General features: G+C 45.4%; 3 protein-coding genes across 5 annotated transcripts; all 3 read left to right on the top strand.

Moving 5' to 3' along the window:
* Window positions 1-20,678: 20,678 nt before the first annotated feature.
* PPY (pancreatic polypeptide) lies at window positions 20,679-35,012 on the top strand. Its single transcript, XM_040331216.1, has 4 exons — window positions 20,679-20,779; window positions 25,952-26,127; window positions 32,219-32,279; window positions 34,884-35,012. Exons 1-3 carry the CDS (start codon window positions 20,771-20,773, stop codon window positions 32,268-32,270), a joined length of 237 nt encoding a protein of 78 aa, XP_040187150.1. The 5' UTR covers window positions 20,679-20,770; the 3' UTR covers window positions 32,271-32,279; window positions 34,884-35,012.
* Window positions 35,013-43,671: 8,659 nt separating this feature from the next.
* MPP2 (membrane palmitoylated protein 2) lies at window positions 43,672-96,676 on the top strand. 3 transcript variants are annotated; one of them, XM_040330182.1, is made up of 13 exons: window positions 43,672-43,785; window positions 45,873-45,984; window positions 58,717-58,808; window positions 70,078-70,233; window positions 70,548-70,697; window positions 70,790-71,017; window positions 74,208-74,339; window positions 81,507-81,612; window positions 83,466-83,534; window positions 84,884-85,045; window positions 86,440-86,642; window positions 88,268-88,396; window positions 95,543-96,675. In XM_040330182.1, exons 2-13 carry the CDS (start codon window positions 45,948-45,950, stop codon window positions 95,717-95,719), a joined length of 1,641 nt encoding a protein of 546 aa, XP_040186116.1. In that variant the 5' UTR covers window positions 43,672-43,785; window positions 45,873-45,947; the 3' UTR covers window positions 95,720-96,675. The 3 variants fall into 3 exon arrangements, with proteins under 3 accessions (XP_040186116.1, XP_040186114.1, XP_040186115.1); XM_040330180.1 differs by lacking the exons at window positions 43,672-43,785; window positions 45,873-45,984 and adding an exon at window positions 54,774-55,024 and having other exon boundaries at window positions 95,543-96,676; XM_040330181.1 differs by lacking the exons at window positions 43,672-43,785; window positions 45,873-45,984 and adding an exon at window positions 54,775-55,024 and having other exon boundaries at window positions 81,507-81,591.
* Window positions 96,677-113,731: 17,055 nt separating this feature from the next.
* LOC120918712 (all-trans-retinol 13,14-reductase-like) lies at window positions 113,732-138,360 on the top strand. Its single transcript, XM_040330421.1, has 11 exons — window positions 113,732-114,086; window positions 119,847-120,029; window positions 120,932-121,161; window positions 122,489-122,684; window positions 127,064-127,258; window positions 128,415-128,534; window positions 129,071-129,209; window positions 129,989-130,098; window positions 133,079-133,245; window positions 134,983-135,142; window positions 137,748-138,360. Exons 1-11 carry the CDS (start codon window positions 113,921-113,923, stop codon window positions 137,891-137,893), a joined length of 1,812 nt encoding a protein of 603 aa, XP_040186355.1. The 5' UTR covers window positions 113,732-113,920; the 3' UTR covers window positions 137,894-138,360.
* Window positions 138,361-140,723: the final 2,363 nt, after the last annotated feature.

The following is a 140,723-nucleotide window of genomic DNA, read 5'->3' as shown; positions in this document are numbered from 1 at the left end:
CACATACTTTTGACCATATAGTGTGGGTGTGTTAGGCCGCGTACACACGGTTGGTCAAAACCGATGAAAACGGACTGAAGGACCTTTTCATCGGTCCAAACCGATCATGTGTGGGCCCCATCGGTCAGTTATCCTTCGGTCAAAAAATGTAGAACTTGCTTTAAAATTTAACCGATGGACTGATAACCGATAGGTCAAAACCGATGGTTAGTATGCAAAAGCATCTCATGCTCAGAATCAAGTCGACGCATGCTTGGAAGCATTGAACTTCGTTTTTTTCTGCACGTCGTCGTGTTTTACGTCACCGCGTTCTGACACAGTCAGTTTTTTAACTGATGGTTGTAGTGAAAATGTATAGTGCCCAATTAGATAATTGATGTTTAGATGTTAGTATGATGACTATAAATTAAGTTGTTTCGCAGCAACACAGGTTCTCCAGAGAACGCAAATTTAATTAACTTCCAATAACATACAAAGTCCAAATTCCACAGAGGATACAAGAGTCCAACAAAGTAATTCAAAGTCTCATCTTAGAGAATATATATATTCTCTCCACTTCTAGATCTGTGCCTTCATGTCCGTATAGAGAATATACCGGGGACATATTCTCTATCTGATAACCAGATCTCCCAACATTATATTGCTTGTTCATTGAATAGCTGAGCAATTTGATTGGTCATCTTTGATCTGAAAGACAGGAAATACATCTTGTCTTTTAGAGTGGCAGGTAAATGACTAATTCTTGCATACTAATAAGCCCCCTCTAATAAGTAATTAGATTGCATGTGATCTGAGTAATGGTTTGATATGTAAACTAGACTTCCTATCTCTTTATCCATTGACAAAGTCACTAATTAGTATTAGGGAGCTAACTAGTATACATCCTTGCATACCAATAAGCTGCATACCAATAACCTCCAATAAGTAATTAGATTACCTGTGGTCTAAGTAATGGTTTGATGTGTAAAATAGATTTATGCTGTCTCTTAATCGACAAGCATCTTTTGAAGTGTAACATGTAATTACAGGCTACTGAAATCTGGCCTGTATATGTTGAACTTATATAATATAATATAATTTATATATATATACATATATACACACACACACACACATACATATATAACTATGGCCTAATATTACAACAATGGCGTGTAGGCACATCAGACCATCAGTCAGCTTCATCGGTTAACCGATATTTATACTTATGGCCATATAGTATATGAGAACCCAAGCCACCATTAATCTGCCCCCGAAATATCCCATATTGTACAAGTGGTTGGCCTTTCAGAACCATATGGTCAATAAGATGTTCAAAATTCTGAAATTCCATTGGGATACAGTAAATTGGAAGCTTACATGAAATTCTTGAGTGGTGTATTTTCAGACTCACTTGATATAACATGAAAAGATTCACAGACGATTGCTACAAAACAAAGCAACTTTGGTATGCTCTATAGCTCTGCTCAAGAGCTTGACCTTTTGAAAAGTTCCTGCTTCTAAATTAGACTGCTCCCAAAGCATCAGACTTGCCCATATGAGCCCTTTCATAGTCACAGCTGTGCATTATTGTAAAATGGATTACTTGTACTTATAATTTGGTTCTCCCAGCATACCAGGCATAGGAGCCAGTAGTACATGAAAACACCCATAGTGCACTGAAATAGTGAAGATCTCTAGAACATTTATTAAAATTACTATGAAAAAACAAAACATACATTCATGATGAATATGCGTGCTTCAGATCCACTCATATGGAAGATCTGCAGTGGGTTCATGTCGGAGACTCTCCAGAGCAGTGTTTCAACTGGGGTACACCGAGATGCCACTTTGGTCAGCTGCCAGCACCATTACACCCAATAATGCTCTAGGGTAGTATGCACAGTACTATTCCTTACTATGGTGTTAGTGGTTGGGCTATCAGCACCATGGCAAGTCATGCGGCCGATCCAGCAGTGTTCCTCAACTGCAGTGCCGTGGTAATCTGGGATGCCATTTGGGTTCTCCAGACATACGAAGAGCACAAGGCCCAGTATGTCCTACCTCATGACTTGCCATGGTGCGGGTGGGTCAGCACCACGATGGCCAATGATGCTCAAGGGCAGAACCAACAGCGTCATTCAATCCTATAGTGTTAGGGGCTGGGCCATTGCAACAAATGATGCTGATCCACAGCAGGCAGCATGCAAGGCAGTCCTCAGCATTCAGGAGAAAAATCCTACTTTTCCATCATATCTTTCATGGTCTTCTATTCTACCACATTTAAAGGAGAACCAAGGCTTTCCATAAAAAATAAATAAAAAAAAACACAATACCTGCTGGATCACTTAAATAGAAGTGGACCTGTACCTACAGTTTTATTGTAGTCCCCCTGTAAAGTCTCATAGTTACCTGTGGATCTTGCCAAAGATGTCCACCAAATGCAGCTTGTGAAAGGGTAGCAACAATGCTCTACTGCTCTTGAATTCAGAGCACAGTTGCCACTCTCATGCAGGCTGTGCCTGCTTACACTACAGTGGGATATGATCATATTGCAGGGAGTGGGATATGATCATATTGCAGGGAGTGTGGCTATCAGCATTGGCAGTGCTGATTTACAGGCTTGTAGCCTGCCAATCAGCACCTGGCCACACCTAGTCCTGCCCACCACATTCAGGATTGACAGCACTGCCCCTTTTGCTGAAACCCTCCCACTGTGAGCTGCAGTGGCTGGAGGGGGAAGCGTGAGATACAAAAAAGGGAGGATACAGGTCAATCAGGGAAGGTGAGGGGGATTTTTTGTACACTTTGAGATTTGTGTATTACAGCAATTGGATTTGGTACTTGTTTAGACTGACATACAAGAGCCTTACATTTTTTTTTTAGACAATGACCCCAATTTGTTGCGATTTACACACATTCGGATCTGAATATACCATTTGATAAAAAGGTGTTTTTTCCATGAAACAGGTTTAAAAAAGATTTTGGCTTAAAGTTTAAATAAATCTCCCAAGGGTTTTCTACGGAATTAGCCCCTAATTTAATTCAATCATTATCTCCACACTCCTCTGCATTCTCAACCAATAATGCCTCCAATCCAAACTCCAATTCCTTATTTTTTCCCCCTCTTATCTCCTCTTTTACCTCTCTTAAATAACTTGCTACACCCTCCCTGGACTTGGGCCCAGTAGTACAACAGCAAAAGGACAGGTCAATCCCTCACCTTAGACCCTTCATTTCACAGGGCCTGAAAAATGGCTTAGACCAACAGCACTATGCAACAGTAAGAGTCTGAAAGACCAACAATGATTTCCCTATACTCTGATAGCTGCTGTGAACGACTTTAGAAAGCTATAGCTACAGAAAGTTTATGACACTTAAAATCCCACTCATAACATTAAAAGCAAGCTGCAAGATGGCAGCCTATTGACATTTAAAATCTAGAGCTGTGTCTTTTTTAATGCATTGCACCACAATACAATTGTGAACAAGGCCATTATGGCTGAAATGCGTTCATTTCTGCTGTACATATTTTATTTTTTTGGAGTTACAATAAATTTGGGCTTATTGAAGAGCATGTATCGAGTTGCAAACTGTCCTCTATTCTCCACAATGTACATACCTGCAGTGCAGGTCCATGGGCTATGGGGTGCCATATTAAATGAATAGTAGAGCAAAGCATTACAAGTAGAGTTGAGCGGACACCTGGATTTTCGGGTTCGATGGGTTCGGCCGAACTTTGAAAAAAAGTCCGGGTTCGGGACCCGAACTTGACCCCGAACCCGTACCCCATTAAAGTCAATGGGGACCAGAACTTTTGAGTACTAAAATGTCTCTAAAAAAGTAATGGAACGGGCTAGAGGGCTGCAAATGGCAGCAACATGTTGGTAAGAGAATGGCAAGTACTCTGCAAACAATGTGGATAGGGAAATAACTTAAATAAAACATCTTGACCTAGGAGGACGAGGTCCATATGGAGTAGGAGGTTGATGTGGCAGTGTAGGTGGAAGTGGCGGTGGAGGAGGATGAGGTAGCCAACACAGGTTTTTGTTTTTAATTAATTAATTTTTTTAAATTAATGTACACCCCAAAAGAGTGAGAAAGATCAAAAATACAAGAATGGCTGGGTAAGGCCGGTATACGTGTCTATTCTGCACAAGGTACAGACAAGTCCTGTGGGATCCATGCCTGGTTCATTTTAATGAACGTGAGCTTGTCCACATTGGCTCTGGACAGGCGGCTGCGCTTGTCTGTGATAACGCCCCCTGCCGTGCTAAATACACGTTCAGATAATACACTGGCTGCAGGGCAGGCCAGCACCTCCAAGGCGTAAAGGGCAAGCTCAGGCCATGTGCCCAATTTGGAGACCCAGAAGTTTAAGGGGGCAGACCCGTCATTCAGTACGTGTAGGCATGTGCACAGATACTGCTCCACCATGTTGGTGAAATGCTGCCTCCTGCTAAGATGTTCCATATCAGCTGGTGGTGATGGTTGTTGTGGCGTTCTGACAAAGCTTTTCCACATTTCGGCCATGCTAACCTTGCCTTCTGAGGTGCTGGCGGTGCCCCGGCTGCGTTGGCGACCTCTTCCTTCTCCTCTGCCTTCGCCTTGTGCTTCCACTGTGAGTTGGAAATTCCACCAGCAGCGCGTCTACCAGCGTGCGCTTGTACTCGCGCATCTTACGATCACGCTCCAGTGAGGGAATTAAGGACGGTACATTGTCCTTGTAACGGAGATCCAGCAACGTGGCCACCCAGTAATCAGCACCTGTTAAAATGTGGGCAACACGGCGGTCGTTGCGGAGACACTGCAGCATGTAAATCGCTCATGTGTGCCAGGCTGCCCAGAGGCAACGAAAAGCTGTCCTCTGTATCCCCCCAGCCACGCACCAGTGATGGCCATGAGCTCCTCCTCCTCCCTTCCTCCTCCTCCCTTCCTCCTTCTTAGTAACGCTGAGAACAGCGTCATCGGCACTGGCCATGTTGGTTGAGTACTCGAAACAGTGCAACGAGGCACACAGGTCTCGCATGGAGGCCCAGTTATTGGTGGTGAAGTGGTTCTGTTCCGCAGAGCGACTCACGCGTGCGTGCTGCAGCTGAAACTCCACTATCGCCTGCTGCTGCTCGAACAGTCTGGCCAGCATGTGCAAGGTGGAGTTCTACCTTGTGGGCACGTCACATATGAGGCGGTGAGCAGGAAGGCTGAAGTTACGCTGCAGCGCTGACAGGCAAGCAGCAGCAGGGTAAGAACGCCAAAAGTGCGCACAGACGGCCCGCACTTTCTGCAGCAGCTGTGGCATATCGGGATAATTTTTAAGGAACCTCTGCACCACCAAATTCAGCACATGCGCCAGGCAAGGGATGTGCGTCAAACCAGCTAGGCCCAGAGCTGCTACGAGATTTCGCCCATTATCGCACACCACTAAGCCCGGCTTGAGGCTCACTGCCGCCAACCACTCCCACAACTCCTGCGCGGTGTGTTTTTTTCCCCCCCCAAACTGGAAAGTTTTAAAACTGCCTGCTGTCGTTTACCCATGGCTGTGCTGAAGTTGGTGGTGAATGTGTTACGTTGACCGGATGAGGAGGCGGTAGAGGATGAGGATGCAGAGTAGGAGGAGTTAGCAACAGGAGGCAAACTGAAGCACCCGGCAATCCTCGGTGGTGGAAGGAAATGCGCCAAACTGCTATCCGCCTCAAGGCCCAGCCACCACTGCATTTACCCAGTGTGCTGTTAGGGAGATATAACGTCCCTGACCATGCTTACTGGTCCACGTATATGTAGTTAGGTGGACCTTGCCACAGATGGCGTTGCGCAGTGCACACCCGATTTTGTCCCCCACTTGGTTGTGCAGGGAAGGGATGGCTCGCCTGGAAAAGTAGTGGTGGCTGGGCACAACGTACTGTGGGACAGCCAATGCCATCAGGCTTTTAAAACTCTGCGTCTCCACCAGACGGAATGACAGCATTTTAAAGGCCAGGAATTTTGAAATGCTGGCATTCAGGGCCAGGGATCGCGGGTGGGTAGGGGGGGGGGTACTTCCTCTTCCGCTCCAGTGCTTGGGAGATAGAGAGCCGACCGCTTCCATGGGACATTGTGGAGATGTTTGTTGACCCAGGTGGTAGTGTTGCTGGCAGATCCTCTGTTTGCGGGGTGGCAGGTGCCACCATCACTAAAGGAGGTGGATGAAGAGGCAGAGAGGCCCGAGACTGAAGCAGAAGAGGAAGCAGGAGGAGCCAGAGACCTTTCTTGGTTTTTGAGGTGTCTACTCCACTGCTTTGCACTTAGATGTCTAGTCATGCAGGTTGTGCTCAGGTTGAGAACGTTTATGCCTCGCTTCAGCCTCTGATTGCACAGCGTGCAAACCACGCGTGTCTTGTCATCAGCACATTGTGCGAAGAACTGCCAAGCTGGGGAACTCCTTGGACCTGGCTTTGGTGTGCTCGGTCCCTTGCTGGGTTGGGCAGTATCAGGCGTACTGTCTAGGGGACAGACGCTCCGCTTTTGCACCCTGCTCCCTCTTCTGCTGTGCTGGTGGCTCTGTGCGACCTCCACCTCTTCCTCCGAACTACACGGGTCACCTGCATGAGGTTGATTCCATGTGGGGTCGAGGACCTCATCGTCCACCACATCATTTTCCACCCAGTCTTCACCACTGCCCTCCTTGTCTGTCTGCACAATTGCGAAAGCAGCAGCAGTTGGCAACTGTGTTTCATCATCATCCAAGACGTGCAGCGATGGTCCTCCCATGTACTCATCTTGAAACATAAGTGGTTGGGCATGGGTGCACTCAATCTCTTCCACTTCTGGGGCTGGGCTAGGTGGATGGTCCTGGGAACACATGCTAACAGAGTCATCAAAAAGAAGAGACTGCTGCATGATTTGGGGCTCAGACTGCTTGGCTGATTTGCAAGGGGGTGAGGTGAAAGACTGATGGACATCGGCTGCAGGTGCCAACTTTGACCTTTCAGCACAAGACTGGTTGGGAGACAATACAAAGGAACTGGAGGCACTGTCAGCAACCCAATCTACTACCGCCTGTTCTGCTCCTGGCCTCAACATTCGTAGAGCCGAATTAGGCCCCACCAAATACCGCTGCAGGCTCTGTCGCCTACTCGCACCTGAGGAAGGTGTTTCACTTGTGCGTGTAGCTGGCACAGATCGACCACGTCCTCTCCCTGTAACAGGAGCTCCACCAGCAGCACCACGACCGCGGCCACGTCCCTTATTTGACGTTCTCATATTTCTCAAATGTAGGATCTTGCACCAAATGGGTGGTTTTTGAATAGCACAATAGAAGAACAGTATCTAAAGGGTGTGCAGCGCTACCCCCTCAGGAGCCGCTGGTTAGATTTGGGATCGGCATAATTATGTTACCTCTGTATTGTGTCTAGGGATGATGATGCTGATGCAAAGCAGTAACGGAATGTCCAGATAGCTGGTTGACGTTTTCAATGCTTTATTACTGGTCCAACATGACCAACAATCAACTTGAGGTAGACAGAATAGGTTGGTGAAAAGGAGAGAACGTTGCAGATTCAGGCTGTGGATAGAAGAAGCAGTCCTGCCTCCAATGATCAATCTTACTTCGTCGCCACTCCAGCCGGAGTGGGTATAGTGCCCCTGGACAGGTCCCTCTCACAGGCCTGGCAGCCAGGGTGTCACTCGGAACTGCTGGGAAGGAACAAGTCTCTGCCACCGACTTGGCTCTAATAAGACTTAGGTTTTTGTAGTGAGACCTCTGCCACAGGCCCAATACTTGTGAATATGGATGATAGAACAAATCCTTCCAGTAAACATAGTTTTGCCTGAATCCTCCTCAGGTAGACTTGATAGTTTGGGGCCACCGACTGACAGTTTGCAGCATACAACCTGTCAGTGTTCGGTCACCCAGATCCCCGATGGATGGTCTAAGCCCTATTGGATCACCTGCCTCCGGGTTCTCCTAAGACCGACTCGCCACCGAACAGCACAACTCGCTTGGGATCTTCTTGATAAAGTTGAGGGACCCAGTAAGTCACTGGGGCCCCTTGGCAGCATCAGTTGCTCCGGGCCATGAGGGCCCAGAGTCAGGAACTCTGCGTAGCACGTGCGTCCCGGCCTGGTAGGCCATATCGCCGGGGCCCGTGATGTGCGCACACCCTGAAGGTGGGTGCCGCACCTGGAACCAGGAACCCGCGAAGAACCGCACAAAATGGCGTCCGCCACACAAATACCCTCCCCCAGCATGCCCCGCGAGGGAAACACCCCTCTGATGGGCTGCTGGAGAAAGGCTCCTCCGCCTGGACCCCTCTGGTGCTACCTGCCATCCAGAGATGGAACTACATCTCTGGAGCACAGAATGACCCACAGGACAGTCCAGAACTGGCAACAGCCGAATTTAACAAATCAATACGGATGAGAGCAAATAACTCTCTCATCCCCCAACTAAATTTGACATAGCACCTGTACTGAAAAGTACACAGGCGCTACAGGTGTATCTCACACGTACAGATATGGTGGAAACACTGCAAAATTTTATTTTGTTGCCCTAAATGGATGTTTTTTGAATAGCACAATAGAAGAACAGTATCTAAAGGGTGTATCTCACAGTAACATATGCTGGCTCCTTATTCAAAATTTCCCAATGAAATGTATGGCTATCAGGGTGACACATTTGGTGCCATATTTTAGGATTTAGATCACTAGGCTCAGACCAGATTATGAAAACAAGTCACATCTGGGTGAGCCAAGATGGTTTTCATATAGAAAAAGTTTTTTCAGACACTGGGTTGCTTTGCAGGCGCAACAACGCTAAAAATGGTGCCTGCAAAGCGACCTGAAACAGCCGCTGCTGTCTCTCCAGTGTGTAAGGCTCGAGGGCTTTCACACTGGAGCGGTCCGCTCCTCCCCATTAAAATCAATGGGGCACCGCGGGTATACCGCGCTTTGCGGTGGTTTTAACCCTCTCGCCCGCTAGCGAGAGGGGGGGTAAAAGAACCCCACTAGATGCCGAATAGCGCCGTTAAATTGGCGGTAAAGTGCCACTAAAAAGAGCGCCGCCCCCACGTGAAAGCCACTTTCACACTGAGGGTCTTAACTGCCAGTAAAAACACTGAGCGCTTTTGAAGAGCTTTTCAGGCGCTTTCCATTCATTTTCACAGTCAGCACATTGCCAGCACACTGCCCAGTGTGAAAGCATTCATTGATTTTAATGGAAATAGGTTTTCGTGAGCTTTTTAGGTGCAGTTTTTAGCGTGAAAGTGGTCTAAAGGAGACAGAATTGTTGTTAAAGCGGTTGTATACCCTTAAAAAAAATGAAAAAAAAAACCTGCAAGGCAAAAGGCATAATGAGCTAGTATGACTAGCTTATTATCAATTACTTACCTTAGATCGAAGCCCCCGCAGCGCTCCTCGGACACGTCCTCCGTCGCCGACATGATACCCGGCACGACTTCCGGGTATCGCCGCTCCGGCGCTGTGACTGGCCGGAGCGGCGATGACGTAACTCCCGTGCGCGTAACGGCGCGATCCCTGCGCATGCGCACATTTCTGGCAGGCTCCCATTCAGGAGCCGCCTCGCTCAGTGCGCCGGCGCCGTTGTCTACGGTGCGTATGCGCCATAGACATCGGCGCCTGCTTTTCTGCAAATATCTCCTTAACCATGTGGGTTAAGGAGATATTGCAAGCACCTATACCCTCAGGCTATACTTGCACCTACAGGTAAGCTGTAATGTAGGCTTACCTGTAGGTGCAAGTATAGCCTGAGGGTATACAACCGCTTTAAAGTTCACAATTTTATCATAAACACTGCAGATGATTGTTTAGTAAATAATCACATTTGTGAATAAAGGAGCCAACTTCTGTATTCAAAAGAAGAAGCAGCTGGCCGAATAAGGAGCCAACGTCTGCATCATCATTGTATCTGTATCTTCTTGCCAGAGGCTGCCATTTTGCTGAAGCCCAGAACCACTGAACAGCAATAAATCATTAGGCTGTCAGCAGATTGGCCTCTAACTATCAGCACAATTCCAAAAAAATGCCTTTATGGAGAGCAACTGAGGACTGTGTATTCCTGGATTCAAACAGTACAGACACTGATTTTTTTATGTTTTACATTGTGTGACAGGAAGTCAGGTAAATCTGTGGGTGTTGTCACAAACGGGACATACATTTCTGCCTTGCTTAGACAATACACTAATCATTATTAGGCGTCGGCTGCGAGAAATAGCCAGACAAGGTCTAAGGGCATTGAAAGACTCCAGCTGTTCACGATGAGGCAATTAAGGCCTCTATATGTAGCCCAGAGAATTACCACTAATTGGCTGCATCACTCCTAAGGCTGTGTGAGTAGGAGAGCAGTGCCAGAAGGTCTTCTGTGGAGGTGAGGAGAGGATTGATTTTTCTGTGTGATAAAAATCTAAATACTATTGTTTTGTGCTGTATGACCAGCACTGTCTACCCAGCAGTAGGCTGTGTTAGACTTCATAGATAGGTTCCTGTGTGGAAGGTAGACACCCAGAGTGGCTAGGATTTATTTTATGTTTGATTTTGTTTATGCTGTTTGGATGCTTGCAATTGTTTTCCAGCAAGATGGAAAAATAAACCAGAAACTTTGTTTTCAACCGTCTTCGACTGCCAGTCTGTATAAATTCAGTGTGTGGTGAACCCAACCAAGGGGTCACACACCCCGCTACCGAGCTAACCCCCTCACAATTGCTATAGAGCAGGGTTCTCCAAACTAGGGTTGCCACCTGTCCGGGATTCACCCGGACAGTTCGGGTTTTGAATCATGTGTCCGGGTTTCAGGCAGATTGAAACCCAGACACATTGTTCAGACTGTGCTGTGGCTCCCCAAGTAACCAAGATAGTCACACACAAATCTGTTGCCATCTGGGAGCTGGTTCGGCATCACTGGCATGCTACCCCCAAAACAGTCAAGCTGACCTACTCAGATTTCCTAGGAGTAAAAGTCATTGCCTTGTACCTAGTTTGGAGGACAATGATAGGAATGGCAGCTTCATGTGTATAATGCCTCATACACACGACCAGTTTTCCCGTCGGGAAAACGGTCATGTTTTCTTTTGGTTGGGAAAACCGGCCGTGTGTATGCTCCCTAGCAGAAAAACAGAAAAACTGGGGGAAAAAATAAAAATTAGAACACGTTCTATTTTTTCCCGTCGCGAATCGCGTCGTTTTTTCCCCACAGTTTTCCCATGGGGAAATACTGCTGTGGAGCATATACACGGCCGGTTTTCCTGACCAAAGCTCTCAGACAGTTTTCCTGTCAAGAAAACCGGCCGTGTGTATGCTCCACAGTAGGGTGACCACATTTCCAAACTACCATTCAGGGACACCCCCTCTTCCCAAAAATCAGCTTGTGCTGTAACGAATCACAGCACAGTGATTGGACACAAGAGGCGGGATTTATGATTTCTCCAATCACAAGTAGGGGGGCGGGGATTGTGCTCCTCCAGGCATTCCTGACCAGGGCAAGTACTGTCAGTGAGTAAAGCGGCGATGTAGCGGCCTTTTTTGGGGGCATCAGATTAGCCCGGGGGGGTGGCTGTGTCAGTTTCATTCCGGGACACTGTATTGTCCTGGAATGAAGCTGCCCGGGACAGACCTGCAAAATGCGCGATGGTCCCGGGCAATCCGGGACACGTGGTCACCCTACTCCACAGCAGTGTTTCCCCATAGGAAAACTGCGGGAAAAATAGAACGGGTTCTAATTTTTTTTTCCCGCAGTTTTTCTGTCAGGAAAACTGCTGGGGGGCATACACACGGCCGGTGTAGAAAAGTGACCACGCTGGTTCTCGGTTTTCCCCTCAGGGTTTCTCGGCGGTCTTTTGACCGCCGAGAAACCCGATCATGTGTGCAAGGCATAACTGGCAGACTCTCCAATACTGGCAAAAAAAAAGTGGGAAGACGATCATGCTGACAAAACGCTAATGAAAACAGCTTTCATATTTCCATAAAACAGCATGACAACCAAATCCTTCAATGGGGACATAATGCAATGTACAAATACTATTCCTACAGTGCCCTCTAGTGTAATCATGAGAGAATACATGCCTTACTAAAGGGAATATTTAGTCGGGTAATAAATAAAATAACTAAATAACTAAATAATAATAAAAAAAAAAAGCAAAGTAAACCCATTAAAAAAAAAAAAAGAAAAACAATTGGTTGGACATTAGGGCCTGAATCACCTACTGCACTTTTTCAGTGCTGCAGAAAAAAAAAAAAAAATATCAAATTTTGTTTGCTACTTGGATCTTTGCTAAAATAATAGAAAACACAGCAACTGGTATTTTTCAAAATGATGAAAAATGGAGGAGCCTGTGCATTGTAGAGATGCATACTGTATGTTCTTTATTCAATTCTGTCCAGACATACACTTTAAGGCTTCATTTCCATGGACGTTTTTACAGCCACTTTTTTTAGCCTTTTTTACAGCTTAAAAACGCCTGTCCATGTTTATTTATTTATTTGAATTATTTTTTTTTTTTTTTTAGCTGGAGCTCAAAAACGCAACGGTAGCGTTTTTGATTGTTTTTGCGCGTTTGAGCGTTTTTTAATGTCTGGCGTTTTTACAGCTCTACTCTGGAGCTTCAGAACGCCCTGGTCCTGCGTTTTTTGTACAGCTCAAAAACGCCTATGCCATTTGCAGCTCAAAAACGCCTATGTGGGCATGATGCCATAGAATAACATGGACAGGCGTTTTTAAGCTGTAAAAAACGCTCAGAAAGGTGGCTGTAAAAACGTCAGTGGAAATGAAGCCTAAGGCTTCATTTCCATGGACGTTTTTACAGCCACTTTCTTTAGCCTTTTTTACAGCTTAAAAAAAGAGATTTTTAATACAGCTTACCTGTAAAATCTTTTTCTTGGAGTACATCACGGGACACAGAGCGGCATATTCATTACTATATGGGTTATATGGAGTACCTTCAGGTGATAGACACTGGCAATCTCAAACAGGAAATGCCCCTCCCTATATAACCCCCTCCCATAGGAGGAGTACCTCAGTTTTGTAGCAAGCAGTATGCCTCCCAAAATGGTCCCCATAAGAGGGGTGGGAGCTCTGTGTCCCGTGATGTACTCCAAGAAAAATATTTTACAGGTAAGCTGTATTAAAAATCTCTTTTTCTTTATCGTTACATCACGGGACACAGAGCGGCATTCATTACTATATGGGATGTCCCAAAGCAATGCTTACAATGAGGGGAGGGAGAACATCTCCAAGACAAAAGGATTTAATTTAGAGGTATACTCAAATCATAATAAATCCAACTTAGTTGAGAAAAATAATCTTAAATTTTAAATTTAACTCAAAAAAAGAGGAGCCCCCGGAATCCGAGGGTCTCAAACTGCAGCCTGCAGCACTGCCTGCCCGAAGGCAGTATCAGTATTCCTTCTTACGTCCAACTTGTAGAATTTTGTAAATGTGTGGACAGAAGACCAGGTTGCCGCCTTGCAAACTTGAGCCATAGAGATCTGGTGGTGTGCTGCCCAGGAGGCGCCCATGGCTCTAGTAGAATGAGCCTTTAATGATACTGGAGGAGGCAACCCCTTCAAGCCGTAGGCCTGAGTGATTAATTGCTTAATCCACCTAGAAATGGTGGACTTTGCAGCTGCCTGCCCCTTCTTGGGCCCATCCGGTAAAATGAACAGCACATCTGTTTTCCGGATCTTCTTTGTAGCTTTAAGATAGGCCTTCATGGCCCTGACAATATCCAAGGTATGCAGCAACCCTTCCTTTCTGGAAGTAGGTTTAGGGAAGAAGGATGGTAATACCAAATCCTGGTTCAAATGAAAACTGGATATAACCTTCGGTAGGAAGGAAGGATGAGGGCGTAGAACGACCCTGTCCTTATGAAAAATAAGATATGGTTCCTTACAGGATAAGGCCGCCAGTTCCGATACTCTTCTTGCGGAAACTATGGCGACCAAAAATACTAACTTCCTTGTCGGTAAAACCAAAGGAATTTCAGCCAACGGCTCAAACGGTTGTTTCTGTAAACTTGACAGAACAAGATTTAAATCCCACGGACAAAGCGGGGATTTAACAGGAGGTTTAATACGCAAGACCCCTTGAAGGAAGGTCTTAACCAGCGAGTGGGTGGCCAGCGGCCGCTGAAACCATACTGACAGAGCTGAGATCTGTCCCTTGATTGTGCTTAATGCCAATCCCTTATCCACTCCTAGCTGGAGAAAACTTAAAACTCTATCGATGGTGAACTTGCGAGGAAGCCAAAGTTTGGACTCACACCAGCCTACATAGGCCTTCCAGACCCTGTGATAAATCACCCTAGAGACCGGTTTCCTGGCTCTGATTAGGGTAGAGATTACTTTCTGAGACAGACCTCTACCCCTGAGAATCAGGGATTCAGCCTCCAGGCCGTCAAATCTAGATGCCGTAAGGCAGGGTGGAGGATCGGGCCTTGCGATAGCAGGTCTGGCCTTAGAGGCAGAGTCCAAGGGTCTCCCACTACCATCCTTAGGATTAGTGAGTACCATGCCCTTCTGGGCCATGCTGGAGCTACCAGGATAACTGGTATGTGCTCCACCCGGATCCTGCGCAGCAGGCGGGGTAGTAACTGGAGCGGGGGAAACGCATAAAGCAGTTTGAACTGATGCCAAGGGCAAACCAGCGCATCGGTTCCGCAGGCCATCGGATCCCTTGAGCGGGACATGAACCCGTCTAGCTTCTTGTTGAGTCTCGATGCCATGATATCCACGTCCGGCACTCCCCATCTTTGGCAGAGTGCTTGAAAGACTTGTGGATGCATAGACCATTCCCCCGGCCATAGAGTCTGGCGGCTTAAGAAGTCCGCCTGAAAGTTGTCCACTCCTGGAATAAATATTGCCGATATGCAGGGCACATGAGCCTCTGCCCATAGGAGAATCAAGCTCACCTCTCTCTGAGCGGCTTGACTCCTGGTTCCCCCTTGGTGATTTATGTATGCCACGGCCGTGGCATTGTCTGATTGAATTCTCACCGGGAACCCCTGCAATTTTGACGTCCAAGCCCTGAGGGCTAGTCGAGCAGCTCTGAGCTCCAAGATGTTGATGGGCAACTGCTTCTCTAGCTTTGCCCAAGTACCTTGGCGAGTGCAACCATCCAAAATTGCTCCCCAGCCCGTCAGGCTGGCGTCTGTGGTCACTATCTTCCAAGCCACTGGGCTGAAAGACTTCCCCTTCAGTAGATTCTGAGGGTCTAACCACCAACACAGACTTTGTCGGACTCTTGATGAGAGCGGCAACGGGATATCCAAGGCCTGTGGCCTTCTGCTCCATGCTGACAGAATGGCTGCCTGCAGGATGCGAGTGTGGCTCTGGGCGTATGGTACCGCCTCGAATGTGGCCACCATCTTGCCTAGTAACCTCATACTTAGGCGAATAGTCGGTTCCTTTTTGCTTAGAACCAGTAGGATGACTTTTCTCGATTTAGGACCCAGCCGAACCTCTCGAGGTATTGGACCGTGAGGGCCACTGCTCGCTCCCAGCCGGGAGACGAGTGATCTATGACTAGGAGGTCGTCCAGGTATGCTAGGATCGTGACCCCTTGGATCCTTAGCTTGGCTAGGATTGGAGCTAGGACCTTCGTGAACACCCGGGGGGCCGTAGCCAACCCGAAGGGAAGCGCCACGAATTGGAAATGACGTGAAGCCACCATGAAGCGTAGATATCTTTGATGTGGCTGATAAATTGGAACATGAAGGTAGGCATCCTTTATGTCTATGGACGCCATGAAGTCGTCCCTTTGTAGTGTGGCAGCTGCTGACCGCACGGATTCCATCCGAAATGAGCGGACCTTTAGGTATGCATTTACCATCTTTAGGTCCAAAATTGGCCTGACATCTCCATTGGCCTTTGGGATGATGAATAGGTTGGAGTAGAAGCCCAGCCCCTGTTCCAGGACTGGTACCTCTACTATTACTTCCTGGGAAAGTAGATGATCTAATGCCGATCTTAATGCGGCTCCCTTCTCCGGATCGTTTGGAATCCTCGACTCCTGGAAATGAGGAGGAGGAAACCTTAGGAAATCTAGTTTGTAGCCTGTGGCCACGGAAGACCGTACCCACTCGTCGGGAATGCTGGCTTCCCAAATCTCTGAAAAGAGTCGCAGCCTTCCCCCCACCTTCGTGGGTGGGGGCGCCCCTTCATAAGGTTGGCTTGGGGGCTGGTTTTGCTGGTTTGCGAAACCACTGCCTTTTGCCTCTAACAGCCTGTCCTTGTGATCTGCTGTTGAAGCCGAAGCTTGCTTTTGCAGGAGGCCGTCGATACTGCTTAGTATTAGAGGGCCCCTGCCCAGGGGAATACTGTCGTTTAAACGCAGGCCCCTGAACCTTCTTCTTAGTTGGCAAGAGAGTACTCTTGCCGTTTGAAATGGTCTGAATGTATTTATCTAGGTCTTCTCCGAAGAGTCGTCCTCCATGGAAGGGGAACCCTACCAGGAGCTTCTTGCATGGGGGCTCAGCCTCCCAGCTTTTTAACCATAAGAGTCTTCTCATATGGATAAGGGATAACGATAAACGTGACGCTTGCTGGATAAAATCCTTGATTGCGTCTACCGTAAAACATATGGCCTTAGGGACATCCGAAAATTCTTCTGCCTGCTGAGCAGGAATAAGTTTAAGCATCTGCTTAAATTGATCCGATAATGCTTGAGCAACCCCAATCGCGGCCACAGCTGGCTGTACTACTGCCCCTGCAGCAGTGAAGGAGTTCTTAAGTAGTGCTTCCAAGCGCTTATCAACTGGATCCTTGAACACCTGTATGTTTTCTACAGGGCATGTTAACGATTTGTTAACACATGAGATGGCTGCGTCCACTGCAGGAGTAGCCCATCTTTTGGAAAATTTATCTTCCATTGGATATAGGACAGAGAATCTTTTAGGTGGTAAGAAGATCTTATCTGGCTTGTTCCAATCTTGGAACAAAACTCCCTCTAATAGAGGATGGATCGGAAACACAGCATTGCTTTGAGGCGCCCTCAGTGAGCCCAAAGCTGAAACCGTCGATACCTGGAGATCTGGTACTGGCAAGTTGAATGCCTTATGGACCAAGTCCGACAATCCTTGAATCCACCAGCTCTCCCTCAGGGAGACTGCCCCAGACTCCTCTGTATCCGGATCCTCGATCCCTGAACCTACTTGGTCCTTGTCCAAGAGGTCGTCCAATTCCCCTGAGGAAAGGACCTCCTCCTCTGAGGGTCCGCGCTCGGGCGACGGAGATCTATTCCGCTTACTGCCCCGCATAGCTGCGGCTATCATTTTTCCCATGCTTTTCTGCATCTCTTTTAAAGAGGTGAGTAATACCTCCTCCGTGAACATCTTAGGGTTGGACTGACTCGCGTCAGCTCCAGCCCCAGATCCCGATGGCCCCAAGGCTCCCTGTGGGGAAAGCAGCGGCATAGCTTTGTCCGAGACCTCAGACTCTCTGGGGGAATCCCCACCTCTTGTACCCTCTGACTTGTTTTTTGATGCCATGGTACAATACCGAGGTACACCTGCTACTTATTGGTACCTGGGACTTATAAATAGTTAAATGCCCAAACACCTGTTTGGGGGATAAAAAATGCTTCCTCTCCCCTAGATGACACTTTTTTTTTCTTTTTTTTTTTTTCAAATCTAGGAAAGAAAAAACATTCTGTCCCCCTGAGTAGTATTGCAAGAAAAACTATGAGATGGAAAAGAAACAGCCTATTCCTAGGCTTGAAAACAGTCTTCTGAAGACTGCAATATTCTTTCTGGCCACTGTGTGTCCTCGGCGCCCCGTGCTTGCCGTTCTGGTCTTTCCTCCCCAGTTCCAAAGTATTGAATGAGCTATATGGAACAAACAAGGAAGGGCCGCCCCTTCCTTAAGCCACTGACCCGCCCTTCCCCCCCAGCAATCTCAAACAGGAAATGCCCCTCCCGACAGGGGGGGGGGGTTTGGGGGGAAGGGAGCCTCTCTGCTCCAGCAAACTGCAGCCTGCAGCCTGGAACCACGAGGAGGTCAGCGGCTTTGAGAAGGAAGACTGAATGGAGCATCGCCTGGAGGCTTGCAGGTAAGCACAGCTCTCTGACACACACATACACTTTATACACAGGCCCCACTCAATGCTTTTCCAACACTACAAGGGAGGTCACATCTTATGGGGAATAATACATATAGAGCCATCCTATCTTTATGATATGTGACTGGTTTGCCAGATGCAGTGCATAACTTTAGGCATGTCCCCTGTGACCCCCCAGAAAAAACCTGCTAAGAACCAAGTTCCGCAAGTTTTCCCCTCACTTACCTGCTCCATGCCGCAGGACTTTGCCAAGCAAGAGGCCCAATCTTCCCCCATCTCGGTGGGGATGTCTAGACCTTCAGGCCCTGGGTTCCTATGAAGGATCCACTGTCCTGGGCCCATATAGCACTCTGGCAACAGAAAACATTAGGCACCCAAAGGTTTCTAAGTTCTGGGCCCAGGGTCCAGCTCCCTAAAAAGAAAAGCATTATGGGCTATACCCCAAGGGTTTGGGGTCCGGTTACTGACCACTTTAGCGCTGAGGCTTTTTTGGACAGAACCGGTTAGCTCACCTAATCCCAAGGATGCGGAGGCAAGCTAAACCATGACTAACACCTAAGACACTGGCGTAAAAACTGAGGTACTCCTCCTATGGGAGGGGGTTATATAGGGAGGGGCATTTCCTGTTTGAGATTGCCAGTGTCTATCACCTGAAGGTACTCCATATAACCCATATAGTAATGAATGCCGCTCTGTGTCCCGTGATGTAACGATAAAGAAACGCCTGTCCATGTTTATTTCTTTTTTCAATTTTTTTTTTTTTTTGAGCTGGAGCTCAAAAACGCTGCGGTCGCGTTTTTGAGCGTTTAACGTCTGGCGTTTTTACAGCTCTACTCTAGAGCTTCAGAACGCGCTGGTCCTGTTTTTTTTTTGCAGCTTAAAAACGGCTCAGCCATCTACAGCTCAAAAACGTCATGGTGGGCATGAGGCCATAGACTAACATGGAGAGATGTTTTTAAGCTGCAAAAAACGCTCAGAAAAGTGTCTGTAAAAACATCCATGGAAATGAAGCCTAAAAGGTTTCATTTCCACTGACTTTTTTACAGCCACTTTTCTGAGCGTTTTTTACAGCTTAAAAACGCCTGTCCATGTTATTCTATGGCATCATGCCCACATAGGCGTTTTTGAGCTGCAAATGGCATAGGCGTTTTTGAGCTGTAAAAAAAAACGCAGGACCAGGGCGTTCTGAAGCTCCAGAGTAGAGCTATAAAAATGCCAGACATAAAAAAAAATGCTCAAAAACGCTCAAAAACGCTACCGCAGCGTTTTTGAGCTCCAGCTCACAAAAAAAAAAAAAATATATATATATATATTTTTTTTTTACAAAATAAACATGGACAGGCGTTTTTAAGCTGTAAAAAAGGCAAACAAAAGTGGCTGTAAAAACGCCAGTGGAAATGAAGCCTAAAGCTGAACTTTGGGCAGGTGTAAAAATACCAACACAGTTATTTTTATTTTTTTATTGTCATTTGTAATGTCTAGCTTAGGAGCAGTCTGCTCATCCCCTATGTAATAGGACTCAGACTGGGAGAGAGACTGGCAGAAAATCAGTTGTGTATGTGCCAACAAGGACAGGAAAAAAAAAAAAAGTGGTCGGGTATGCAGAGAGAGGAGCTCATTAGCCTGCTACTGCTCCTTTTTTGTCCAATTACAGGCTGTTGAAGACCAAGTTGCACTGCTTAGCTGAAGTAGAGGGAAGACAGGTCATCAGTCAGCCTGGACTGTCTAGCAGAACCAACAAAAGCGAGTGTCACCATTTGTGAACATCTCAACTAAATTACAAACAAATAAGCAAAAATGGGTGCCCAGATCATCAGATTGCTAACAAAAATCAGTGAGGTGGGTGCATTACCGCAATGGAGGACGAAAAACTAGCCAGATGGTTTCCAGTTTCCCTTCTAACGCCGTGTACACACGATCGGAAATTCCAACAACAAATGTTCGATGTGAGCTTTTGGTCGGAAATTCAGACCGTGTGTATGCTCCATCGGACAATTTCCGACCACAACAAATTTGAGAGCTGGTTCTCAAATTCTCTTGTCGGAAATTACAATCGTCTGTTCGCAATTCTGACGCAAAAAAATCCTACGCATGCTCGGAATTCGATGCATGCTCGGAATCATTGAACTTAATTTTTATTTATGTTGTACGTCACCACGTTCTTGACGTTCGAAATTTCCGACAAGATTTGTGTGATCGTATGTATGCAAGACAAGTTTGAGCAAGAAGCCTGTCTGAAAAAAATCCACGGTTTTGTTGTCGGAATTTCCGATCCTGTGTACGCGGCGTTAGGCTTCATTTCCAGTTTTATATAGTGTATACTTATACACAGTATTTGTTGTTGCACCCATCAGTCTTCCTTGGCACAGCTGGTTTCAGGCAAGGACTTCAGACAACCCTTTGTTGGAAATGAGGGCTGAATAACCAATGATTGGAACCCTCTCTAAGTAACTGGAAACAACTTCTCTCACAGATACCCAGAGTACTAGATTAAGCAACCGTCTTGTTTGATCAGTATAGTCCAAAAAGTTGAATTTTCCAAGCGGCTACTTCTTCAGCGTGATGCACTGGGAAATCTGAGTCACCAAAGTGAACAGTTGACATATTAACGGTGCGTAATGGGAGGGGGCAGCAGCCTGGAGATAAGGTATGGGTGGTCTTCTACGATGACGAAAACTTTGGGAGGGCGCTGGAACAAAGATAAAAACTACGTGGGATTTCAGGGTCATCATTACAAACTCAGCCGGCATAATGACCAAGGTAAGAGCGCCCGCTTTTCACGCATGGGAATATCGACCATCTGCTTCCACAGCCAAGGTCGCAGCCCTTGGGAATACTTTTAGCGGCGTAATAATTGGGTAATTTCTCTCGGCTGGTGACAGCAGGAGGCAAGGAACTACACATATCAAAGGAGAGCTTTATACATACACAGGGGACACAAATTAATGATGCTTTCATTACCAACCAACTTCAACACAACTTTTAGGAAGGACTGGCTAACATGGATTTGCAAGTTGGCAGATTTAATAACGCCTTAAATTCAAGAAGACCTAGTTAAAAGAAGGGTGCACAGCAGGGGCGGACTGACAATTCGGGGACTCAGGCACTGCCCGAGGGCCCCATGCCACTAGGGGGCCCCATCAGGGTTGCCAGCCTCAGAAAAACCATGGACAGTATGTAAAAATCTGTGGTTTTTTAAAAATCCCAAGATTATAGCTGCCCGTGTGGCCCCATAATCTATTGCCTGGGGGCCCCATAATCTCCTATTGATTTGTCAGTCCGCCCCGGGCACTGCACAGTTACCCTGTATATGGCAGATGAGGTTCAATGTAGGAAAATAGTAATGCATGTGGATGCTAAAAATTTGCATGCAAGTGACTCCATGTGAGGAGAACCCTTGGGGTGGGGGGGAACCACTTGCGTGTGCTGTCCACTTCTGGTCACCAGTCGTCTAGAGGGAGGTGCGGGAACTAAAGAGAATCCAGAGAAGGGAACCAAAACTAAAAATAATAATAATAATAATAATAATAATAATAATAATTGGAGGACCTCAGTTATGAGGAATGATTACAAACGTTAAAACGTATTGTCCCTGGAGAAGAGACGACGCTTAAGAGGAGGATATAATGATATACAAATTCTTAAAATAGTGACTCTAGCATTGGGTGAAAAGTTTTAATCTAAGGTCTATACAGAAGACACGTGGCCACACAATCAAGTTGGATGAAAAGTGGTTCAAGCTTTAACTACGTAAGGGGTTCTTTACTGTTAAGGTGGTGAGGATGTGGAACTCCCTTCCACAATTGGTGGAGAGTGTAGATAAGTTAAAGCAGACACAATGTACAGGGCTATGGAAAATGGTAGTGGCAAAAAAACACTCAGACATACGCTCCCAGGTTGAACCGATGTTCTTATTCAACCATGTTACAATATTTGTCCATCTCCATTTTCAGGCAAACCCGTTATGAGTGTGCCATAAACATGTATGCCGGGCCAAGTACACACCTTTATAAATAAAGCATAAAGGAGGAGAGGGAGGGAGGTACAAGGTAGATATTCCTATGCCAGGTTAACAGGAGCGATTTCTGGAAAATTTTACACATATTCACTCATTGAGCTGATAGAAGTGAAATATACTTAAAAAATATATATATAAAAATTTACTTTTTTTTCCCCAAGGTTTTTTTTTTTGGGGTACGGTATATCTTGATTTCATACAAAACGTTATTTGTGTATTTGTTAGTTGTATATTGTTGCTTTAAACGTTACATTTTTATTACTTTCTTTTTCCTTTTTTTGCTGTTTATTTCCCTCCCCCCCTCTTTTGAAAAAAAAAAAAAAAAAGGTTATGATGAACATTTTTCTTGGGCAAAAAACAGGCCCAAGGATAGTTGAAAGGAGCTTCTGTAACACAGTAGCCAATTAAATCCTAGTGCACTCTTAAGGCCGGGTTCATATTATTGTAGGACAAGTCCAATTTGTGCTGGCACAGAAGTCCATTGATTTGAATGGGTTGTTGTGCTTTGGTTTCATGCAGGAAAAAGGTTCCTAGACCATTTTAAAAATGCAGCGGCAGCGAAATCACACCATGCCATTTCCCCGCAGTTCCTGAACCCACAAACGCGCTGCATTTTATGATGCATGTGGGTGCTAGGGTTGTCCCGATACCACTTTTTTAAGACCGAGTACAAGTACCGATACTTTTTTTCCCCAAGTACTCGCCGATACCGAATACCGATACTTTTTTTTAATCTCACGTGACAGCGGCACATGTGTCCGTATGTTTTTTTTTTTTTTTATCTTTAACAATTTGTTTTTAATTGTTTACATTTTTGTATTTATTTATAATGCTTTCTTCTTTTTTTTTTAAGGGGGGGGGGGGGGGGGCGTGTCAGTGTGTTTTTTCTTTACATTTTTTTTTCTACAATCATTTTTTTTATTCTTTATTTTTTTATTTATTTTTTCAGCCCTGTTGGGGGGGCTTTGGTAAGATATCAGGGGTCTTAACAGACCTCTGACATCTTCCCTTTGAGACAGAGAAAGAGACTAGGGACACATGTTCCCCTGTCCCTTTCTCAGGAGCATCAGCTGCGCTGAAAATGAATGGAGTGGAGACAGCGTCTTCTCTTCATTCATAAACTGAAACATTTGTAAACACAGGTTACAATGTTTCAGTTATGTGAATGGACAGAGTCACTGATCACTGACTCTGTCCATTTGGAGCAGTAAGGAGCCAGATTTACCGGCTCCTACCCCGCTCTCCATCCTGACATTTCCAGGGGTGGAGAAGGAGCACCGAAGGGGAGAGAAACACGGCGGCATACACGGGATACACACGGCGACATACACGGGATACACATGGCGGCATACACACGATACACACGGCGGCATACACGGGATACACACGGCGGCATACACGGGATACACACGGCGGCATACACACGGCGGCATACACGGGATACACACGGCGGCATACACGGCGGCTTTCAGCTGCTCTAAAATCAGCGGTGATCCATGCTTGTAACTTCCCCATGCACTGATCACCGCCGACAGTACAAGTATCGGGTGAAGCATCGGGAGCATTTTGCCCGAGTACAAGTACTCGGGCAAATACTTGGTATCGGTCCCGATACCGATACTAGTATCGGTATCGGGACAACCCTAGTGGGTGCTATTAAAGATTTGGCTGTGGGTGGTTGGAGGTGCGATTCTTGCACCCGCAATAGCATGAACCAAGCCATAAAAAAAAAAAAAGATGTCAAAATTTGGGGGCAATGAAAACTCCCAATTTGCTATAGTGCGCCTAGTAATTAGAGATGAGCCAATCACACAAGATTTTCAAACCTTTCTTAATGATTATATGACCTATGTTTCCAGGAATCATTGAATATGAATGGTCGCCCATTCTGGCCTTCAATATATACCCGCCTTTTACTAAAATTACAGTTCTTCTTAGATCAAAGTCACCCGAACCTTGATAACATGGATATCAGGGTGTGGGGTTGCGGGCAGAGGGTCTTCTGACACCGTGAATGTTTTCTAGAAATGTTTTCAAAATGTCTTGGAGAGAAGAGACAGTAAAAATCAGTCTCCATATGCAGTAAAAAAAAAAAAAAATTATATATATATATATAATTTTTTTTTTTTTTTATTAAAAAAAATAATGTAAAGTCAATTTTTTTTCCCAGCAAATTTTGCCTAAGCGGTCCTAATAAATTAATTTTGGAGTTTCTGTATCAGTGATAATAGATTTGGCAATTATGCTTCCTGCCCTCACACTGTACTGCCCTGCATTAGCAGAGTAACAGTAGGGTGATCAGACATCCCCAGTTTCCAGGGACAGTCCCTGGATTGAGGACACTGTCCCCGGACCAAGCCTGTCCCCAGATTGGATTTGAAGAGGGGCTGGGGCAATTTCAAAGACAGTCAGTGCAGAATAAAAAAAAAAAAATCTGAATTACACAACCCGCTCCTACTAGCATAGGGGGGTTGTATTTTTCCCATTTTCTGTGCCATTTTCTGATGATCATGTGCTGGTCAAAGCGGAGGGAATATTTCTTCAGTTTTGGGTGCATGCCCATTCAGCTCCACTCGCATGTTCTTCTGCCTTGGCTCAAGTCCAGGGCAGCCACCTGCCTGCTTATCTCCTTGCCTTCCCTGGCGGAGTGATCTTCCTCCGCTCCCCACCCAGTAGTAGCTGGGGTCCAGAGAGTGAGACTTGACAGGCTGTGAGGCAGGCGGCGAAGGGGCAGAGAGTCGCCGATTGCCGCCAAAAAAATGATGTCCTCGGATTTCATAAAAAAAAATAAAAAAAATAAATAAATAAAAAATAAAAAAATGTGGTCACCTCAACAGCCATAGCTAGGGCTGCCACCTCATTCCTTTAAACATGAACACATATGAATTACACAGGTTCTTAGGCCAATTTAATGCAGTCAAGACACAGAGTTTATTTAGCATCTTAATCAGCCACAGAACCTGTGTTGTTTATATGTGTTTGGGCTTAAAGGGATGAGGTGACAGCCCCCTTTACACTTACTGGGCCAGATTCACAAAGAGATACGACGGTGTATCTCCTGATACGCCGTCGTATCTCTGAGTTCTGCCGGTCGTAGCTATGCGACTGATTCATAGAATCAGTTACGCATAGGTATGCCTAAGATCCGACAGGTGTAAGTGACACCGTCCGATCTTAGGCTGCAATTCCAGGCCGGCCGCTAGGTGGCGCTTCCGTGTCTTTTACGCGTTGAATATGCCAATGAGCATTTACGCCGATTCTCAAACGAACGACCGCCTGGCGCTTTTTTTTTAAGTCGTTTGCGCTCGGCTTTTTCCGGCGTATAGTTACCCCTGGGTCTATGAGGCGCAGCCAATGTTAAGTATGGGCGTCGTTCCCGCGACAAAATTTAAATCTTTTCCGTCGTTTGCGCAAGTCGTTCGCGAATACGGATGGAAGTCTTTTAAAACAATGACGTCCTTGCAACGTCATTTGGAGCAATGCATGCTGGGAAAATTTCCGGACGGCGCGGGGAAGCGCCTGATTTGAATAGTACACTCCCCCCTAGCCGCGGAATTTGAATTCCGCCGGGGGATTTACGATACGCCGCCGCAAGTTTTGAGGTAAGTGCTTTGTGAATTACCAACTTGCCTCAAAAACTTGCGGCGGCGGATCTTAAATCAGATAGGTTACGCGGATCTAAAGATCCGCGTAACCTATGTGAATCTGGCCCACTGAGTACACAGAGTCTACTCTGGTGCCTATTGGACTACACATTCATATTTAGATACACAATGGCTGTAAGTGGAGAAGTGGCAAGACTAGGCAAACAGAGGGCGCAAAAAACAAAATAAAATAACACCCTAGCACACAAAACGAACTTTAACCTGTTGTGTTTATGACAGTAAATAAGACAAATCCATTTTTATATACAGATGACCTCCCTGCTAAGATATCTCTGTGCTTGTGTCTTCATTCTCCTGGCTCTGAGCTTAGCCACATCAGCAGCTCCCAGCGAGCCGCATCATCCTGGAGACCAGGCTACCCAAGATCAGCTGGCACAATACTATTCAGATCTGTATCAGTATATCACCTTCGTCACCCGTCCAAGGTAAGAGGTTTTGCTCCCTACTACCAATCAGTGTTCAATTATTAACAGTTTTTCAGCTGAATATTAACTAGGCCAGATAAGAAAACGTGCATTGATTACTAGTGTTAGCCCTGGGATCATGGGCGTCCGCTCCATAGGGCAAGGGAGGGTGGTTGCCCCCCCCTGGAATCGCCAGGAGCAGGGCTGGACTGGCCCTGGGGCCGCTTTAAGCACTGCAGTGCTCTCCTCCCTCTGTCCTCGGCGCTTGTATTGTATGTCACAGAGCTGGGTCTGTGTGCAAGGTCCCGCCCCCCTAGTTCGGCTCCTCTGATAGTCTTCTAGTGTTCCACATGAGGTTGGGAAGGTATCAGCGCTTTCCTGATTCAGTCTGCATGTATACAACTTTCCCTCTCCTGGACAGCGTCTTCCCTCCCCCCTCTCCAGTCATTTCTATCCTGCTTTCACTTTCACAGTGTCCCAATGTTTGTGGGAGATCACCACCTCGACCCCCCCTCCCCCAGCCTCCTGTTATCTCTCCCTGTTTTAGACAATCTATTCCTGCTCTGTATAGTGACCCCCCCCCTCCTCTCCTGTGCCCTTCTCTCGGACCCCCTCCTCTCTACCTGCACAGCAAAACTGAGTGATGTTTTCTCCTGTCTCTGTGCTGCTGAACCTGCCTCTACTCAGCCCAGCCAACAGGTAATAACAGTAACAATTTCAGGCTTCATATCACTGCTAATTGTGAAGACAAGACAACTGTTATTTCAGATTCTATTTTTAGTAGGGGCCCATTCACAAGGGGTGCAAACATGCATCTCTTATGCAGGGCTGGCATTTATCAGCACAGGGGGTACATAGGTGTTGTGCACATCCCTGTGTCATCACCCCATTCATATCTACTAGGATGTGAGGCTGCATGGACACAGCCTATGTATCCTAATATGACATGCAGGTGAGGGTCCCAATAGATGTGAATGGGACGCTGGCACAGAGATGGCACACAATGCCCGTACATCCCTGTGCTGAAAAGAGAGGACACAGGACACACATGTCTGCACCACATGTGAGTGTGGGCCCTAAAGAATTAGTGTGCATGGAGGCTAGCTCCCCAGGCATACGAAGACAGGAGCTACTAAACCTGGCTGTATAGATGGATGGAAATGTAACGGGTCAAGCAAGGACCGGACAAGTTTCAATCCTTCTGTAGTCATTCTTGCTAAAGAGACATCAATTTAATGATCAACTTCTCTCAAGCCAGCAGAAATGTTTCTTTAGATTTGTAGCTCCGACATTGATGTCTCAGCGGAAAGGGTTCCCTTACCCACCTTAGTTGTGTGGATTGGGGGATCCATTCAATTTTTCAGACAAAAATAAAAACGTTTTTATCTATGGCCAGCCTCGAGCTTACCATACGTTATACAATCTGATTGTACAAATCTTTTGGATCTACCACCAACTATGTAGTACAAAGGCCTGCCTGATTGGATACTACTTAAATGAATTGTTTAGGTTGTCCATATATTAAATAGTTTTTGTAAATCTAAAGGAGATTGTGCAGAGATTGTACAATCAGATTGTATAGTGTATGCTATACCTACAGTATAGTGTTCTTGTGCATGAGTACTAACAGTGACAAATGTTTTCCCTGTTATCTTTATTCTCACCTACGCAGATTTGTTTGCCCAGGAACTTGGTCTTTGTGTCTAGGGTTGCACCAATACCTGTTTTGTACCAACAATACTTGTGCTCAAGTACTCGCTGATACCAGTTGCCAATACCTTTGCGGTGCGATTTGAGCCCATACGAAATGACTGGGCTTAAATCGCACTGTAAATAATCACATGTGATTTGAACAGGAATGTGGTGCGATTCCTGTCTGAATCACATGTGGTTTCCTGCACCACTCCTGTGTGAACCCCGGCTAAAGTCATTATGACAAGACAGGGTTAACACAGGAGCGGTGTGAGAAAGAGCATGTGATTCAGACAGGAATCACACCACATTCCTGTTCAAATCACATGTGATTCTTTACAGTGCGATTTAAGCCCAGTCCTTTCGTATGGGCTCAAATCGCACCGCAAAGGTATTGGCAACTGGTATCAGCAAGTACTTGAGCACAAGTATTGTTGGTACAAAACAGGTATTTGTGCAACCCTAGTGTGTACCCAGCTTTAGACAATGTGTCCGTAGACTAGAGTTGTAGCCTACAGCATAGTTTCTAGTTGTCCCTTATTTAGAGTGCCTGTCCCTCTTCTGGAATCAAATCCATTTGTCCCTCATTCCGAAAGGTTCCTCTTTTAGACCTTAAATAAATATAAAATATAGTGTAGTGTTTCAGTCAAGGGAAAGGGGTGCTGTGTAATATAAAGGGGTCCAGTGTTGCAGGGTGCTGTGTAACGTAAAGGGGGCCAGTGATGCAGGGTGCTGTGTAATGTAAAGGGGGCCAGTGATGCAGGGTGCTGTGTAATGTAAAGGGGGCCAGTGATGCAGGGTGCTGTGTAATGTAAAGGGGGCCAGTGATGCAGGGTGCTGTGTAATGTAAAGGGGGCCAGTGATGCAGGGTGCTGTGTAATGTAAAGGGGTCCAGTGTTGCAGGGTGCTGTGTAACGTAAAGGGGGCCAGTGATGCAGGGTGCTGTGTAATGTAAAGGGGGCCAGTGATGCAGGGTGCTGTGTAATGTAAAGGGGGCCAGTGATGCAGGGTGCTGTGTAATGTAAAGGGGGCCAGAGGTGCAGTTGTGGAGACAAAAGAGATATTAAAAATATGCAGGGGGCACAGTGGGGTGTTTTTTACATTTTAACATGGGGGGTCGCTTCTAACCCCTGCCAGCGGTCAAAGAAAGGGTAAAATGCGACTGTGTATTACCGCTGCCGAAGCGCCCCCCCCCTGAAAATATTTCAGCGGACGCCCATGCCTGGGATATGAGGAAAGCGCTCTCCTGCCCTCATCCCCTGGCATAAATAGGGTCCTTTGGCTGTCCTGAATCACCTTCTTTATGGGTAGCACACTGGTACCAAAATGATATCTGGGTCCTACCTTCACATCTGACCACCAGATACAATCATGAGGGGGGGGGGGGGGGGCTTCGTTGTTGAGCTCTATAGTCTCAGCATTATCAGAGAATAAAAATTAAAAAAAAGGAAGAAAGATGGTAGCTTCCGTAATAATTTACCAAGGTATGCCCAAAAATCAGAACCAGGATAAATAGATTTAGACAGTTTTCGTTTTGTGGGAGGGCGTCGGGTTAAAAGCAAAAAAAGCTTTGAAGTTGCCATCCAGAAATACAATACAAATACTTTTCTAAATACACTTGGACACCATGAAACGATTCTGTAAAGCTGGCGATTCTCCAGGATTCCAGTCAATATATACAGCCAGGGCTGTCTTTTCCATTGGGCACGCTGGGAAGTTGCCCGGGGGCCCCACTTGCCTGGGGGGCCCCCATCGGCTGCCCAGCGACCCCAGTAAAAAATGGTGGAGAGCAGCGGGTCAGAACCGAAGACTCTGGGGGACTCCTGCAGACTCTGATGTAAGAGGAAACTCTGAGCAGGCTGGGTTATAGTAACCTAACCTTCATGTCAATGAAGACATTTGTAAAACTGTAATTTTAGGTACTTTTTTTGCAGTGCCAGTAAAAAAAATGTGGTTCTGCCAGTAAATTTCATGATTTTTGTCAGTAAATTCTCATGCACGATTGTGTAGACAGGGCCCCAGTGCACTGTATTGCCCGGGGCCCTATAATGCTCTTAAGATGCCACTGTATACAGCCAAGTGTTTCACTTGCAGGGTCATATTCACTTTCTGCCACAAATTATTGCCATCCTATCCATTTCTATTGTGGGAAAAGTGGAAAAGAAACTGGACCCTGCGTATTTGGTCCTAAAAATTGTCCACCTTCCTGGAAAACCTCTGAAACCAGCTCTACAGATTATTTCATTATAAAAGTGGTGACAATTAAAAATGCCATCCTGATGTTCCTATACCGATTAGCAAGTCTCTAATCTATACAATGCTGGCCTGTCATCTTTATTATTCCTTCTCTACTCGGCAAGTCATTGATCTGCAAACTGTAGGGTCAACATCTTTATCCTTCCTCTACTTGACAAGTAACTGATCTACAGTCTGGAGATGGGCAATGTCTCCTGGGAGCTTTGTTACCAGGAGACATTGCGGAGGTCTGCCGCGAGTTATCGCGGGATTTAGAAAGAAGCAAGTTCTTTGTAAATCACACGATAACGCGCGGCAGACCTCCGCAATGTCTCCTGGGAACAATGACAAAAACTCCCAGGAGACATTACGGCATTGAGGAAGTGACGGAATACCCGCACACTACCTGATTAATCCATATACAGGATTGGGCAGTAACATAAAGGATTACTAAGGTTTGCCTGCCCCTGACAGTGACTCGAGCTGGGCATCACCGCTTAGTGAAGGATTGGCTCGGGCGGCTCGGCTGCTCTAGTCCTGCAAAGGGAACGGAGTTCCTGCTGTGAAAAAAGTGCAGGAACTCCGTTCCCACGCGTTCCCGCAGGACTTTAGCTCTGCCTTTAAGATACTTCTCAAGCATCACCCCACTGGCCTCCTCGGCCCATGGCTTGACACACAAGGCTGCTCTGCAAGCGTCACATCCGCTGGCTGGGTCCCTGGCTTGATTTCCACTGAAGTTTACCACTGAAAAGTTGTCGTTGGAAGCAGGACTGTTTCCAGGAATCAGCTACACCTGAATCTGTTACCTTCCATACCTTCTATCCCTTCACCTTTCTACCATTTTTACCCCGTTGGGTAATAAAAGCACAGAAAAGACATTGACTTTATTACAGCTCTCATCCAGTACCCTAGACGGTGAGAAGATAGAGGCAACGTGCCACCCAAATAAGACCAGCAGCTCCTTCGGGGGTAGTGCTACATAAGGATTATGGTCTTCAGTGCTACACGATATTACAGCTAAAGAATGTCCTTCAAAGTTCAACCAAAAGATAAAACCAAAAAATACTTGTAATCAGGGCTTTTTTTCCTCAAACAATAGGTGCTGGAACTCAACCACGACGCCCCCAAAAAACCCTCCACCCACACACACACCTCACAAACAGTAGGAGGGTCCTAAAGGGGCATTAAATATCAGGATTTTATTACATACAGAGTGCAGAGTTCAGGAGGGTTTCACACAGAGTGCAGAACTGTCACTTGTAAACACAGAAACCGGACTTTTGTGTTTACAAGTGATTATGGTGAGCAGGCACCAAATGGTCTGAGCCAGAGGTGGGGGATCCGACTTCCACCAAGTTTCCCCTGAAAAAAAGCCCTGCTTGTAATAATTCACACCAGTGGAATCACACCACATGGTCCTGCTTTCCAGTAACAGATGCCATGGGTGCGCAAAGTAACCAGCTGATAATTTGGTCTAGACATGTTCATTCATTTCTTCCTATAGGACTCCGCCATACTAACTTATGATGTCTAGCCTTGACTTGGATAAACAGACCCCAAAACCCTCGAAAAACGTTATTCCCGGCATCTGTCTTTTTAAAAATGATGATTCTCTTGATACTCTATGGTAGAAAAGTTATTCTTTTATATTAGAAAGGACCTACCTTAATCAAAATTAGCCAATGGGTATGGATCATAAATAGCCTGCCATCCAAATTTAAGATGTTATACAACGGAGCCTGCTCACCCCCCAAAAAATGTATAGACTTTGCCAATGTGGGTTAGGCATGGAGAAACCAACTTCGGGATTGAGCCAATTTGTTGTAGAAAATTTGATGCTATAGATAGATAGATAGATCTCTCTCATCAAACCCAATGGTTATGCCATTTTTACCCCCTCCCTACTGAGTCATCGGATGAAAGAGGCTATTCTCCAGTACCTGGATCCAAGGCAGAAAATGGCCTCAGGTTAAGCATCTAAGGATTTTGCTTCTAAATCACCGGGACTAGTATACAGCTAACAAGCAGAGTGGCAGCTTCCATCAGAGGCTTCTCATGTATTTAGCCCCCGACAGATTTTTTTTAATACGACTGCCAGCTGTGCAGACAGTGCTCAGATGAAGATAGAGTTATCATGCTAATGAAATGAGATTGCTAGTAATTACGGTTTGTGTTCATGCTATAGATTTGGGAAGAGATGGGATGAGGTTGGAGTGGAAGACGTTCCCAGCTACTAAACTTGCAGGGTGAGTATAATCCCTGGCCTTGTGTTTATCTGTGCCATGTTTACCAATTCATTATAGAGAACCTCCTATCATAACACTTATGCCGTGTACACACGATCGGATTTCTGATGGAATAAAGTCTGATGGATTTTTTCGTCGGAAATCCGATGAAGCCGACTTTCATCAGTCTTGCATACACACCATCAGACTAAATTCTGACCGTGCCAAAAACCGCGGTGACGTAAAACACTTTGAGGAGCCGAAAAAAATGAAGTTCAATGCTTCCGAACATGCGTCAACTTGATTCTGAGCATGCGTGAATTTTTCTCCAATGGGAGTTCCACACAGACGATCAGAATTTACTATTGTTTTTTTATCCATAGGAAAAATTTAAAACATGTTCTATTTTTTTACAACGATGGGGCCCACACACGATCGGTTTGTCCGAAGGAAAAAAAGTCCATCGGAATGTTTTCATCGGATAAACCGATCGTGTGTACACGGCATTAGGCTTACTCACACTTACAGTACAGACCTTCTCATTCAAAGAGTTTTCTTTATTTTCATGACTATGAAAATTGTAGATTCACACTGAAGGCATGAAAACTATGAAGTAACACATGTGGAATTATACATAACAAAAAAGTGTGAAACAACTGAAAATATATTTCATGTTCTAGGTTCTTCAAAGCAGCCACCTTTTGCTTTGATTACTGCTTGGCACACTCTTGGCATTCTCTTGATGAGCTTCAAGAGGTAGTCACCTGGCGCAGCACCCCATCACTCTCCTTCTTGGTAAAATAGCCCTTACACAGCCTGGAGGATGGTCCAAATAAACGCAAACCGGATGGAATAGCATGCCGCTGCAAGATGCTGTGGTAGCCATGCTGGTTCAGTATGCCTTCAATTTTGAATAAATCCCCAACAGTGTCACCAGCAAAGCACCCCCACACCATCACACCTCCTCCTCCATGCTTCACGATGGGAACCAGGCATGTAGAGTCCATCTGTTCACCTTTTCTGCGTCACACAAAGACACGGGGGTTGGAACCAAAGATCTCAAGTTTGGACTCATCAGACCAAAGCACAGATTTCCACTGGTCTAATGTCCATCCCTTGTGTTCTTTAGCCCAAACAAGTCTCTTCTGCTTGTTGCCTTTCTTTAGCAGTGGTTTCCTAGCAGATATTCTACCATGAAGGCCTGATTCACACAGTCTCCTCTTACCAGTTCTAGAGATGTGTCTGCTGCAAAAGGTGGCTACTTTGAAGAACCTAGAATATGAAATATATTTTCAGTTGTTTCACACTTTTTTGTTATGTATAATTCCACATGTGTTAATTCATAGTTTTGATGCCTTCAGTGTGAATCTACAATTTTCATAGTCATGAAAATAAAGAAAACTCTTTGAATGAGAAGGTGTGTCCAAACTTTTGGTCTGTACTGTATGTAGACGAGACAGTGGCATGCGTTAGGCGCAACACTTTGCAGTACAACGCGATCGTGGCCACATAACATCCCCCCTAAAGTCTGAAGGACGTTAAATTGGCCATTTGTTTAGAAAGTTTGGAGACCCCTGCTCTAGTCCATTAGAGGAATACACATGTGGGAAATTAAAAGGTTAAATTATTGCTGTATAAAAAGGGCCTCATGCATGTGGGCACTGAGGCCCATAGAGTGGGAATGGGTTGTTTCATACCTCCCAACTGTCCCTCATTCTCCTCATTTGTCCCTCATTTTGGTCTGATCTATACAGATGTATATAAAATGCACTTGTTATCTATCAAAAAGTTTTTCCCAGCGCTAAACCTTTCATCTGATCTCTAAACTGTTACAGAGGCGATTCAGTTCGCATGTGCCGCGCTATATAAGTTTTTCATTCATTCATTTGTAAATTCCAAAAGCCGATACAAAGAAATAGTAGTGGTAAAAAAAGCACTTGTGGGTTTAACCAATCTTATTTTTTTTGTACAATTCTCCTTTAAGGGGGCGTGGCAAGGGGTGTGTCCTATGCCTACATACTTTTGCTGATAGGTGTCCCTCATTCCCATCTCAGAAAGTTGGGAGGTATGTTGTTTGTATAGGAGGCTTGACCTGCTAGGTGCTACATTCAGGGAATCAGGGAAGTGTATGGAGATGTAAGGGCAAAGCCACCCGTCCTGGTTTGACAGGCATATGGGTGCGGAGCAGACAGCGTACATTTGGGGCCACTCACCCACAAGCCTATTAAATCAGGACGAGCAGCTTTGTCTGTGCAGCCCCCATAGACCACATGCATGTAGCACCTGGCGGCTCTAGTTCATAAACGTATGGCCCAATCACAGTCTATGGGCCTCCGTGCTCTTGTGAATAAGGTATATATATATATATATATATATATATATATATATATATATATATATATATATATATAAAAAAAATTAAAAAAAATATTGGTTTTATTTTCATTTTTTGGCACAAGAACAGGTAGCCAGGATAGTTACAAGGAGCTTTCCCAACTCTCAGGAGCCATTTAGAACCCAATGCACTCTTAAAAAACAGCATCATGTCTTTCCCATTGATTACAATGCATTTCCCCAAATGTCTCCTGCCAAGTATACAACACTAACAGTCTCTTCCTCTTTCAGGTCAGTGACTACATACGGGGCAGAAGAAAAAAAGACCTCCAATCCAGGTGTCGCATATCTCAGCTGTGTGCTGTAAACACATCTTTTCATATCCAGCTGAATAAAACCCTCTATGTTACAAATAAAAAAGTCATGTGTCGTGATTGATAGGAGACCTTTGATATACATTAACCACTTCAATGCCAGGCGAAAGAGAATAACTTCTTTAACCACTTAAGGACCTTGTGGAATGGCGTCAAACTTTTACCCTTAAAAATCTCCATAGGTGACGTTTAAAAAATTCTATAGGTTGCATCTTTTGAGCTACAGAGGAGGTCTAGGGCTAGAATTATTGCTCTCGCTCTAACGATTGTGGTGATACCTTGTGTGGTTTGAACACCATTTTCATATGCGGGCGCTACTCACGTATGCGTTCGCTTCTGCGAGCGAGCTCGTCGGCACAGGGCGCTTTAAAAAAAATTTTTTTTGGGGGGGTTTTCTTATTTTTTTTTTTTTTTTACACTGAAAAAAAATAAATAAAAATGTATCACTTTTATTCCTATTACAAGGAATGTAAACATCCCTTGTAATAGAAACAAGCATGACAGGTCCTCTTAAATATGAGATCTGGGGTCAAAAAGACCTCACACCTCATATTTAGACTTAAATGCTAAAAAAAATTAAAAAAATATTTTTGTCATTAGAAAACCCATTTAGAAAATATTGCTTTAAGAATCATGGGCGGAAGTGACGTTTTGACGTCACTTCCGTCCTGCTATGCTAGGGGACAGGTGGGGGCCATCTTGCCCTCACTCGTATCCCAGCCGAGGAAAGGACCCGATCGCCTCCGCCGCTACCGACGGCTCCGGTAAGCGGCGGGAGGGGAATGCCTCTTTTCCAGTTCCCGGGACCCGCGAGCACACTCACGAGGCCGGCGCCCGCTGGGCGTCAAATTTAAAGGGACGTACAGGTATGCCTATTTACCTGCCCGTGCCATTGTGTCGACGTATATGTGTGTGCGCGGTCGGCAAGTGGTTAAAGACGTCACACAAGAATCGTGCCAAAGTTATTGTGCAGAGTATTGCAATTAAGCGCTGGAAGCTTCTTGGATACAGCAAACGATTTAACTTTTATGGAGAAAAATATTACATGCCTTTTATCATAGAGCAGGAAGAGAACACAAATGAGTGCGTTGAGCATAGGTAGATAATACATCTTTTAATATCATAGAATATAAGAACTATAATACAACAGCGCCACCTGCTGCATAGATAGGTATAATGTCAATTTGTAAATAAACTGACAATACCGTATGCATTACATGTGTTCTTTCAACACTCATCACCATTTTTCTCTGGGTCTCTGGTAACTCTTAGTGCTCTGGCTTGAGACAAGTAGACAATATAGATGGATGTGCTTCCTTCATACCTTATGTCTGAGGTTTACAACCAGAGGCGGCTCTAGGCTTTGTGAGGCCTTAGGTAAAACTTGACATGGGGCCCCACTCACGCCCCATAATGGTAAAAATAATTCAAGGACAAGAGCCTCTTCCCCACAACCCCGGCCAGTGGTTGTGGGGGTCTGTGGACAGGGGGCTTATCGGAATCTGGAAGCCCCCTTTAACAAGGCAGCCCCCAGATCCTGCTCTTTAATGATGTCACCCGGTGAACCCGTCCCTTGTGACATCATTGACTGAGGGCATGCAGGGTCATTGACGTCACAAGGGGTGGTGTCACCGATATTCACTGTTTTTTAGGGACACTGGCGGCCCCGCTCCTGAGTCAGGGCTCTTAACGCTGCCCGAGCACAGCAGCATTAAGGTCCCCTGTCCCTCAAAACTGGGTTAATGCATTGGGCAAGTTAGGCAGCCGCGAGGCCCCTGCGAGAGCGTGGCCTTAGGCGACCGCCTAATTTGCCTAATTGAAGAGCCGCCTCTGTTTACAACCAGTTTAAGATATCACTCCATTACCTATAGTTAGGGTGACCACGTGTCCCGGATTGCCCGGGACAGTCCCGCATTCTGCAGGTCTGTCCCGGGCACCTTCACTCTGGGACAATAGAGTGTCCCGGAATGAAACGAACATAGGTCCTAGCATGAACCCCTCAGAGCTTAAGATGTGACACCCCCAAACTAGTGAAGAACTACAGGTCCCAGCATAGATCTGTGAAATCTTTGGGGTCACACCCTTAGATCTCAGGGGGTTCATGCTGGGTGTTGTAGTCCTAATTTGGGGGGGGGGTCACATCTTTAGATATTAGGAGTTCATGTTTGGATGTGACCCCCAAAAGTGAAGGATTACAGGTCCCACCATGAACCCCTCAGAGCTGAAGATGTGACCCCCCCCCCCCCAACCAGTGAAGAACTACAGGTCCCAGGATGAACCAGTGAAATCTATGGGGGTCACAAAAAAACTTATAGCCATTATCTTTTTTTTTTAGGAAGGGGGGGGTCCCTGAATGGCAGTTTGGAAATGTGGTCACCCTACCTATAGTAGTAGACCCATTCACACTCAAGCATTTTGTTGCACAATTCCTAAAGTGTGAAAACAATGCTCAAGATGAAAAATCCCAATATTCTCAGGGTACTCGCTACGCTCATACTAGGGGCACTTTTACATATAGCGTTTACCACCCTTTAAAAAGCAATCTGCAGTGAATTGCTTTTAGAGAGCAGTGGCTAGCAGGCATTTAGGAGATGATCCGGATGCCTCTAAAAGGTTTCTTTTTTAATCCCAAAGGGGATTTTGGGTTTAAAATACCGCACCAGAACTGCAAGTCAGCTGCTGTTGCATCATGTTCCTATTCGGCCCTAACAGCGAATGGGGGGGTAAAACTGTCTTTCCCAGTCTACTTTTTTTTTTTTTTATTGGTGCCAGGACTCCTGTATGATGCTTCAGAATATCAGATAATAAAACAGAGAGTCAGTTCTACAGAAAATAACTGGTACCCCCTTTGCTGACATGCACCCCCGAAATATTGACATATTGCTTTTATACAAATCAGATCAATAACGATCCTTCCATCCCGACTACCATACAGTAAGCATGCAAACCACTCATCAGCTCACCTTCAATACAATATATACTATGATAACAGACTAACAAATATGGACTATTAGAAACAAAGACTTACATTGCTGCTATACTGGAATAGCACTCAGCCACCATCAAGCCAACAGTGTGCTCAGGTGTAGACAGGCTCCGCCCACTATTGATTAGGTACAGGTTTGTGCATTGATTGATTGACAGCTGTGAAGGCCAGTGGTGTTGTGTTTCTACAAAGGCTCTCCACTCTCCTCTGATCATATAACGTTGTTCCCAAGCTTCCTAACCACTTAGGCCAGGTTCACACCTATGCGAATTGGTTGCGGCTTAAACCGCATCCAATTCACATAACATTATAAAATACATTGTTTTCAATGAGGCTGGTTCACATATGTGCGATACATTCACTCCCTAGGACACACTTAACCCCTTCATCGCCCCCTAGTGTCTAACCCCTTCCCTGCTAGTGTCATTTACACAGTAATCAGAGCATTTTTATAGCACTGATCGCTGTATAAATGACAATGGTCGTAAAATAGTGTCAAAAGTGTCCGATGTGTCCGCTATAAGGTCGCAGTCCCAATAAAAATCGCAGATCGCGGCCATTGCTAGTAAAAAAAAAAATTATAATAAAAATGCCATAAAACTATCCACTATTTGGAAAGACGCTATAACTTTTGCGCAAACCAATTAATATACGCTTATTGTATTATTATTTTATTTTTAACAAAAATATGTATAAGAATACATATCGGCCTAAACTGAAAAAAATAATATTTTTTTTTGAAAAAAAAATGTGGGATATTTATTATAGCAAAAAGTAAAAAATATTTTATTTTTTCAAAATTTGTCGCTCTTTTTTTGTTTATAGCGCAAAAAATAAAAATCACAGAGGTGATCAAATACCACCAAAAGAAAGCTCTATTTGTGGAAAAAAAAGAAATACAATTTTGTTTGGGTGCAACGTCGCACGACCGCGCAATTGTCAGTTAAAGTGACGCAGTGCCAAATTGCAAAAAGTGCTCTGGTCAGGAAGGGGGTAAATTCTTCCGGGGCTGAAGTGGTTAACCTTAAGGCTGGGTTCACACTTTTAGAAAAAGGATTCTATGCAAGTTTAGTGCGGCTATGGTGCAAATTTTATCTCCAACTATGCCGCATTAATTCGCAGTAGATTCACACCTGTAACAACAGAAATTGCACTGTGAAATCGCATCAGATTCGCACCACATTAGTGTGAACCTAGCCTGAGAGCTCAGCTCAGAGCACAAGCAACTGGGACAGTTATCATTTATGGTATGCCTTGAAATGAACTGTTTTGGGACACGGTGAAGTCGGTGGGTTTAGTTGAGCTTTCAGACCAGCCTCTCATACTAATGACTGAGGGGTCTATTGAGGTTGTCCTTGAAAAGCAGACACATTTGGCAAGTTGGTGACTGATTATGGAGTCAGTCAGTCCGACTTCAGCCATGTTTGTTCATTAGAGCGTGGGGGTGCGCTGGATGAAAGGCCACAGCTGTGTCTGCAGAGTAGATTTGGGTATGATAATATTGTAAAAGTTGGAGTGGTGCATTCTAAGCAGACTGGTCCCGTCTGTCCCTGTATTACATGGAATGGATTTTAAGATAACACAGATGTATTCGTTCAGAGGCCTTTTACGTTCTCCACCTCAACCAAGGTTAGGAGCAACTTAAAAATCTTAAAGTATATTCTACTTTCTAATTCCCATGGGCATATAACTACAGGCATGGTGTAATTACTATCAGAGTGCCTTGGTGGATGAAGGATCATCACCAACCCACAATCCCAACACACGGAGGCCCATCACCAACCCACAATCCCAACACACTGAGGCCCATCACCAACCCACAATCCCAACACACGGAGGCCCATCACCAGCCCACAATCCCAACACACGGAGGCCCATCACCAACCCACAATCCCAACACACGGAGGCCCATCACCAGCCCACAATCCCAACACACGGAGGCCCATCACCAACCCACAATCCCAACACACGGAGGCCCATCACCAACCCACAATCCCAACACACGGAGGCCCATCACCAACCCACAATCCCAACACACGGAGGCCCATCACCAACCCACAATCCCAACACGAGGAAGACCATCACCAATACACAAACCCAACGCAAGGAAGACCATCGCCAACCCACAATCCCAACACAAGGAAGACCATCACCAACCCACAATTCCAACACACGGAGGCCTATAACCAACCCAAAATCCCAACACACGGAGGCCCATCACCAATACACAAACCCAACGCAAGGAAGACCATCGCCAACCCACAATCCCAACACAAGGAAGACTATCACCAACCCACAATCCCAATGCAAGGATGCCCATCACCAACCCACAATCCCAACACATGGAGGCCCATCACCAACCCACAATCCCAACGCACAGAGGCCCATCACCAACCCACAATCCCAATGCAAGGAGGACCATCACCAACCCACAATCCCAACACAAGGAGGACCATCACCAACCCACAATCCCAACACAAGGAGGACCATCACCAACCCACAATCCCAACACACAGAGGCCCATTACCAACCCACAATCCCAACAAACGGAGGCCCATCACTAACCCACAATCCCAACACAAGGAAGACCATCACCAACCCACAATCCCAACACAAGGAAGACCATCACTAAACCTCAATCCCAACACATGGAGGCCCATCGCCAACCTAAAATCCCAAAACAAGGAAGACCATCACCAACCCACAATCCCAACACAAGGAAGATCATCACGAATCCACAATCCCAACACACGGAGGCCCATCACCAACCCACAATCCCAACACAAGGAAGACCATCACCAAACCCCAATCCCAACACACGGAGGCCCATCACCAACCATAAATCCCAAAACAAGGAAGACCATCACCAACCCACAATCCCAACACAAGGAAGACCATCACTAAACCACAATCCCAACACAAGGAAGACCATCACCAACCCACAATCCCAACACAAGGAAGACCATCAATTACCCACAATCCCAAAACAAAGAAGACCATCACCAAACCCCAATCCCAACACACGGAGGCCCATCACCAACCCACAATCCCAACACAAGGAAGACCATCACCAACCCACAATCCCAACACAAGGAAGACCATCACCAATCCACAATCCCAACACAAGGTAGACCATCACCAGCCCCCAATCCCAACACACGGAGGCCCATCACCAACCCACAATCCCAACACAAGGAAGACCATCACCAACCCGCAATCCCAACACACGAAGGCCCCTCACCAATCCACAATCCCAACACAAGGAAGACCATCACCAACCCACAATCCCAACACAGGGAAGACCATCATCAACCCACAATCCCAACACAAGGAAGACCATCACCAACCCACAATCAAAACACAAGGAGGACCATCACCAACCCATAATCCCAACGCAAGGAGGACCATCACCAACCCACAATCCCAACACAAGAAGGACCATAACCAACCCACAATCCCAACACACGAAGGCCCCTCACCAATCCACAATCCCAACACAAGGAAGACCATCACCAACCCACAATCCCAACACAAGGAAGACCATCACCAACCCACAATCCCAACACAGGGAAGACCATCATCAACCCACAATCCCAACACAAGGAAGACCATCACCAACCCACAATCAAAACACAAGGAGGACCATCACCAACCCATAATCCCAACGCAAGGAGGACCATCACCAACCCACAATCCCAACACAAGAAGGACCATAACCAACCCACAATCCCAACACACGGAGGCCCATCACCAACCCACAATCTTAAAGCAAGGAGGACCATCACCAACCCACAATCCCAACGCAAGGAGGACCATCACCAACCCACAATCCCAACGCAAGGAGGACCATCACCAACCCACAATCCCAATACAAGGAGGACGATCACCAACCCACAATCCCAACACACAGAAGCCTGTGTTTTTACTTTCTTTTTACTTATTTGATCCCAAAACTGTTTGGGAAATATACAATGGACATTTCTTTATTTGGATAGAGTGGGATAGGGTTAGAACCTCTGTTTAGGTTTTTCAGTGTCCCCACTGGGGAGATTTCCTTTCACTTCCTGTTGGGAGACCAAACAGTAAACTCATAGATCTAAATGGGCAGATCAGTGATTAGCACTTGTGTCTTGCTAACCACTAAGCCAGTGTGCCATCCATTTAGATCTATGCTTTTGCTCTATAGTGCGCCATCAGTACAAGTGTACCAAAATGCACAGAACTTATTGCCATGCATTTTAGTGAGATGCATCTTTTTTTTTTATATAAAGGGACATATTTTAAGCAGCAGTAATGCAACACATTTAAAAAAAAAATGCATCACAGCAGGGCATAGATGTGGACAGGGACTTAAACTCTATGGGGCAGATCCACAAAGAGAGTACGCCGGCGTATCTACTGATACGCCGGCGTACTTTCAAATTTCCCGCGTCGTATCTTTGTTTTGAATCCTCAAAACAAGATACGATGGCATCTGGGTTAGATCCGTATGCCTTTGGATCTAAGATGCAATTCTTCGGTGTCCGCTGGGTAGCGTTCCCGTCGTAATCCGCGTAGAGTATGCAAATTAGCTATTTCCGACGATCCACGAACGTACGCGCGGCCATCGCATTCTTTTACGTCGTCTATAGTCGGCTTTTTCCGGCGTATAGTTAAAGCTGCTGTTTGGTGGCGTATAGTTAAACCTGCTATGTTAAGTACGGCCGTTGTTCCCGCGTTTAATTTTGATTTTTTTTTTTAGTTTGCGTAAGTCGTCCGTGAATCGGGATGGACGTAATTTACGTCCACGTCAAAAAAATGACGTCCTTGCGACTTCATTTAGCGCAATGCACGGCGGGAAATTTAGGGACGGCGCATGCGCAGTTCGTTCGGCGCGGGGACGCGCTTCATTTAAATGAAACACGCCCCCCTACTCGCTGATTTGAATTAGGCACTGTTACGCCGCGAGAGATACACTATGCCGCCGTAACCGCGCAAATTCTTTGTGGATTCAAAGATAGAAAAAGTAAGTTACAGCGGCGTAGCGTATCTCACATACGCTGCACCCATGCAATTGTATTTGGATCTGCCCCTATTCGTATTTAGCGTAAATGTGCGTTTTTTCATGTGACATGCATAGGGCAGCCCATTTAAATAAATGAGCTGCTATTTAGGCATTGAGCTTTGCATGTTTTTTTTTACTGTGCGTTTTAGTGCATTTTGCCGCTTTAGTGAAAACAAGGGTTAGCGCTAAAGCACCACTTATTTTAGTGGGGCTTTAGCGCTGTATAAGCAGCAGTTTTCGGCCGTTAGCGAGGTGCTTTTAATCCCCAAAGAAGGGATTAAAAACTCCTGTGTTATGGCACTTCCTAAAAGCGATTTTCACGCTTTTTATTGTATTATTATTATTTTTTATAATTATTATTATTAATAATATGATTTTTATTAGTAGTAGTGGTATTTTATATTAGTGTATTAGTATTATATTATTGCTATTAATATTATCATTTATATTGTTATGTTATTGTTATTATTAATATCATTGTATTATTATTCCATTCGTTGGACAATCGCGGATTAAATAGGACGTACATCGCTCTGGGAGATTACAAAATCCAAACACGACATCCAGCTTGGGTTTATAAATTGGTGAATATTCCCTGCCAGGGATGACACGAAGTGGTCGGTGTGGGATGTCACAGTACCCCTCTTATTCCCCCCTGGTGGGCCCGCTCGCCATTGTTACCCTTTTAAGAACCAGTGGCGTCTAAGCTGAGCCACAGCTGGTGATAAGCGATATATCACAACATAGACATCCAAATCCTGCATATCCTGACATCATCAGAGAGCCCAGGTGGGTAAAGAGGGCAGAGATCTGTGTCAGATGTGGATGGGTCAGGTGAGACGTGACTGAGGGGTGTGCGCTATGGCATATGTGTGAGCCATACGTGTGTTTATCTGCCTTCCACTTTGTATGTGTCTGACAGTATTTGGTAGGGCAGAGCGCAAATGCAAAATACAATAACCTATAGTGACCAATCAGAATAATTCTTTCACTGATCTGACTGCTGTAGAAGGAATCGGATTGGTCACTGGAATTTGGAGATCACGATTTCTGTCCGTGGTCGAGCAGAATAAGGCGGCTAAGATTCCATTCCAGCGACAAGGAATGTGTTGTTTGCCATAAACATCGCTATTTATAGGGATTGGGATTGTTGCTGAAAACAACATTTTTATGGCAAAGCGAACGGAGCCTATTATCTGTGTGTGTATATATATATATATATATATATATATATATATATATAAATGTATATACTGTGTATTATATCTGTGTATTTATTATTATCTGCCAGTGTATATATCATTAGTAATAGCACTCTCTGGTTATCTCATCACTTACACACTCATTCATATTTATTCACCCACTCACTCATTCACTGACTCATTCACTCAAACACACTCATTCACTGACACATTCATACACACTTATTCACTCACTCACACACACTCATTCATTGACTCGCTCATTTACAGTGGTAAAAAGCCAAGGGGGGTGAATACTTTTGCAAGGCACTGTACACTCATTCACTCACATATACTTACTTATACACATGTCTGTCGGGTTGCTCAGATGTGATAGGGAGGAAATGGGGAGTGAAAACTGAGCATGTGCAGAGCTGCCAACACTGCTCTGCAAAATCCCTAGCTGCATTGGGGACATGAACAGAAGGGGGAGACAGAGAGCAGCAGGATCAGCCAGGAGTATGAAGAGCATGTGATACATCATTTATAGATATATATTTTATTTATTTTTTATCTCTCCTGATGCAAGCAGTGGGCTGGCTCATGGGAGGAGTTATTTTAATACCAAAATGCCTTGACGGGGGGACGTCAGTCTGGAGGAGTGGGCGTTTCTAGCATGCGGGTATCGCCCACATGTGATGCTGGCGGGGTAGGGACAGTTAGGCTTAATAAAGCTGGGCGACCTCCAACCAGCAAATGAGGCAGGTTCTATCTGACTAGCTACAGCTTCTCACGCATACTGTAAGAAGCTCACAGTGTGCAGCAATTTTAGTCCAGGTAAGGCTGGTGGTCAGCTTTTAACCGCTTCCTGACCGCCGCATGTACATATACGTCGGCAGAATGGCACGTACAGGCACATTGGCGTACCTGTACGTCCCTGCCTTTCCGCGGGTCGGGGGTCCGATCGGGACCCCCCCTCCCTGCTACATGCGGCAGTCGCATTCCCTCGGGGAGCGATCCGGGACGACGGCGCGGCTATTCGTTTATAGCCGCTCCGTCGCGATCGCTCCCCGGAGCTGAAGAACGGGGAGAGCCGTATGTAAACACGGCTTCCCCGTGCTTCACTGTGGCGGCGCATCGATCGAGTGATCCCTTATATAGGGAGACTCGATCGATGATGTCAGACCTACAGCCACACCCCCCTACAGTTGTAAACACACACTAGGTGAACACTAAATCCTACAGCGCCCCCTGTGGTTAACTCCCAAACTGCAACTGTCCTTTTCACAATAAACAATGCAATTTAAATGCATTTTTTGCTGTGAAAATGACAATGGTCCCAAAAATGTGTCAAAATTGTCCGAAGTGTCCGCCATAATGTCGCTGTCACGAAAAAAATTGCTGATCGCCGCCATTAGTAGTAAAAAATTTTTTTTTTATAAAAATGCAATAAAAATATCCCCTATTTTGTAAACGCTATACATTTTGCGCAAACCAACTGATAAACGATTATTGCGATTTTTTTTTACCAAAAATAGGTCGAAGAATACGTATCGGCCACGCCGCACGACCGCGCAATTGTCAGTTAAAGCGACGCAGTGCCGAATTGTAAAAACACCTTGGGTCTTTAGGCAGCATATTGGTCCGGTCCTAAAGTGGTTAATGAAAATGAATGTGTTTTTTCCTTCATTGCAGAACTCTGCAGTCACCCTTCCAGTCTTTTCCTCAGCAGTTTCCCAAGACAAGCGCTGAATATTTGGAGGATCCTCAATGCCTGTGGCTGTGCCGTCCATCCACTCGGATTCTGGTAAGTTGGAGGTCATTCCCCATTCTGCATGGTCAGGACTCCTAAAGCTGGCCATACACCGGGCCATTTCCTTCCAAACCTTTTTTATTTTAACCCCTTCCATACCGGGCATTTTCACCCCCTTCCTGCCCAGACCACATTTTTAGTTTTCAGAGCTGTTGCACTTTGAATGACAATTGCGCGGTCGTGCAACACTGTACCCAAATGAAATCTGTATATTTTTTTCCCCCCACAAATAGAGCTTTGTTTGGTGGTATTTGATCACCTCTGCGGTTTTTATTTTTTGCGCTATAAACAAAAGAAGAGCGACAATTAAAAAAAAAAAAAAACACAATGGCCCGGATTCACGTAGAATCGCGTATCTTTGTGCGGGCGTAACGTATCCGATTTACGCTACGCCTCCGCAACTTAGACGGGCAAGTGCAGTATTCTCAAAGCACTTGCTCCGTAAGTTGCGGCGGCGTAGCGTAAATAGGCCGGCGTAAGCCCGCCTAATTCAAATGTGGAAGATGTGGGCGTGTGTTATGTAAATGTTATGTGACGCCACGTAAATGACGCTTTTTACGAACGGCGCATGCGCCGTCTGTGGACATATCCCAGTGTGCATTGCTCCAAAGTACGCCACAAGGACGTATTGGTTTTGACGTGAATGTAAATTACGTCCAGCCCCATTCACGGACGACTTACGCAAACGACGTAAAATTTTCAAAATTAGACGCGGGAACGACGTCCATACTTAACATTGGTACGCCGCATCTACGCCTCATATAGCAGGGGGAACTTTATGCCGGGAAAAGCCTAACGTAATCGGCGTATCGTACGTTCGTGAATTCGCGTATCTAGCTGATTTACATATTTCAAGGCGTAAAGCAGCGTACATGCCCCTAGCGGCCTGCGTAAATATGCAGTTAGGATACGACGGCGTAATAGACTTACGCCGGTCGGATCTAATAAGAATCAGGCGCATAGATACGACGGCTCAGGCTCAGAGTTACGACGGCGTATCAGGAGATACGCCGGCGTAACTCGTACGTGAATCCGGGCCAATATTTTTTACTTTTTGATTTAATAAATATCACAATCAAAAAATAAAAATACGATTTTCCTCAGTTTAGGCCGATACGTATTCTTCTACATATTTTTGGTAATAAATGTATATTGATTGGTTTGCGCAAAAGCTATAGCGTCTACAAAATAGGGGACAGTTTTATGGCATTTTTTTTTTTTTTACTAGTCATGGCGGCTATCTGCGATTTTTATTGTGACCGTGACATTGCGATGGACATATAGGACACTTTTGACACGTTTTTGGGACCATTTACATTTATAAAGCGATTAGTGCTATAAAACTGCACTGGTTACTGTGTAAATGTCACTGGCAGGGAAGGGGTTAACACTAGGGGGCGATCAAATGGTTAAATATGTTCCCTAGGGAGTGATTCTAACTGTAGGGGTAGGGGACTCACAAGGGGAGGAGACCGATCTGTGTTTCTCTGTACTGGGAACACAACATCGGTCTCCTCACCTCTGACAGGACGTGGATCTATGTGTTTACACACACAGATCCATGGTCCTGCCGTGGTTGCGGGATATCGCGGCCGCCGAGCACACGCACCGAGTTCCGAACGAAGCGGCGGAGGCGCGCACGCCCCTTAGCCGCCCGGGAAACCCAGGACGTCATATGACGTCCACCTGGAGGGAGGGAGGGTTCCTGCCGACGCCATTTTACAATGACTCGGTCAGGAAGGGGTTATGAAATGCCCCCTAGTGACTTTAATTCCAAAACGCATCCCACAGACTATAAAGCAAAAACACCCCCTATTGACATTACTGCAAGTCACGTCCCATAGACTTCAATGCAAAAACGCCCCCTAGTGACATCAATGCAAAGTCACATCCCATAGACTTTAATGAAAAAATGCCCCCTAGTGACTTCAATGCAAAATCGCATCCCATAGACTTCAATGCAAAAAACGCCCCCTAGTGACATAAATGCAAAGTCACATCCCATAGACTTTAATGAAAAAATGCCCCCTAGTGACTTTAATGTCAAAACGCATCCCATAGACTTCAATGCTACAACGCCCCCTAGTGACTTTGAAGCAAAATCACATACCATAAACTTCAGTGCAAAATCACATCTCATAGACTTCAATGCAAAAATGCTCTTTAGTGACTTCAATGCAAAATTCCTTCCCATAGATTTCAATGCAAAATCGCATTCCCATAGACTTCATTGCTAAAATGCCCCCTAGTGACTTTGATGCAAAATCGCGTACTATAAACTTCAATGCAAAAATCACATCCCATAGACTTCAATGCAAAAATGCCCCCTAGTGACTTCAATGCAAAATCGCATCCCATAGACTTCAATGCAAAAACGCCCCCTAGTGACATCAATGCAAAGTCACGTCCTATAGACTTCAATGCAAAAATGCCCCCTGGTGACTTTGATGCAAAATCGCGTACTATAAACTTCGATGCAAAATCACGTCCCATAGACTTCAATGCAAAATTCCTTCCCATAGATTTCAAAGCAAAATCGCATCCCATAGACTTCATTGCTAAAATGCCCCCTAGTGACTTTGATGCAAAATCGCGTACCATAAACTTCAATGCGAAATTAGGTCCCCTGGACTTCAATGCAAAACTACCCCCTAGTGAGTTCAATGCAAAAACGCATCCCATTAACGTCAATGCAAAATCGCATCCCATAGACTTCAATGCAAAAATGCCCTCTGTGAGTTCAGTGAAAAATTTCACCCCATTAAAGGGGTTGTAAAGGTACATGTTTTAAAAACATCCGACGATTAGCAGCCCCCCGGCCCCCCAGTTTACTTACCTGAGACCTCGAAAATCCCACGTCGTGAACACGCAGGCTTCTCGGCTCTTCTCGGCTTATTCATTGAATGATTGATAGCAGTGCAGCCATTGGCTCCCGCTGCCGTCAATCAAATCAATGATGAGGCGCACCAGGGGGAGGGGCCAAGTGATACAGTTGGCGGCTATGGCAGCCGACGGTATCACGGGAGCGCACCCGTAAGCTAACTCCTTTGCGAGAGAGCTTCCCAGAATGGGGGTTAGCTCTTACGGGGAGGAGCCGAGACAGCCACCGAGGGACCCCAGAAGACCAGGATCGGGGCCACTCTGTGCAAAACGAACTGCACAGTGGAGGTAAGTATGATATGTTTGTTATTTTTTTTATTTTTTGAAAGGAACCTTTACAACCTTTGATGCAAAATCGCATCCCATAGACTTCAATGCAAAAATGCCCTCTAGTGAGTTCAATGCAAAACTGTGTCCCATTAACTTCAATGCAAAATCGCATCCCATAGACTTCCATGCAAAAATGCCCTCTAGTGAGTTCAATGCAAAATCGCATCCCATAGACTTCCATGCAAAAATGCCCTCTAGTGAGTTCAATGCAAAATCGCATCCCATAGACTTCCATGCTAAAACACCCCCTAGTGACTTTGATGCAAAATCACGTACCATAAACTTCAATGCAAAATCGCATCTTATAGACTTCAATGCAAAATGCCCCCCTTGTGACTCTAATGCAAAGTCGCATCCTATAGACTTCATTGCAAAAACTCCCCCAGTGACTGCAATGCAAAATCGTGTTCCATAGACTTCAGTGTCTTTCTTTTTTCAATAAGCACAACAACCAGGGCCGATCCACCCTATAGGCTCACTATGCAAGCCGCTTAGGGCCCCCCAAAATCACTAGAGGCCCCATCTGGTGAGAAGTCATTTTCGGCCCCTCACCCCGCTTCTTAACTCGCTGGCTGCATGGGAGAAGAGGTAAGAAGGCGCAGCACCCCCCGCTTCTCACTTTAACCACTTCCATACCAGGCACTTACGCAGCTTCCCGCCCAAGCCAATTTTCAGCTTTCAGCACTGTCGCACTTTGAATGGCAATTGCGCGGTCATGCTACACTGTACCCAAACAAAATTGGCGTCCTTTTTTCCCCACAAATAGAGCTTTCTTTTGGTGGTATTTGATCACCTCTGCGATTTTTTTTTTTGCGCAACAACTAAAAAAAGGCTGAAAATTTGGAAAAAAAATTACGTTTTTATTTTTTTCTGTTAATTTTTTTGTAAATAAGTTTTCTCTTTCAATTACGGGCACTGATATGGCGGCACTAATGGGCACCGATGAGATGGCACTGATGGACATCGATGAGGTAGTACTGACGGGCACAGATGAGGTGGCACTGATTGGCGGCACTGGTATGCGACACTGATGGGCACACATAGGCGGCACTGATGGGCACACATAGGCGGCACTGATGGGCACACATAGGCGGCACTGATGGGCACACATAGGCGGCACTGATGGGCACACATAGGCGGCACTGATGGGCACTCATGGGCGGCACTGGGCACTCATAGGCGGCACAGATGGGCACTCATGGGCGGCACTGATGGATACTTATGGGTGGCACAGATGGGCACTGCTAGGTGGGCACTGGGCATGGATGGGCACTGTGGGGTGGCACTGATGGACACTGGGGTGGCGCTGATGGACACTGGGGTGGCGCTGATGGACACTGGGGTGGCAGCACTGATTGTTGCCAGTCAGTGCCCATTTGTGGGCACTGACTGGCATCTTTTTTCTGTATGTTTTTATTTTTTTTAGACTTTTTTTTTTTTTTTTTTGTTTTTTTTTTTTTTTTGCCCACCCTGGTGCTCCAGGGTGGGCATCCCTGGTGGTCCAGTGTGGCGATCCGAGGGGGGGCTGCGCTGATAAACAATCAGCGCGAACCCCCCCTGTCAGGAGAGCCGCCGATCGGCTATCCTCTGCTCGCGTCTGTCAGACGCGAGTGAGGAAGAGCCATCGGCGGCTCTTCCTGTTTACATCGTGATCAGCCGTGGTTGGACACGGCTGATCACGTGGTAAAGAGTCTCCGCCGGAGGCTCTTTACCGAGATCGGAGATGCAGGGTGTCAGACTGACACCCCGCATCACCGATCGCCGCGATGCGCGCCCCCACGGGCGCGCGCGGCATGAAATCCTGCAGGACGTTCTAGAACGTCCTGTCAGGATTTCATAACCACTTCCCGGACGTAAATCGGCCATAGGCCGGGCGGGAAGTGGTTAATGTAAGATGTCATTTCTGACAGCAGAACACTGTCGGCAGCACCCCCCCTCCCCCCGATTCTCAACTTTAATGTGAGATGTCATCTTGCTTAGGGCCCCAGGGAGGTCAGGATCGGCACTGAGCACAACAACTCTGGGGAAGCGGGCTGGTATGGTTCGGGTGGGGGGGGCTGGTATGGATTTGGGGGGACCCCATGCCGTTTTTTCTCCTTGACTTTTTTTTTTGGCAATTCCTTTTTTTGTTTTTTTAGCTGTCAGCGGTTGACTCATCAGTTGTTAGGGACGCGGCAGCCAGCTTACCGGCCCGCTCCTTAGCAACAGGTTATATACAGTGGGCCAGATTCTCGTAGATCGGCGTATCTTTGATCCGGCGTAGCGTATCCTATTTAGCGTATCCGTAGCGTAAATAGGCCGGCGTAAGCCCGCCTAATTCAAATGTGGAACAGGGGGGGCGTGTGTTATGTAAAATAACCATGACCCGACGTGATTAACGTTTTTCACGAACGGCGCATGCGCCGTCCGTGGACATTTCCCAGTGTGCATTGCTCCAAATACGCCGCAAGGACGTATTGGTTTTGACGTGAACGTAAATTACGTCCAGCCCCATTCACGGACGACTTACGCAAACGACGTAAAATATTCAAAATTCGACGGGAACGACGTCCATACTTAACATTGGTACGCCTCATGTAAGCCTCATATAGCAGAGGTAACTTTACGCCGGGAAAAGCCTAACGTAAACGGCGTATCTGTACTGCGTTGGCCGGGCGTACGTTTGTGAATTCGCGTATCTAGCTGATTTACATATTTCTAGGCGTAAATCAGCGTACACGCCCCTAGCGGCCAGCGTAAATATGCAGTTACGATCCGACGGCGTAAGAGACTTACGCCGGTCGGATCTAGTACAAATCTATGCGTAACTGATTCTATGAATCAGGCGCATAGATACGACGGCTCAGACTCAGCGATACGCCGGCGTATCTGGAGATACGCCGGCGTAACTCGTACGAGAATCCGGGCCATTGTGTGCATTTATCCCAATTAAGACAACTCTTAGCCCTTCTCCTTCTGTATCTAGCTGATTTACATATTTCTAGGCGTAAATCAGCGTACACGCCCCTAGCGGCCAGCGAAAATATGCAGTTACCATCCGACGGCGTAAGAGACTTACGCCGGTCGGATCTAATAGAAATCTATGCGTAACTGATTCTAAGAATCAGGCGCATAGATACGACGGCTCAGACTCAGCGATACGACGGCGTATCTGGAGATACGCCGTCGTATCTCCTTTGAGAATCTGGGCCAGTGTGTTTAAAGAGAAGAAAAAACCCCAAGATGCATGAAAACTGCATTCAAAAACACATAAAAAACTTGGGTTTAAAAATGAAAAACGCACCACAAAATGTGCCTGAAAGTCGCATCAACAGCAACCGCATAGACGTGATCCAAGACTTAAACAGGGAGTTTGAATGAGGCTGAGAACGTCTGAATAATCTCCCAGTACAGTCTTCTTTTACATTGACTATAATTGTCCCACGCTTTGATAAACGATCGCTTTATTTTCTGACCGATCTCTTCTGATAATAATAATTGATCTGTAGTCAACAACCCATTCCATAATATTATTATTATTATTATACAGGATTTATATAGCGCCAACAGTTTACGCAGCGCCACATGCCACATAGTGGATTTCAAATCGATCGAGAAGATACGATCGCAACTTACAATCGTAAATCATCGATCGTATCTCCATTTCTGCAATGTAGCCTCATAATCTGATCGATTGAAATACAATCCTATTCATGTACCAGGTATGCAGAACGATGGGTGGCCGATTGACTCAAATTTGATCGAAATCGATCGGAAGAGAAGTTACGACTATGCGATTTGCGTGCCGATTTGATTGTTTTGATTGAATCGCACATCGATCAGATGATAAAATTGCAGCGTGTATGGTCACCATTGGCAATCGGTGATACTTGTAATTCAGATGTGTGTTTTGATGTTAGACGCTCCATTCTTTAATATACCGCGCCGGATTCCCAGTGCGCAAACCGTACACAGCATCCAATCACTGTCGTGTATTTTGTAGATCTCTGTATGCAGGATGATGAATGTGAAGGGAACATAGACGTCCTTTCCTTAGATATTTCCTCTCCCCGTCTGTCTTCTCTGTGGCTTCTTCTTATTATCTCAGTGATAACCTCTACCTCTGTCACTGTGTGACACCCCCCCTCCCCCCCCCCCTCCATCCCTTCACTGGATGGTAGGTGGGGCTCCCAGCACATATTAATACATCTGCCCTAGTTACATCAGTACCAGGCATGTACATCGTCCTTGTCTTCCATAAAGTGCGTGCGTCCTAACCGTATACGCAGCACCATAGGAGGCGATCGCCACAACCGGTGCTCTTTATTAACCCCGAACGCCTAAAATAGAACATTTTATTTTATATCTCTGATGTGACCTTTCATATCGTTCTACATTCTACTTCATTCCTTAGAAATGTCTTAGCCGAAAATAAATCCACGTATTTACACATTTGTATACACATTCTGCCATTAAATGCACCACCGCTATGATACTCATATTTACAGTGACGTCACCTGTCCCCCCCCCCCCTTATATAACTGATTACATCATCACTATCCAAATAAAAAGATATGATTTAAAGGATATGTTACAGTTATTATTGTATGTTGTACTATAGATAGATAGAATTTAAGGGATAAATCTGAATTATTATTATATGGTATGTAATATACAGTAGATATATAAAATACAATTTCTAATAATAATTTCTAATTTATTAATTTAAAGGATTAAAGGATAGATTACATTTATTATAGTATGTTTTTTATATATATATATATATACCATACAATTACATACAATACCATACATTTTTTTTATTTATATATATATATTTTCTTAAGTATATATTACATTGATAAGTTTATTTTATGTGTGTGTATATATATATATTACATTTTTATTGTATGTTGTGTGTATATATATATATATAACGCCATTAATATCGCGTTTAACGCACAGCCCTAATATATATATATATGCACATTTTACGTTTACTTTATGTTTATATATATGACATACAATAAAAAATGTAATCTATCCTTGTATACTAATATAGATATATAGATAGATCTATATATAGATATAAATATATATATCTATATATAAAGTACATATTATTTTATCTCCGACATTGCTATGTTCTGTATGACGGCACGGCAGGAAAAGTAGGTCACCAATATGGCAGCGTAGAATAACTCCTGTAGCTCCTCGCTTTTCAGCGGTGCAAGGGTTAAACCGAGCCAGCATCATGGCTGGTACCCATCCTGGGTAATCCTCCGGTTACCATGGAAACTAGAGAGGGATGCTCAAAGCACCAAGCCTTAAAGGGGGCTTGGTGATAGGGGGACAAAGGATGGTGGGCTTTGCTTCCCGTAAAGCAGGAAACCCACCAGGTCCTCCCTGCCTTTCCATTCCGTAGTATGTACACTTTTTGGCCCTGACCAATCGAGGGGCAGCATGCCTCTTGCCTTGGGTTTCTACTGGTTGAATGTCTCTACAGTTGGCTTTTTTTTTTTAACCCTTTGATGGGTTCACTGAAAGGCTGTAGGTCGTGTTTGATGGCTTTTTCTCAGCACTGGCTAGCTTGTTGCTGTCACTGTGGCTTTGGTTCTCCTCCCATGCCCCTTATCCAACATGTGAGGACGGGGATGGGCGTAGAAAGCGCAGAGAGAACCAGCAGAGGCAGAGTGGTAGTGGTAATAGAATAAAGTCAGAAAGAGTGCAACAGAGAGAAGATCAGTAAGAGCGAATAGCAGAAGAGACATTATGAGCAGCCCTGAGCTGCCCAAAGAGGAGGTATCTATGGATCCTACAGAGGAGTCCAATTCACACCAGGAAGGTAATTCTTTTTTTTCTTCAAGAATAATTAATTTGATGTTTCAAATGTTTGCCTACTTTGCAGGAATTGACAAAACTATTAAAATGTTAGCAAAGCAGCCAGGTTCCACCGTACATTCTTAGGGCAACTACTTGAAGCGGCAGGACGCAGTTCCATTTAATTGTTTGTTGTGCCAAGTGACCAAAGGTGGAAACGTAGGTGCACCTGGGACGGGTAATGACTCTCCCCCTCCTCTGGCTTCATGTCTGTGCTGTGCGTTATCATACATGTGATAATGGGAGTTAAGCTGTGCTTTGCTCTAATGCCCCGTACACACGATCGGAATTTCCGATTTATTTTTTCCATCGGATTTTCCGTTAGTGTGTAGCCAGAGGCGGCTCTAGGCATTGTGAGGCCTTAGGGGCAGATCCACAGAGGGGGTACGCCGGTGTATCTACTGATACGCCGGCGTACTTTCAAATTTCCCACGTCGTATCGTTGTTTTGAATCCTCAAAACAAGATACGACGGCTTCTGGATTAGATCCGACAGGCGTACGGCTTTGTACGCCTTCGGATCTAAGGCCCAGTACAGACGAGCGGACAGTCCGATGAAAACGGTCCGCCGGACCGTTTTCATCGGACATGTCCGCTCGGAGATTTCTGTCTGATGGTTGTACACACCATCAAACAGAAATCCGCGCGGACAGGATACGCGGTGACGTAGCCGCGCCGTCGCCGCGGCGACGTGCGCGACCCTGGAAGGTCAATGCTTCCACGCATGCGTCGAATCACTTCGACACATGCGAGGGCTTTCGGCCGAGCAGACATGTCCGGTAAGTCGTACAGACGACCTAACATGTCCGACGGACAGGCTTCCAGCGGACATGTTTCTTAGCATGCTAAGAAACATTTGTCCGCTGGAAACCTGTCCGATCCGCCGGAAAATTGTCCGGTCGGACGTACAGACGACCGAACATGTCCGCTGAAACTGCAGATGCAATTCTTCGGCGTCCGCTGGGTGGCGTTCACGTCGTTTTCCGCGTCGGGTATGCAAATTAGCTATTTCCGACAATCCACGAACGTACGAGCGGCCGTCGCATTTTTTTATGTCGTCTGTAGTCGGCTTTTTCCGGCGTATAGTTAAAGCTGGTAATTCGTCGCGTATAGTTAGACTTGCGTTCCCGAGTTTAATTTGATATTTTTTTTTTTTTGCTTAAGTCGTCCGTTTTTAAAAAAAATGACGTCCTTGCGACGTCATTTAGTGCAAAGCACGGCGGGAAATTTAGGGACGGCGCATGCGCAGTTCATTCGGCGCGGGGACGCGCTTCATTTAAATGAAACACGCCCCATAATCACCGATTTGAATTCTGCGCCCTTACGCCGCCAGAGATAGACTACGCCGCCGTAACTTACGGTGCAAATTCTTTGGGGATTCGAACCGGCCAAAAGTAAGTTACAGCGGCGTAGCGTATCTCACATACGCTGCGCCCATCTATTTCTATGTGGATCTGCCCCTTAGGCAAAACTTGACATGGGGCCCCACTCACACAGATGATGGGGAAAAATAATTTCAAGGACAAGAGCCTCTTCCCCACAACCCAGGCCGGAGGTTGTGGGGGTCTGCGGGTAGGGGGCTTATCGGAATCTGGAAGCCCCCTTTAACAAGGTTGCCCCCAGAGCCTGCTCTTTAATAACTAAGGGGCGGGGCCGAACGGCGATGTCATCTGCTGAACCCGCCCCCTTGTGACGTCATTGACTGAGGGCATGCTGGGTCATTGACATCACAAGGGGTGGTGTCACCGATATTTTCTGGTTGTTAGGGATGCTGGAGGCCCCACTCCTAAATCAGGGCTCTTATTGCTGCCTGAGCACAGCAACGTTAGGGTCCCCTGTCCCTCAAAACTGGAGTAATGCATTGGGTAAGTTAGGCGGCCGCGAGGCCCCAGTGAGTGTGAGGCCTTAAGCAACCGCCTAATTAAAGAGCTCTAGCTCTGTGTGTAGCCCCACCTGAGTTTTTTCATCGGAAATTCCGATGAATTCCATCTGACTTTCGATATAGAACATGTTCTATATTTTTCCGATGTGATTTGGCCGGGCAAAAGCCTGATCGTGTGTACGCTACATAAGGCCGACCTATTTTTTCTTAAACATTGAAAGAGCACACTTGCTCAAGTTAGGCAGCTCTAGGCAGACTGGGCTACCCTCCAGTGGGTGCATACCATGTTTCCCCGAAAATAAGACCTACCCTGAAAATAAGACCCAGTGTTATTTTCCAGAAAGGCTGCAATATAAGCCCTACCCTGAAAATAAGACCTAGTTTAAAATGCTTGTATAATCCACTCTATTACAGTAGTATATAATGTACAATGTGTGTGTTTCTGTAATATAATTGCGGGGAAGAGAGCTCCGGAGGGTCACAGAAGCGCAGAACGGCGCTCTAAAAAAGGTATTTGGCACAATTATATTACAGAAACACACATTGTACATTATATACTACTGTAATGAAGTGGATTATAGGATTTTACAAGCATTTTAACTTGGTTCATACTGGGGATTCCTGGCAGGGAGGGAGAAGGGGAGAGAAGACAGCACATCACATGGTAAGACCTACCCCGAAAATAAGCCCTACTGTGTCTTTTGTTGCCAAAAGTAATATAAGACCCGGGCTTATTTTCGGGGAAACACGGTAGCAGGCTACTAGAAAAAAAAAAACATTAGAACAGGGGTGTCAAACTCAATTTCATCGGGGGCCGCATGGGCATTATGATTGCCCTCAAAAGAGCCGGTTGTATCTGTAAGATTTGATGTCCAGCGCATCCCCTCCCCTTTACATTAGATGTCAAGAGCCACCCCACCGTCAGAAGTTGAGTCCCCCACTCTCCCTTACATCACAGTGCTCCCCCTTTCCTTATGCTGCTGCTGGAAAGAAGCTGGATGCATTTCTTGAAAGCAGCAAGTAAGGGTCTGGAGAAAAACCAGAGGAGGGCTGGAGCTCTCCTGCAGCTGCAGGAGAGGTGCGAGGGCCACATGAAATGGCCTGGAGGGCCGGATTCGGCCCTCAGGCCTTGTGTTTTACACCTGTGCATTAGGAGGAGCACCAAACCAAATGATAGAGGACTCCAAACTGATTTATTACTTTGCACTCAGAAAGCAGCCAACATGTTTTGGCGGGTTGAAAAAATCTTCCTCCTTCATCAGGGCCTCAGATAAAGTAAGGCACTTGATTGAACTCAAAATAGGACTTTCTTGTGTAAATCTATGGAAGGAATGCTAAACATCAAACTCCTCTAATTGGCTGCTGAGAAGAAGAGGCTCCGCCTGGATCCCTCTGGCGCCACCTGCCGCCCAGAGATGAGGCTGCATCTCTGGAGCACAGACTGACCCACAGGACAATCCAGAATTGGCGACAGCCAAATTTAACAAATCAGTGAATGAGAGCAACATAACTCTCTCATTTCCCCACTAAATTTAATATAGCACCTGTACGAAAAGTACACAGGCGCTACATTTACATAGACACCCCGAAATCTGGTGGAAAGCCTTCCCAGAAGAGTAGAGGCTCTTATAACCCAATTGGAGTCAACTTTATATTAATGCCCATGGTTTTGGGATTGAATGTCCAACAAGTTGATATGATATGGTGTCCACAAATGTTTGCTCATTTAGTGTTCCTTCAGGCACTGAGATGCTTCTACTGCTTTCTGTCTTGCAGGGATGCAGCAAGTCCTGCAGGCGTTTTCTGATCTCCCTCCTTCTTCCGATCTGGATCTCATCTTCCTCAAAGGCATCATGGAGAGTCCTACGGTAAGTAAAAAGGATAGAGAATCAGAGATGTGATGCAGTAAAGCAGGGCTGACATAAGGGGTGGGCAGGAGGGGAAGCTGCCCTAGGCGCAGTGAGGAACTGGGAGGTTGTGCTGAAATGGGTAATTCGGAGAGGGGGGGGGGGGATTGTACTAGAAGGGTGGATTTATTTTAAGAAGGGGAATTTGGGTAGGGGAGGTGTGCTAGGAGAGGGCATCTGGGGTGGGGGATTTGTGCTGAGAGAGGGGGATTTGGAGGGAGGGGGATTTATGCTCAGAGGTTAAATTTGAGGGGTAGAGTTTGAGTGCTAGGAGGAGGGTTTTGGGGAGAGAGAGAGAGGATTTGAGGCGGGAGGGGGGAGCGTAAGTGTAAGAGCGCGGAATTCAAATGTTAAAGATGTGGGCGTGTTTTATGTTAATTTTACTTGACCCGACGTAAATTACGTTTTTTTTTTTACGGGGGGTATCCCAGTGCGCATGCTCGAAATTAACCTGCAACAAGCCAATGTTTACGACGTGAACGTCATTCTACGCAAAGCCCTATTCGCAAACAACTTACGCAAACAACGTAAAATTTTCAAAATTCGACGCGGGAACGACGTCCATACTTAACATAGGATACGCCTCATATAGCAGGGGTAACTATATGCCGAAAAAAGCCTTACGGAAACAACATAAAAACATGCGCCGGCTGGACGTACGTTCGTGGATCGCCGTATCTAGCTAATTTGCATACTCGACGCGGAAATCGACGGAAACGCCACCTAGCGGCCAGCGTAAATATGCACCTTAGATCCGACGGCGTACTAAGACGTACGCCAGTCGGATCTAGCCTAGCTTCAGGCGTATCTTGTTTTGTGGATACAAAACAAAGATACGCCGGAGCAAACTAGAAGTTACGCGGCGTACAGTGGCGTATCTAGGGTATGGCAGCCATGGCAAGTGCCATGGGTGCCCTATGAAGGGGGCGCTGTTGAGTGGCTGGGCAGCAAGGCACTTACCAGGGTCTGAGGGTCTCTTCTGCCCTCCTCCCGAGCATAGGCAGGATCGCCTTTTCAGCACCTTTGCTAATGGACAATGGCAGTGCTATCCCTGCTGCGTTCAGCCACAGCCCTCCCCTCTTCTCCCAGGCTCTCCCATTTCATCTGGTTGGGTTGGCAGCGCACAAAGAAGAAGGAGGAACATCAGTTTCTCCCTCTCCTCTGTGAAAACTGAGGCCTTAAGTGATGAAGATTTCATCACTTCCAGTATTGGTTCTGCATTTTCCTGGCCTTGGAGGGCAGAGGAGGGATCAGGGGTCTAATAAACCCCAGATTTCTCCATAAAGAAGCTATGTCACTACCCAAGGTATCACAAGGGATGATAAATATCACTAGTTTTGTTAGCTGTTTCTTTTTTGTTAAGGTTATCTGAAAGATGGGTTTCAAATGTTCCCACAGGGGCGCAGTTTTAGCGCTTGCCATAGGCGCTATTTTCACTAGATACGCCTCTGGCAGCGTATCAATAGATACGCCAGCGTAACTGCTTTGTGGATCTGGCCCTTGGTGTGCCTAATCTGTTAAAGGCTGCATAGCCCCGTAGATATATTACAGTGCATCCGGAAAGTATTCACAGCGCCTCACTTTTTCCACATTTTGTTATGTTATAGCCTTCCAAAATGCATTAAATTCATTATTTTCCTCAAAATTCTACAAACAATACCAATGACAACGTTAAAGAAGTTTGTTTGAAATCTTTGCAAATTTATAAAAAATCCCATGTACATAAGTATTCACAGCCTTTGCCATGACACTCAGAATTGAGCTCAAGTACATCCTGTTTTCATTGGTTATCCTTGAGATGTTTCTACAACTTGATTGGATTCCACCTGTGGTAAATTCAGTTGATTGGACATGATTTGGAAAAGCCCACGCCTGTCTATATAAGGTCCCGCTGTTAACAGTGCATGTCAGAGCACAAACCAAGCCATGAAGTCCAAGGAGTTGTCTGTAGACCTCCGAGACAGGATTGTATGGAGGCACAGATCTGGGGAAGGGTACAGAAATCTTTCTGCAGCATGGAAGGTCCCAATGAGCACAGTGGCCTCCATCATCCATACATAGAAGAAGTTTGGAACCACCAGGACTCTTCCTAAAGCGGGCCGCTCGGCCAAACTTTGCGATCGGAGGGAGAAGGGCCTTAGTCAGGGAGGTGACCAAGAACCCGTGGTCACTCTGACAGAGCTCCAGTGTTTCTCTGTGGAGAAAGGAGAACCTTCCAGAAGAATAATCATTTCTGCAGCACTCCACCAATCAGGTCTGTATGGTAGAGTGGCCAGACAGAAGCCACTCCTTAGTAAAAGGCACATGACAGGCCGCCTGGATATTTGCCAGAAGGCACTTGAAGGACTCTGGCCATGAGAAACAAAATTCTCTGATCTGAAGAATCAATGATTGAACTCTTTGGCCCAAATGGCAAGCGTCATGTCTGGAGGAAACCAGGCACGGCTCATCGCCTGGCCAATACCATCCCTACAGTGAAGCATGGTGGTGGCAGCAGCATCATGCTGTGGGGATGTTTTTCAGAGGCAGGAACTGGAAAACTAGTCAGGATCGAGGGAAAGATGAATGCAGCAATGTACAGAGATATCCTTGATAAAGACCTGCTCCCGAGTGCTCTGGACCTCAGACTGGGGCGAATGTTCATCTTCCAACAGGACAACGACCCTAAGCACACAACCAAGATAACAAAGGAGTGGCTATGGGACAACCATGGGCGTCCACTGAAATCTTTTCAGGGGAGGGCGCTCCCGCAGCGGGGATACACATTTAACCATTTCTTCAAGCGCTAGCAGGGGTTAAAAGCGCCCCGCTAGCGGCCAAATAGCGCAGCTAAAACGATGGTAAAGCAGCACTTTTTAGCGACGCTTTACCGATAACGCGGCCAGTTGGCAGTGTGAAATAGCTCTTGAGATAATTCAGTTTCACTCCATGCCCATATAAATATAGCCTAGAGAATGTACAGACCACCCTTCAGCACAGACCCCTCCTTTCAGCACAGATGGACCTCCCTCTTCAGCACAGCCCCCCCATTCCGCACAGACCACCCCTTCATCATAGATGGACCTCCCCTCCCCCCATCCCATTCAGTACCTCAGATCAGCCATCAGCACGGCCGGGTCACAGCAGGTTCCCTTCCCCTGTGTACACATAAACACTGTAGGGGGAGGCGGCTTCACTCTGCTCGCTGTGTCTGTGTGACATCCGGCCCGGGACCGCTCAGACAGCCCGGGGCCGCAAGACTTCAACACCTTCTCGATTTTCCAGGGGGGGTCAATTGCCCCCCCTTGCCCTATAGAGCGGACGCCCATGGGGACAACTCTAATGAATTTAATCCATTTTGGAATAAGGCTGTAACATAACAAAATGTGGAAAAAGTGAAGCGTTGTGAATACTTTCTGGATACATTGTATCATTCTTATAATTCAAAATGTCCTGGAAAAAAACAGCAAGCTCTATATGAAATTCTTATCACAGTAGCCGTACCTGCCCCCCACCCTTGAATAAGCTTATTTTTCTCTCAGAGAGATTGACCAAAAAATTTATAGCAAGATATATGGGGCTTAGAGGCCTTCCAAATAACAGTTCATCTTATGTCGGATGATACGTAGGTTGTATGCAGAGACAGGAAAGGCTTCTGCCTCAGGCACTGTGCTGATGGTGGGGGCGCAGCCGGGGCCCGTATTAGGTTAAAGCTAATTCATTTTTATTAACCCTTTTTATCTCTCAGCTATTATTACTTCTTTCTTTTCTTTGTACATTTGCATGTGTTAGTTTTGTAAAAAAAAAAAAATACTTTGTACCAAAAATATAATTTTAGTGAATTACAAGCTACTTTAGTTACACGATTTCTTACCATAATGTTATTGTAAATCTGGCTCTGTTTTAACATGCTGATTATGACTAAATCACAATGGCTTTTCCATGTCCCAACACCATCACCCTTCCCAGTCTGCTGTCCTAGGACCAGATAGAAATAAGGCTAGGGCCAGAAGACAGTGGTTGCCTTAGTACTCTGTGCACCTACCCAGTCAGGGCCAATCCTGGGCGGGTGTGAGGGGTGCTCTGCACCCTGGCACCACAGAGGTGGGGCACCGAGCGGCCAAAGTGTCAGACTGCTCCGCTCCTTCCTCCCTTCCTTGAGTCGGCAGCTGCTAGGGCGGCGGGAAGGCACTGAAGCTGGGGGTGACTGTCCCTGAAGAAAAGTTGCGCTGTGTCGGGACAAGGTCATATAACACCCAGGGCGAAGATGCCAAACTGTGCCCCCCCAAATCCTCTTCCCTCCCCCAAAAACATTTGAGCACTAGTTTTCACACTTACCTCCTAAGCATAAATTCCCTTTGCAAGTCCAAATTCTCCCCCCCTCCCCCCAAGTAATCCCCCAACTTCCAGTACACATCCCCCCTCCCAAATCAAAGCCTTTCCCTCCGCAACTTCCCCCTTCTAGCACATATCCCCCCCATAAATCCCCTCTCCTAGCACTTATTCTCCCCTGCTAGCACAAATCCCCCCAATCATCCCTACTAGCACAAATCCCCCCCTAAATCCCCTTCTTTACTCATATCCACTCCCCAAGTGTCATACCAACTGGGGGGCAGTCTGACCCGGGTGCCACACAGTGCCCCCACCCCCCTGTGAGTGAAGCGGTGACAACGGGATGGGTTGCCTTAGTACTCTGTGCACCTACCCAAGGCTGTCTTAATGAGAGGGCACTCCTGGGCACTGCCCAGGGGCCCCAGCTGCATGGAGGCCCCTGCACTTTCCCCAAAGCAGCTGGTCCTTGAGCCGTCCTACCTACCTGCAATGTCTTCATTGTAGGGGCCCCAGAGTATTACTTTGCCCAGGGGCCCATGATGCTATTAAGACGGCACTGCACCTACCCAGTGTCGGGACAAAGTCATATAGCACCCAGGGCGAAATTGCCAAACTGCGCCCCCCCCCCAAATCCTCGCCTAGTTTTCACACTTACCTCCTAAGCATAAATTCCCTTTGCAAGTCCAAATTCTCCCCCCCCCCCCCAAGTAATCCCCCATCTTCCAGTACACATCCCCCCTCCCAAATCAAAGCCTTTCCCTCCTCAACTTCCCCCTTCTAGCACATATCCCCCCCATAAATCCCCTCTCCTAGCACTTATTCTCCCCTGCTAGCACAAATCCCCCCAATCATCCCTACTAGCACAAATCCCCCCCTAAATCCCCTTCTTTACTCATATCCACTCCCCAAGTGTCATACCAACTGGGGGGCAGTCTGACCCGGGTGCCACACAGTGCCCCCACCCCCCTGTGAGTGAAGCGGTGACAACGGGATGGGTTGCCTTAGTACTCTGTGCACCTACCCAAGGCTGTCTTAATGAGAGGGCACTCCTGGGCACTGCCCAGGGGCCCCAGCTGCATGGAGGCCCCTGCACTTTCCCCAAAGCAGCTGGTCCTTGAGCCGTCCTACCTACCTGCAATGTCTTCATTGTAGGGGCCCCAGAGTATTACTTTGCCCAGGGGCCCATGATGCTATTAAGACGGCACTGCACCTACCCAGTGTCGGGACAAAGTCATATAGCACCCAGGGCGAAATTGCCAAACTGCGCCCCCCCCCAAATCCTCGCCTAGTTTTCACACTTACCTCCTAAGCATAAATTCCCTTTGCAAGTCCAAATTCTCCCCCCCCCCCCCAAGTAATCCCCCATCTTCCAGTACACATCCCCCCTCCCAAATCAAAGCCTTTCCCTCCTCAACTTCCCCCTTCTAGCACATATCCCCCCCATAAATCCCCTCTCCTAGCACTTATTCTCCCCTGCTAGCACAAATCCCCCCAATCATCCCTACTAGCACAAATCCCCCCCTAAATCCCCTTCTTTACTCATATCCACTCCCCAAGTGTCATACCAACTGGGGGGCAGTCTGACCCGGGTGCCACACAGTGCCCCCACCCCCCTGTGAGTGAAGCGGTGACAACGGGATGGGTTGCCTTAGTACTCTGTGCACCTACCCAAGGCTGTCTTAATGAGAGGGCACTCCTGGGCACTGCCCAGGGGCCCCAGCTGCATGGAGGCCCCTGCACTTTCCCCAAAGCAGCTGGTCCTTGAGCCGTCCTACCTACCTGCAATGTCTTCATTGTAGGGGCCCCAGAGTATTACTTTGCCCAGGGGCCCATGATGCTATTAAGACGGCACTGCACCTACCCAGTGTCGGGACAAAGTCATATAGCACCCAGGGCGAAATTGCCAAACTGCGCCCCCCCCCCAAATCCTCGCCTAGTTTTCACACTTACCTCCTAAGCATAAATTCCCTTTGCAAGTCCAAATTCTCCCCCCCCCCCCAAGTAATCCCCCATCTTCCAGTACACATCCCCCCTCCCAAATCAAAGCCTTTCCCTCCTCAACTTCCCCCTTCTAGCACATATCCCCCCCATAAATCCCCTCTCCTAGCACTTATTCTCCCCTGCTAGCACAAATCCCCCCAATCATCCCTACTAGCACAAATCCCCCCCTAAATCCCCTTCTTTACTCATATCCACTCCCCAAGTGTCATACCAACTGGGGGGCAGTCTGACCCGGGTGCCACACAGTGCCCCCACCCCCCTGTGAGTGAAGCGGTGACAGCGGGATGGGCTCAGCGGCGATATGACAGGGCAGGAAGAGCCCAGAGAGGTGAGCTGTGACAGGGTGTGGAGGGACCCGGCTGGGCCGGGTGCTGACTGTACCACTACCCAGATGACACCCAGGGCCGGTGGCCGGATTGACACAGCAGAGCAGAGGAGGAGAAAAAAAACACTCTTTCTCCTCCTGTACAGCAGGGGACATAGAGACAGTGAGCAGCACTGAATAGAGGAGCTGCTGGAGTTAACTTTCTAAGTTAACCAGCACGTGATTGGTTGCTTTGTGGTCCTAGCAACCAATCATTAGCTTGTTAATATGAAAAATTAACTGCAGCAGTTCCCACTCTCTGTTTAGTGCTTCTATGTCTACCCCTCTGCATGAGTGAGGTAGGAAGGGGCAGAGCTGTGGGGGGGGGGGGCTGGGTTTACAGATGGCCACCATGCCAGGAGGCATTGCATAGGCAGGGCAGCTGAAATCTCAGGATTTTCACATCAAAAGCATGTCGGTTTTGGACATATCAGGGACAGATGTAAAAAAAAACACAGATGTTTACATACTGTCCCTGGTTTTATTGAGCCTGGCAACCCTGGTGGGACCCCCTAGTGGCATGGGGCCCTCGGTCAGTGCCCGAGAGTTCCAATGGTCAGTCCGACCCTGGCTGTGTAACATGCAGGGGTCTAGAGCTGTAGGGGGAGGGGTGGAGGCTGAGTAACATGAAGGGGTCCAGAGCTGTGGGGGGGTCTGTGTAACATGCAGGGGACCAGAGCTGTAGGGGGGCTGTGTAACATGCAGGGGGTCCAGAGCTGCGGGGGGGCTGTGTAACTTGCAGGAATCCAGAGCTGTAGGGGAGGCTGTGTAATGTGCAGGGGTCCAGAGCTGCAGGGGGGGGCTTGTGATGTGAAGGGGTCCAAAGGTGCGGGGCTGTGTAATCTAAAGGTGTCCAGAGTTGTGGATGCTGTGTAATGTAAATGGGTCCAGAGGTGAAGGGGGATGTGTAATGTAAAGGGGACTGTGTAATGTAGAGGGGTCAAGAGGTGCAGGGGGCTGTGTAATGTAAAGGAGTCCAGAGGTGCAGGGGGCTGTGTAATTTAAAGGGGTCCAGAGTTGTGGATGTTGTGTAATGTAAAGGGGTCCAGAGGTGAAGGGGGATGTGTAATGTAAAGGGGTCCAGAGGTGCAAGGGGCTGTGTAATATAAAGGGGTCCATAGGTGCAGGGGGCTGTGTAATGTAAAGGGGTCCAGAGGTGCAGGGTGTTGTGTATTGTAAAGGAGTCCAGAGGTGCAGGGTGTTGTGTAATGTAAAGGGGTGCAGGGTGTTGTGTATTGTAAAGGAGTCCAGATGTGCAGGGTGTTGTGTAATGTAAAGGGGTCCAGAGGTGCAGGGTGTTGTGTAATGTAAAGGGGTCCAGAGGTGCAGGGTGTTGTGTATTGTAAACAGTGGCGGCTGGTGCTCTATTTTTTTGGGGGGGCGCAAACAAAACCCCAGTCAACCCCCCCCCCCCGCCACTCGCAGACAATGGGACCTGCAGACAGACAGAGAGACAGATAGATAGATAGACAGACAGATAATAAAACAAATAGATAGATAGATAGATAGATAGATAGATAGATAGATAGATAGATAGATAGATAGATAGATAATTAGGCAGATAGCTATAGATAGATAGATAGATAGATAGAGGGAGGGGGAGGGAGCGAGAGATAGAGCTATATATAATTAGATAGATAATTAGATAGACAGACAGACAGATAGATAGATAGAGAGACATAGCTAGATAGAGCTATAGATAAATAGATAATTAAACAGATAGATAGATGGAGGGAGGGGGAGAGAGATAGAGCTATAGATAATTAGATAGATAGATAATTAGACATACAGATAGATAATTAGATAGATAGATAGATAGATAATTAGACAGACATATAGATATAGATAATTAGATAGATCGATAGATAGATCGATAGATAGATAGATAGATAATCAGACAGACAGATATAGATAGATAATTAGATAGAGAGCGATAGATAGATAGATAGATAGATAGATAGATAGATAGATAGATAGAGCTGTAGATAGATAAAGAGATAGAGCTGTAGATAGATAATTAAACAGACAGATATATAGATATAGATAGATAATTAGATGGATATAGATAGATAGATAGATAATCAGACAGACAGCTAGCTATAGATAATTAGATAGACAGACAAATAGATAGATAGATAGATGGAGACATAGAGATATAGAGCTATAGATAGATAGATAGATAGATAGATAGAGACATAGAGCTATAGATAGATAGATAGATAGATAGATAGAGACATAGAGCTATAGATAGATAGATAGATAGATAGATAATTAAACAGACAGATAGATATAGATAGACAGACAGATAATTAGATAGATAAATAGATAGATAATTAGACAGAGGTAGCTAATAGATAGATAGATAGATAGATAGATAGATAGATAGATAGAGACATAGAGCTATAGATAGATAGATAGATAGATAGATAATTAAACAGACAGATAGATATAGATAGACAGACAGATAATTAGATAGATAAATAGATAGATAATTAGACAGAGGTAGCTAATAGATAGATAGATAGATAGATAGATAGATAATTAAACAGACAGATAGATATAGATAGACAGACAGATAATTAGATAGATAAATAGATAGATAATTAGACAGAGGTAGCTAATAGATAGATAGATAGATAGATAGATAGATAGATAGATAGATAAGAGACATAGATAGATAGAGACATAGATAGATAGAGAGAGAGAGAGAGAGAGAGAGAGAGAGAGAGAGAGATCGATCTATAGAGAGAGAGAGAGAGAGATAGATCTATAGAGAGAGAGAGATAGATAGAGCTATAGATAGATAGAGACATAGAGCTATAGATAGAGAGATAGATAGATAGAGAGAGATAGATAGATCTATAGATCGAGAGATAGATAGATAGAGCTATAGATAGATAGATAGATCTATAGAAAGAAAGATAGATAGATAGATAGATAGATAGATAGATAGATAGATAGATAGATCTATAGATAGAGCTATAGATAGATAGATAGATAGATAGATAGATAGATAGATAGATAGATAGATAGATAGATAGATAGATAGATAGAGCTATAGATAGATCTATAGATAGAGAGATAGATAGATAGATAGATAGATAGATAGATAGATAGATAGATAGATAGATAGATAGATAGATAGATAGATAGATAGATATGGCTATAGATAGATAGAGAGATAGATAGATAATTAAACAGATAGACAGACAGAGAGAGAGAGAGAGAGAGAGAGAGAGAGAGAGAGAGAGAGAGAGAGAGAGGACAGGCAGGACAGTCAGATAGATTAGATAGGCAGACAGAGATAAGAGATTTGTAAAGCACAGCTGCAGGACGCAGGTACTCTAAGCCCTCACACACATACAGGAGATGTGAAGCACGGCACCCTCCCCCCTCCCTCCTGTCCTCTCTCAGTCCGATCACAGTACAGGCTGAGCATACAGCACAAGGTGCTGGAAATGATGGGGAGGACAGGGACACTGGACAGGACAGACAATGAGACAAATAAAGTGTTTTTAATAAAGTTAATTACCTTAGCCCTCCTGGAGTCAAAACCGACAGTAACACTGCCCTGGGGAAAGCACCGCCCATTTCCTTCTGCAGTGAGGAAGCAGCAGGACCCAATTAGAGAGGAGAGTGGAGACACTGGAGAGTGATTGGCTCATGGCGCACAGCACATAGCCACAGAGCTTAAAAAAAAACTGCAAATGAAGCGTCTTGCCTGCTGCATTGGCATGACGCTTCAATGATGCTATAGCAGTGCTCTGAGTCTTTGACCGGCGCTCACCCTGAACATGCACCGTCTTAAAGGACCTTTTTTTTTTCTTAAAGGGCCCAAAAAAAAAAATTTTTTTTTCATTTTTTTTTTTTTTTTTTTTTTACTGGCTTTGGGGAGAGGGGGGGCGGCGCCCATGCGCCCCCTGGTGAAGGGGGATGTGTAATGTAAAGGGGTCCGGAGGTGCAAGGGGTTGTGTAATATAAAGGGGTCCATAGGTGCAAAGGGATGTGTAATGTAAAAGGGGCCAGAGGTGCAGGGTGTTGTGTATTGTAAAGGAGTCTAGAGGTGCAGGGGGTTGTGTAATGTAAAGGGGTCCAGAGGCTCAGGGTGTTGTGTATTGTAAAGGAGTCTAGAGGTGCAGGGGGTTGTGTAATGTAAAGGGGTCCAGAGGCTCAGGGTGTTGTGTAATGTAAAGGGGTCCAGAGGCTCAGGGTGTTGTGTATTGTAAAGGAGTCCAGAGGTGCAGGAAAATCATGGACACCACTGCCAGTCACCCTGTAAGGGTGCTCCCTGCGTTCCAGCTGGCATGAATTACCCTAAACTCAGATGTAGGTAAATTGAATGGAAGTTACAATGTCTTGCACAATTTCTAGACAGAAATAGAATTTCACTGGTCAGTTTTATATTGGCTTGGAGTCTGATTTGTATTGAATATAATGAATTAAATTCCAGGTGGATTCTCAGTAAGAGTGTTTTTTTTCTCTCCGACTGCTGAATGTTCTTTTATTATGCGTTTGTCCTTATTCAACCAAAACTGCCCTTTACTTCTGCCATAGCCCCATGAGCGGATTGAGGAAACCCGGCTGGAAGCCGTGAGGGAAAATAATCTGCAGCTGGTCCAGGAAATCCTCCAAGATCTGAAGCCTGCAGTCAGAGAATCCAATGGGGCAGCAGCTGAGTTGCGGAATATCCTGCAGGAGCCACATTTCCAGGTAGCACAGACTCCCCTTTTCATTTTACGTATTTATCACACTTTCACTTTTATACAGTAAAACATTACGTTTAACTACTTCAGCCTCAGACCATTTGGATGCCACTGATTCGGCACTGCGTCGCTTTAACTGACATTTGCGCGGTCGTGCGACGTGGCTCTCAAACAAAAGTTACGTACTTTTTTCCCACAAATGGAGGACGTGACAAAAAAACAGCACCCTACCCTTACACACTATCAGTGGTTCCCTAATGCCAATCTTATGGCTGTAATGAATCGTACAGTTTTACTTGTTTGGATCTTCTTCCTCTATAGTCTCTTTTACAAACTCATGACTCGGTGGCTTCCAAGAACTATGAGACTCCTCCACCAAGCCCACTTCTGGATCCTACCCTGAGCAACCAACCTGTTCCACCTGATGCTGTGCGTATGGTGGGTGTCAGAAAGAATGCAGGAGAGCATTTGGTAAGCTGGAAAGTGGTTCTCTTCCAATTTCCACTGCTGTTAATACTTTTATTTTTGTTGTTAAAGTGCCTTTCTTCCATCTCTTCCTCCAGGGTGTGACTTTTCGTGTGGAAGGTGGTGAGCTGGTGATTGCACGTATCCTGCATGGTGGTGTTATAGATCAGCAAGGCCTTCTTCATGTGGGAGATGTCATAAGGGAGGTGAATGGACAGGAGGTGGGAAGTGACCCTCAAGCTCTACAGGAGATGCTGCGGGATGCCAGCGGGAGTGTGGTGCTGAAAATACTCCCAAGCTATCAGGAGCAGCATCCTCTGAGACAGGTACACAACAGAAGAGCAGAAGTACATACAGCGATGATTTGGTACATGTCTAATAAATAATGAAATAATAGGGGAACTTTTGATGTTTCTTTTTTTTTTTTTTAACAGAAACGTTTTTATTGAACAAATCAGGATTACAATACAGTCCGAATCCGACATTCAGATATTACTTAGTTACAGTATCAGTTTGAAATATCCATAATGAGCATCCTACCAATCCATAAAAAATATAATTTCTACCATTTCTCAACTGGTGATAATTCCCAAGAATATTCTCATCTGGGTCCGGTCCATGATAAACTTAGGGTACTCGACCTCCCTCCCCTGTGGGGAGGGAGATCGAGCCAAGACTTCATGAAGGGTGTACCAGGCATAGAACATCTTTATTGAGAAGGCAGGCTCTTATATACACCAAAAAGAATGCTTGCAATAATTAGATGGACAATGACACACTCCACCCACAACATCATACAATGGGTACTAACAAGCCTCCAATACACATCTTTTAGGAAACGGACATTCTGGGCCAGATCCACATACATTTGGATCGGCGCAGCGTATCAGAGATACACTACGCCGCCGTACCTTACCTGGCGTATATTCGAATCCGTAAGTTACGGCGGCGTAGTGTATTTCTGGCAGCGGAATTCAAATCGGCGGGTAGGGGGCGGGTTTCATTTAAATGAAGCGCGTCCCCGGGCCGAATGAACTGCGCATGCGTCGTCCAGAAATTTACCGCCGTGCTTTGCGCGAAATGACGTCGCAACGATGTCATTTTTTGAAATTAGACGTGAGTTACGTCCATCCCTATTCACGGACGATTTACGCAAAAAAAAAAAATCTAATTTCGACGCGGGAACGACGGCCATGCTTAACATGGCTTAACATGGCAATTAACATGGCAAGTCTATCTATACACCGCAAAATACCAGCTTTAACTATACCCGGAAAAAGCAGACGTTAGAAAATGCGACGGCCGCGCGTACGTTCGTGGATCGTCGTAAATCGCTAATTTGCATACCCAATGTGGAAAATGACGCAAACTCCACCCAGCGGGCACCGAAGTATTGCACCTACGATCCGAAGGCGTACGAAGCCGTACGCCTGTCGGATCGAACCCAGAAGCCGTCGTATCTTGGTTTGAGGATTCAAACTAAAGATACGATGCAGGAAATTTGAAAGTACGCCGGCGTGTCAGTAGATACGCCGGCGTACTTCGTCTGTGGATCTGGCCCTCTGTCTCTACAATAATCTACATGAGTTAATTACTAATCATTTAGGTGACAAAAGATAAGCTCTTCTCACCTGCTACACAATACACATTTATCCTCAATCAAAATTCACACAATACAGTGTCAATTAGCATCACACCATGAAAGGTTCCTGAGAGCCAGACTAAGGTTCATTTACATGACAGTAGCAGACGACATTACAACAGCAAGCTTTTATAGTACACCCGCCCTCTCTCTGCCTGGGAGATATTGAGATCAGTCAAGGAATAAACCGATTATCTCCAGGCAGAGAGCACACAATTTTCCCCAAAGTTGGAACACCCGTTTTCACACAAGGTATCCCTACCATTACATATCCCCTGATAGCCCCGATCTGGGGGACCAACATATCCAAATTTCACCCAGATCGTTCCAGGGGTTCTTAAAAAACAAACCGAACCTATGAGAAAATACCGAATAAAGTCTATTTTCTTCACAGGTGAGAAGGGGGGGTTTGTTAACCCCCATCTGGAAAAGGGGGGGAATCCGTCATTTGGTCCCCCACCTCTCCGGCTCCCTACCCACTCACGTCCACCCATGCAGCCCACACGTTATCAAATTTAGCCGTCGGATCTTAACTGCATATTTACGCTGGCCGCTAGGGGCGTGTACGCTGATTTACGCCTAAAAATATGTAAATAAGCTAGTTACGCAAATTCACGAACGTACGCCCAGCCGACGCAGTACAGATACGCCGTTTACGTTAGGCTTTTCCCGGCGTAAAGTTACCCCTGCTATATGAGGCGTACATGCGGCGTACCAATGTTAAGTATGGACGTCGAATTTTGAAAATTTTACGTCGTTTGCGTAAGTCGTCCGTCAATGGGGCTGGACGTAATTTACGTTCACGTCGAAACCAATACGTCCTTGCGGCGTACTTCGGAGAAATGCACACTGGGATATGTCCACGGACGGCGCATAGGCCGTTCGTAAAAAGCGTCATTTGCGTGGGGTCACATAACATTTACATAACACACGCCCACATCTTCCACATTTGAATTAGGCGGGCTTACGCCGGCCGATTTACGCTACGCCGCCGCAACTTACGGAGCAAGTGCTTTGAGAATACTGCACTTGCCCGTCTAAGTTGCGGAGGCGTAATGTAAATAGGATACGTTACGCCCACTCAGAGATATGACGCTGTACGTGAATCTGGGCCTAAGTTCGGGCAGATGTTGGCCATCCTATGTGGGGTGTAGTACGCCCTGTGAATAAACTTCAACTGGATAAATCTATCCTTGGCCGCTATCATGGGTGGGATATAGGTTGATATACAGTCCTCCCACTTTTTATGTTTCTTAGGCCCCGTACAGACGACCAAACATGTCTGCTGAAACTGGTCCGCGGACCAGTTTCAGCAGACATGTTCGGTCGTGTGTAGGCCCGAGCGGGCAGGATTCCAGCAAACATTTGCCCGCCGGGCCTTTTCCCAGCGGGCAAATATTTCTGGACTTGTTTTAAAACAGCCCGCTGAAATCCTGCCCGCTCGGACATGTTCGGTCGTCTGTACAGACCTACCGTACATGTCCGAGCGCCCGCCATCCCTCGCATGCGTCGAATGACTTTGACGCATGCGTGGAAGCATTTAACTGGCAGGGCCGCCCACGTCGCCGCGTCATCGTCGCGGCGACGGCGCGGACACGCCCCGCGTATTGTTTACGCGCGGATTTCTGTATGATGGTGAGTACAGCCACCATACAGAAATCCCCGGGCATACATGTACGGCGAAAACAGTCCGGCGCACCGGTTTCATCGTACATGTATGCTCGTCTGTACGCGGCCTTACACTTTCATTGTGCATGAAGAACCTGATATCTCCAGCCCACCTTCTTCAAGTCCATGCTTACTCACTTTCATATGGTAAAGAAACTGAGCTTCATTATAACATACATAACAAAGCACGTCTTTTTACTTTACAGGTGTTCGTAAAGTGTCATTTCAGCTACGACCCTTCTAATGACAGTCTGATCCCATGTAAGGAGGCAGGGTTGGCTTTCCGGGCAGGTGACCTCCTGCAGATTGTCAACCAGGAAGACCCGAACTGGTGGCAGGTCAGTAACAACAATACATCTATGGATGTTTCCTTCCTCTCTGTTCATATTAATCTACCCATAGACATCAGACGACTTTTAGGATGTAAAGAATTAACTGAGTTAGCAGACACAAGTATGGCCAGAAAGGGGGTTATTTTTTGCAATCAATGTTTAGGATTCAAGAAATACTTGCAATAATTGGACCATTTATGACCTCCCTTGAAGGCCATAATGAGCAGCTCAGCCACCAGATGTTATCACACACAGTGATTTTGCATTGTGTGTTTTAAAATTGCCTTTCCAGAAGCTTTGATCTTTTTCTCTTCAGTTTCAAAGAGCCAATAAGAATATAATTAAGCTTCATTTCCACTGGCGTTTTTACAGCCACTTGTGTTAGCCTTTTTTACAGCTTAAAAATGCCTGTCCATGTTTATTTTGAAAAAAAAAAAAAAAAAATGTTGTGAGCTTTTGTGAGCCCCGGTAGCGTTTTTGAGCGTTTGTGCGCGTTTTTGAGCGTTTTTTAATGTCTGGTGTTTTTACAGCTCTATTGCTGGAGCCACAGAACGCCCTGGTCCCGCGTTTTTTTTACAGCTCAAAAACGCCTATGCCATTTGCAGCTCAAAAAAACGCAGCTCAAAAGCTGTGAAAAACGCTCAGAAAAGTGGCTGTAAAAACGCCAGTGGAAATTAAGCCTTATTGTCACCCATTGACGGAGAATGGTGGTGGGTCTAAGCTCTCCACGGCAGGCAGATATTCTCCTGCCTGACACTGTATGTTTCAAATATTCCAAAGATGAAATGTTGAATGCGGTCTTACAATGTTGAAAAAGACAAAGGGACACTTCTTGTGCCTGGAGTAAATAAGGTTTAATCTCCACAATGGAAACTGGCCCTTTCACACGTAAAAGCACACCTTTCCAACACAACAAGAGTACATAAATTCGATTCCCCTTTAAGTCCTATGTAACTGTTCATATTGCTGCTTTGTGTTTGCACTGCATTTTGAAAAGTTACCCATACTGCATCTTTGGTCCACTTTGGCGCACAAAAAATGCACCCCCCATTGATTTCTATAGGAAATGCCCCAAATATGCATCAAAAACACGCCCACATTGAGCCATGTGTCAATTTTTCACAGGTGGCTGCTGGGAGTAAAGAATCCAGAAAACACACCATATACGCATTAAAATTGCATCATCAACACAATATGCATTTTTGCAAAACGTATACCGAGTTTTTAAGCATACCAGTGTAAAAGGGCCCTAAGAGCAATGCATATTATAGAAAAGCCCTCCACAGGAGATGGATCTAGCCAACTCAGTAGATTGCTTTAAAAAGGAGATGTATATGTTTCTAAATGCAAAATAACTGGCTATATGAAATAAAGTCTGGCAGCTTACCTGTTTCCATCTGTTCATCAGAGGCCTGACTCTGTTCTGGTTCCCTTTTTATTACTTCCCCTTACTGTATGGCCCCACCCAGGCCATCACAGGAAGTCTATATTAAATGTTGCACTACAGGTCTGCAGTGCTGTTCAACCGTGTTGTTAGCTTAAGTTCCTGTCTGCAGTGTGCTACGATTACCTTCCTGTGTACCGTTTTTGGCTCGTCCCTGACTTCTCCTGTTTGCCTGTGCCCCTGACCTTTTGCCTGTCCCTTAGTTACCCTTGTCTGCCTGTTGCCCTGACCTGGCCTTACCCATCACTATCGTTTGTCCTGCTTGCTGCTTCCCCTCTCTCCCTGTGGAGCGTGACCTAGGGGATCCCAGGGGTCGCGACCTGGATCCAGCTGCGGCGAAGGCCATCCTCACCACTAGAGGCTCTGGTGAACACAAAGCTGGGTCTTAGACTCCGCGCCCTGGGCGATCTTGGTTTCACGCTTCCTTTTCTGATAGCAGCAGTCGGCTATAGGGTTCACTACCCTGTGGTGCATCCCTGACCCCAACAGGGTGCACTTGTCACCTGGCCTCAGGTGACCTGACACTAATGGTTCCAGGAATGCTTTTTTAATTTATTCATTTCTGGTTGAACTCAATGGACATAGATTTTTTTTCAACTCATGCGGTCATACACTATTCGATTTTTTTTTCATTCAGCCTTAAGCCCTGCGTCATACACAGAGAGATGTCTGCATACTCATATTGTGGCATCAATGTTCAGCTGGGAATTTGCTACCTCCTGTTAACTAAGCGGCAGCTTGAGCAACTGTTTGGTGTCTAAACAGACCACCTATACAACACAAATCTTTTTTTCAGACCTCCCTGTATCAAGAGGGGTCTCCTCTCTTCCATTATTTTTGATGCCCATAGGATTACAAAGACATCTCTCCTGAAAGAACTGACCAATGGATGTTGGTGTCACTTTGAGAGTTCCTGTGCCTTCCGGGGTGGGTTACCCCTTGATCCGATTCCCAGTGACCTTTGTTGTGGCGCGGCCCCCCCCCCCCCTTTTGTTATGTGACAATAATCCATATGTACCATCTGACAAATCTATACCTGTGTAAAGCTCCTAAGGAAGCGGCTATTACGAAAAAAACATGAAACATGTAGAGCCTCTATACATTATACTGTGGATGGTTGGAAATTTTATTGGCAACAATAGAATGTAAAATATGAGTTACTGCATGGCTGTCACAACACAATATATTTATTAATATATTTATTCTATGAATATGTAAATGAACTTTGTTTATTTTTGTAATAAAAACTATTTTTTAGGCATGTGCAAAAGGGAAAAATTTGTTTTGTTTCGTTTTAATTCGTTATTTAATTAATTTCGTTAAGTTAGATTCATTACATGTGTTAAATTTGTTTTCGGAATTTGTTCGTTTTCGACCGAATTTCGAAAAATCCAGACAAATTCAAAAATATTTTGACCAGATTCGATAATTCGTTCGTTTTCGACCGAATTTCGAAAAATCCGGTCGAATTTGAAAATATTTCGACCGGATTCCATAATATTTCAATCGGATTCGAAAACGAATTCTATTCGAATCGAATTCGAAAACAATTCGAATGAAAATTGAAAGCAAATTTGAATCAAAATCTAAAAAATATGAATCGATTTCTAAAAAAGAATACAATAAGATAGAATATAAAATAATAAAACAATAGAATGAAAATCAAAGAATAGTAAAGAACAGAATGGAATTTAATAGAATGTAATCAAATACAATAGAATATGACCTGGCTTCTTCTATCTATCTTCCATTTTCTGAAATTCGAAATTCATATAGAATGAACTCAAATTCGAATAGAAAAATATTAGAAGAGTAGAATAATAAAAAAAAAAAAAAAAATATATATATATATATATATATATATATATATATATATATATATATATATATATATCCACTTGCCCACCAGGTAAATTCTGGCACTTCATGTGAAAATCACAATTTTTTTGCTAGAAAATTAATCAGAACCCCCAAACATTATATATTTTTTTTTAGCAGACATCCTAGGGAATAAAATGGCAGTCATTGCAATACTTTTTGTCACACCGTATTTGCGCAGCGGTCTTACAAGCGCACTTTTTTTGGATAAAAATCACTTTTTTGAATTAAAAAATAAGACAACAATACATTTTGCCCAATTTTTTTATATATTGTGAAAGATAATGTTACGCCGAGTAAAATGATACCCAACATGTCACGCTTAAAAATTGCGCCCGCTCGTGGCATGGCGTCAAACTTTTACCCTTAAAAATCTCGATAGGCGACGTTTAAAAAATTCTACAGGTTGCATTTTTTGAGTTGCAGAGTAGGTCTAGGGCTAGAATTATTGCTCTCACTCTAACGATCGCGGCGATACCTCACTTGTGTGGTTTGAATACCGTTTTCATATGCGGGCGCTACTCGCGTATGCGTTTGCTTCTGCGCGCGAGCTCGTCGGGACGGGGCGCTTTAAAAAATTTTTTTGGGGTTTTCTTATTTATTTTTATTTAGTTTTATAATTTTTTACACTGAAAAAAAAAAAAAATTGATCACTTTTATTCCTATTACAAGGAATGTAAACATCCCTTGTAATAGAAAAAAGCATGACAGGTCCTCTTAAATATGAGATCTGGGGTCAAAAAGACCTCAGATCTCATAATTAGACTTAAATGCAAAAAAAAAAATTAAAAAAAAAAAATGTTTCTTTAAGAGGCTGGGCGGGACTGACGTTTTGACGTCACTTCCGCCCAGCAGAGCTATAAGGACGGGTGAAGGAGATTTCTCCTTCAGTCCCGTCCCCGCTCAGCTGCCGGACACATCCGATCCCCTCCGCCGCTACCGACGGCTCCGGTAAGCGGCGGAGGGCGCGGGAGAGCGGCGGGAGGGGGGGGGGCCCCTCTCCCGCCACCGATAACGGCGATCTCGCGGCGAATCCGCCACGGAGACCTCCGTTATCGTGTACACCACCGCCCCCTGAAAAGATGAATATCTCGGTTGTGGCAGCAGCTGCTGCCGTTATCGAGATATTCAACTTTAAAAAGAGGACGTCTTTTTGACATGGGGCGGTGGTCAAGAGGATATATACAGTGAGGAAAATAAGTATTTGAACACCCTGCTATTTTGCAAGTTCTCCCACTTGGAAATCATGGAGGGGTCTGAAATTGTCATCGTAGGTGCATGTCCACTGTGAGAGACATAATCAAAAAAAAAAATCCAGAAATCACAATTTATGATTTTTTAACTATTTATTTGTATGATACAGCTGCAAATAAGTATTTGAACACCTGTCTATCAGCTAGAATTCTGACCCTCAAAGACCTGTTAGTCTGCCTTTAAAATGTCCACCTCCACTCCATTTATTATCCTAAATTAGATGCACCTGTTTGAGGTCATTAGCTGCATAAAGACACCTGTCCACCCCATACAATCAGTAAGAATCCAACTACTAACATGGCCAAGACCAAAGAGCTGTCCAAAGACACTAGAGACAAAATTGTACACCTCCACAAGGCTGGAAAGGGTTACGGGGAAATTGCCAAGCAGCTTGGTGAAAAAAGGTCCACTGTTGGAGCAATCATTAGAAAATGGAAGAAGCTAAACATGACTGTCAATCTCCCTCGGACTGGGGCTCCATGCAAAATCTCACCTCGTGGGGTCTCAATGATCCTAAGAAAGGTGAGAAATCAGCCCAGGACTACACGGGAGGAGCTGGTCAATGACCTGAAAAGAGCTGGGACCACCGTTTCCAAGGTTACTGTTGGTAATACACTAAGACGTCATGGTTTGAAATCATGCATGGCACGGAAGGTTCCTCTGCTTAAACCAGCACATGTCAAGGCCCGTATTAAGTTTGCCAATGACCATTTGGATGATCCAGAGGAGTCATGGGAGAAAGTCATGTGGTCAGATGAGACCAAAATAGAACTTTTTGGTCATAATTCCACTAACCGTGTTTGGAGGAAGAAGAATGATGAGTACCATCCCAAGAACACCATCCCTACTGTGAAGCATGGGGGTGGTAGCATCATGCTTTGGGGGTGTTTTTCTGCACATGGGACAGGGCGACTGCACTGTATTAAGGAGAGGATGACCCGGGCCATGTATTGCGAGATTTTGGGCAACAACCTCCTTCCCTCAGTTAGAGCTTTGAAGATGGGTCGAGGCTGGGTCTTCCAACATGACAATGACCCGAAGCACACAGCCAGGATAACCAAGGAGTGGCTCTGTAAGAAGCATATCAAGGTTCTGGCGTGGCCTAGCCAGTCTCCAGACCTAAACCCAATAGAGAATCTTTGGAGGGAGCTCAAACTCCGTGTTTCTCAGCCCAGAAACCTGACTGATCTAGAGAAGATCTGTGTGGAGGAGTGGGCCAAAATCCCTCCTCCAGTGTGTGCAAACCTGGTGAAAAACTACAAGAAACGTTTGACCTCTGTAATTGCAAACAAAGGCTACTGTACCAAATATTAACATTGATTTTCTCAGGTGTTCAAATACTTATTTGCAGCTGTATCATACAAATAAATAGTTAAAAAAATCATACATTGTGATTTCTGGATTTTTTTATTTTTATTATGTCTCTCACAGTGGACATGCACCTACGATAACAATTTCAGACCCCTCCATGATTTCCAAGTGGGAGAACTTGCAAAATAGCAGGGTGTTCAAATACTTATTTTCATCACTGTATATATATACATAAATATATTTTATTCTACTCTATTCTAATATTTTTCTCTTCGAATTTGAGTTCATTCTATATGAATTTCGAATTTCAGAAAATGGAAGATAGATAGATGAAGCCAGGTCATATTCTATTGTATTTGATTACATTCTATTAAATTCCATTCTGGAAGATAGATAGAAGAAGCCAGGTCATATTCTATTGTAATGGATTACATTCTATTAAATTCCATTCTGTTCTTTACTATTCTTTGATTTTCATTCTATTGTTTTATTATTTTATATTCTATCTTATTGTATTCTTTTTTAGAAATCGATTTATATTTTTTAGATTTTGATTAAAATTTGCTTTCAATTTTCATTCGAATTTGTTTTCGAATCAAATTGTTTTCTAATTCGATTCGAATAGAATTTGTTTTCGAATTCGATACGAATAGAATTTGTTTTCGATGTTCGATTGAATTTCGTCCGCGGGTTTTCGACGTTCGTTCGGATTCAGTAAATTCGTTAATATTACAATTCGGGAATTCGTATGCATCCGAATGTCCGAATAATGAATTTAGATTCGGAACGAAACGAAATGCACATGCCTAGTCTTTTTTAACTTTATAAACTTGACTGGTAATCAGTTACACATATGGTACCATTGAAGTCCTCTTTAGCCTCCCTCCAATTCCCTATACATTTTGACGGGACGATGGTACCAAAATTAACCCCCTTTTACATATAGCACTTTTACAAAATTCAGTCTGAAGGATCTAAAAGATTCCTCCATCCACGCTAAACCGGCGTGGATGGACGAATCCCCCTGCCGACACCAGCGACTGTTAGAATATCTTAACAGTGATTGGATGCAGCTGCTGTTTAGTCAACAAATCTCTGGGCTCCTTTGATTTTCAATTAAAGGATATCAGGCAAGAGGGGTCCGACATGATGACCCACTAAGCAAATTTTGCCCAGTTTGTTGAACCGTATGAAATTCAAAGAGATGTATTGTGCTAAAATACAACTATTTTGCTTAGGGCCCCTTTTGGGGCTTACTGAACTTTCCCTTTTCACTATTTCTCTAGGCGTGTCTAGTGAAAGGTGGCTCCGCAGGTCTCATTCCCAGCCAGCTACTGGAGGAGAAGAGAAAAGCATTTGTTAAAAGAGATGGTGAGCTGACCCCAAACTCTAGTGAGTAACGTTCCACTCCTGCCCTTATGTGGTTTGATCACTATGGGCCTTTTTAGTAAAGGCTGCCCAATCACCAGTGATCTGCTGTATAAATAACCACTCAGTTTTCAACTTTCATCAGTTTAAAGGTTACTCATTGGTTCTTGTAGGGTACTGCACTTTACATTTCCCTTGAGGCTGGGTTCACACTACTACACTACTTTCATCCTACTTTGCTCTGTGTTCAATGTTTCCCTATGAAAGCGTCTTGTAGCGTCCTACACAAGTCGGTCCGACTTTGAAAATGCTCCCTGTACTACTTTTGGTCCTACATTGATCCTACTTCAGGCCCATTGAATATCATTGAAGTCGGACCAAAGTAGTATCCTGTTTATGAAAGTAGGATGGATGTAGGACCAATGTAGGATAAATGTAGGACCAATGTAGCAGAGCAAAGTAGGATGAAAGTAGTGTAGTAGTGTGAACCCAGCCTTAAACCCTATTAAAATTGAACTCCAGGCAGATATAAAATTATTGGTGGCAGTTATGTGTGGATTAAAAAAGTATTTCTTAACATATTTAAATATCAACATTTGTATAGATATCAGCCTCCTGTATTCCCTTGTACAGCAGCACTGGAAAGGCTGGAAAGGAGATGGGCAGCCCAGTGGTGTATTTAGGGTTTGTGCTGCCCTAGGCCTGACTAAACTCGTGCACCCCCTAATTTAAATATGACCCACCCCTTCCTGTCAAGGCCACACCCCTTGCTGTTTAAGACCCGCCCTTCCCTAAAAAAAAAGTGTTGCCTATAGTTCTACTTTAGGCACACAATTCTGCAAATTTTATGGAGAGGACTAAGAAGATATAACCATGCCAATGGTGCAGCAGAAAATACATAGCACAGGGAGGAAGGTTTGTGGTTCAGGATAATAGGACAGTCAAAATTAGAAGCTCCGCCCCCCCCCCACAGTTGCGGAATGCTGGCCGGAAGCAGTGCGGCTGCTTTATGGGGGCACTAGACTAATTTGCCTCTCTGTTCAGTACGCCCCATAAGACTGGCGCTACACTAACAGTGTAGCGCAAGCCGGCGGGGACTCTTTCCATGCTGCCCCCCTGCAACGTGCTGCCCTAGGCCTGGGCCTTGTTGGCCTAGGCCAGGATACAGCCCTGGGGCAGCCATCTTAGCCAATCAGGTTTTCAGCCTCCTGTAATCCTACGTACAGCAGCACTGGAAAGACTAGAAAGGAGAGGGGCAGTCATCTTAGCCAATCAGGTTTTTCTGTGCACATGTGCTGATATCTATAGTCTTCTGCTGCTCCTTCATTGCCCATTCAGGAGGCTGGGGTTTGGTTATTGACCAAGCTGGGCTATTGCTGCTGCTTCGAAGTTTGGGAACAGTGGTATCTAGACCATAAGACCAGCAGCACAAATTCTTTGGAAGGTAAAATATGTTTTTCAACTGTGAGTTTAGTTGATGGATATCAACTTGAGTTGCCACATCTCCCCTTAAAACCTAGGATTTAGATTCAATTACCTGCTTTTTAGAGATCATAGAACCTATGTAGTGTCCAATTTTGAGGTGTCAACCCTAAATAATTTTTTCAACAAGTACATCTGCCTTGACTTTCTCCCTTCGTATGCATGATAAGTCTGCTGTAAAGGGTTTGTACACTTAAAGGAGGAACATGCACTGTACTTGGATTTTGGCAAATTTAGGAAGAAAAGTGCCCATCGCTCTCAGCAAAAAAGTCTTTATGTGCATCCGAAGGTAGTTCGAAAGCAGTAATAGTGTGCTATTACCGCTAGTGTGTTATACAAATTTTATATATATAATTATGGATCCGATTTTTCTAACAAATAGTTGATGTTGATAGGTGCTCTTTGCGGAAGTATGGGAGGAAAAAAAAAGAAGAGGATAATGTATGTAACCACCAAAAATGCAGGTAAACGTTTCATTCATGCTTAGGGTCATTGTTATCATATATATATATATAATATAAAGTATGTATGTGTCTATGGGGGGTCTGAATAAGTGGGAAAAAGCTTTCAGCTCTGAGAATAAATCATGTCTCATCTTATTAATTTCTTAAATGCATCAGTTCACCCAAAACTAGCCAATTAGATCAATTTAAGTCAGTCTTCCCCTGAAAGGACTTTCCTTCTTACATGCTTTTACAGTCATACAGACAGTGGCAGTGCATCCATAGTGGGCGTAGGAAGCCCCGCCCCCTCTCTCCTTCACCCGTCATGCAACAATACATATATTCAAGCATTGCATGAATATATCTATTGTCGCCTCTGCCGCCCACTATTCAGGTGTCAGGCCTGTTGAGTGGCGGCCATCTGAATTACAGCGGTGGGTGTGTTTTGGAAATGCCTGATAAGAGCCATCGGCTCTAATAGGCTTCCTGATTAGAGCCTGTGGGCTCTAATCGGCTTCCAAATGGTTAAACAGTGGGCGCACGGCTGTGCATTCCCTGTTTAAACCATGCTGTGTTAGGGAATCGCTTCCCTAGCATTGACCCGCCTTTTAGCCAATCAGGTGCACCGGGTCTGGTTATCGGTCACCTGATTGGCTGAAGCAACATCGAGGACGGGAGAAGACATCGAGGACTCAGGGGGAGTGAAGGGAGCGTGGAGGAGGACAGCGCTGACCCAAGAAAGGTAAGTTCCGGGCGGAGGGGACAAACTGGGATCATTTGAAGACAAACTGGCTGCATTTGGGGACAAACTGGCTGCATTTGGGGACAAACTGGCTGCATTTGGGGGGGAAACTGGCTACAGTTGAGGGGAAACTGGCTGCATTTGGGGGACAAACTGGCTGCATTTGGGGACAAACTGGCTGCATTTGGGAAGAAATTGGCTACATTTGAGGGGAAACTGGCTGCATTTGATGGGGAAACTGGCATTATTTGAGGGGGCAAACTTGTGGCGTTTGATGGGCACAGTGGCTGTGCTTAATGGGCACAGTGGCGGCAATTGATGTTTTTTTTTATTTTTATAGTTTGTTTGCGCCCCCAAAAATTTTGAGCACCAGCCGCCACTGCATAGAGAGAGACATGCACTAGAGTTAGTTTTTGATAAGAGGAGACTTACCTTCCTAAAACTTAGGTTTGTAAAAGGAAATATGAGAGCCCACACAAACCCATAGGAAGAAAGATATTTATATTCAATATATGTCCTTGATGGCATTAGAATGGCATTAAATGAGCATTGGCTTCACCAAAACAATGCCATTGATTGTTCTAAACATGCAGCGTTAAAAAATATCACCTTAATTCCTGTTTTGTAGAGTTCGACCGCCATGAACTTCTCATTTATGAAGAAGTAGCAAAGATGCCCCCATTCCGAAGAAAGACCCTCATTCTCATTGGTGCCCAGGGAGTTGGGAGGAGGAGCCTGAAGAACAAACTGCTGACTTCTGACACATTGAGATACGGCACCACAACGCCATGTGAGTTTCTGTAGGCCGATATCTGCTTACACGATGTAACACAGCATATTTACAGTATAACATCAAGAGAATATACTAAGTTCACTTTTGTTGAATATTTGTTGAAGAAAGAATCTATCACCATACCGCTAGTGAAATCTTTATTGGAACATATGTGGATTTCGCACAGGAGTATACAGGGAACCCACTTTGTCCAGCAACCTTGCAAGTTCATCCTATTAGCCAAGCATAGACTGTAGCTGCACTGTGGTGGGAGTAGGGATAAATGCTCCCAGCGGGGAATCAAACTCTTCAACTTTTCACCCATGCAGGGCTGGTGCTACCACTAGGCAAACTAGGCAGCCACCTAGGGTGCCTGGCCACTGGTGTTCCTACTCTCTTCTCTCTGCAGAAAGCAACTACCGTATTTATCGGCGTATACCGCGCACTTTTTTCCCCTTAAAATCAGGGGGAAATCGTGGGTGCGCGATACACGCCGATGCTGCTGTTCCCGGGCGCCGCCAAAATAGACCGAGATGCAGCCACGCGATAGGAGCCGAGCGCCGGAGCCTAGAGCCGAGCCAAGTGTACTGCGCACTCGGCTAGGCTCGGCCATGCTCGGCTCCGCCCGCAGCCACGCGAGAGGAGCCGAGACAAGCCGAACACACAGGAAATCAGGCTCCTCTCGGCTCGGCGCCTAATTCAAAAACGAACACCACTGCAACCCCGGGGCAAGGTGCGGATGGACTGGACGGAAACCGCAGACGGACACCTGGACGGACCCCGGGCAAGGAAGCCGCAGACGAACCCCGCGCAAGGCCACAGACGGAAGCCGGACAAGGCCGCAGACGGACGCCGGACAAGGCCGCCGATGGACAAAAATGTAAGTTTTGTTTTTTCTTAAACTACTTTTTTTCCTTAAACTACTTTCCGGCGCGCAGTATACCCCGATAAATACGGTAAGTCTCAGCATCAGCAGGCAGCCACCACTCCGTTTGCACATAGTGTCAGAGGACTGTGTTTGTGTCCCAACTCCCGAATGAATGGAAGCAAGCGAACATTCATTGATGGGTGCTGGTAGGCTGCATTGATGGATTCTGGTATGATGCATTGATGGGTGCTGGTAGGCTGCATTGATGAGTGCTGGTTAACTGCATTTTATGGGTTGTGGTGAGGCTGCATTTGATGGGCGCTTCATTAGAAAGGTGGGGTATATGTGGGCAGGGCAAAGGGGGTGGAGTCAGGGGTGCAGCTCTGACAAGCTCTGCTTCTATTATCATTGAACTAACAGGCTAAACCTTGGATCAACCGTCAAACCTTCAAAATAGCTCTACCGTCTTTGTAGAACCAGCTGGTGTACTGTGAAGAAAAGAATAACTATATATGCTCAGCCGGTCTTTCTGATCTCATTATAGATACCTCACGGAAGAGGAAAGAAGGAGAATGGGATGGTCAGTCCTACATTTTTGCGTCCCGCGCAGAGATGGAACAAGACATAAAAGCTGCCCGCTATTTGGAGCATGGTGAATATGAGGGCAATCTGTATGGCACAAAGATTAGTTCCATACAGGAAGTGGTGACATCAGGAAAGATGTGTGTGCTGGATGTCAACCCGCAGGTGAGAAAGACCAAAAATACATAAAATACAAAATAATCCTAGTCTTTAAGCATTTATTATCTACAAGGCTGCCAGCACACAGTGTCTCATAAAGGATAAGCACAATCGTGATACGATGAGACCTAATTAGACCAACATACACACACACAAAATCATATAGAGGTTCTTTATCTTCCCTACTCTACCCTAAACTAAAACAAGTGCTGGCTTTAGCTTGGCTTTGCCAATTTGGTTCAATTTTGTATATAAATAAAAAAGGGGAGGGCAAAAGTAGCCCAAGGTTGGACTTTAAGGGCACAATGAGCAGTGGAGAGTATACAAATGTTTTTGAATAATATTTATTAAATATAGTACATGGTACAAAAAGAACATTTAAGAAAGTTAAAAAAGCACATATATAAAATACATGATAAAGCGTGAGACCCTGTGCGTCAACGGGTTTCACTGTCTAGCTTCGTCAGGTATTCTGGGTGTTTTAAAGGAGCCAGCTATTAGCTCAAACGCCCCATACAGCAAGTTATGTTGTTGGTATTGTTCCTAAAAATTGGAAGAAAGACAATAAGCAGGGGGAGGGAGAGTGGTGGTACTTGAAAGACTAATTCAGAACTCAATGGGGTAGATCCACAAAGAAAGTACGCGTAATTTCAAAATTCCCGCGTCGTATCTTTGTTTTGAATCCTCAAAACAAGATACAACGGCATCTGGGTTAGATCTTCGTACGCCTTCGGATCTTAGATGCAATTTTTCGACGTCCGCTAGGTGGCATTCCCGTCGTAATCCGCGTTGAGTGTGCAAATTAGCTATTTCCAACGATCCATGAACGTACGAGCGGCCGTCGCATTCTTTTACGTTGTTTCCGTTCGGCTTTTTCCGGCGTATAGTTAAACCTGCTATCTAGTGGCGTACTCAATGTTAAGTATGGACGTCTTTCCCGCGTATAATTTTGAAAATTTTACGTCGTTTGCGTAAGTAGTCCGTAAATGGGGCTGGACGCCATTTACGTTCACATCGAAAACAATGACGTCCTTGCGACATCATTTGGAGCAATGCACCCTGGGAGTTTTGACGGACGGGGCATGCGCAGTTCGTTCGGCGCGGGGACGCGCTTCATTTAAATGAAACACGCCCCCTACTCGCCGCATTTGAATTCCACGCCCTTACGCCGCGAGAGATACCCTACGCCGCCATAACTTACGGAAAGCGAATTCTTTCAGGATTCAAAGAATAGCAAAGTAAGTTACAGCGGCGTAGCCTATCTCACATGTATGTGGATCTGCTCCAATATATATTTCCTTAGAGTTGTCTGTCGCCTTAAGGCCAGTTCCATATATGTGGTCACTGAAACAGAAAAAGCCTCACTGCAATCAGGCAGAAGACCGGTGTAAAGTCCAAAAAAAGATATGGACCCCTGAAACCATTGTGAATAATAAAATCATATGGTATGACCCCCTGGAAAGAGACGCACGCTCTTCACTGTCTTAGCATTATCGCATGTAGCACATACATGTTTTTCACCCTGAATTGAGTATGCTGCATTGTTGGGTAGCAGGAATAAACAGCAGCATCACACATCTACATATTTGTGTTTTTCTATCAGTCTTTCTGACTCCTGGATTTCTCAACAGGCAGTGAAAGTCCTCAGGACTGCAGAGTTTGTGCCATATGTTGTGTTCATTGGAGCTCCGGATTTCCAAACCCTAAAAACCAACAACCAGACAGCAGTTCATGCCGGTCTGACGGCAAAACAATTGTCTGTAAGTGTCATTCTGATTATTTGTTATTGGATCAGGGAATGTACGGAGGTTTTTAGGGTCAATGGCTTCCATTTCTGCTTGGACCATTATAATAAGAGACTAAGGCCTCGTACACACGACAGTTTTCCTTGACAGAATCCATCAAGAAACTTGGCGGCAGAGCTTTTTTGCCTAGGAAAACGGTCGTGTGTATGCTTTTTATCGAGAAAACTGTCGAGGAACTCGACGAGGAAAAAGAGAACAAGTTCTCTTTTTCCTCGACGGGAGTCTCAATTTCCTTGTTGTGTTCCTGGCTGGTTTTTGACGAGAAACACGTTCGTGTGTATGCTTAGAAACCCACGCATGCTCAGAATAAATTATGAGACGGGAGCGCACCTTCGGTAAAAGTAGCATTTGTAATGGAGATAACACATTTTTCACGCTGTAACAGACTGAAATGTGCAAATCGTCTCTCACCAAACTTTTACTTAACACGCAGTAACATGAGATTAGAAAAAGCAGCCCCAAGGGTTGTGGCAGTGGAATCGAACTTCCCCTGCCGCCGTATGTGTTGTGCGTCACCGCGTTTGAGAACGAGGAGATTTGGTCTTGACTGTGTGTACGCAAAGAAAGCTTGTCGAGTTTCTCGACAAGCCTAACAAGGAACTCGTCGAGGAAAACGATGTGTCTTTTCCGACGAGTTCCTCGGTCGTGTGTACGAGGCCTTAAACCGCGTACACGCAACCATTTTTAATGTCCTAGAAAAAACAACGTTTTTCTCGACGTGATTCTTGTCAAGCCTGCCTTGCATACACACGATCGTGATAAAAAAAAATGCTTGAGCAAAGCGTGGTGATGTACAACACGTACGACGGCACTATAAAGGGGAAGTTCCATTCAGATGGTGCCACCCTTTGGGCTGCTTTTGCTGATTTTGTGTTAGTAATGCCCTGTACACACGATCGGTTCATCCGATGAAAACGGTCTGATGGATTTTTTCATCAGATATCCGATGAAGCTGACTTTCATCAGTCTTGCCTACACACCATCAGTTAAAAAACCGATCGTGTCAGAACGCGGTGACGTAAAACACAACGACGTGCTGAGAAAAATGAAGTTCAATGCTTCCGAGCATGCGTCGACTTGATTCTGAGCATGCGTTGATTTTTAACCGATGGATTTCCCCACAGACGAACGTTTTTTTCTATAGTTTTTTTAACCATCAGATAATTTTAAAACAGGTTCTACGTTTTTTTCACCGATGGGGGAAAAAAAACAATGGGGCCCACACACGATCGGTTCGTCTGATGAAAACGGTCCGTTTTCATCAGACGAACCGATCGTGTGTATGCGGCATTAAAGTTTGGTGAGAGACGATTCACGATTTTCAGTCTTCGTGCTTTTCAGTCTGTTACAGCGTGACGAATGTGCTATCTCCATTACAAACGGTAGTTTTACCACAACGAGTGCTCTTGTCTCATAACTTGCTTCTGAGTATGCACGTTTTTTTCCCCGTCATTAAAGCCTACACACAACCGCTTTTCATGATGTGAAAAACGACGAGAAAATTTACAGCATGTTCTAAATTTTTAATGCCCATTTTTCAGGTCAAGAAAAATGCTCTGGAGCCTAAACACTGTAGTTTTTAATGACCATCTTAAAAAACAGCATTTTTCTCGTCATGAAAAATGGCCGTGTGTACGCGGCATCAGACCTGGCCATACACTAGTCAAACCGTTAATGGGCAGCCCAAATGTACCAAAATGATCGATCGATAACTTGGGTACAACCAGCTTGCCGGATTCTCTTGCTGCTATAGCTGCTAGTGATAATCACTGTCTTTTCCCAGCCGGGACAGCGTCGCCTGCCCTCCCTGTCCCCCATTGGGAGAAGATAATGGCCCCGTAGGAGGGATTCCCGCATCAACACCGTCTGTGCTGATAGGGCAATCAAGCAAATTTCTTTCCTGCAACCAGAAACTCGCTCCGTGTATGGCTGGCCTGGATGTAGAAGGGATAATATACTGTCTATCTTCCTTGGTACACTTTAAAGCCAAGAGATGCAACTAGGATAGGACATGCCTTGTTACAATAGGGGACAGGGATTATGTTAAAATAATATAAATGTCCCTGAGTGATTAGCTTTTTTTTCATGCCACTGGGGAATGCTACAAGATGCAGGAAATTTGGTCTCAAGGTTTGATTTCAAATCTGCTCCCATCTGTGGTCCTCCATAAAATTACAAAAAATACCAAAAATTAACTAGCACAACTGTGTTACCAGGACAATGACTGCTAAAGCACGATGATCAGTCCATCCGATGAGAACGGTCTGAAGGACCGTTGTCATAGGTAAACCGATTAAGCTGACTGATGGTCCGTCACGCCCACACACCATCGGTTAAAGAACCGAACGTGTCAGAATGCGGTGACGTAAAACACAACGACGTGCTGAAAAAAACAAAGTTCAATGCTTCCAAGCATGCGTCGACTTGATTCTGAGCATGCGTGGATTTTTAACCGATGGTCGTGCCTACTAACGATCGGTTTTGTCCTATCGGTTAGGAATCCATCGGTTAATTTTAAAGCAAGTTGGCTTTTTTTTAACCGATGGTTAAATAACCTATGGGGCCCACACACGATCGGTTTTGACCGATGAAACCGGTCCATCAGACCATTGTCCTCTGGTTAACCTATCGTATATACGAGGCCTAACTTTGTGGTAAGACTGTATAAACACCCCTCATCTGTAATAACCCTACACATATGTATGACTTAAAAACTGCCAAAAACAAACCCACTAAATTTGGTTCCAGTCCAGATATGCCAAATAGTGTTCGGCTAAAAACAGGAACTGTTATGGTTTGGTTCATAAAAGATGTACAGTCCTACCACTATGGTGGTTTTTCTATATTATATGATATTTGTAGTTGACAATTGTGGTTGCAGTAGAGTGCAATTCAGTCCTTTGTTCAATATTAATAATTGAGTGCCTACCGGTATTACACACCTTAGAACTTTGTCAAGTTTATTATGTTTTCTATCCCAGGAAGATAAAAACTAGTAACTGGAAAACTTTAAATGGTCCTATCACAATGGATTTAACTAATTAACTGTTAAGCCTCGTACACACGATCAGTCCATCCGATTAGAACGGTCTGAAGGACCGTTGTCATAGTGGATGTGTGGATTTTTAACCGATGGACGTGCCTACTAACGATCGTTTTTTTCCCATCGATTAGGATTCCATAGGTTGATTTTAAAGCAAGTTGGCTTTTTTTTTACCTAAGGTTAAATAACCTATGCTTATATTTAGAATTACGATTGCCCTGGGGTGGTAATCAAACACCCCTTAATATAAGGTGCCACATCCTGAATAATGTAGATAAATAGAAAAAGACTGTGAAGTCTGAGACTAGGAGAAAATGGACTTTGTAGGCACCAGATTTTTTAAAAAAAATAATATAAATAATTTTAATTTGAACAGTACATTAGCACAAAAAACACTGAACAATTGCTCAATTTGATAATCAGAAAAAGAAAAACAACACAAAATACAAATAACTCAATTCCTGTCCCTTTCAGAAAGACACCGCTGATAGCCACAGGGCTAGATGTAAAAATACACAATAAGCGCTGGGTGGCGTTGTAGACTTCAAGAGATGGTGCAGGAGGAGTTTGGATAAAAGTGGGGATCAGCTCAACATGTTTCGCGACGTTGTCGCTTCTTCGGGAGCTTCTGGGTGTTTAAAAGACAAAACAGTGTTGTCATTAGAGATGTATATATATCCAAATACAATACAATATTGTTTAAACATTAGGCATATTGTACAGGAATACAAAAAGGCCTCTGAGCATATAAGAAACAGCATTTCGACTGTGGCCATAATACTCACCGAAAAACGGTGTTTAGAAACTTTGAAGAGTGCTCAGCAGCGTCCAGAATTAAATATATGATCAGACCAACTACCTTAGTCAGATGAAATGAGATACCAAGGGTCAAAGCCACACTGACCATGCACCGCCGGGCAGGTTTGAACCAGTTGGGGTATCTAAAAATTGGATAGTAGACAAGAAAAAATAATAATGTGTCCAACACTAGGTGGGACCATAGAAAAATTACAAAAGGGAAGTCAAGGAGAAAGAAAAAAGAAAAAAAGGAAAAAGACGGATGAAAAAAGTATATATGAAAAGTATAATATGTATAAAATTTGACTGATATAGCATACCTTAAAAGAGGTATAAGGGCCTAGGCATTCAGAGGACAATTCCAAGAGCTGGAAAAGGGGAACGCCCTTAGATAGAAAATACTGGGACACCAGAAGGTAAAGGGTCCATGTGAATTCCCTCCTAACTGTAACAAGTCCAGAAAATATAAACGGTAAAAAGTATATATATAAAGAAAGAAAAAATTATAAATATAAAGAAACAAATAAATGATAATATTATTGGTTGCCAGATAGTAAACTAAAAGATTTAATAGGCACTTGGTTTGTAGGAGAAGTAGTTGATATTTCAAAAGGAACCTGACATTAAACAAAAATATAAAAATATAAGCAGTGATTTTTACCTTGATAATAAAGGACTGGATAACAAGTCAATTCACAAAAATTGCCACAAGATGGCAGCGTTGAGCGTTAGGCTGGAGCGAGGAGTGAGGAAACCCCCACAGTGGAACAGCAATCAGCTGTTGAAAATACAAAACCACTCTTAATAGAGGCATGGTGGCAGACAAAAATAAGCAAGGGTAATGAAGGAAAAAGAATTTGTGTACATACCCAATGCTTGACTAGCAGATGGAACGATCTTGGGCAGTGAAATGGTGTATAGGCCCCCTGGACGTCCGTCCTGGCTGGCATTCAACAAGAGCCTGTGCATGCAGTTGCTCTTTGTTGAATGCCAGCCAGGACGGACGTCCAGGGGGCCTATACACCATTTCACTGCCCAAGATCGTTCCATCTGCTAGTCAAGCATTGGGTATGTACACAAATTCTTTTTCCTTCATTACCCTTGCTTATTTTTGTCTGCCACCATGCCTCTATTAAGAGTGGTTTTGTATTTTCAACAGCTGATTGCTGTTCCACTGTGGGGGTTTCCTCACTCCTCGCTCCAGCCTAACGCTCAACGCTGCCATCTTGTGGCAATTTTTGTGAATTGACTTGTTATCCAGTCCTTTATTATCAAGGTAAAAATCACTGCTTATATTTTTATATTTTTGTTTAATGTCAGGTTCCTTTTGAAATATCAACTACTTCTCCTACAAACCAAGTGCCTATTAAATCTTTTAGTTTACTATCTGGCAACCAATAATATTATCATTTATTTGTTTCTTTATATTTATAATTTTTTCTTTCTTTATATATATACTTTTTACCGTTTATATTTTCTGGACTTGTTACAGTTAGGAGGGAATTCACATGGACCCTTTACCTTCTGGTGTCCCAGTATTTTCTATCTAAGGGCGTTCCCCTTTTCCAGCTCTTGGAATTGTCCTCTGAATGCCTAGGCCCTTATACCTCTTTTAAGGTATGCTATATCAGTCAAATTTTATACATATTATACTTTTCATATATACTTTTTTCATCCGTCTTTTTCCTTTTTTTCTTTTTTCTTTCTCCTTGACTTCCCTTTTGTAATTTTTCTATGGTCCCACCTAGTGTTGGACACATTATTATTTTTTCTTGTCTACTATCCAATTTTTAGATACCCCAACTGGTTCAAACCTGCCCGGCGGTGCATGGTCAGTGTGGCTTTGACCCTTGGTATCTCATTTCATCTGACTAAGGTAGTTGGTCTGATCATATATTTAATTCTGGACGCTGCTGAGCACTCTTCAAAGTTTCTAAACACCGTTTTTCGGTGAGTATTATGGCCACAGTCGAAATGCTGTTTCTTATATGCTCAGAGGCCTTTTTGTATTCCTGTACAATATGCCTAATGTTTAAACAATATTGTATTGTATTTGGATATATATACATCTCTAATGACAACACTGTTTTGTCTTTTAAACACCCAGAAGCTCCCGAAGAAGCGACAACGTCGCGAAACATGTTGAGCTGATCCCCACTTTTATCCAAACTCCTCCTGCACCATCTCTTGAAGTCTACAACGCCACCCAGCGCTTATTGTGTATTTTTACATCTAGCCCTGTGGCTATCAGCGGTGTCTTTCTGAAAGGGACAGGAATTGAGTTATTTGTATTTTGTGTTGTTTTTCTTTTTCTGATTATCAAATTGAGCAATTGTTCAGTGTTTTTTGTGCTAATGTACTGTTCAAATTAAAATTATTTATATTATTTTTTTAAAAAAATCTGGTGCCTACAAAGTCCATTTTCTCCTAGTCTCAGACTTCACAGTCTTTTTCTATTTATCTACAAATAACCTATGCTGCCTACACACGATCGGTTTGGACCGATGAAAGCGGTCCATCAGACCGTTGTCCTCTTGTTAACCTATCGTGTGTACGAGGCCTAATTTGCCCCTTACATATGAAGCCATAGGGTGTCCAAGTAAATTTAATAAATTATAGAGCCCCTGGGTTAAATGATCTATTACTGACCGTAGAAACCCTGGTGGTCTTATTATTATCTACTGACTAAATCCATTAATTGATGTTGCCTAAAATATCTCTGTAGCACTGTAATGCCGCGTACACGCGATCGGACATTCCGACAACAAAACCGTGGATTTCTTTCCGATGGAATGTTGGCTCAAACTTGTCTTGCATACACATGGTCACACAAATGTTGTCGGAAATTTTGATCGCCAAGAACGCGGTCACATACAACACTGCGTACGGCGAGCCGAGAAAAATGAAGTTCAATGATTACGAGCATGCGTCAAATTGATTCTAAGCATGCGTAGGATTTTTTGTGCGCCGCAATTGCATCCAGACGATGTCGGAAAAATTGAGAACCAGCTCTCAAACATTTGTTGTCAGAAATTCCAACAGCAAATATCCGATGGAGCCTACACACGGTCGGATTTTCCAACAAGCTCACATCGAACATTTGTTGTCGGAAATTCCGACCGTGTGTACGTGGCATTACACCCAAGGAAAGAGATGTTTTACAAATGTGTTCTTGGTGAAGCCCTTATTGATACTTTTGGTGTGTTTAGTGTATGCCTACCTTTATGTGATACTGTGTGATGCCTGCCCTTTTCCTACAGGACGGTGAGCTCCTACGCATTGTGGAGGAAAGTGAACGGCTCCAGCAAGCCTATGGCCATTACTTTGACCTTAGTCTGGTGAACTCAGATCTGGAGAAAAGTTTCCATGAGCTGCAGGTGGCTCTTGAGAAACTCCGCACTGAGCCCCAGTGGGTTCCCGTCAGTTGGGTCTACTAGATGACCGAATGTCCTCGTATTACCTCTAGGACCTCAGAGCCAGACAGCAGTGTATAAAACATGGACAGGCATCTGGGTACAACTCGGATGTTCCCTATCCCCCATATTACCCCTCTTGTAATTCATTCTACACAACTCCTACCTGGTCAGCTGTTACCTTTTGCAGATTTTTGTACCATATATTTCTTCCATTCTCTTGTTATTATTCTGCAGTTTACCTGCCAATCAACTGAACATGTGTGCTTATGACAAGGTGATAAGCTGTATTAAAGGGTGCCAAAGGTTCCTTTTAAAAAGGCAAATTCACCTTTATGATCTTTTTTACTTGCAACATAATTGTGTATTATCTCAGTTCTGGTTTATAACCCTTTTTATCTCCTTTACATGCCAAGCTATTTTATTCTGTCCTTCTCATACTGGTTTTGAATTCTGCTGGTTGCAGTAGGGGGGTCAGTGCATATAAGGAGCCCCTATATGTGCAGTAAGAAAGGCCTTTGGAATCACCTTGACCTGACTGCAATACAAGCTCATTAGGGAATAGTACATGCAGGAAAATCAGTTTTTTTTAACACTAAAGTTGGTCAGAGCTTTCCCTAAATAATTTGATATGTTTATTTTAAGGTAGGTTCTCAATTTGTATGGCTGTTAGTAAATCTTAAAGAGATTACGCAATAAGATTGAATCATTTGTGGCAAGTTTAAGGCCTACCCACAACTAATTAAAATGAAAAGGAGAACAGACCCAAGCATACGCCATTTTAAAATATGGAAGAGCAAGGTCTATTGGGATTTTTGGCATATAAAGTAGACCTACGGTATACTAAAATGCCACATGTAAAAAAGTGTAGGCACTAGGTCATGTGTAAGAAAATGGTGATCAGCGCGACTACCTAAAATGAACGTCTGACTCTAATGCCGCGTACACACGATTAGTCCATCCGATGAGAACGGACCAATGGACCGTTTTCATTGGTTAACCGATGAAGCTGACTGATGGTCCGTCGCGCCCACACACCATCGGTTAAAAAAGTGATCGTGTCAGAACGCGCTGACGTAAAACACACAACTTGCTGAAAAAAACAAAGTTCAATGCTTCCAAGCATGCGTCGCCTTTATTCTGAGCATGCGTGGATTTTTAACCCGATGGTTGTGCCCACTAACGATCGGTTTTGTTCTATCGGTTAGGAATCCATCAGTTAAATTTAAAACAAGTTGGCTTTTTTTTAACCGATGGTTAAATAACCGATAGCGCCCACACACAATCGTTTTTTACCGATGAAAACGGTCCATCAGACCATTCTCAACGGTTTAACCGATCGTGTGTACGCGGCATAACGGTAAAAACAATAAAGTGTGTGTAACATGTGCATAAGTGCAAAAGTCTACTCTAGAACTAGATCCAAAAGGAAGGTCTTCACAATCCCAGAAACCCAATTGGTCAATGAATGTTCTTCCAAATCATATGTAGTGGGTGTCACCATTCACATATCAGATGAATCTTCTATGGGTTGTCTTCTTAATATTAAATGCTCACAGAGCGCTTACCGCACACCAGAGTATATAGAGCCTTTGAGGCCTCGTATACACGGCCGAACATGTCTGCTGAAACTGGTCCGTCGGACCAGTTTCCGCGAACACGTTCGGTCGTCTGTACGGCTCACCGGACAATTTTCCGGCGGATCAAACAGGTTTCCAGCAGACAAATGTTTCTTAGCATGCTAAGAAACATGTCCGCTGGAAGCCTGTCCGTCGGACATGTTCGGTCGTCTGTACAGACTCACCGGACATGTTCGCTCGGCTGAAAGCCCTCGCATGTGTCGAACTGATTCGACGCATGCGTGGAAGCATTGACCTTCCAGGGTCTCATCGTCGCGGCGACGGCGCGGCCATGTCACCGCGTTCACTGTCCGCGTGAAATTTGACCTGATGGTGTGTACAGCCATCAGACTGGCTGTAGTGCGGATATCCAAAATTCCCGATGCCAATAGATCTCCCAGTGACAGATTAAAAAATAAACAAAGAATCTCTCATAGTGTAAACCGTAATGTAATGAGAGTTTATTAAATAGTCAAATAGGCTCTTACATAAAAACGAAGGTAACAAGTAAGAGCCCATTTGGCTACTTTTGCACTTATGTAATTTGCACATGTTACGCACACGTTATTGGTTTTACCTTTAGAGTCAGACGTTCATTTTAGGTAGTCGCGCTGATCACCATTTTCTTATATCATAATTTTGTGCACATGTACACTTTTAGATTTAGCAGCGATTTTCATTAACTTATTGTATTTATATACTTATTTCACTTTTACACACCCTACACGTGGTAGTGCAAAAGATTTTTTCTTCATTTTATTTATCACTAGGTCATGTGATCTCTTCTAAAGTGGAACATCACTTAACCGGAACTCTGACTTTGAGGTCACATGACCCAGTGCCTAGGCCCTAATATAAATCACTAAACAGAACCTAAAACAGTCTTTTCTCCAAGAAAGGTCACAATTTGGGGCTTTTATTATGCTTTATCTATCCATCCTGGCAAGGCTGATAGCAAAGCTTTAACAACTGAGGAAAGGTAAACTTCCACTTCAAAAGAAATACAGTTACCGTATTTATCGGTGTATATCACGCACAGGCGTATAACACGCACTCTAACTTTAAGAGGGAAGTTTCAGGAAAAAAACTTTCCACAGCCCCCCGCGTATAACACGCAGGCACAGTTTACCTTCCATTTTCAGGGTAAAAAAGTGAGTGTTATACACCAATAAATACAGTAATTCATAATTTTAAATATCTTTTGCATACTATCTATCCCCTTCTATACATGGTTTGCGTCTTCCAGTTCTTAGTTCTAGAAAAGTTAAAAAAAGGTTTTGTGTTGAAAATTAAAAACCATAAAAAAAAACAACATATACAGTATTATGACGTTCTTTTATAAAAAAAATTGTACAATGTAGCAGTCCAATGTAAACTTTCAGTCATCTGTTTACTATAAGCCCAAGAACAAGCAGAGCATTTTGGGAATCATAGTTTCTAATCAGTTTTTGTAAGAGCCGGTTCACACTGGGGCGACTCGTCAGGCGGCTCAGCCGTCTGACGAGTCGCGTCCCATTCTATGCAATAGAACTGTTCTAATAGGAGTGACACAAGTCGCTCTGACTTGTAAAAAGGTTCTTGTACGACTTTGGGGGCGGCTCGGGGCGATTTGCATTGACTTCTATACAGAAGTCATCTTGCTAATCGCCTCTGAAGTCGTCTTCAGGACGACTTGCAGAGTCGCCCCCGAAGTCGTGCCGCCGCAGTGTGAACAGGCTCTAAGAATTTTTGACCTTTCATTTTGTCCGAGGCAGGACTCGTGTTTCTAAATTGGTAAAATTATACGTACCTAAACTTTTTTTTAGAATTGTGTTGTAGTCTTTGAAGTGTGTAGACATTTGCTGAAAATATTGTCTAATTGGATGGTCGGGCCGATGGTGGGATTCAAAGTAGATATAGAGGGTTTGTTGATGTGAAATCTTTGCTGGGAGAATGGTTTTGGCACGCTGGGTTGTATAAATCAGTGTCTAAATAGGGGACTTGTATTACTGATCAACCAATCATACTATTTTTTTCTATCTCTCACGGAAGTATGGAGGAATGCAAGAAAGATACTGGTTGTATCGAAAGATGGTCCTCCTTCAGACACTTTGCTAAATATGGCCTTTTGGTTGGTGGACAACAGGGGAATCTGGAACTATGGGCTCTGTGTACACCTAAAGCCCAGCAGCTGACATATTGTCAGTTAGAATCTGATTGGCTACAATGTACAGCCGCTCCCAGATTTTAGTAAATAAACCCCATTGTCTTTCGGTTTTGTTTTTAAAAGTGCAAATTTTATTCTGAGATCCCTTCCCTTTACATTGAAACTGTGAAGCACTGCAAAAATATATACAAATGATCGAAAAGCACGACATTAATTTTGTTTAATTTTAATGCAGTATTACACAATGTACAAAAAAATAGAGTTTACATACAAAAGCTTTTTAGGCATTCTGCCTATAAAGATAAAGAAAAAATGTCAGAAAGAAATTAATAAGGTAATAATGGTTTAAAAAGAACATTTTTTATTTAAATTAAAACAAATCTGTTATTTTTTTTACATTTGCATATTTGCTACAACCGACATAATGTGCAGATCAAAGAACAAATATCTGACCTGCACTATATAACGAACAAGACTGTAAAATTGGCTTTTTTAATGAAGCCTGCATAAATTTGCAGACTTCATTCACACAGAATCTACTGCCAATGTTCCTGATATAGGGCCAGATTCACAAAGGAGATACGACGGAGTTCGTCGTATCTCTCAGGCCTTGTACTCACGGCAGGACATGTCCGATGAAAACGGTCTGCAGACCGTTTCCATCGGACATGTCTGGCCGGGGACTGCCCGGGGACTTCTGTTCGATGGCTATACACACCATCGAACAGAAGCCCGCGCGTAAACATTACGCGGGGCGTGTCCGCGGTGTCGCCGCGTCGATGACGCGGTGTCGCCGCGACAATGACGCGGCGACGTGGGCGGGCCGCCTTAAATATGCTTCCACGCATGCGTCGAAGTCATTCGACGCATGCGAGGGATGCGGGCGGCAGGACATGTACGGTAGGTCTGTACAGACGACCGTACATGTCCGGGCGGACAGGTTTCCAGCGGACTGTTTTAAAACAAGTCCGGGAAACAGTTGTCCGCTGGAAACCTGTCCGATCCGTCCCAAAATGGTCCGCTCGGGCCAACACACGGCCAAACATGTCTGCTGAAACTGGTCTGCGGACCAGTTTCAGCAGACATGTTTGGTCGTGAGTACGGGGCCTTAGAGTATCTATGCGACTGATTCATAGAATCAGTTACGCATAGATATTCCTAAGATCCGACAGGTGTAATTGTTTTACACTGTCGGATCTTAGGATGCAGTACCGCGGCCGCCGCTGGGGGGAGTTTGCGTCGTAAACCAGCGTCGGGTATGCAAATTAGGAGTTACGGCGATCCACGACGGATTTTCGCGTTCGCTACGTCGCCGCTAGTCTAGTTTCCCGTCGCAAAGTTAGTCGTCGTTTTTGGTGCCTTAACTTTACACAGCAATCGTATTGCTGTATAAAGTATGGCCGTCGTTCCCGCGTCGAAATTTAAAAATTAACGTCGTTTGCGTAAGCCGTCCGGGAATACGGAATTACTCTACGCGTGTCGCCGTTCGAAAAAATTACGTCACTGCGCGCAAAGCATGGCGGGAATTCCGAAACGGAGCATGCGCAGTAGGTCCGGCGCGGGAGCGCGCCTAATTTAAATGGCACACGCCCATTTAAATTACATGGGCTTACGCCGGAGGCCGCCGGCATAGTTTTCATCGCAAGTGCTTTGTGAATCAGGCACTTGCGATGAAAACTTGCGGCGGTGTAACGTATCTACGATACGTTACGCCGCCGCACTTCTACCTGAATCTGGCCCCATATAGCATAGGACTGGGCATGGTGGCAAGGAGTTGGTCCAGTGTCCAGAATAAACCCCCTCCATAGGAACTTGAAAACCAGACAGTGGTTTAAAAAACTGGACTGACTGTCAGGTGGCAGCTCTGGGTGGACCTTAGAGCTGGTTCACACAGGGGCGGCACGACTTTGGGGGCGACTCGCCAAGGCGATTTCAAGACGACTTCAAAGGCGACTTGCAAAATTGAAGTCAATGCGACTTGAGTCGCTCCTATTAGAACGGTTCCATTGAATAGAGCGGAGCGCGACTTGTCAGGCGGCTGAGTCGCCTGACGAGTCGCCCCTGTGTGAACCGGCTCTAAAGGTATGCCTTCCAGTTACCAATAACGCAGACTAGCCTATAGCAAACAGGTACAAATGTTTGAGTAATGTCTTTGTATAGGGGGTATAAAATGTTATGGTCAGTGAATGTTGGGAAGTAAATTATTTTGTATATATACAGAAACTAATATTTATAGAGAGTCTATCCATATATTTATTCATATGTTGTACATTGATTAGTTGGGAATTGTTGTGTTGGTTATAATATATTAATTATAGAGCAAACTGTGACATAGACCAAGCTTGTCTTTCCAAACAATATGATGTTGCATTCCCCAGACTACATTAACAGAAACAAAGTTGCATGGGACAGACACATATCTGCATACCTGCTAGAGTGCTACAGGCCCAGTTTGTCTTTGTCTACTATATGCAAAACCTGTGCAGACTGTATTCCTTTACACGTAATACCCAACACATTTCTTTACAGGAATCTAATAGGTGTTTTTTTGGAGTAACTAACCTCAACTGTACTGTTTTTAATGCTGATAATAAATATAAAAGCACTGTATTAATAGTATTGTGAGTCAGGCTATTTAAAACTGATATTTCACTTTCTGGTAGATGCTGGAGAACTGAACATCCTAAAGGTCTCATAACTCTTATGCCGCGTACACACGACCATTTTTAATGGTCTAGAAAAAACAACGTTTTTTTCAACCCGATTATTGTTAAGCCGGCCTTGCCTACACACAAAAAAATGCTCTAGCAAAGCGGGGTGACGTACAACACGTACGACGGCACTATAAAGGGGAAGTTCCATTCGGACGGCGCCACCCTTGCTTTTGCTGATTTCGTGTTAGTAAAAGTTTGGTTGGAGACGATTCGTGCTTTTCAGTCTGTTACAGCATGATGAATGTGCTATCTCCATTACGAACGCTAGTTTTACCAGAACGAGCGCTCCCGTCTCCTAACTTGCTTCTGAGCATGCACGTTTTTTTTCACGTCGTTAAAGCACACACACGACTATTTTTTACGTTAAAAACAACGTGAAAATTTAGAGCATGTTCTAAAATTTTTATAGACATTTTTTTACGTCGTGAAAAATTCTCTGGAGCCCACACACGATCGTTTTTAATGACAAAACATAATTTTTTACATCCCGAAAAACGGTCGTGTGTACGCGGCATCAGGTCTACCAGTGGTGAGCTTAAAGGCCCGTACACAAGGTCAGAAAATCTGAAATTAAATTTTGTCCGATGAACGATCTGCCGATTTTCTGAACTATAGTATGCTGCTTTTGACAGCGGATTACCAATTTTCGTCAGACAAAAACTGAATGTGCAGGCTCCAAAATTTGGGTCTGATGTGACCACAACGTCCAATTTTCTTTTTACTAGTACGGTTTTCTGCCCAAAAAAAAAAATCTAAGTGGCAAGACTAGGCATGCTCAGAAATGAAAGAACACATACTGTACAAAACAATTCAACACATTAGGTCACTTGTGACGTTAAATTCTGTCATCCAAAAATTTTCTGATGGGGAGAACCCTCTTTACTTTCGATTTCGAACAAAAAACTGAAGAAAATTCATCCAATAATCTGATCGTGTGTACAAGGCTTTACATGATCGGATTCTTAAGCCAGTCTATGTTTAAAGACCTTTATAAGGAATTCATTTGATTCTGTTATATAATTTATTCTACATTATGAATATAACAAAGCAGGTGCAAATATGCCAAACTGGTCAGGAGAACCCTACGATGGGTAGGAAGAAAACCAAGGGTGATGGCAAATAGAGCTCACCACTGGAGTACCCAGTACCCAAGAGGTAAAAAAAAGTAGTAGGGCGAAGTCAGCACACCATCTTTTTTACTTTTGGATGGACCAGCTCTTCAGTGTAAAGCTAAGAAATATTACATTGTACTGATAAAATCACTTAGGGCCAGATTCAGAAGGAGATACGACAGCGTATCTCCTGATACGCCGTCGTATCTCTCATGACTCATGACGATTTTCCGACGTCATTTGGAGCATGCGCACTGGGATTCAGTCGTGGCTGGCGCATGCGCAGTTCGTTTAAATGATACACGCCCCCTACCCGCCGAATTTGAATTCCGCCGGGTGATTTACGCTACGCCGCCGCAACTTTACAGGCAAGTGCTTTGTGAATAATGCACTTGCCTGAAAAACTTGCGGCGGCGTAACGTAAATGACATACGTTACGCCAGCAGAAAGATCCGCTGATCTTTCTGAATCTGGCCCTATGAGCCCTTTCACACCGATAGCGCCTAAATACCGCCTGAAAAACTCCTGCCCAGCCTTCTCAATGTGAAAGCCCGAGGGCTTTCACACTGAGGCGATGCGCTGGCAGGAGAGAATTTTTTTTCCTGCAAGCAGCATCTTTGGAGCGGTGAGAAGAGCGGTATGTATACCGCTCCTTCACCGCTCCTTTCCATTTAAAACAATGGGAAACCGTGATAATACCGCCCGCAATGCGCCTCTGCGGAGGCGCATTGCGGGCGTTATTAACCCTTTATAGGCCGCTAGCGGAGGTTAATAACGCACCGCTAATGGCCGAATCCCACGGCAATTCCAACGTTATAGCGCCACTATTTTTAGCGGCGCTATACCGCCACCGCGCCTCCCGCCCCAATGTGAAAGGGACCTTAGGATTAATCATTAAGACTATTTTGTTTTTTGAGTGTTTAATTATACTTCTGAACAAGTATTAATGCAACATTTTCATGCTTGAGTCTATTTAAAACAGTTGGTTTTGTTTGCAAAGTATGGTCACGTTTGGGCAGGATTCAGTCAAAGTTGGCAAGTCCCAATTTCAGATTTTATTTTTCAGTCTTTTTTTTTTTTTTAAGGTTTTGGACTGTCATTCATGAGCATCTATTAATGCAAGGGTTGCCTCTGGCTATATCCATATTTACCAGCTGGACTTATGTTCCAGACTTCCATTATATTACCAAAAGTATTGGGACACCTGCCTCTATATGCACATGAACTTTAATTGGACAACAAATGTTCGATGTGAGCTTGTTGTCGGAAAATCCGACCGTGTATATGCTCCATCGGACATTTGCTGTCGGAATTTCTGACCGTGGGTTGCCATTAAAGTTCATGTGCATATAGAGGCAGGCGTCCCAATACTTTTGTCAATATAATGGAAGTCTGGTGCATAAGCTGGTTCTCAATTTCTTGTTCTCAGTTCTTGTCGGAAATTCCGATCGTGTAGTAGCCAATTCCGACACACAAAAATCCATGCGTGCTCGAAATCAAGCAGAAGAGCCGCACTGCCTATTGAACTTCATTTTTCTCGGCTCGTCGTACCTGTTGTACGTCACCCCGTTCTTGATGTTCGGAATTTCCCGACAACATTTGTGTGACCGTGTGTATGCAAGACATGTTTGAGCCAACATCCGTTGGAAAAAAATCCACGGTTTTGTTGTCGGAATGTCCGATCGTGTGTACGCGGCATTAGTCCGTAGGGTTCAATATTGAGTTGGCACACCCTTTGCAGCTATAACAGCTTCAACTCTTCAGGGAAGGCTGTCCACAAGGTTTAGGAGCAAGGTCCATAAAGACATGGATGAGTGAGTTTGGGGTGAAGAAATTTGACTGGCCTGCAGAGAGTCCTGCGAGCCAGGCCATTTCGTCCACATCAGTGCCTGACCTCAAAAATGCTCTTCTGGAAGAATGGTCAAACATTTCCATAGACACTCCTAAACCTTGTGGACGGTCTTCCCAAAAGAGTTTAGACTGTTATAGCTGAAAAGGGTGGGCCAACTCAATGTTGAACCCTACGGACTAAAGCCTCGTACACACGATCAGTCCATCCGATGAAAACGGTCTGAAGGACAGTTGTCTTTGGTTAACTGATGAAGCTGACTGATGGTCCGTCACGCGTACACACCATAGGTTAAATAACCGATCGTGTCAGAATGCGGTGACGTAAAACACAATGACACAAGACAGATTCTTTAGGGTACTTGAGTTCAAACCCATGTAGCATTTGGGTGTCCGTAATGCAATTCTGAATCTGTTTCTTAATAACACCTCGTGACAGAAAGTGTCTGAAACAGGGACCCACTTGGCATCCAATCAGATTCTTTTGTTTTGTCTGTAGCGCAGGTTACAAAATGAAAGGAACAATTTAATTGGTAGCTACAGGCTTAATAGTCAACACGTTTGTCATAAGCCAAAATTTAAGAAGCAGTGATCAACAGCTGCCAAGCTCAAAATAGCTATCATTGATCTGGATGGATTAGTTTGGACAAATTAAAGCCTGATTGGTTACTTTCTGTTTCCCCCACACCATTATTTTTTGTACTGTTTCAATAACTAAGCCCACGTGTATTTCAACTATAGGAAATATACTGAAGACCTCTGGGGCCTTTGTAGCTAATACTGTTTTGTCTATTGACCTGTGATCTCTACAGCATAACACTGCCAAAAAGAAATACTGTCTTTAAATAAGTAAATATATCACACCGAGTGTAATTAGTGTGTCCTTCTTTGTGATAACCTTGTATTTGTTCTCTTCTTGTCTGATTTTAAATAAAAATGATATATGGAGAATTTGTTTTCATGTGGTAATTTGTATTAAGGTGCAAAAAACGTAAGGTACACAAGAAGAAAAGAGCCAGTTCACTGAAAGGTTACTTTTTGATTATTGGTTGAGTTTGTGGGTATTCCCACCCTGTCTGAGGCCTCGTACAGACGAGGGGATCTCCGCTGGAAACGGTCCGCCGGACCGTTTCCAGCGGAGATTCCTCCTCTGGATTTTGGTCCGATGGCTTGTACACACCATCGGATCAAAATCCGCACGGAATACATCCGCGGTGACGTGTCGTGCCGTCGCCGCAACGATGACGCGGCGACGTGCGCAACGCTGGAAGGTAAGTACCTCCACGCATGCGTCGAATCATTACGACGCATGCGAGGGAGGGGAGCGGACGGATTGATCTGGTGAGTCTGTACAGACGACCGGATCAATCCGCTGGACACGATTCAAGCGGATAGATTTCTTAGCATGCTAAGAAATTTCTATCCGCTTGAAATCGATCGGCCGGACGAATCTCCGCGGATAAATATCCGCTAGGCCGTACAGACGACCGGATTTGTCCGCTGGAACTGATCCGCGGATCAATCCCAGCGGATAGATCCGGTCGTGTGTACGAGGCCTGAGTCTCATTCCGTCTAATACAACAGGGGTGTGTCGAAAAAATTCCAGCCTTGATGGTGTCTTTCCTACTAAAAATACAGGCAACAAATCACAGGAAAATACAGGCAACAAATCACAGGAAAATACAGGCAACAAATCACAGGAAAATACAGGCAACAAATCACAGGAAAATACAGGCAACAAATCACTGGAAAATACAGGCAACAAATCACAGGAAAATACAGGCCAGGTGGCAACTTTAGTTCCCGTTCCCACTCCTCTTCCTCTATAACAACCTTTCTCGACCAGTAAGTAACCACTGACACCAACAATCTTTTCAGCTGTCTGTAAGGGGCATTCTTCCTACTGACCACCAATGTAAGGGGCATTCTTCCCACTGACCACCAATAGAAGGAGCATTCTTACCACTGACCACCAATGTAAGGGGCATTCTTTCCACTGATCACCAATGTAAGGGGCATTCTTCCCACTGACCACCAATAGAAGGAGCATTCTTCCCACTGACCACCAATGTAAGGGGCATTCTTCCCACTGATCACCAATGTAAGGGGCATTCTTCCCTCTGACCACCAATAGAAGGAGCATTCTTCTTACTCACCAACAGAAGGAGCATTCTTCTTACTGACCAGCAGTGTAATGAAGCCCTTCCCCACCAATCACCAATTCAAGGGGTCCCTTCTCCACTGACCAACAATGTAATGGAGCAGCTCACTTACCACCAATGTAAGAGGCATTCTTCTAAATAACCACCAACAAAGGGAGCATTCTTCCCACTGACCACCAATGTAAGGGACATTCTCCTAACTGACTCCCAATAGAAGGAGCATTCTTCCCTCTGATCACCAATGTAAGGGGAATTCTTCCCAATGACCACTAACAGAAGGAGCATGGCTCCCAATGACTAGCAGTGTAATGAAGCCCTTTCCCACCAATCACCAATTCAAGGTGACCGTTCTCCACTGACCAACAATGTAATGGAGCAGCTCACTTACTACCAATGTAAGGGACATTCTTCCCAACAGGGCCGCCATCAGGAATTATGGGGCCCCTTACACAGCTTCAGGCATGGGCCCTCCTGGAGCAGAGAACCGGGGGGGTGGGGGGGGGGGATGCTGCCGCCGGGGTAGCCATCCGGGGGACCTCTGGGCCCTTTAATGAAAATAAAAAAAGAAATAAAAAAATATATATTTTTTTTTTTTTTAAAAGGGGGGTTGCCACCTGGGGCCCTTTAATAATAATAATAATAATAATAATAATAATAATAATAATAATAATAATAATAAAAAAAAGAAACCTCTGGGCCCTTTAATAAAAAAAAAAAAAAAAAAAAAAACCTCTGGGCCCTTTATATATAAAAAAATAAAATAAACATTTATAAAAAAAAAGGGGGTTGCCACCCAGGGCCCTTAAATTTTTTTTTACAGGTTACTATTTTCAAGTTACAGAGGAGGTCTAGTGCTAGAATTGTTGCACATGCACTAATGCATGCAGCGATACCTCACATGTGGGGTTTGAATGGCGTTTACATATGTGGGCGGGACTTACACGTGTGTTTGCTTCTGAGCGCAAGCTACTGGGGACAGGGGCATTTTAAAAAAATAACAATTTTTTATTTTTTTTGATCACTTTTATTCCTATTGCAAGGAATGTAAACATATCTTGTAATAGGAAAAGTGTGTGGCATCTCTCCATAAAGAGGACCTGTCACTGAATACTGGTGACTGTAATACTGACAAGTATGCTTTGCTGTCATCCGGTGACCTATGCTAAAACCTACTGGGAGGATTCGCTCCATTTATCCATCTAGCTCACCTAAAGTAATAGGCCTGTGGCAGAGGCCCTAGAGCCAGGTCTGTGAGAGAGACCTGTTCCTCCCAGCAAAAACAAAGTGACACCTCGGCTGCCAGACTAGTGAGAGGGGTCTGTCCGGGGGCACTTCACCCACTCTGGCTAGAGTGGCGACGAATCACAAATTGACATTACTGAGAGCAGGACTGCTCGGTTCTTATCCAGGCCTGATACCGCGAAGTTCTCCCTTTTTCTTCATCAACCTTTTCTTCCTATTTGATGTTGATGTTGGCCGTGTTTGGCCTGGAAATAAAGCATTGGAAAACCTTTATTCACTGTCTGGACCTTCGCTCACTACTTTGTTCTCCAACTGCACCCCTGGGCCACATCAAGGTAACTTAATACGCCGATCCCAACAACAAATCAGCGGCTTCTTTGGGGGTAGCGCTACAAGTGCAATCAATATTCCTGAGATCTGCATGCTTTTTGCTAGTTACTGACTCAAAGCAGTGGCGGTGCGTCCATAGGGACGCAGGAGCGCCGCCCCCTCTGGCTCGCTCACAGCCAGTAAAATATACAGATTCATACACTGTATGAATCTGTATATTTTCGCCGCTGCCGCCCACTATTCAGCTGGCCGGATGTTGAGCGCCAGTCAGCTGAATAGCGGCAGCTGACTGGCTGTGTGAAAGTGCCTATCAGGGCCAGCGGCCCTGATAGGCTGTCCGAGTACAGCCCTGAGGCTGTAGTCGGCTTCCTGAAGCTCATCCTCAGGGCGTACCGGCCGTACGTCCGAGGATAAGACTGACAGGCGTCTCAGCCAATCAGGTAACCTGATTGGCTGAAGCGTTATCGAGGGCGGGACGAGGGACATCGAGGGACGTAGAAGTCATAAAGGTAAGTGCCAGGGGGGGTACTGGGCACAGTGGCTACAAGTGGGGGCATAGTGGCTACAAGTGGGGGCACAGTGGCAACAAGTGGGGGCACAGTGGCTACAATTGGGGGCACAGTGGTGACAATTGGGGGCACAGTGGCAACAATTGGGGGCACAGTGGCGACAATTGGGGGCTGTGTTTGATGGCATAGTGGTGAAGATTGATGGCACAGTAGCTGCGTTTGATGGTATGGCACAGTGGCTGTGTTTTGATGGCATGGCACGATGGCTGCGTTTTAATGGCATGGCACAGTGGCTGCGTTTTGATGGCATGGCACAGTGGCTGCATTTTGATGGCATGGCACAGTGGTTGCGTTTTGATGGCATGGCACAGTGGCTGCGTTTTGATGGCATGGCACAGTGGCTGCGTTTTGATGGCATGGCACAGTGGCTGCATTTTGATGGCATGGCACAGTGGCTGCGTTTTGATGGCACGGTGGCTGCGTTTTGATGGCATGGCACAGTGGCTGCGTTTTGATGGCACAGTGGTTGCGTTTTGATGGCACAGTAACTGCATTTGATGGCATGGCACAGTGGTGACAATTGATAGGTACAGTGAGGCTGCAATTGTTTTTTTTTTTTTCGTTTGCGCCCCCCAAAAATTTGGAGCACCAGCCGCCACTGACTCAAAGTATTGAAGTTAGTGGATTAGCAAAATTGCCAGGCTACAGTGATCTTTAGAAGGCTGGATCTCCTGTGGCAGCTTACATATTTCTCCCGTTAGAGACTTACTTTATCCAAAAATAACAAATTACAGTTCATGGAAATTACTAATGTACAGTATACTCTATATATAGCCCAAGCTTTTTCCTTAGACAGTTGTCAAGGTTCACTAATAGAAGTCGTCCTCGCTATTCATGTTCTGGTAACAACTGTAATGTTTCAGGTTTTCCTATCACGCTGTCTGGGTGACAATAGTCCCAAGGACAAAAATATGGGCAAATCTACCCAGAACACAAAGAGCAATAAAAGCATGAGATGCCTCTAACTCTTCTCTATGCCATCCAAAAAAAAAAATTGGACTTAAGAAAAAAAAACTGATTTATGTTAAATTCCGCACAACATATAAAACCTTTTTCTGCTGCGAGTGAAGGGATTTGGCTCAGCTGGAATTTAGCCGGAAATCCAGAGCATGTTGTCATGTGTTCAGGATTAGTAAACATAAGACACAAAAAAAGGTGTACAGTGTTCCATTTAATGTCTAATGCTCTGACAACTATGTATACCCACTTGCTTACTGGGCACATATACCCCCTTCCCGCCCAGGCTAAATTTCAGCTTTCAGCACTGCGTTGCTTTAAATTAAAATTGCGCGGTCGTGCGACACGCCTCCCAAACAAAATTAACATCTTTTTTTTCCCACAAATAGAGCTTTCTTTTGGTGGTATTTGATCACCTCTGCGTTTTTTTTTTTTTTTGCGCTATAAACAAAAAAATAGCGACACGTCCCTGCTCTAAAACTGCAGACCGTGGGTACCTGGCGCCCCCCAGTGGCCGGAGGACACGAGGCCATAAAAAGACGGCCTCTCGGATTTATAGAGCCACCTTCAGGCCGTCTTTTTACATACGCCCGGGTCTGAAGTAGATACTAAACTCATAGGGGGAATTCAATAAAGCTGCTGCGCCACTTTTCTGATGTTAATAACTCTATTGAGAGCTGCGGTGGCTCAACGCGATTGGCACTGCACTGACAAGCCATTCACCTCTGCAGCTAGGGGTTCGGATCCCGGTCTCGGCTACATGTGAATTGAGTTTGGTGGTCTCAGCCCGGCTCCCGGTGGGTGTGCTATGCGAGGTAAGCCTGCGCTTAGTACACCCACCCCCCTCCCACAAAAACCACCACACTTACACGCACTCGAAATTGGGTTAACATGCACGCACTTTGACCACGCAGTCTCTAAAAAAAAGAGAGGCGAAGGACTAACGGGGCTGGTTGAGCGGGCTAGATCCTCTCACTCCCTTGTAGGGAGTCCCTCTGCCCCGTTGGGCTTCAAAGCAGAGCAATTTGTCTTCCTCATTCCCATACACTCATCATAGCCCAGTCCTGCTCTGCCCGGCGTCTCCATACCAGCTTCTATGTGCAGTCCCCGCAGTTGAGCAAGCTCATCGTTCTGGCGACTCCCTCCCGACAGCAGTGATCAGCCCAGCGCAGCCACCAAAAGGTCCGTGCATGGAGCTTTCATCCATCGGGCCATATGCCCACACCCAAGAGATCCAGGGCATGGAGGCAGCCATCCATTCCACCAGGCACAGCTGTACCCTCTACCCAAGATGAGCGTTGCAGTGTATTTATTTAATCTCCTTTGTAAGGCTATGGATTCTGTTCTATGGGATTAGTTCATTGATATTTTATTGTTCCAAACTTCTTTGTTATGTTGGATTTATATACGGGAACAGCTATTCCCCTTTATACTGTTTTGGGGATATTACATGTAGGTTAATGGAGGCTTCACCTCCCTCTTGTTCTAATACACAGGCTGGAAATCTGCCCACACGGTGTTATTGCCAAAAATAATAAAGATTTGATTTCAGATAAATATTTGTATGACAATTGAATGCAGTTTATTGATATTAATTATTTATTTTTACTCTGTATTCCAAAGACTGTTTTTTTTAGAACATGTGACCAGCAGCAGAGGATTAGAAGCTCCTCCTGCTTATGTTTCCCTGCAGACAGGCTGGGAAAGATCTGGGTCATGTGACATCTGTAAACTGATTAGTAAAAAAGTAAATTTTTTTAATTAAAATAATTACAATGCCATCATCCATATACAGAAATAGAAGGGACAATGTAAATTAAACAATGTGGGCTAGATTCATAAAGCCCGCCGTAAGTTTGTGCGGGCGTAGCGTATCTGAGATACGCTACGCCGCCGTAACTTAGTGAGGCTGGGGCTGGATTCACAAAGAACCAGCGCCCTAAGTTACGGCGGCGTAGCGTACATCTGCCGGCGTAAGCGCGTCAAATTCAAATTCTGAAGAGGTGGGAGTGTTTAATGGTAATAAAACATGACCCCACGTAAATGACGTTTCTCACGAACGGCGCATGCGCCGTCCGTGAAAGTATCCAAGTGCTCATGCTCCAAATTACGCCGCAAATTGTCAATGCTATCGACGTGAACATAACTTACGCAAAGCCCTATTCGCGAACGACTTACGCAAACAACGTAAACGACGCAAAATTCAACGCTGGCCCGACGTCCATACTTAACATTGGTTGCTCCTCATATACTGTAGCAGGAGCAACGTTACGCCGGAAAAAGCCTTACGCAAACGACGTAAAAAATTCCGCCGGGCGCACGTACGTTTCTGAATAGGCATATACAGCTCATTTGCATATTCTACATTGAAATCGACGGAAGCGCCACCTAGCGGCCAGCTTAAATATGCAACTAAGATACGACGGCGTAAGAGACTTACGCCAGTCGGATCTTAGCCTAATTTCGGCGTATCTTGCTTTCTGAATACAGAAAGAAGATACGCCGGCGCAGCTTTGAATTTACGCGGCGTATCAATAGGTACGCGGGCGTAAATTCTTGCTGAATCTAGCCCTGTGTGTTTAGTATCACATTAACCATGGATGACTGCCCTAGAATTATTGTTCTCACTCCGCTCCATGCATATCATGTATCGCCGCAAATGTCAATTGTTGTTTACATAAATATGCACCCCCTATGAGCTTGCATTTGCATGTGCATGTTCATACCGCCCAACTTTTTGACCTATTAGCAAATGTATGTTGGCATAGGACACACCCCCTGCCACGCACCCTTAAAGGAGAATTATACAAAAAAATTATTAGTTAAACCCACAAGTGCTTTATTTTTACCACTACTATTCCTTGTTATTGGCTTTTGAAGTTTACAAATGCAGCAATTTAGTAATTGGATGAAAGATTTAGCACCGGGAAACACTTTTTGAAAGATAATAGTAAATGTTATATACAATTATATAGATCAGACCAACATGAGGCACAAATGGAGGAGGAATGAGGGACTTTGCTCCAAATCAGGGACAGTCCCTCGAAATCAGGGACAGTTGGAAGGTATGCTTTTCTTTTATTATTATTTTTATTCATTTTATTATAATTTAATTTTTGACATTTTTTTTCCTTTTAATTAACTTTATTGCTATCACAAGGGGGCTAACAAGCACCCTATATCATAGCCGTGGGATATGGTTCCTATTTTTCTGGCCAATGGGTGTGTGTGGAATTGTTTCTGTAATATCTGCTCTATATAGGGGAGTGGCTCTCCCAGCATTTCCACTGGATTCGCTGAGATAAGAAAGAACCTTTGTTCCCTTTAATTCCAAACATTTGTAAGTACACAGCATATTTAGTTTGTACCACAACTGTGAGAGATCTACTGCTGTCTGTGTATTCTGCATATTTAATATCTGTGTAATTTATAGTATAGTACATGGTGGTGAGTGTAACTAAAGAGGCTCTTTTCTGCACTAGACCTCCCCAGCTTGTAGGTGGAGTTGTTGTAAGTACACCCTACAATGGCACTGTGGATGATGTGCGTACTCCTAGGTGTACCTCTGCTGCTGCTGTATTTGATTCTACGGTTTTATTATGGATGGGGTAGTCTGTTTCGAGAAGATTTTGTTCAGCCACCCAAGCCGCTTGTCCATGACAAGAGGAGCCGAGACAAAGTACTTAAACAAGGTATGTGTGTGACCACTTTCTTATTTCATTTAATGCAATGATAGGTTTTTCACGGCCTACAATCTCTTGTAGATTGGAACCTCTGGATTGCTGGTACAAGGAGGTAAGAGCTCAGCTCGCTAACATTTACCCATAAGTGCCAAAATATTTTTGGGTGAACTGATCCTGTAATGGTAACAGAATTTGGGGTATGTAGCTCACTAGACATGTGCATTCGTTTTCGTCCGAATGCATTTTCGTCCGAATTTCAGGTATTTTCGTTATCGTTTTAACGCGATAACGAAAGCACAGAAAACGAAAACCGAAAGATCCGACCTAAACTTTATTTTCGTTTTCGTTGCGGTCGAATGTGCCTAACCTTAACTCTATTAGTGCAATATTATTCTACATAAAGAGAAAAGATTCGACATAGAGAGAAAAGATTCGACATAGAGAGAAAAGATTCGACATAGAGAGAAAAGATTCGACATTAGAGATACATGAAGAAGAGTCGACATAGAGAGAAAAGATTCGACATAGAGAGAAAAGATTCGACATAGAAAGAAAAGATTCGACATAGAGAGAAAAGATTCGACATAGAGAGACATAAGATTCTGTCGAATCTTCTTTTCTTTTTTTTTCTTTTTCTTCTTAGAACATTCGACAGACACCATAAGCCTTCAATGACAGATTCAACCTTAATTGTGCCTAACCTTAACTCTATTAGTCCAATATTATTCTACATAAAGAGAAAAGATTCGACATAGAGAGAAAAGATTAGACATTAGAGAGACATGAAGAAGAGTCGACATAGAGAGTAAAGATTCGACATAGAGAGAAAAGATTCGACATAGAAAGAAAAGATTCGACATAGAGAGAAAAGATTCGACATAGAGAGAAAAGATTCGACATAGAGAGACATGAAGATTCAAATTATTATTATTATTATTTTTTTTAAAGATTCTGTCGAATCTTCTTTTCTTTTTTTTTCTTTTTCTTCTTAGAACATTCGACAGACACCATAAGCCTTCAATGACAGATTCAACCTTAATTGTGCCTAACCTTAACTCTATTAGTCCAATATTATTCTACATAAAGAGAAAAGATTTGACATAGAGAGAAAAGATTCGACATTAGAGAGACATGAAGAAGAGTCGGCATAGAGAGAAAAGATTCGACATAGAGAGAAAAGATTCGACATAGAGAGAAAAGATTCGACATAGAAAGAAAAGATTCGACATAGAGAGAAAAGATTCGACATAGAGAGACATGAAGATTCGACATAGAGAGACATGAGAGAAAAGATTTGACATAGAGAGAAAAGATTCGACATAGAGAGAAAAGATTTGACATAGAGAGAAAAGATTTGACATAAAGAGACATGAAGATTCGACATAGAGAGACATGAAGAGTCAAATTTTTTTTAAAGATTCTTTCTTTCTTTTTAGAACATTCGACAGACACCATAAGCCTTCAATGACAGATTCAACCTTAATTTGGATTTTCGGGCGAATGCATTTTTTAAAGGAAAAACAAAGTAAATAAAAACGAATTTCGGGAGTAACTAAATAAATTTATTTTTCGGACGAAAACAAAATTACGAAACAAAATATTTCAATGTGCACATGTCTATAGCTTACAGCACAGCCAGGGCCGGTGCTACCACTAGGCAAACTAGGCAGCCGCCTAGGGCGACCGGCTGCTGGTGTTTCTAACTTTTGGCTCTGCAGCATGTAACTAACTCTCCGCAGGCAGCCGCTTCATCCGTCCATAGTGTCAGAGGCGCAGTGGCAGCGGAGTTCTGTGTCCCGATGCCGGAATTGAAGCAAACAACATCCCCTGCGCGCATCTGTGATCAGTGACCTGCTGTCTGTCTCACCAGACTCTGAGTCCATATGTGCAGGGGGGCACTATGACCCACACGGCACACATGGATGATACCCTGGTTGACAGTCAGGGACGATCAGTGCGGTGGGAGGGACAGCTGCAAGCATCGATATCTGTATAGCCTTCAGTGAAGCAGCTGACAGCCGCTTCTCCTCCTCTCCCTCCTGTGACTGTCAGCTGAAATGCCATACAGGGAGATCGGTGCTCTCAGCTGTCCCTCCCACCGCACCAATCATCTCTGACAGTCCTCCATCTCCGGCCCTTGTGTCCTCCTTCTCTGGCTCCCCTCCTTGTTCTCCTCCTCTGGCCCCCGTGTCGTGCTATTCCTCCGCACCCCCTTGTCTCGTATGTAATTTGCCGGCCCCTTCCTTTTCTGAATTTGACATATTGAGCCATCTCTACAGATCACTCCTGTGTCCTGTGATAACTGAACAGAGTAACCTGTTATTACTCTGCTTCAGTTTATTAATTTACCAGTCCCTTCCCTGCTCTCCATCCTGATAGCGCCCCCTGCAGCAGCCGCAAGAGGAGGGGGGGGATAAAAGGGGAGGGGGTGGCAGGAGAGAGCAAAGGAGTCCAATCACACCAGGAGGTGGATAGGAGGGGCGAAATATAGAGGAACAAATCTCCTCCACTTTTCTCCTGCAGCTGCTTAACCACTTCCCGACCCCCGCATGTACATATACGTCCACAATATGGCACGTACAGGCACATGGGCGTACACGTACGTCCTCGCCTATTAGCGGGTGGGGGGTCCGATCGGGACCCCCCCCCGCTACATGCGGAGGTCGGGTCCGCTCGGGGAGCGATCCGGGACCACGGCGCGGCTATTTGTTTATAGCCGCTCCGTCGCGATCGCTCCCCGGAGCTGAAGAACGAGGAGAGCCGTGTGTAAACACGGCTTCCCCGTCCTTCACTATGGCGGCGCATCGATCGCGTCATTCCCTTTATAGGGAAGACACGATCGATGACGTCATTCCTACAGCCACACCCCCAAACAGTTGTAAACACATACTAGGTGCACCCTAACTCCTACAGCGCCACCTGTGGTTAACTCCCAAACTGCAACTGTCATTTTCACAATAAAGAATGCAATTTAAATGCATTTTTTGCTGTGAAAATGACAATGGTCCCAAAAATGTGTCAAAATTGTCCGAAGTGTCCGCCATAATGTCGCAGTCACGAAAAAAATTGCTGATCGCCGCCATTAGTAGTAAAAAAAAAAATAAAAATAAAAATGCAATAAAACTATCCCCTATTTTGTAAACACTATAAATTTTGCGCAAACCAATCGATAAACGCTTATTGCGATTTTTTTTTACTAAAAATAGGTAGAAGAATACGTATCGGCCTAAACTGAGGAAAAAAAATGTTTTTATATATGTTTTTGGGGGATATTTATTACAGCAAAAAGTAAAAAATATTGCTTTTTTTTCAAAATTGTCGCTCTATTTTTGTTTATAGCGCAAAAACTAAAAACCGCAGATGTGATCAAATACCACCAAAAGAAAGCTCTATTTGTGGGGAAAAAAGGACGCCAATTTTGTTTGGGAGCCACGTCGCACGACCGCGCAATTGTCTGTTAAAGCGACGCAGTCCCGAACTGTAAAAACACCTTGGGTCTTTAGGCTGCATATTGGTCCGGGGCTTAAGTGGTTAAAGGCTGTAGGAAGAAAATGGAAAAAATCAGTTCCTCTTTATGCCACCACCCCAGGTGTACAGGGGGCCAGGACGCAATCGCGACCCATGTGACCCCTGTACATACACCCATGGTGGTTTGGAGTATATAATGTATAGCACACTGTGAAGAGGGGAGCGGTGTCAACTATAAAATATACAGCATAGTGTACAGAGTAGAGCAGTGTGGAGTATAGAATGTAAAGTACCAATGGGGAGTGGCATGGATTTTATAACATGCAGTTGAGTATATATTATAGAGTGGGGCAGAGTATAGATTATACGGCGCCAGGGGCGGACTGACCATTCGTGCACTCGGGCACTGCCCAAGGGCCCCATGCCACTAGGGGGCCCCATCAGGGTTGCCTGGCTCAGTAAAACCAGGGACAGTATGTAAAAATCTGTGTTTTTTTACATCTGTCCCTGATATGTCCGATCCTGACATGCTTTTGATGCCTCTGCACTGTCTCCTGGCATGGTGGCCATCTGTAAGCCCGGGGGCCCCATAATCTTTTATTGCCCGGGGGCCCCATGAGTTGTCAGTCCGCCCCTGTATGGCGCAGTGTACAAGGCAAAGCAGAGCAGTGTGGAGTATGGAATATACAGCAAAGTATATAGAGTGGAGCGGTGTGGAGTAAAGAATGTGCAGCAAAGTGAACAGAGTGGAGTGATATGAATTGTATAATATAGATCACAGTCAGAGGCGGCTCTAGGCTTTGTGAGGCCTTAGGCAAAACTTAACATGGGGCCCCACTCACATCCATCATGGGGAAAATAATTCAAGGACAAGAGCCTCTTCCCCACAACCCTGGCCGGTGGTTGTGGGGGTCTGCAGGCAGGGGGCTTATCGTAATATGGAAGCCCTCTTTAATAAGGTGGCCCCCAGATCCTGCTCTTTAATACCTAAGGGGCGGGGGCCACCCGATGATGTCACCTGCTGAACCCGCCCTCTTGTGACATCATTGACTGAGAGCATGCTGGGTCATTGACGTCACAAGGGGTGGTGTCTCCTATATTCACTGGTTGTTAGGGACGCTGGCAGCCCTGCTTCTGAGTCAGGGCTCTTAACGCTGCCTGAGCCCAGCAATGTTAAGGTCCCCTCAAAACTGGGGTAATGCATTGGGTAAGTTAGTCGGCCACGAGGCCCCTGTGAGTGTGAGGTCTTAGGCGACTGCCTAATTTGCCTAATTAATCTTGCCTCTGATCACAGTGTTTCGAGTGGAGTAGTGAGGTATAAATAATATATAGTTCAGTGTATAGGGTGTAGTGGTGTGGAGTATAGGTAAAGTTGTATGATAAAGTGTACAGAGTGGAAAGGTGGGGAGGGGTGGAATTGTAAAGTACATACAGCAGAGTGTTTAGTGTGGGAATATACAGTCTATTTCTATATTTAATACACTTGAAATAAGTAATGTCTTTGGGCCAGATTCTGAAAGGACTTACGACGGCGCAGCGCCATGAACGCCGTCGTAAGTCCTAATCCGACCCGTCGTATCTATGCGCCTGATTCTTAGAATCAGTTACGCATAGATATCCATTAGATCCGACAGGCGTAAGTCTCTTATGCCGTCGGATCGTAACTGCATTTTTCCACTGACCGCTAGGGGCGTGTATGCTGATTTACGCGCCGAAATATGTAAATCAGCAAGATACGCAAATTCCCGAACGTACGCCCGGCCGACGCAGTAAATTTACGCCGTTTACGTTAGGCTTTTCCCGGCGTATAGTTGCCCCTGCTATATGGTGGCGCATCAATGTTAAGTATGGCCGTCGTTTCCGCGTCGAAATTTGAAAAACTTACGTCCATGAATGGGGCTGGACGTCATTTACGTTCACGTCGAAACCAATGACGTCCTTGCGGCGTACTTTGGAGCAATGCACACTGGGAAATTCCACGGACGGCGCATGCACCATTCGGGAAAACCGTCAATCACATCGGGTCACAGTAGATTTACATAAAACACGCCCCCCTGATCCAAATTTGAATTAGGCGGGCTTACGCCGGCCGATTTACGCTACGCCGCCGCAACTTACGGAGCAAATGCTTTGAGAATACAGCACTTGCCCGTCTAAGTTGCGGAGGCGTAACGTAAATAAGATACGTTACGCCCGCACAAAATTGCGCGGATGTACCAGAATCTGGCCCTTTGTATACAAGGAATGTTGTATTGTAGGTCTGCTGGCCCTTTGATAGGTCTGATTGCTTGTCTAGTGCAGGTTTCTCCCAGGACAAGATCCCCCCAAACCTGGATGCGTTGGTCATCGGCAGCGGTGTCGGAGGCCTGACAGCGGCTACTGCTCTTGCTAAGGCTGGTAAAAAGGTTCTTGTACTGGAGCAGCATGACCAGGCTGGAGGGAGTTGTCACACTTTCCAAGAACGTGGATTTGAGTTTGATGTGGGTGAGTGTGTGTTTATATAAAGGTTTTATGCTTATATAAAGGGTGGTGGATTGTAGGGTGACCACATGTCCAAACTACCATTCAGGGACACCCCCCCTTCCCAAAAATCAGCTTGTGCTGTAACGAATCACAGCACAGTGATTGGACACAGGAGGCGGGATTTATGATTTCTCCAATCACAAGCAGGGGGCGGGGATTGTGCCCCTCCAGGCATTCCCGGCCAGGACAAGTACTGTCAGTGAATAAAGCGGTGATGTGGCGCCCTTTTTTGGGGGCATCAGATTGGCCCGGGGGGGGGGGGGGGGGTTGGCTGTGTCAGTTTCAGTCCGGGACACTGTACTGTCTTGGAATGAATGTGCCCGGGTGCCCCAGGGGGAGTAGTAATGTAGTGCACAGAGCACCCAAGTGGGTGTGGCAAAATTGCTCCTGCTGACATCATCACCCCACCCTTTAGTGGTGCCAAACCGGCCCCCAAACAGCCGCCCGCAGCGGTAACAGATTTGTATATGACTATCTCTGTTACTTGGGGAGCCACAGCCCGGTCTGAATAATGTGTCCGGGGTTCAGGTGGACTGAAACCTGGAACATGATTCAAAACCGAACTGTCCGGGTGAATCCTGGACAGGGGGCAACCCTAGGGTCCCCAGAAGAGTGATTGGAGGGGATTGGGGGGGGGGGGATTGAATGGAGAGTCGGGGGGGTTGGATGGGGTTGGGGGGGGGAGGGGAGGGTCCCCAGAGGAGTGATTGGAGGATCTGATCACTGTGAGTGTGCTTGTCAGACATTTTTACTGGTAAAGTATATGGAAGGCTTGCGGGCGGCTTGCTAAGAAATATCAACTTTATAAGAGTTAGCGTAGCTGTATGGAGAAGGTAATCCTTGAATTGTCTGTTTTGGGCCAGGACTGCACTATGTGGGGCAGATGCATGAAGGAGGAATGCTACGGGTGATCATGGATCAGTTAACAGAAGGACAACTTCAATGGAACCTCTTAGGACCTCAGTATGACTCTATTAAGATAGGCCATAAGGTCTATCGACTGTATTCAGGAAAAGCTGAATTCCCCGACATGCTGAAGAAGCAGTTCCCTGGAGAGGAGGAAGCTATTGAGAAGTTTGTTGCCTCGATGAAGGTAAGGACAGAACAATGTCAGCTCTTGTGTGTGTGTAATCAGGGGCGGACTGACAACTCATGGGTCCCTCGGGCACTAGGGAATCATGGGGCCCCCTACTGGCAATGGGGCCCTCGGGCGGTGTATGCCCCATCTGACCATGTGTATGCCCCATCTGACTTTTTTCTGATGAATTCCATCAGAGTTTAGATTAGGGATGTCCAGATACCGATACTAGTATCAGTATTGGTACCGATACCGAGCATTTCCCCGGGTACTTGTACTCGGGGAAATGCTCCGATGCTTCACCCGATACCTGGGCAGTCAGGGTGATCTGTGCGGCAGGGGAGTTACAAGCACTAATCTGCCCCCTTTTCAGCTGCTTTAGTTAAAGTTATACAGTGGTGATCAGTGCTTGTAACTTCCCCCAAAGCCGCACCGATCACCGCTGACTGCCCTTGTGCTGTCCCACTCCGTGCTGTCCCCCTCTGTCCTCAGTGCTGTCCCCCTCCATGCTTTCCCCATCCGTGCTGTCCCCCTCCATCCTCACTGCTGTCCCACTCTGTGCTGCTCTCCCCCCTCCGTCCTCAGTGCTGTCCCCCTCTGTGCTGTCCCCCTCCGTCCTCAGTGCTGTGCCGCTCCGTGCTGCTCTCCCCCCTCCGTCCTCAGTGCTGTCCCGCTCTGTGCTGCTCTCCCCCCTCCGTCCTCAGTGCTGTCCCCCTCCGTGCTGTCCCCCTCCGTCCTCAGTGCTGTCCCGCTCCGTGTTGCTCTCCCCCTCCATGCTCCGTGCTGCTCTCCCCCCTCCGTGCTGCTCTCCTCCCTCGATCTGTCAGGATGGAGAGCGGAGGTAGGAGCTGCTAAACCCAGGTCCTACCTTTTCCGAATGAACAGAGTCAGTGATCACTGACTCTGTCCATTCACATAACTGAGCATTGTAACCTGTGTTTACGATGCTTCAGTTTATGAATGGAGAGGAGCTTCTCTCCATTCATTTTAGCTGAGGCTGCAGAGAAAGGGACTGAGGAATCTATGTCCTTAGTCCCTTTCTCTGTCTCAAAGGGGAAATGTCAGGGGCCTGTTAAGACCCCTGATATCTCACCAAAGACCCCCCAAAAGGGCTGATAAAAAAGAAGAAAAAATGCAATATATTTTTTTTAGATAATAAAAATGTAAATAAAAAAAACACACTGACAAACCACCCCCCCCCCCCTAAAAAAGAAGAAGAAAGCACTGTTAAAAAAAAAATGTATTAGACAGTGATAAATGAGGATTTTGTGACAGTGTACAGTAATGATGACAGTAAGTCACTGCCAAACTGGTAACAATTGTGTCATGTTTCTGTTGGTAGACCGCAGTTCGCCATGTGCCCTTGGTGGCAGTGTTGAAGATGATGCCTCAGTGGCTTGCCTTGCTTCTGGTGAAATCTGGTCTTCTCCATTGGTTCTCACCAGTATTTCGGCTTGCAGAGTCCAGTCATCAGGAGGTGATCAGCAGGCTGACCAGTAATAAGGATCTGCAGACTATCTTCAGCTATCTCTTCTATGGTGAGTGATGGCGGCAATAAATCCCATGCATGATCAGGAAAACCAAACAATGGAAACAACTTTTACATTTATTGCAATAATGAAGACATTTTTCAGCCTTGAAGGTATTAAAATGACTCCATTAGTCATTTAAAAACCCCAGATGAATGTTGTAAAGGAGGTTTTATATTCGTGTCTTTGACAGCCCCTACTTCTGCTCCATTGATGCAGCCTCCTGTTAGACTTTCCAACATTCAACACTTCTGGGAGTGTCGGACGCCTGTGACCCCTGCCATGAGCTGTGGTTCCATCCTTTGTCTCCTATGTCTATCCTGTAAATCCACAAAAAGTCTTTATTCTTCATTCCATTGTACCACCCATTGACCCCCAAAAGCATGTGAGGGACCCCCAGTGGCAGGGTGAACTAACATTAGTCCACGGATAGTGGAGTCCATGGATAGTAATAGAGGATAAAAAAGCATTGGGTGCCACTGTGCCAGTAACTTTACTGTCCTTTTAATTATATTTTTGCTCCGAACACATGAGAAGGTTGGGGCTGCAAATACCCACTGTAACGTACAGATGCAACACTTACAGACTCCAGATCCACTTGTCCAGTGCAAAGGACCTTCACATGGAACAGCACACTCCAGCTGGCTTGCAAACTTCTATATGCAGCCTCCTAGGCCTATGTGCAGGGCCGCCATCAGGAATTATGGGGCCCCTTACACAGCTTCCGACATGGGCCCCCTGGAGCAGAGACCAGGGGGGGGGGGGGGGGTTCTGCTGCCTGAAATTGAGAAAGGTGTGGGGGGGGGGGGGGGCTGCCGCGAATTGAGAAGCGGGGGGCCCTTTACAAATAAAGAAAAATATATATAAAAAAAGACGGGTAGCCATCCGGGGCCCTTTAATAAAAAGAAAAAAAGAAATAAAAAAAATATATGTTTATTTAATTTTTTTAAAAGGGCAGTTGCCATCGGACCTCTGGGCCCTTTAATAAAGAAATATATATATATGAAAAAAAAAAACGAGGGGGGGGACCTCTGGGCCCTTTAATAAAAAAATAAATAAAAATAAATATATAAACAAAAATACAAAAATAAACATTTATAAAAAAAAAAAAAAAAAAGGGGGTCTGCCACATGGAGCCCTTTAATAAAAAAAAAAATTATATATATATATATATATATATATATATTATATAAGAAATAAAAAGAAATAAAATAATATCATTTATTTATTTATTTTTATAAAAAAAAGGGGGGTTGCCATCTGGGGACCTCTGGGCCCTTTAATAATAATACTAATAATAATTATATATATATATATATATATATATATATATATATATATATATATATATAACAAAATAAAATAAATAAAAAAATATATAAAAAAAATATTTATTTTTTATAAAAAAAAGGGGGGTTGTCATCCGGGGCCCTGGGGATCTCTGGGCCCCAGGGAACCTCTGGACCCCTAACAAAAAAAAATTGTCCCTTTAATAAAAAATAAAATAAAAATATATTAAAAAAATATATATATTTTTTATAAAAAAAAAGGGGGGTTTCCATCTGTTATGTACTGCCTGTACCCCCCTGATGGCGGCCCTGCCTATGTGCATCCTGCCAAGTGAGTAACTTGGTTCCTGTGAGAAATCTGTAGGCAGGTAGCATACTGTATAGTTAGCACCTGGCTGCCCAGGTTTAGAGGGAAGGAGTTAATGCTTGTGCCGCCTTTCCTTGGTGTTCCTCTGGGGTCCAGCCTCCCTCCTGTGTGATATAAATGGAAGAGGCACAGACCAAAGGGGGACCAAGAACAAAATGCAGAGGCGCATTGCCGGCAGTATTACCGCGGTTTCCCATTGCTTTCAATGGGAAGGAGCGGTGGAGGAGCGGTAAACACCCCCGCTCCTTCACCGCTCCAAAGATGTGGCTAGCAGGACTTTTGGAGCGGTCCTGCTAGTGCACCGCTATAGTGTGAAAAACTTCGGGCTTTCACACTGAAGATTGCAGGGCAGGATTTTTTCAGGCGGTATTTAGGCGCAATTTTTAGCGCTAAACCGCCTGAAAAACATGTCAGTGTGAAAGGGGCCTTACAGTGCTTTAGAAGAAGGGTCAGTCAGTTCCTTGCAGCCCATCTTGCCCATAACTGAGTACCTGTAGCTATCTTAGCCCTGCGTGTCAATTAACTTATCATAATGAGTTTACTAACGTTCAGATTACAAGACTGATAAACCAATTAGTGAAGATAATGAATGACAGTTGGTTCCTTCAATCCAAGGGACAGTTTACTGATATTCTGATTACTTACCTAATAAAGCAATTAATGCTGACACTGGGAAGAGATACATCACCTTCATTCCAAAGTACAGGGGTTTGGGGAGTGGTCTTATCTATAATGTAACAACGTATACAGAAAGCATGCTACAGCAAGTCAAGGTTACAAAATGTCACCATACTATAATAAAAAATGATATTTACTTGAAGATACACAAAAACCCAAAGTAAATTCAGCCTGGAACAAATGCGCTTTACAAGAATACTTTCTCAAATACAATGCACTGTAGCCTTTGGAACAATAACACAATTTAGAAGGGTGTCTCCTCAGGCCAAGCAAAAGACTTTAAGGCCCTTTTCACACTGGGGCGGGAGGCGCGGTGGCGGTATTGTGCCGCTAAAAATAGCGGCGCTATACCGTCGGATTTGCCGCGGGATTCGGCCGCTAGCGGTGCGGTATTAACCTCCGCTGGCGGCCGATAAAGGGTTAATACCGCCCGCAATGCGCCTCTGCAGAGGCGCATTGCGGGCGGTATTGCTGCGGTTTCCCATTGTTTTAAAGTGGAAGTAAACCCTTCAATTTCATAGTTACAAAAACAGTTAACATTCCCAGCATGCCGGAAATGCTAGCTGTCACATTTGTTTGTGCTCTCAACCAAACTGCCAAACCATCCAATGGCTGGTTTCATAACAGGTCACATGTACAGCATCATGGCAGTTGCAGATTAAACAGAGGTCAAGATGGCCGCTTCCTTGGCTGAAAACGATAGGAGGGTTTACTTCCACTTTAAATGGGAAGGAGCGGTGAAGGAGCGGTATACTTGCCCCTCCTCTCACCGCTCCAAAGATGCTGCTGGCAGGAGATTTCTTGGGGGGGGGGGGGGGGGGGGATATGTATTATAGCAGAAAGTAAAACATTTTTTGTTTATAGCACAAAAAAGAAAAAGCGCAGAGGCGATCAAATACCATCAAAAGAAAACCCGGACTGTCCGGGTGAATCCCAAACAGGTGGCAACCCTAATTGCAATGCACTCTGTATTGAATGTCAATGCTTTAGCTCAGGGATCCTCAAACTACGGCCCTCCAGCTGTTGTAGAACTACACATCCCATGAGGCATTGTAACACGCCGACATTCACAGACATGACTAAGCATGATGGGAATTGTAGTTCCTGAACAACTGGAGGGCCGTAGTTTAAAGACCCAGGGCTAGATTCACATAGATTAGCGGATCTTTAGATCCGCGTAATCTATGCGATTTACAATCCGCCGGTGCAATTTTGCGAGGCTAGTGCAGTATTCACAAAGCACTTACCTCGAAACTTGAACCGGCGGATCGTAACTCCCCCGGCGGAATTCAAATTCCGCGGCTAGGGGGAGTGTACAATTTAAATCAGGCGCGTTCCCGCGCCGATTTAACTGCGCATGCGCCGCCGGCGAAATTTCCCAGTGCGCATGCTCCAAATGACGTGGCTAGGACGTCATTGTTTTCGGCGGCAACGTAAATTGCAGCCATCCGTATTCCAGACCGACTTACGCAAACGACGTAAAAATGTGAAACTCGGCGCGGGAACGACGGCCATACTTAACATTAGCTACCCCTCATATAGCAGGGGTAACTATCCGCCGGAAAAAGCCGAACGCAAACTACGTAAAAAAAAAGCGACGGGCGGGCGTTCGTTTCTGAATCGGCGGAAATCAGAATTTGCATATTCCTCACGTAAAACTACGGCCCTAGCGGCCGGCGGGATATTGAAGCCTAAGATCCGACGGTGTAAGTCACTTACACCTGTCGGATCTAAGGGAGATCTATGCATAACCTGATTCTTATGAATCAGTCGCATAGATCCGACCGTCGGATCTCAGAGATACGACGGCGGATCAGGAGATACACCGTCGTATCTCTTGATGAATCTGGCCCCCAGGCTTCAAGTCAAGAGGATCAAGTGGGGAAGGGTTGGAATTAGGTTTTTATTTCTGCCTGTGGCACCACTAGAGAAAGTCTCACACTTCCACTTTTGGAGACACAAGAGGATGTACATGAAAATGACCTCAACAGGGACATAGACAGCAAAAAAAAATTTTTGGGCTCATGTTCAACTTTAAACATTTTCCTTTACAGGTGTGCCTCCAAATGACTCCAGTTTCATGATTAACGCCCTCCTGATCCACCATTACAAAAGAGGCGCTTGGTACCCGCGGGGAGGGAGCAGCGAAATCGCATTTCATATGATTCCCGTTATTGAGCATGCCGGAGGAAGAGTGCTTGTACGGGCCCCAGTCTCACGGATCCTGCTGACCAATGGCAGAGCTACAGGTGAATAAAACAGGGAAACCAATCAAAACAGAATGAAAGGTGGCAAAGAATCCATTTCAACGGCCCCCCTTTTTTAAATATCAAAAGAATTCAAACACACCGATCTAATGCTTTTAGGGCAGAGGGATTTGGGGGTCTTATAGACCCCAGATCCCTCCACAAAGAGTACCTGTCACATGCCTATTGCCAGTGCCGATCCTGACCTCCCTGGGGCCCTAAGCAAAATGACATGGCACATTAAAAATGAGAAGCGGGGGGCGCTGACGACAGTGACATGTCACATTAAAGAAAGTTGAGAAGCGGGGGGGAGGGGGTGTTCTGCTGTCGGAAATGACTCAGCCAGCGAGTTTAGAAGCGGGGTGAGGGGGTGAAAATGACTTCTCACCAGGCGGGGCCTCTAGTAAATTGGGGGGCCCTTCGCAGCTTTGCGGGGCCCTAAGCGGCTTGCATAGTGAGCCTATAGGGAGAATCGGCCCTGCCTATTGCTGTCACAAAGGATGTTTACATTTCTTGTGACAGCAATAAAAGTGATAAAAAAAAGAAAGTGACAGTGTAAAAATAAAAGTAAATAAATAAATAATAAAAAAAAAATATCCCCCTGTGCTCGAGCGCAAAGGTGGACACATGCATCGGTCCCGCACACGTGCAAACATCGTTACACACATGTGAGGTATCGTCGTGAACGTCAGATCATGGTCAGTAATTCTAGCACCAGACCTCCCGTGTAAATCTAAAGTGGTAACCTGTAAAGGCTTATAAAACATCGCCCATGGATGGTAAAATTTACATTGTTTGTCGCTGTTGCACTGGCGTGCGCAATTTTAAAGCGTGACATGTTTGGTATCTATTTACTCGGCGAAACCTCATCTTTTATTTTGTACCAAAATTAACCAAATAACCAATAACCAAATTGGGTTATGTATTTTTTTTTTTGTAAAGAACTACACAGGCATAAGGTTTTTACATGGCCTCATCGTCACTAAGTCACCATCTCAGTCCAGGAATTAGATGGTGACCCTTGATAGTGCCAAAGATGGATCCATCCTTCTGGAAAGAAAAGCAGATGAAGTTTTTGTACTGTGGTTTCTGTGAAAGGTAATTAATACCTGGAAGTTCTAGCTGTAGCAATTATCCAACGTACTTCTTTCATCATTAGGTGTGGCAATACAGAGAAAAGAGGGAGAGGTATGCATTAACGCACCAATCGTCATATCAGATGCTGGCATCTTCAACACTTACAATCGACTCCTGCCACCGGAGATAAAAGAAGTACCAGGTAATGGAGGCCAAAAACATTTTTACAATCATCCCATCTTCCTCTCTTGTCTCCAGGGCCGCCATCAGGGGGGGGTACAGGCATTACACCTGTAAGGGGCCCGATGGTCCCCAGGGGCCCGGCTGGCCCCCTCCCTTTTTTTTTTTACTTTTTTATATCTTTTTTTGCACTACACCTGTTAGGGGCCCGATGGTCCCGGCTGGCTCCCCTCCCGTTTTTTTTTGTATTTATTTTTTTTGCATTACACCTGCCCAATGGTCCCCAGGCCCCTCCCCTTACAGGCCCGGCTGGCCCCCCTCCCGTTTTATTTTTTTGCATTACCCCTGCAAGGGGCCCAATGGTTCCCAGGTCCCCCACCCCGCTTATTATCTTGCGTCAGGAGAAAATAAATGACACTTTTCTTTTTTTTTGTCAGAACCCCCCTCTCCCCTCCCGGTTCTTTGCTCCAGGGGGGCCCTGCCTAAAGCTGTGTAAAATTTGTGATGGCTGCCCTGTTTGTCTCCATAACCGTGATCTCCTCTGTCTTCCTGCACTAGAGGTGGCCTCGCTCCTCTCCAGGCTCCAGCATGGAATGGGCTGCTTTTTAACCTTCGTTGGTCTTCGCGGGACAAGTGAGGAACTTGGGTTGCAATCCACCAATCTCTGGATCTACCCCGAGAACGATCTCAATGGCTTGTGAGTCTTGCAAAACATGCAAATGTCATCCATAGAATTCAGAAACAACTTCATTTCATAGATTTTTTTTTATGGATATCCAAACTCAACAACATAAATGTAATATATACCAGTCCTTAGATAAGACGGCTGTATTCATTTCTTTTTTTGACTCTTTTTTGTATCTAAGTGGCCACACTCACTTCTCCACTGTATCTGTTGAGAGAGCCATGGTTGCCAGTGCCACCCAGGTGGTCCCTCTGCTGCCTACCAAAACGCCCAGTCATTCTACTCCACACTGCTCATATACCCTGGATTAAAAGTCAGCAGCTACAAATACTGCAGCTACTGACTGATTTGAAAAAATGACAACAAAAAAATGTGCCTTTAAGACACATGGGCGGAAGTGACGTTTTGACGTCGCTTCCGCCCTGCTATGCTATGGAGACGGGTGGGGGCCATCTTGCCCTCACTCGTATCCATGGCAAGCAGGAAGAAGGACCCTATCAATTTGGGAGAGGGTCCCTCTCCCGCCGCTGATAACGGTGATCTCGCGGCGAATCCGCCGCGCAGACCACCATTATCGTTTACAGCCCTGCCGCCTGAAGATTTGGATATTTCGGTTGTGGCAGCAGCTGCTGCCGTTACCGAGATATCCCTCTTCAAAAAGAGGACGTATATAGTCGTGCGGCGGGAATTAAGGATGGGGGTTAAGGATGCCTCAGATCATTCCTAATCTTCAGCATCTACCAGACGTGTGTCCTTTTTACTATTTTTTTATATGAGTTTTTTTTTTTTAGGATGGAGAAGTTCTGGTCCTTGGAGTGGGAGGATATCTGTGAGGATTTACCTCTGATGTTTATCACATTCCCATCTGGCAAGGATCCGACTTACCAGCAGAGACACCCAGGTAGGGAACAAATTTTAAATACCGAAACAAGTATGCCTTACCCTTTTAACTTTGTTACTGGGATATAGTTGTAGGTGTTTGTACATACACTGTCCCAGCAGTGGTACTAGAGGTGAAATAAGACCTCTCTTAGTCTGAGGCCTATCTTGGGGACACCTGGCTGCCAGGCTGCCTGAGGCCTATCCAGGAGAAGCAGTGTAGGGTTGGGACTGCAAGATTGGAGTCCAACCGTGTTGAGAAGGTTCAGCTGGACTGAGAACCAGCTGTGGTCGGAGGTAGAGTAGGGTGCCCACGTGTCCCGGATTGCCCGGGACTGTCCCGCAATTGACATGTCTGTCCTGGGTCCCGGGCACCTTCATTCTGGGACAATACAGTGTCCCAGAATGAAATATAGGACACAGCCACCCCCTACTAACTAATACCGTATTTGCCGGCGTATAAGGCGGCTGGGCCTATAAGACAACCCCCTGATATTCAATTCAAGATGGTGGTTTTGTGCTCTACTCACCGTATAAGACGAGCCCCTTCTGAGACGAGCCCCTTGTTCGGTAATAGCGTTGTTACGAAGAGGCCGCAGCCCACCAGGTGCTCTGTAAAGCTGTATGTAATTCAGTATATGCGCCGCTCAGCCAACCCCGGCAGGCGATGCACTCTGTTGATGACTACAGAGCTTGCTAAGCCTGCTCGGATTGGAGTAGCAACCTCTGCCAATCTGAGCAGGCTACATAATGTAGCCTGCTCGGATTGGCAGAGGTTGTTACTCCAATCCGAGCAGGCTCTAGTCATCAACAGAGTGCATCGCCCGCCGGGATTGGCTGAGCGGCGCATATACTGACTACATACAGCTTAACAGAGCACCCAGCAGGCTGATATCAATCGGGCAGCTGCTTCACCCAGTGTATAAGACAACCCCCGGTTTTTGGCTGTGTAATTCCGGTGTAAAAGGTTGTCTTATACGCCGGAAAATATGGTAACTACATTTCCGGAACAGGTTGCTAGGGCCAGCGCTGCCTGGCATCTTGCAACCAGTGACAATTTACTCTCAGACAGTGAGGCCGGGAGCGAGGCCTGCGCCTAGTGCAGCACTGCTGTCCCCACCCACCTCGGCACCTCCTCCTTCTCCGGCACCAAGCGGCAAGCAGCAGAGACTGGTGTGATCTTCACTCTCCAGAGTGACGCCACTCCTTTCCTTCTACGCACGTGGCTCATGCAGAGGGAGTGACAGCAGCACTGCATCTGGTGGCAGGCTATGGGTGGCAAGTGGCACTGCATCTGGTGGCTAGTGGCACATTCACCTGACAAATAACCTGCCGCCAAATTCCCTAACAACCCCCGAGACTACATTTCCCCCCCGCCCCCTCATCTTTTTTGGGGGGATGGTGAGAGAGGGGGTATGTCCCTGAATGGCAGTTTTGAAATGTTGTCACCCTAAGGTAGAGGGGAAGCTGTCGCCACTGACGCCCATCATTTCTTCTTACATCACACCCACCATGCCTGGTAACCCACTCTACAAGGAAGGATGTCAGCTCTCCCTGACTCTGGAGGTTACCATTAGGCCTCTGGTGTCGGGGGCCCTTGCTACATTAATAAAGCACTTGTGAAACTTATTTGGCTGTATGGACCCTTGAAAATGACCTGTGCCAGTGTCTGCTGCCATTGGCCCAGATTCAGGTAGCAATTGCGCCTGCGTAACCATAGTTATGCAGCGCAATTGCTGACTTGCGCCGGTGTAACAAGTTCTCCTGATTCAGAGAACTCGTTACGCCGACTGCAGCCTAAAATCTGCGTGGCATAAGGCTCTTATGCCATGCAGATTTTAGGCTGCATTCTTGCGTTGACCGCTAGGGGGCGCTCCCATTGTGGTCAGCGTATAGTATGCAAATTGCATACTTACGCCGATTCACAATGTTGCGCGCCCCCTGCGTACGCAAGTTACGTCGGTTGCGTACGGCGTCTTTAGCGTAAGGCTGCCCATGCTTAAAGCAGGGGCAGCCAATGCTAAAGTATACCCGTCGTTTCCGCGTCACGCCGTTCGAATTCGACGCCGTTTGCGTAAGTGATTCGTGAATGGAGCTGGACGCCATTCACATTCACTTTGAAGCAAATGACGTCCTTGCGACGTCATTTGCCGCAATGCACGTCGGGAAAGTTTCCCGACGGAGCATGCGCTGTATGCTCGGCGCGGGAGCGCGCCTAATTTAAATGATTCTCGCCCCCGGCGGGATCATTTACATTGCGCGCCCTTACGCCGGGCAATTTTGCCGGCGCGCCCTTGCAATTTACGGAGCTACTGCTCCGTGAATCGAGGGCATCGCAAAATATTTGCGGGGGCGCAGGGCAAAATCGTTGCCCTGCGCCTCCGCAAATAGAGCGCAAATCTACCTGAATCCGGGCCAGTTTTGGTAACTTTACCAACACTTGCAGTGGATTCAGGTAGCTCTTAATTTAATCACTTTTACAAAGTGGCAAAATGGCTACTAAATTTAAAAATAATTAGTTTGTAGATAATAAACCCGGAAGTAATTAGGGCCAACTCACACTTGGCAGCATACAGAGACCAGCAGAGTGCCTGTCTCTGTACACTTAGTAGCAGAGTGGCACTTTTGCTGCTGTTACTTCCTCCTCTGCCTTCCCCACCTGTCACTGGTTGTCAAGAACAGCTTCACAACTGACAGGGCCCTAGCAACCAGTGATGCCAACAGTAGGAGGAGCCTGATTGGGAAGCTGAAGGACTAATTCCCCATGAGATTTCTTTTTATAGATAGCAGGCTGTCTATTGGCTAAGAAACTGCCCACTGCCAGCTGTCAGTCACAAGGGGAGCAGACCTGTTGGGGAACTAGTAGCTGTGAATCCACATCAGGCCCTACTCATCCAGGATCCAAACTTCTCAACCACGGTTATTTTCCAGGCTGGTTGGTTCACTTTAACTCTGTTATGCAACATTGTTTGTGTTGTAACAATGTACCTGTTTTATCACAGGCCGCTCCTGTATGACTCTACTGACCATGGCTCCTTATAAGTGGTTTTCCGAGTGGAGTGGACAGACGCCACGGCACCGCGGGGACGAATATCACAGCAGGAAGATGAAGCTGGCACAACACATGGTTGAGAGAGCCATACAGGAATTCCCACAGCTTGAGGGCAAGGTACAGAGCACAAGTAGGGGTTGGATACCTGTTTCAGCATGCTAAAAAATCTCACGATGATGGGCATTGTTTTCATTGGTTTGACTTGTGTTTGCCACCTGTTAATCGCATTTCAACAAACTCCCGTTGACGTTAAAGTGGAGGTTCACCCAAATTTTCAAGTAAACGTTAAACACACGGCCTGAGTGTCTATATTGAAAGTTTGCCGTTTAAAAATGTTTTAATCAATTCCATACCTTGTTTCTCTGAGCTAAACCAGGCACTGGTTTAGCTCCCGCGGGCGTGGGCGTGTTGCTATGTCTGCGATCGCCCCAGTGATTCCTGGGAGCCCAGCGGGACGCTGCCCAGGAGACGATGCTCTAGCCCACCACAGGCACTCTCGCGTATGTCATCACAACTGGGCGTGTCCTTTTCAGGACGCCGGCCGTTGTGATGGCAACTGTGTAGTGTTGACGGCGCCGCTCACAGTCAACACTGCACATGCGTGGGATAAAGCGGTGAATGCTGGGACATCAGCGTTCACCGCATCCCGGAAGGATTTGCTTGTGGGCTTCACAGTGCCCACAAGCAAGATGGACCCGCTCAGGAAAGAATTTTATAAATTACTTTTTACTGCAGAATGACAAGGCAGAGGGCTAGTAAAATCGGACACGTGAGTAAACTATTAATGATATACCGAGCGGCAGATGCACATAAAAAAAAAAATCCTGCGGAACCCCCCGCTTTAACTGAGTAGTACACATGACAGTTCAGAAGTCCTGTTTGAACTGTTTTGCATTGTGCTGTGTAGGACAGCAGATGGTAAGAATTGCTTGAGGAGGGGACATTTGAAGGGGGGCTAGGAAAGCTGATTTGGTGGGATTTGTGTTAGGAGGAGGGATGGGGAAGAGGATTTGTGCTAGAAGTGGGTATGTGGGGTGTTTGTGTTAGAAGAGGTGATATAGTAGAGGGGGAGGGAAACTGTGCTAGGAGGGGAAGTTTTTTTTTGGGGGGGGGGGTTATGCTAGTAGGGATGATCGGGACATATTTGTGCTGGGAGGGGATTCTTGGGGTGGGGGGATTTGTGCTGAGAGGGAGGATTTGGAGTTGGAGGAAAGGATGTGTACTCAGAGGGGGAAACTTGAGGGGTAGAGGAATTGTGCAAGGAGTGATTTTTTGGGGGGGTTCAAAGATTTGTGCTGGAAGGGGGGATTTCAGCAGGGGGTGGATTTGTCCTGGGAGGAGGGGGAATTTATGCTTAGGGGTAAGCATGTTGACACATAATGTTCATACATCTTGGGGGAGGAGGGCATAGTTTGGCATGTTTTGCCCTGGGCTCCAGATGACCTTGTCCCGGCACTGACTGTCACCCTTATCTTCTCTACTTAGTGGATAAGTCAACTGATACAATGGTTCCAGGCCAGTGACCCACTAAGTAGTAAGCAGGGGCGGACTGACAACTCATGGGGCCCTCGGGCAGTGCCCGAGTGCTCGAATGGTCAGTTCGCCCCTGGAAGTAAGGCAAGACCAAAGATGATAGCCTAGGAGCCTGTACCTTCAAAAACAAGTCATCAATGGCCTATATTCCTGTGCTAATAGGTTCTTTCCTAAGGTGTGGTGTCACTCAAGCCTCAAGCCTCAGGCATTCACAATGAGAATGGGCAGGTGTTGTACCTTTTTATTGTGTGAATACCCAATTTAATTACTGTCATGGCGCAAATGGATTGTGACTGGTGACTGCAATTTTTCCATACACAGATTGAATACATGGAAGCTGCAACCCCAGTAAGTAATGAGTATTACCTACGGGCACCTCTAGGGTCAATGTATGGAGCTGAACAGAATTGTAGCCGGTACCAATGTGACATTATCAGCCGGACGAGGGCACAGACCTCAGTGCCAGGACTGTATTTAACAGGTAAGCTAGACACACATGTGTTCATCACACTGTATCCATAATCAGGTCTTTGTGCTGATAGGGACTGCCTAACTAAGGAGACAGCACAGCAGATGCAGCTTGCTTTTGCAGCTCCCTTTATCTGATTGAAACTTCAGTCTCAGCCATCTGATAATAAGTAGGGTTGAGCGAACCTGAACTGTAAAGTTCGGGTTCGGTACGGACTTTGGGTTTTTCCCGAACCCGAACCCGAATAATTGAAAAAAGTTTGGGTCCGGGATCGGAGTTCGGGAAAAAAAAAATGTGCGGAGGTCCCCGCAAATTCAATAACCAGACCCTTTAGGTCTGTATGGATATTCAGGGGAACCCCACCGTCAATTTAAAACAAAAATGACGTGCGGTTCCCCCTAAATATCCATAACCAGACCCGTTATCCGAGCACGTTGACCTGGCCGGCCGCAGAAAAGAGGGGGGGACAGAGTGCGGCCCCCCCCTCTCCTGAACCGCACCAGGCCACATGCTCTCAACATGGGGAGGATGTCCCCATGTTGATGGGGACAAGGGTCTCATCCCCACAACCCTTGCCCGGTGGTTGTGGGGGTATGCGAGCGGGAGGTTTATCAGAATCTGGAAGACCCCTTTAACAAAGGGGACCCCCAGATCCTGACCCCCCCCTGTGTGAAATGGTAATGGGGTACACTGTACCCCTACCATTTCACAAAGGAAGTGTAAAGTATTGTAAAAAAACACACTGACACCATTGAATAAAGTCCTTTATTAAAAAAAAAAACCTCCAGCGGTGAGAAATCCACTCGTTCCTGGCTTCCTGCGTTGTCCTGATCCTGCGACGGCTGCGGGTGATCTCCAGCAAAGAGAAGATCCTGCGTCGGTTGATCTCCGCTCCGGCGATGAGAAGATCCATCCATCCAGTGCAGCAGCATCCCCGACCTCCTCTCAGCGCTGGACACAGCCCAGCGAATGACGCGCTGCAGCTGTGACATTTCCTATATAGAGGAGGCAGGGCCACCCGTCACGTGACCCCACACCCTCTGACGTACCCTCTGCTATGTCACTGGCGAAGCCCAAGGTCTTTCCTCTTCTTGGGCTTCCCTAGTGATGTAGCAGAGGGTACGTCAGAGGGGGCGGGGTCACGTGACGGGTGGCCCTGCCTCCTCTATATAAGAAATGTCACAGCTGCAGCGCGTCATTCGCTGGGCTGTGTCCAGCGCTGAGAGGAGGTCGGGGATGCTGCGCTCCGGATGGATGGATCTTCTCATCGCCGGAGCGGAGATCACCCGACGCAGGATCTTCTCATCGCTGGAGATCACCCGCAGCCGTCGCAGGATCAGGACAACGCAGGAAGCCGGGATCGAGTGGATTTCTCAGCGCTGGAGGTTTTTTTTTTTTTTTAAATAAAGGACTTTATTCAATGGTGTCAGTGTGTTTTTTTTACAATACTTTACACTTCCTTCGTGAAATGGTAGTGGTACAGTGTACCCCATTACAATTTCACACAGGGGGGGGGGTCAGGATCTGGGGGTCCCCTTTGTTAAAGGGGTCTTCCAGATTCTGATAAACCTCCCGCCCGCATACCCCCACAACCACCGGGCAAGGGTTGTGGGGATGAGACCCTTGTCCCCATCAACATGGGGACATCCTCCCCATGTTGAGGGCATGTGGCCTGGTGCGGTTCAGGAGAGGGGGGGGGGCCGCACTCTGTCCCCCCCTCTTTTCTGCGGCCGGCCAGGTCAACGTGCTCGGATAACGGGTCTGGTTATGGATATTTAGGGGGAACCACACGTCATTTTTGTTTTAAATTGACGGCGGGGTTCCCCTGAATATCCATACCAGACCTAAAGGGTCTGGTTATTGAATTTGCGGGGACCTACGCACATTTTTTTTTCTAAAAGTCTGTGTCCCATTGACTACAATGGGGTTCGGAGTTCGGGTTCGGGTTCCCGAACCCGAACTTTTTTTTTTAAAGTTCGGGTTCGGACCCGAACCCGAACATCCAGGTGTCCGCTCAACTCTAATAATAAGGGATAAGTCACTGCTGTAATGAGTAAGACAATGCTTTACACCTGAAAATATGCCTAGTGCGGCACCTGCTGCATGGATAGAGAACTGCATCAAATTAGGAAGCAATAGTTCATGTTTCTTTAACTTGCAGCACCCTCTAGTGCTAGAAGTAGAAATAGGTCTTTGTTTTTCGCACAGGTAAGTTTATGCATGCTTGGCTGGTAGCCAATCCTGTTTGTTTTTGTTTCCTGGGTTGGGCAGAAATCCAGGGAGATTTGGTTGACTCACAGGCAGCATCACTGAGACTTCCCTTCTCTTTCCCGAATGCACTAGAACTTTCTGTAAAGGGGAAGGAGAGGTAAGGTGGAGCTGCCTGGAGTATGCTGAGGGCCCTGACCAATCCCCAATGTGTGTGCCTGGCTGTGCAGGGTGAGAGACCGACCACAATCACCAGCAGCACCACAGGTACCGTTACATACTAAAAGGATAAAAATGAAATATAATTTTTTGGGGAGGTTGCAAATAAAAAAGGTCCACTCACTGTGGATGTTGCCTGCCGTACAGAGCTCTCCAGGATCTTTTAACACATGTCACTATTTTGTTTCAGGGCAAGACGTATTTAGCAGCGGAGTGGCGGGAGCTGTACATGGAGGATTGATTTGCGCCTGTGCCGTTCTGAACCGTATCTTGTACATCGACTTAATGATGCTGAAAAAGCGCATTAAACGCCGCAAGCAACTGAGGTGCTGCTAATAGAGACAGAAACATTGCCAGAAAGGTTACAACTTTTCTAAGTACGCGTTTACAGACAGCTCCACCCAGAACTCATAGTTTACCTGTTTTGTATGGTTCTTGACAAATGGCGTCACATTCTGGCTTTCGGTACGTTCGGGATCTTCACCAGAATTCCCAGTTTCCCTGCTTTGATACTGACAAAGTCAATTTAGTATGTTCCCCAAAATTATTTTCTGTAATGAGCGATAAACAAATAGTAAGGTAAGCCAGCTGCAAGAGTGACACGTTTCTATAGCCCTGTGGAAGGGGGCGAGACACAAAGTATTAATGGAAAATCCCACATTTCAAGATATGTAAGAGGCCAGCAAATGATTTTAGCTACTGATATCCAATCAAAAATGCAATATCAGTTCAGAATGACTAAAATTCAAAATTGTGTCCTGCGTGGTGTTAAAAATTTGCAATAAAAATATTTGAATCCTACATTTCAGTATATGAAGAAGTATTCTTGCTCCATGAGATGGGCTCCAAACACCATTATGAGAAAAATAGTATCCAGGGAAATGATGCTGCACAATCAAGCGGCAGATCCAGTCCACACAATAGATTTATTTTCTGCTGCATTCGAAGCAAAAGTACATCGATATTTTGGTTTATAAGAACGAAGAATAACAAACAATGAAACTATCTCAGTAACTGAGATACTTGAATGGTTTCCAAACTTGATCACTAGGTGGCAGCACAATACAGTATAACTGAGTACAGTGGAACCTTGGATTACGAGCATAATCCGTTCCAGGAGAATGCTTGTAATTCAAAGCAATCGTATATCAAAGCAAGTTTCCCCATAGAAGTCAATGGAAACGAAGATAATTTGTTTCACATTGACTTTTATTGCATGCAATACCGCATGTGGCCAGAGGTGGGGGCAGGTGACCAAATACTGGCAGGTTGTATGCTGCAGACTGTCAGTCGTGGCCCCAAATTATTGACTGGGAGGATTCGCTCTACTTTCATGTTCCTGAGTACTGGGCCTGTGGCAGAGACCCTTTACTAACCTAAAACCTAATAGAGTCAAGTCGGTGGCAGAGACTTGTTCCTTCCCAGCAGTTCCGAGTGACGCTCTGGCTGTTAAGTCTGTGAGAGGGACCTGTCCAGGGGCACTATACCCACTCCGGCTGGAGTGGCGACGAAACAAACATAATTATTGGAGGCAGGACTGCTTCTTCTATCCATAGCCTGAATCTGCAAAGTTTATTCTTCTTCACCAACCTATTCTATCTACCTCGAGTTGACTGTTGGTCGTGTTGGACCAGAAATAAAGCATTGAAAACGTCAAACCACTGTTTGGACATTCCTTCACTGCTCTCAGCATCACCATCAACCCTAGACACATCACAGAGGTAACATAATTATGCCGTCCCAAATCTAACCAGCGGCTCCTGAGGGGGTAGCGCTACACCTACGTAGCGTGTAGTCTGCAGTGAGGTCCAAGACTTGCTTTTGGTATGTGGTAGAGTTGTCTCAATAACAAGACTGGCTTATAAGAATTACCTGATACCTGAATTACCTGCTTACTTGATGCTGGGTTGTCCTCAATTAGGATACTCACCCACCCAGTAGAAAAGGATCTCAGCTGCCGCTCTGTGGGTCACATGCCGCCATCTTCAGCTGTAACGTCATCAGGAGGCAACTGGCTCTTCCGGGTTTGGTTGCAGCCTTCTGCTGATGTGCCGCTAGGCCACTGCTCTCATTCGCCTTGGCGATCTCAGGAACAATATGCTTCCTGGGCTCAAGGGTGTGGTACATATGTTGCGCCCTATAGAGCTATTGTTTTGTTAAATTTTATTTTTGGCCTCCCTGTAACAAGGGATGACATTATTTGGTTAGTTAGGTCTGCCTTCTGTAAGTATGGGCTCAATTGCTTCCCTCTATCTCCGAGGGGATCATGGGACATAGTGGGAGGGAGAATTATGACCCCAGCCTGCATGTTTGTATCTCCACAGCCAATCCCTGGTCAATATGGCAGGTGGCCAGCAGGCGGCTGAGGGGGGTATAAATAGGCTGGAACCCAGAGAAGAGCTCTCTTGTTCCTGGGGGAGTAAGACCCAGCCTCAGAGGCGGCTCTAGGCATTGTGAGGCCTTAGGCAAAACTTGACATGGTGCCCCACTCACACCGATGATGGGGAAAAATAATTTCAAGGACAAGAGCCTCTTCCCCACAACCCTGGCCGGATGTTGTGGGAGTCTGCGGACAGGGGGCTTATCAGAATCTGGAAGCCCCCTTTAACAAGGTTGCCCTCAGATCCTGCTTTTTAATAACTAAGGGGCGGGCCACCCGGCGATGCCATCTGCTGAACCCGCCCCCTTGTGACGTCATTGACTGAGGGCATGCTGGGTCATTGACATCACAAGGGGTGGTGTCACCAATATTTACTGGTTGTTAGGGACGCTGGAGGCCCCACTCCTAAATCAGGGCTCTTATTGCTGCCTGAGCACAGCAACGTTAAAGGTCCCCTGTCCCTCAAAACTAGAATAATGCATTGGGCAAGTTAGGCGGCCGCGAGGCCCCTGTGAGTGTGAGGCCTTAGGTGACCGCCTAATTTGCCTAATTAAAGAGCCGCCTCTGCCCAGCCTGAGAGCTGTGGCATTCCTGGGAGTTTTGCCTAGAACTGCAAGCACTTGTGTGGGGTCCCAGCTATGGTTTGGCTGGGGGACCTCTGTTCTATCCTCCTGGAGCATTCTCAAAGATGCAGGACACAGGCTTCTGGTGTCCTGAAGTTAGCTGATCTTGCACATGGCTGCCTGGAGATGAGGAGACAGTGTGTACCAGCCTTCTGCTTTTCAA

The sequence above is a fragment of the Rana temporaria genome, chromosome 12, assembly GCF_905171775.1.
Source record: "Rana temporaria chromosome 12, aRanTem1.1, whole genome shotgun sequence".
Lineage (NCBI taxonomy): Eukaryota > Metazoa > Chordata > Amphibia > Anura > Ranidae > Rana > Rana temporaria.
The sequence above is the reverse complement of the archived record's forward strand: the minus strand, read 5'-3'. Positions and strand labels throughout refer to the sequence as shown.

Bases quoted from the DNA above. Each gene is read 5' to 3' on its own strand.
- PPY (XM_040331216.1), top strand. The intron at 26,128-32,218 runs GTAAGAGGTTTT...TTCATGCTATAG, and splicing joins ACCTTCGTCACCCGTCCAAG to ATTTGGGAAGAGATGGGATG.
- MPP2 (XM_040330180.1), top strand. From the start codon at position 54,952: ATGAGCAGCCCTGAGCTGCCCAAAGAGGAGGTATCTATGGATCCTACA. The intron at 70,234-70,547 runs GTAGCACAGACT...CTTCCTCTATAG, and splicing joins TGCAGGAGCCACATTTCCAG to TCTCTTTTACAAACTCATGA. The intron at 81,613-83,465 runs GTGAGTAACGTT...TGATGTTGATAG, and splicing joins TGAGCTGACCCCAAACTCTA to GTGCTCTTTGCGGAAGTATG.
- LOC120918712 (XM_040330421.1), top strand. From the start codon at position 113,921: ATGGCACTGTGGATGATGTGCGTACTCCTAGGTGTACCTCTGCTGCTG. The intron at 114,087-119,846 runs GTATGTGTGTGA...TGTCTAGTGCAG, and splicing joins AGACAAAGTACTTAAACAAG to GTTTCTCCCAGGACAAGATC. The intron at 133,246-134,982 runs GTACAGAGCACA...TTCCATACACAG, and splicing joins TCCCACAGCTTGAGGGCAAG to ATTGAATACATGGAAGCTGC.